We start from the raw sequence: 125,646 nt of genomic DNA on the forward strand, positions 1-125,646 counted from the left end.
GCATTACAAAATAAGAAAAAAGAACGTAAGAAGCAAAAGAAAAAAAGAAATAGGTGGCATTACAATAACGATAATCTGTTTTTGGGAGCGGTGTTTACCTAACCTGATTCATTTGAGATCTATGTTTTATACATTATCACATTTTAAAATTACTTGCGAGTATTTTTTTCCAAAAGTATGCAATGAAGTGAACATTATGGTAATATACACTTAGCCGCTTGAATTAAATTACACACTGCATCATGTACATCTCTTTGGCAATGTCCGAAAACTGAGGCACCAAAATTAGAACAGTCACCGCGGGAAAACTTAAGCCTAACTTCGCAAACGGAAAAGCCAGGAGTCATATTCTAATTACCGAATAACTAGAACATAACACAAAATATTGTTCAATAGTTTGATTTCTCGCAGAATGGACAAAGGGGAGATAGTGTCATACCAGCTCTGTGTAAAATTTATTGCGGGGACACAGTGCCGAAAGCTGGAGATTACTTAAATTATTTTTCTACCGAATTCCCTGAAGTTTTTTTGGAAATTCGAGGTGCGGGTAATACATTCATTTTGTGACATTTTCTAGCATATCTGAAAGTGTAGAAAATTTTCTATATATATATGTTCTCGGCTATGCATTAGAACTCTCGGAGTACAAAAATAATTGGTCCATCAAGTGATGCTCGTCGGAGAAAATCGGCCAATTATTTCAACTGTAACCTGCAAGAACTTGGGACCCGGACTAAATTCAGGAGTTTAAACTGAGGTGGAACCAATGTACGGAGCGCTACTGAGGCTTGTGATTATTATGAGGCTGTAAGAGCTGCACACACCGCAAGAGAATCGGTTTCCATCGATTGCTTGCTTTCTCCTTAGTTAGTGGCGCGTACCCACTACGGTGAACTGGCGAAGACGTTTGCTGAGAACTTAGATTTAAAAGAGCGAAACTATAACACATCGCAAGGTATAAGAAAACCGTATCGTTGGCCATAGTCAGATAAATAATAGACTTGTTGTCTAATACTGGAGACCAAAATCACTATCCAGAAAAGATTGTGGAGTTCATCACCATACATTACAAAGAACGGCAGAATAAGTAAAACGGACAGAAAAGGCGAACACTCATGGCTACACATCTTCAGAAATGTGGAATTTTCCGTGAATGGCAGCTGCTTTTTTTCCCGGGGTTGCAACATGTAAGAGCCGCTGCGATCCATTCATTTTAGCAAACACTTACTGGGCATACATCAAGAGACAGAAGACAACCACCAACAATGAATGTCCGTCCGATAGGCATATGCTGATGCGCACCGTCCACTTAGTGTTGAAGCAGAGATTATGGTGCTCCGCTGTTGCCCTGAAGGTCGCCGGTTCGATCCCAGCTTTGGCGTTCGTACTTTGATGGAGACAAAATGATAGGAACCCGTGTACTGCGCGATGTCATTGAACGTTAAAGGACATCAGGTTTCTGAAGACCACAATGGCATAATCTTTTGTGATCAAATCATAGTTTTGGGACACAATGCCCCAAATAATATTTTACCACGCACGCAGTGAATCTTAGCAGAACGTATCTCAAGATGAACGAGATGGTAAACAACGGGATTAGTGGTTTCATGATCGTTTTTGTATGTCTTTAGAACTCCGAAATTCGTGCGAGCTACTAGCGTCATTGAACGATTGTGACACTGCGGTGTGTTCGGGCGTGTGTTTCTGTTTCACGCCATCGCCCCCTTTTTGCTATCTTCCTTATATTTATGTATCCCTTGACACCTTCGCAGTCCAGGGTAGCCAACCAAATGCATTTTTTTTGTCAGGTGAGCTTCCCACATCGCATCGCCGTCTCTTTGGATCATCTTTATTTCTAGAGTAGCTCAGGCCTGAGCAAGCATCAGAAAATGAACAATGAGTAAATGAAAGAGGTAAATAATTGCTAATTTATGCAAAGGGCACCTACTTAGGTTAATTGCCACAGTTAGGTAGGAATAAAGGTCCATTACTTTGGAAATGTGTTGCTCAAACTGCCCTAGTAGCCCTACCGACAACTTGTCATTGGTCTCGCATGTCCACTGATGGAGAGGTGAGTGTCCTGGAATAGATTAAACTGCGTTCAATTGCTCGTGGTGCTCGGGTAGGGTCCGTATTCGGTTGCCTTTCGTGGTTCCCATGCCACCGACATTGCCGATGTGGGCGCGCCAGAGTGGTCGCCACTATCACGGTCAGTTGGAGCAACACCGTGTGAGCGTGTGGCCAAGTTCAATGAAAGGTCCTACAGTGGCGCGAGTCGTACAACCAGTTTTTTGTTGTTGTTGTCGTTAACAGGGGAGGATTCGCTGATTCTTGCAAGTCCGCATCACCTGCGCTTGTCCCCACCTTTGCCATCGCTATAGTATACGTGATATGGAGATGCCAGCATTGAAAATGACAACTTGGAGGGTGAAATTGAATATGCAAGCTAGCCCGGCCATTCTTGTTTTGCCTTGTGGTAGTACTAGTTACCGAACTGATACCTGAGTGTCAAAGCAAACAAGTGGAGGTGCAGAGTGTTCGCAAGGTAACCCGGACTCTTTCACGAAAATATGCCACGATCACCCTCATGGTCACCCAAATATATGCCACTTTGAAACCTTGCAGTGCGCTGAGCCACGCACTCGCGTGGTGAAGATCCTACTGAGCGTGATCATACGTTTCAGTTCTAGCAGCACTGTAGTAGGCCCGTGTGCTGAGATTTGGGGGCACGTTAAAGAACCCGAAGTGGTCGAAATTTCAAGAGCCCTCCACTACGGCGTTTATCATAATCATGTGGCGGCTTTGGGACGTTAAACCCCCGATATCAATCAGTTCTGGCAGCACCGGGTACAACCGGGTGCAGCATCAAGTAGTGAAATAAAGTTCATTCTCAGCTCAAGACATTGTGGTCTTTCGTTGCCAGTACATTGCTCCGCCACTCCGGCTGGTCTTTATAACACCAACTGGCTGAGAGGTTTTTGTGCAGCCCGGAGTTATTGCTTCAATGATAGGGATTCCGCATAATCTCATGCTATTAGTAGAGAGGGCGCGTGTTGCTGAACACTTCTCGCAGGCGCAATTTTTACCAGCGGTAGTCCTAGAAGAAACACTAAATTGAAACATATAATCAATTCAGAGGAGTAAAATGCCCCCAAGAATTTACTACTTTCAGGAACATTAGCTTGTTAACACTCGCGGCAAGCGTCGTGATCTTGTTATCGTCCGAGTAATTTAAGTAGTCTTATTAAAAAAACCTTTTTTCTCTTGACTACCCTTTCAAGTTTAGAGTGTGCCTTTAAAACTGTTATTTTTAACGAGTGATGCAAAGTGCTCTACAATCTATGGATCGCCAAAGTAAGGCAAGCCACTACAGAGTACAGCAGGTGTGAGGTAAAGCGGAGACAGCAAGGGAGAGTAGATGAAAAGCATGGTGCAGCCTAGGGAAGAGAGATTAATTACTTGTTGTTCGTGTGGTGCCGACATAAGACCCCTGAAGCGCATAAATGGTAGCGTATAGCGAAAACTCTGCTCGGCGAAGTGAATACGAGGATCAAGATGAGGAGGCGAGCAGAATAGAAGGAGGCAGAGAGAGAGAGAGAGAGAGATCGCATAAATAAAATGAAAGAGGTGTTCTCTGTGAGGCGGGATTGAAACCCGGGTTTGCATGGTCAGCAGCTGAGCCTCGTAACCACTCAACTATCCGGGTATACGCTGTCAAGGTATACATTTATGTGAACCAAGTTATAGCGCTACTATTGGCGTGAAAAACTGTAAAAAGAAAAATCCTTAAAAAAGCAGAATCGAAAGGGAAAAAACTGAACAACAAATAAACAGTGGCAAAGAAATTGGGAGAAAAGGAGTGAGAACTGAATAGAAAAGAAGAGAGAGCCTCAACTTGGCTCTCTTAGACTCAACTTCGTTGTCCCAGGCCTGAATTTCTCTATTCTATGTTTGTGAAGCTACCTAGGCTTAGCTGGCTGTCTTTATAGACGGCTTCGATGGTAGCCCGAGAAAGACTGCCCGCTTTCACTGCTTTCTCAGTTTCACCGCTACAAGTGGAAGTTGGCCCAATTAGTTAGAAACAAAGTTTCATTGGTGATCATTTGCTTGAATGCTGGATAAAAGCTAGTGAACAGGTTATACAACAAAAATATGCTATCGGACCTCACGTGGATGGATAGGAATATGGGTAGTGCTTCAGAAAATATTTCTGGGCAGCAAGTATATTTGGATAGAAAAAATACGTTGCCATTTGTAAGGAAAAGCCCCGCAGAAGGAAATACAGCTTGCCATGGTGAGAAGGCACAGGTAGACACGCTGGTGCGAAGCACATCTGACACTCTTACGTACAGTGATGAGACCCTTAAAGGCGTCGCTTATCTCAGGAATACGGTGCGTGGTGGATGGCAGATTCATCCTCACATGCCGAAAGTGTGAGATATTGTGCTAGCGACGTGCGGGTTTCTACAAGTAAAGCTATCTGCATTTATCGCATGCAAAAAGTCTGGTTAATTTTGAGCGAGTGCGAAGTTTCTGAGAGATTTCTATATAAACACTTTTACACCTTGCGGATAGCCTTTTAAAAACGTCTATTATCCGTCAATCCATCCATCCATCCGTCCGTCCGTCCATCCGTTTGTTTGTCAGTCAGTCAGTCAGTTCGTCCGTCCGTCAGTCAGTCGGTCGGTCGGTCGGTCGGTCGGTCGGTCGGTCGGTCGGTCGGTCGGTCGGTCAGTCGGTCCATCCGTCAGTCCATCCATCCATCCATCCATCCATCCATCCATCCATCCATCCATCCATCCATCCATCCATCCATCCATTCATCCATCCATCCATCCATCCATCCATCCATCCATCCATCCATCCATCCATCCATCCATCCATCCATCCATCCATCCATCCATCCATCCATCCATCCATCCATCCATCCATCCATCCATAATTAGTTCGGAGAGTACACGACCTACATTTTAGTCATAGAGGTCACTGTTAAAAGCGACACTGTTGCAAACCACGCCCGTCTTGCCACCCTTAAGATCGGCGTTAGTTTTTTCTAATATCTGATCCACACTACTTTCGCACAATTTCCATTGCTAAACACCAAGCGTGTAGTTGCTGCAAAGCACCAAAATGCAACAGAGGTCCTTGTGTTTAACTTCTTACGATGAACATTAAAGTTTCAACGGTAGCTGCGGTTACATGCACCGATAGTTTGATCCTATTATGCCAGTAAAGTTAGTCGCTTGAGGAATATTTGATTATTTAGCACTTTAATGCAGATGCTGGTCCCTGCCAGTTTGGTGTTCAATAGGGCACTGGGACTTCTTGGTACGACTTCATTTGAGGTGCAAAAACCGAGAAATTTTAACACGCACAAATTAGTGCTAACACTACTAACGACACATCGACAGTACAAGTTTTACACCATCATTCGAAGATGAGAAGCCACATCCCGTATTTTAGGGCCGTTGGTGTTGGTGAAGGTGACGATTAAACAAGACAGCCACCGGGTGAAATCGTGGCGGCATTAGTTTGATCAATACGATTATTCACAGATGTAGAAAAATAGTATGTATTGTATAATTTATTGAATCCCACTTCACCTAACTAAAACAAAAACTTAGTTCCGGATATATCTATACGTGTTCTTAGTGTATGAGTTTATTTGAAAATGTATTTTTTTATTTTTGGCTATTCTACTCAGATTTTAGCCTTAAGTTACAGGATCTATCGAACACCATGCACTTAGTGAGTTCTAAAATTTTGTATTGTGTGCAGTTCAGGGCAGCTGGACACTTATCGGCAAAATCGATCACATTGAGGCACAAAACTTTCTTTTTCGAACAGCAATGGCGTGGTGCAGAGGTGAATATGCAGCATAATAAGGTGAGTCATTCGTTAATAGTGTAATCTGATGCGGCCTTATTTATACTGCGCGTCAAATTCCTATTGACATGAGGAGTGATTAAAGCGTGCTATGGGCGGCGCGCAGTTTTGTAGCCTAAGAAATCAATTTTCATCGCTGAGAGCATTAAGCGTTCATCGCATTAGCGTTAAGCGAAATGACTCTTGCAAGGGTATCAACGGAAAACAAAAAAAAACACGAAAACCTAGTGGAATGAGCACGCATTATTTTGCGAGCAGTCCTAAACATATTGTAGCAAAGAGATTTTTTTGTGTGTGTCGCATTTTGTCTGGTGGCATACCTGTTCATTAAACCTCGCAAACTCTCGAAAAGTCCAGTTTTTTTACGCCAGCGCCACCTATCACGTTTTCAATGAAGCTTGCATGATGGGCTTCTGAAGCTCGCAATGCTGGCGTTCCAATAAGCCCTTCTAAACATAGCCGCCATGCTCTAAAGTTATAAGAGTCAAAGTAAAATTTTTTTTACTGTCGGCAGGGTTAGAACTCAGGTCCCGTCGGTTCTAAAATGAGTGTTTCCATCACTAGTCCGCGCACCTACGCGTGCCCATTGTAAACTAAACGGAATAATTCAAATGCGTTGTACCACACACGAACAAAAAAATCTCAGTTTTGGCAAAAGGGCAAAGCAATGCATGTGATAGCAGCAAATTGCAATGTTATACGAAGTGAGGCTGGCATTCAACTCATTTAGATGCGAACTCACGTGTCTCTAGGAAACCCTGGTGCAAAAGAACACGGCTGCTTTAGGTACAGTTTTGGCACCGTTCTTTCGCGTTGAGAGCATAGCCCGTAAAAGCTCCCGCCTGCTGTGGTGGCACGAGCCCCGCGCTGATGGTTGCCGCGATAGCGCGGCAACCCACGCGCTCCCTTCCCCTTTCTCGCTCACACTATAAGCAGTATAAGCGCACGCGCAGGCGAACCTGGCCGGATTTTTTTGAGGAGCGAAGGCCTGAGCTTCCTGTTGTTATTGTATATAGCCACCTCGCATTAGGTCTTAAACCAGCAGTAGAGGGTGGTACTAGTACATATAATGAAATGCATAAACGCTGGAAAATGCAAATGGTAGGATATTAGAGAACGTTAATTTTAGCATGATGAATAATAAAAATCGCAGCATATCTTTGGAGTTAATGGTGATGAGTGAAGTGAAGCATGCATCAGTCCATCCGCGCTTCCATCTATCCTTGCGTCCATCCGTCCGTGCGTTCATGCGTCCATCCGTCCGTCCTCTCTTACGTTCATTCATGCGTCAATCTGTGCTATCGACTGCGTCTGTACGTGCGCCTGTCTCTGCGTTCGTTCATGCATCCGTCCGTCTGTCCATCCGTTCATGTGGGCGTCCATCCATTCATCTATGCATCCTCCCATTCGCCCATCCCTCCGCCCATCCTTTCGTGCGTTTGTACCTGCGTTCGTCCATACGTCCGTCCGTCCGTGCGTCACACAGACAGCCAGAATGACGACGGGCGGATGCGGCCAGTGGACGATTCACGGTTTGCCGATAAAAGTATGATACGCGCAAGGCGGCGGCAGCTCGCGCTCGGAGATGAAAACCCGATGTGCGAGCACGCGAGAAAATTGGAATGACGTCAAACGAAGACGTCAGCGATCACGTGTTCGTCGGCGGCACCGTACGCTAGGTGGCCCGGTATAGCAATATAAAAGCCGTTTTGACGCGCACGCGCGTTCACAAGGTCGGCGAAAGTGGAAGGCTGCATAGCGGCGTTCGCGCAAGGCGGCGGCGGCTCGCGCTCGAAAATAAAACCATAGAGAAAGAAAAAGACAAGAGAGGACACTCCGCGAAACCTGGCCTCAGGAAGTGCGTCACGACTACGTAACGAACTAGTGCTCTCACCAAACGTCAGAGGACGCAAGCGCAAAAAAAAACAGTTATAATCAATTCAACAGAATTGTTTTTACAAAATAATAATTATATGCCCAAATCTGGTATGTTCTTTATACATAAAAACAGTTTATTCGACACACCTTACGCGATTATTTTTCTTCAGCCGTACTGTCATAAACACCATCGACCCAGCGACAAGCCCATGCATGACTGACAGCGGGAAGCTTTCGTTGCTCTCGTCAACGTCGGCTGCGTCGGCGTTATCGTGCGTGAGATAACAGGTGAGGCACGTTTTCAAGCGAAGCTTGTTGAATGACATGTTGTTGGGCTTGTTGAGTCATTTTTTTCAGAAAACGGTTACACCTGCGCGAATAAGACACCATGCAACAAACATAGAAAGATGCACACACACACGTTGCGCTTCGTGTGTGCGAGTTAGTTTCTTACGTGGCGTCTCATTCACGCAGTTGTAATCTTTTTCTGAAGCTTGTAAGGGTGGGGAGGTTCGCTAAAAAGAAAGTTTGTGGCTCTATTCGGCGGCTAGACGGGAACATTGTGCAACGTATGCGGTATAGCAAAGGCGGCCCAGCGTCAAGCCGAGGCGACGCGTGCTGCGTCTGCCACGGACGCGAGCGTCTGTGCGCTGAGCATAGCTGGGCAGCTAGGTCATAGACTCGGTGCAAAATATTGAGAAGCGTTCGCTGGGCCTCGCATGCTTCACGGCGCGTTTTCCGAAGGCTCGGAACACGAATAATTCTTGGTGTGCCGGAGGCAAATCTGGACTAGCCAAGTGGCCATCATCTTCGTTTCTTCGCTAGCCTTGTGCCACTAGTGCAAGCTGCCCACAGATTTTTTTGACGTTTACAATATAATTTTACCGCACTAATTTCAACTACGATTTTTCTTCCCAATGTACTGCTGATACTGCGTACGCACGAAGGTGTTCTAAAGTTCCCAGGCCGCGATACCATTGCATTACAAGGGATAGCGGCCTGGAAACTTCTGAAGATCTTTGTACGTGGTCTTGACGTCTATCTTTGTAAGTCAGAGTTTTATGGGTCAGAGATGTATCACTGCTTTTGTATTGTGCATTGATTAGCTAATCATTCAAAGGGGTTTGCTGGTACACTTATGAGGTGCACATATCTTTTTCGTAATTTGATAGCGAAGCATCCACTTACTAACATTTTCAGACCGCGCTGATGCCGTGCCGTCCGCCGATACACAGCTAATGCTGTGTATCGTGGTGCTTCAACAATGGGAGAACCCACAAGAAGCCTGGGACTAGTTTATTCCGCATACCACGGGACGGCCGGTGTGTTAAAGCTTTTGTATGGTTGTCTTTAGGCTTACTGATCGTACTTGCTCAGTGAGGGTAACAATAAAAAAATCACTATTCAAGCACTTCCCCTTTCAGCTGATAGTTCATTGCCAATGCAGGATGAAAGCATGGATGCAGTATGCTGGACGCGATGATCTCCTGAGTAAGCTGGCCAGCCTATTGTACGCAACGTACAGAGTTTGTAGCGACCATTTTACTGCTCAAAGTTTCATGGACCCTGGGCACACAAGGCTTACAAGAATGGCTGTTCCCAGTGTGCAACCAGCTGCACCATGTAAGTAATTGACTGAAACTCAAATATGTGCAATAGCAGCCACTTGTATTGAATCAGTGGCGACAGTTAACCGCGAAGATCTTTGTAGTCGATGGAGAAACCTCACTATAGAAGTACCACTTGGAAAGTCTTAAATTTTGTGAATTGTGGGCTATTACCTTCCTAACAGCAGCTTTACATTTCTGTCTTTTTTCGATGCTCTTGACCTGCGCAACTTGTTTTGAAAGACTTTAAAGGGCTATTTCACGTTATCTTCAAGCCTGAGTGCACATGTACATATACCTTTCATCAGGGAAAGCTGGCACTGTTGATAATTCCAAAAATGACAAATTACTTGTTTCCTAGTTGGTGCCTTCTCTTTTCTTCCACGTTTGACCAATTTATGCGTTTGAAAGAGCTGTTTAAGTTTCCCCATGCTACAAGCTTTGTAACTTGTACCAACTGCACATATATGCAGGTTCTCTGAGCGTCGCTTCAAATAGTGACTGTGACATGACTGCAGAAGCTGCACTGCAAGGTGCGGATGAGCTTCAGTTTGTGTTATTTTAAGCCTCTTACTGACACATTGTCGTTATTTCATTTCTTCAGGACCTGCGGTAGAGGCTTCAAAAAGTGGCTCCCACACAATGAGGTGCCCCGATGAGCAGGGTGCGTTCAGTATCGCGATTTCTTTTTTTTACCCAAATTGACTGTTGACCAAACCTCTGCAGGTGGCAGCTCCCTTGTAGCTGGTGAAAGACTTTCTGCTGACTTCGTCCAGCCGGAGAAAACCTTAACCAGTCGTTCAGCTGTCCCAAAAGGAACTTGTGTGACCGGTAATCTGTATGTTCACTTCAACACCAGAGTGGATTGATATAGAGACTTCCACAGGCCGCTCGCAAGATTGTTCCGACAGCACTGTCCGAGGCACTGAACAAGCTTCACAAGATCCTCTAGGAGACGTCTCCGCCAACAGCTCCACGCCTGACTGCCCTAGAGAAAATGGTGACTATTGGAGCTGTTTTTAATGCAGCTATTTTATGTTTAGGACATTCTGAGGAAACTATCCTCAAAAGGACACTACGTGTGCACTTACAAAATGTAAGGGTGGGCTCTCAGTGATATTCATTTTTTTTGTGCATTGTCAACATTGTGAATGGTTTGTTTTTAGGTAGTGGAATCGAAAACTTTGCACCACAGAAAGTTATGCCCCAGGGTCTGAAAGAGCGAGGAAAGTGCTCGTTTGGGATTAGTTGTTCTTCGCTTTACATCCATTTTTTGTTTATTGCAGGGCGTTCCTGTGTGCCAGCGACAATGTCTCCATCAATGAAGTACAAGCAAACCATTAAACATCTGCAAGCCAAAGTAGCAGCACAGGGGAAAACTATCAAAAGACTGCAAAGACAGCCTCACCAAGCATCGTCATAGACTTCAAAGGCCCTTTGAGTTATCCGATCGCACGTCACCGAGGAGGTTTTTAAACTTCTTTCTGCCCATGTTCACTTGAGGCCCAAACGCAAGGGCAAGCAGTTTCCCGTGTGGTTCAAGAAATTCGCTCTTCACGTAAACTTCCGAGGTCCGCGAGCATACCGATTTCTGGCTCCATATTTTTCTTTGCCCTCCCGGCGTTCATTAAGGAGGTGGCTAGCTAATGTAAAGATGACTCCAGGCATGATTCCAGGAATCCTTTCTTCCATTGCAACAAATACTCAAGCTTGGAATCAACGGGACCGAGTGTGCGTTTTAGTTTTCGACGAAATAGCACTCCAAATTAATTTGTACTATGATGCTGCAAGAGACATCGTCCAGGGTTTAACAGATGATGGCACTCATCGCACTTCAACCATTGCTGATCGAGCACTGGTTTTTCTTCTTGTTGGTGTTTCGAGAAAGTGGGTTCAACCGGTTGCTTTCACTATAGGGCACACATCAACATCATCTTCTGTTATGCATAACTTGCTGGTGTCACTCATTTTGGAGCTTAGGAGCGTTAATATTGCAGTGAAAGCAGTCATTTGTGACCAGGGCAGTTCAAATGTAAGTCTCGCTAACCAACTAAGACTGACTGTAGCGAAGCCTTTTTTTGAAGTTAATGGTGAGCGGGTGTATTACATTTTTGATGTTCCGCATTTAATTAAAACAACGCGCAATAATGTCCGAGCACACAAGTTATACATTGGGGATGACATCGTTAACTGGTCGCACATTGTAAGCCTTTACCAATCCTCACATGAGTTGCGGTTGCGATTGGCTCCAAAGTTGACTGAACGGCACGTTCATCAAAAACCTTTTTCTAATATGAAGGTCAGCAGAGCAACTCAGGTCCTCAGTGCATCAGTTTCGATTGCTATCACGGCAATGGTGTATGCGAAGGTGCTGCCTGCCTTGGCCATCACTGCAGCTCAATTTTGTGATCGTATGGACAGTATTTTCGATGCCTTGAACAGCTCGAGTAAAAAAAGAACTTCGAAAAAGCTGCGGCATGCAATCATAAAAAATGATTCAGAGCTGATTAACTTCCTCCGAGGCCAGCTTCCCTGGATTGCATCATGGCAGTTTGTTGGCAGACGTCAACCACAAACCATCGTAGGTTGGCAAATTACAATTCAGGCTATTTGTCAACTATGGGACGACCTCTCCAAAAATTACAATTTTGAATACCTGTTAACACGCAGGCTTCAACAGCATCCTCTGGAGAACATATTTGGCCACTTAGGCAAAAACAGGGTTGCAACACCAACCCCAATGTAGCACAATTTATTTGTGACCTGAAGCACATCTGCATAAGAAAACTCTTCAGGCTGTCAGAATACGACAATGTCGAGGATGATGAATGTGACCTCCTTTAGGAGCAGCCCTCGCCATTCTCCCTCACCAGTGCGTCTCTTGTGGATAATGAGGAGTGTGCACAGCCACAGCCTGACGACTTTCCCGCTGTAGACGATCTCTCTGAACTTGCGACCAACATTCACTCCCATATTATCGATGACTCCGCTCATATTATGTAGCTGGATTTATCATCAAACACTTCCTTCGGAATGCATGTGATGGTTGCAGTTGCCCACAGTTACTGAAAGACGACAGTGAGACGCTTAAGGGTACCCACCAGTATTTCACAATGCTCAAAGCATACCACGTCCCCAGCAAACTTTTTGGAAATCTCACTGTGCCATCAGAAGCAGCTTTTGCATACATACAGCAACTTGAATCTCACTTTCTTGCCATGATTGAGGCCACTGCACATCACCTGAAAGTGTGCGATGTTTTGTATCACCATCTGTCAATTTTTGTCGATTTTCATTTCTGCTCTGCTGGGTGTCGCGCGAAGTTTCTGAAAATGTTTTGCCGGGTTCGTTTATGTTGGCATGTGCGTTTTGGGAACCGAAACTTAGATAGGGTTCGGTTCCAGTCTTCCATCTCAGGCATACAGCTTGACAAGTTCAAAGGTTAGCAATTAGCGGCGGGTTTACACTAAAGTATTCGAGTTGAGCCGAATCTTGCAATAGCTTTGTTATGTTAGTACTTCGTTACAGCAGACTTCATTATGGTCTTATATGCTTATATTCAGTTCAACTGGACTAACCACTCCTTCGTTGCATACATTGTTTTGGTTACCCGCTATGAGGAGTAGGGACACTGTGTATTCGCTCGAAGTGATTTGCATAACCTTAAAAAGAATGTTGGGTATCCTGTGTGTATTTTTGTAGCAAATTCGGGCGAACTGTACACTTTACTGTGGGTCGCTTGGTCACTGTGTATGCTTTATCTCTCCAGCTCAAGTAATATATCGATAACAAAACCGCTTGTTGAAATGTCTTCGAGCGGGTAAGGAACACAGTATGAAGTGGGCACAGTTCACGTTAACACGCTTTTCGTATTTTAGCTTCTCATAAACCTCCTCATCTCGCCCATCAAAATTTTCAAAAGAATACCCAAACTTGTAGCAACTGATGGGGCTGCGGACGCTGCCATTTTATTTTTATATAGCTTGTGAGTGATAACGTACGATGTAGAGCCTTTGTGAAAAATATTGAGCCAAAGTGGTTTCCTTCTGCTATTTATTAGGCCTGTAATACCGCTCTCGCAGCACCAATTAAGGTCCACAATTCTGGATAAGAGATGACTACAATCTATTTTAGCTCGCAAGCGTCACAGCAACACCCAGACGCAAATCACTTGGGATCTTAAGTTTTTGATGAAGGTGACGCATGAGCCACAAGACCTGCCAGTGTTGTAGCATAAAATTTGTCTTTCGCGTAGTGAGCAAGCTGCAGAGCCCTACGTTTCTGAGGACAAGCAGGCATCAAGTCTGCTTTTTTTCATTTTGGGCTAGCTGTTCTTAAACACAGTCAGCTCACTGCACCTTTGCCTTTCTGCACGACACGACACCACACGACACAATATATTGTGTCGTGTGGTTTCTGTGCGCTCTTTTTTTCTATGCATTATTTCGGTTAAGAGCAGGCACGTAGACAGGACTTTTTTCAGGGGAGGGGGGGATTCTTAATTTTTCTAGAGACGCCTTTTAACCCCAGGCTTGATTCGCAACTTCATTGCTATGTATATATCACTTCTTCCTTCTTCTTCAGCATTGTGCGCTGTGTTTTTGCCATAGATCCTTACTTACCCACAGGCCCGGTGTGTCATACTTCACCAGCTTCTCGGCTTCTGCCAACTCTAGCGATGTGTGCGTTGTCTGTGTTCTCTCTGTATTTGTTACAATATTTTTACAATTTATTTGTAAGGCGAGATGCATTTGTTGTAAACTTTTGTCATATTGTGCTTTTTATATTCTGAGACTTCACCTTGCCTTTGAATAAAATATTGTGGAAACTCTGTCTCTTTGACTGATATATACATTGATCACTTGTTCCAAAAGAAAAACACAAGCGCGATGAATAAAACCGTAGTGTATTATCATTACCTGCATCTTTTTTTATTATAACTTAATCGAAATAAACATTACGTCCCGACCAATTCGCACGAACCACTGAACGAAACAAAACAGGGAATCGCTAAGTCAAAACGACCTACAAAAACTATCCATTTGGGCGATGAAAAGTGGTCTGAAATCATGAACTTTCGTCATAGCCAAACGTCGGTTACGTAAAGTAATTCAAAATTTGCGCCAGTGAAGTCGAAACAGGAAGCGCACGCTACTTGCTCTCACCAACCATCAGGTGTGCTAGGGTCGATTGGGCCGCTGGGGTCTACGGGAGTGTCCACTCTTAACCTTTTTTTTTATTTCTCTATGATAAAACCCCGATGTGCGAGCGCGCGCGGCAAAAGCTTGCCGTGAATCTGCGTGGCCATGCCAACAAAATCCTGACTTACGAGAATGGGAGGCTGAAGCGGCGCGGCAGTGGCATGCGGACCGAGCTTCACCCCATTCTCCAAAATTCACCCCGCAGATAAGCTTTTATTTTTAAAGACGATAGTTAAAGACGATAGTCTTTCTTGGGGACCTTCGACGTAAAAATTTTGGCCTGTCTGTCTGTTCTTTTGTCTTTTTGCCCACTCTTAGCGGTATCACGCACTTAAACAGCACCAGCGCATACCCAAACCACCGACCCCATTTGCAGTGCCCATCAATGTTGCTCAAGATTCAGCGTTCATAATTGTGCGATTGTAAATTAAAAAGCAATTATCGCGCATAATGGAGGCACCATAACAACACGTATATATTCTGTTTGTGCGTCTTTTACTAGAAAAGGCATACATAGGTTATTCTAAGGACCGTAGCGTTAATCACGTGGCGCTGACCATGCAACGCTTCCACGAAAAGGGAAGTGTTTCCAACGCTTTGCTAATACGACACGGTGGTAGCACCTACCCGTGGCCATGCGCACGACCGTCTCAGAGCCACGCGTTTATTCCAAGATAACGGCCGGATAGCGCTCATGTCTCACGTGTGCCGTGACTTGGTTTGCTCATTCGCCTCTACTGCACGCTCGAGGCACTCTAACGCAGCGTGTACAGAATACCATTCACCGATTTTCTTGCGCACAACATCAAATTAACGTTTTGTTCAATCTCTCCAGACGCAAAACTATCGTCTTTCGACGACATTGGCTGATTAACATGCAGATACGTGGCCAATTTTTCATTTGAGAATCCTTGACAAGACCGCGTTTATGTTTTGAACATTTAGACCCAATGTTACCATTTCGTTAACTGTTAATGATTGTCACTATCCTATGTACTTATGTTCCTCTTTCTGCAAGGCTAAGAAGTTGTGTATCTGGATACTACATTTCTTGGAGTAACCTTGCTATATCTTTTAAAGACGCCAATCCTTGACATAATTTGACGCAAAACATTGGTCAGTTTGTCTTTGTGTGGTTAGAATAAAGGTTGAACAATATAGAGTACTATAGGTACTGTACTATGGGAGAGCGTAAAGCCGTCCCATGGGCCTCACACTGAGGAGGGATCTTGGAAGACAGAGCGAGCCAAAAACCATTTATCTTCTTGCCTCCGAATGTTTCCCTTTAATTCCAAAACCCAACATCTGAAGCGCCCACCAATATTACACTGGCGCCTGCGTTCTTACTTGTGCGTATTATGAATAAAAAACAAAGGTTGCACATATCTCAGGCAGAATATCCATACATCAATGCACTGTGGCGTGTTTTTTATACCATAAAATTATACACAAGCAAATCTGAGGAACGTAGCGTTCCTTACGTCAAGCTCACAATGTAATGCTGGACACAAAAATTGGCAGATCCCACGTACTGTGGGAAGCGATGATATGCGAAGCACGAATCAGGAAGGTTGAAATGTACTCGAAAATCAGCACAAGGTTACGAGGTGGAGGTAAACGATGCCGTACATGATTTACGTGTCACGATTATCATGTTTGGATGTGTCGTTTACCTTCGTCATCTATTCACGTCACGTGAAACCAAATTTAGAGCACGTGGAGCTAGAAAAACGGCCGTGAGCCCACTACGAGCGTGGTATGTTGACATTTCATTAATGACAGGCTTGTCAGCATCATCATGCTTGCATCAGTCATATAATTTTGTCATCCGCTGACTACACGTAACCCCAAATTTCGTATATTTCAAGATAGCAAAATGGTCACGAGCGCATCATAAAGGGCGCAATATACACCAATGTAGCATTGACGCGAGCGCACGCTGGGCACAGCGACGCTACGTTAACAAAACGCTATAGTCTGACGCCAGGCGCGACAAGCATGAGCAGCGTCCGTCGGCGCGGCAAAACTGCAACCAGCTCGAAATGCGACATGCTGCAATTCGCGCCAATGCGTTACCCAGACAACACTGTGTCTCCCTCTTTTCGCGACGGAGGGATGCCAGACGCGCTGAAACGCGCATGCGTCAAAGCAACGCAGCGCGGCGCGTGCCTGCGAGTATATGGCAGAACCCGCGCCTGGCGTGGCAACGTCGACGTGACGCGACGAAATGAACCCCGGCGAGCACGCGCACCACGGCACGTCGAAAGGTATTGCAACCTTGACTTTGGTATTTAATCATTTTCTCTCATGACACACATCTCAATATTATTCTGTTTGCACAGTCACATAACTTCGTCACCACTTAACGCCACATAATACAAGATTTGGCATATGTGAAACTAGCGAAACGACCACGAGCGCATCATGAGTGCGGAATGTACTCAAGTTGTTACGTGACACGCATGTGATGATTATCATGTTTGGATGTGTCATTTACCTATGTGGTCTGTTCGCGTCCCGTAATACCAAATTTGGTATAAGTGAAGCTAGTGAAAGTGCTACCAGCGCATCATGAGCGTGACATGTAGTCATGTTGCTACATCGCACGCATCTCATGATTATCATGTTTCCACCAGTCACAAACCTCCGTCATCCATTCACGTACCACAATACCAAATTTGGTATATGTGCCACTAGCGAAATGGCCGCAAACGCATCATGAGTGTGGCATGTAGTCATGCTGCTACATGACACGCATGTCATAATTTCCATGTTAGGGTTGGTTGTTTGTGTTCGGCATGCAATCATGTCATACCATGCCAGTTTTGCAGCACGGCACCTGAACGAAACCACCGCAAGAGCTGCAGGACTATGAAATGTAAATCATCACATTCATGACATACATGTCATAACTTTCATGTTATGACTACTCAAATATGTTCTTCATACAATCATGTTATGCCATGCCAAGTATGGTATCGATACCATGATCGAAACGGCCAGGAGAGCTAGAAGTTCTAGGCGGCAAATAGATAGATAGATAGATAGATAGATAGATAGATAGATAGATAGATAGATAGATAGATAGATAGATAGATAGATAGATAGATAGATAGAGACGTTCAAAGTCACCAAAGTTCACCAAGAAATGCTTCGCATTTAAAAGTGGCAGATCCCACATCCAGTGGGAATCAATGATATGCGATGCACAAATCAGAAAGGTTGATATGTCACTTAAAAATTGGCGCAATTTTACAAGGTTGAGGTAAATGATGATGTACATGACTTTCGTGTCGTGAATCATTATCATGTTTGGCTGTGTCGTTTACCTTCGTCATCTATTCACGTCACGTTATACCGAATATCGTATATTTGGAGCCAGCGAAACGGCCGCGAGCACGCTATTAGCGTGGTATGTGTCATATTCTTGCATCAAACGCTTGTCAGGTCTATCATGTTTGCACCAGTCACATAAACCAAATTTGGTATATGTGCAGCTAGCAAAACCTCCGTGAGCGCATCATTAAGGGCCCAATACATTCCAATGTAGCGTTGACATGCGCGCACGCTGGGCACAGTTACGCTACGTTAGCGAAACGCGAGCACTCCATAGCCTGACGCCAGGCGCGACCGGCACGACCAGCGTCCGTTGCCACCGCCTGACGGCAGCCGGCGCGAAATGCGACAAGCAGAAGTTCGCGTCGATGCGTTACCCAGACAACACTGCGTCTCTTTCTTTTCGTGACGCAGGGACGCCGGACGCGCTGAAACGCGCATGCGTCAAAGCAATGCAGCGAGCCACGCGCCTGCGAGTATATATATGGCAGGACTGGTGCCTGGCGGGGCAATGCCGGCGTGACGCGACGAAATGAACGCCGGCGAGCAGGCGCACCGCGTCACGTTCAAATTTATTGACGCCTTGACTGTAGCAGGTAGTCTAGTTATCACATGACACGCATCTATTGGTTATCATGTTTGCACCAGTCGGATACTTTCGTCATCCATTGACGTCACGTAATACCAAATTTGATATATGTGATGATGATGATATATGTTGTTTAATGGCGCAAGGGCCATTGATGGCCAAAGAGCGCCAGGAAATGATATCGGATGAGAGCAATGGTTATGGTAAATGGCTGTAAAAGGACCTCAAATTTTGCGCTCTAAAAATGCGTAAGACATATATTTATTAAAATCATGAAAGTGATGTGAAGCATGCCTGGTGAGAATGAGTCTTTAGTTGTCATGACATCATAAAATAGGAGCGTTATATTAGCACCGATTTCTCGCCCACGCCCTTGGTCCGAAGGGCCGGGAGACAGGTGTTCTTTTGGATGTAGCATCCGCAGCAGCAGCCTCCTTTCGGAGGCCGTGCTACGGATCACTTGAGTAGATAACATGAAAGGTATTTACTTCCTTTAAGAATGCATTCAATGCATTATATTTAAAAAGAGGTTCGCGACCAATAAACATAGCTGGGTGAAGGGGTATGTGTTCCTTGTACGCTAGTGGAAAATGTTTTTTTCCTGTAAGCCACTAGCTCAAAGCATTCAAGAAGTATGTGAAGTACGGTAAGTGGACGGCCACATCTCTGACAGCTGGGTGGGTCACCACCGGACAAAAGGTGTGTGTGCGTGCTGTGTGTGTGTCCTATTCTAAGCCGACAGAGACTGACCTCTGTACGGTGTGTTTTCGACGTGGGTGGCCAGTTATCGAGGTATGGTTTAATCAAGTGTAACTTGTTATGAGTTGTTGATCCCATAACTTCTGCCAGTAAGCCCTGCGCTTTTTCCGTATAATTGGTTTTAGGTCCATTATAGGGACAGCAACTGAAGAGTTGGCGGAGCTTCCGTTAATTGACATGGCGAGCTGGTCGGCCAACACATTTCCTTCGATCTCGCAATATCCTGGCACCCAGCACACGACGATATGTTGCTTGGAAGCATAGGCCGCGCAGAGTATTGAATAGAGGGATATAATTATAGGATTTCTGTGTTTTTAAAGATTTTTCAACGCTTTTACGATACTCAGGGAGTCTGTGTATATAACTACCCTTGGCGTATTCAATTGCCTGATGTGCTTTCCGGCTACGAATAACGCGTAAGCCTCGGCTGTAAAAATGCTTGTGCTGGTGGACAGAACACCGGCATCATAAAAGGATGGGCCGACCGCCGCATAGGATACGCCGTTATGGGACTTGGATGCATCAGTATAATATTCTGGACAGTCATATTTATGTTGCAGCTCTAAGAAATACATCCGAATGTGTATGGGGGAGGCATGCTTTGTGACAGCTACGAAAGATGTGTCACAGTCTATAACCTGCCACTGCCATGGCGGGAGCCGCAGGGCGGGTGGGCTGAGGTGGTATTCAAGCAGTGGTACATCTGTTTCTTCAGCTAGGTGTCTAACAAGCAGCGACAAAGGCCGTGCCATTGCGGGTTGATTGTAAAAAAGTTGGGAGCTGGACAGGTCGTTGATGGTGGAATATGCAGGTTGCTCACTGTTCGCATTTACTTCAAGGAAATATATGAAGGAAGAATATGTTCTCTGCAGATGGAGTGACCACTCGTCCGATTCTACATAAAGGCTTTCAACTGGGCTTGTTCTAAAAGCGCCTGTGGACAGGCGGATGCCTTGATGATGAACAGGGTCCAACATTTTCAGAGCGCTTGGCGTGGCAGAGTGATAGACGATTGACCCATGCTCAAGACGTGAGCGTATAAGGCTTCTATACAGATTCATGAGGCACTTTCTGTCGCTGCCCCACGTTGTTCGTGACAGCACCTTTAGGATATTCATTGTTTTCAAGCATTTATTTTTAAGATGTTTTATGTGCGGTACAAAGCTTAACTTCGCATCTAAAATTATACCTAGGAACTTATGTTCTGTGTTTACGGGTAGACGCTCACCCTTAAGGACCAGTTCAGGTTCAGGGTGCAAGCTTTTTTTTCGTAAAAAAAGGACACAGGTGCTTTTCTGTGGGTTCAGTTTGAACCCGTTTTCATCAGCCCATTTGAATACCTTGTTAAGGGCGAGCTGAACCTGTCGCTCACAGATCCCAAGAGAACACGATTGAAAACCTATCTGCACATCGTCGACATATGTTGAATAAAAGATATTACGTGGGATGTACATTTGGTATATGTGACGCTAGCGAAACGGCCATTAGCCCATCATAAGCGTGGCATGTAGTCATGTTGTTACATGATACGTGTTCGTGATTTTCATGTTAAGGTCTGTCGCTTATGTTCACCATGCAATCATGTCATACCATACCAGTTTTGCAACACGTCATGTGAACAAAACCACCGCAAGAGCTAGCTGCAGGACCATGAAATGTAGATTATGACATTCATGACATACATGTCATGTTTTCATGTTATGACTAGGCAAATATGTTCTTCATGCAGTCATGTCTGGCCATGCCAAGTTTGGTATCGATTTCATTATTGAAACGGCCAAGAGAGCTAAAAGTCGTAAGTGGCTAGATAGATAGATAGATACGCTCAAAGTCGCTGAAGTTTGCTAAGAAACGCCTTGCATTTAAAACGCGCGTGTTTCCTACGCTTGGCTTTGACTAGAGCTTAGACTAGAGCTTCTGTACGTGCTACCGGAGTTGCGCATCGCTTTTCCTTGCGCCGCTATTCGGCGAGCGCTGTTACGTGGTGCAGAGTTGCGTGACTGTTAAATTTTCCGGGCAACTTTACATGCACGATGGCGCGGCGCCCGCGCGTTCTCTGCCCGCACCGATTTCTTTCATCGTGACTGCCATTAGGGGCTCTAATTTTTTACGTATACTTCTTTACGTTACCGTGTTACCGGAAAAAATCTGTGCATGCGCGGGTTTTCGCAGAACGGAAACCTTTGCGTAGCATGAACTATCCGCCGTATAGGCTTTACGTTTGAGACGCTATCTCGAAAATCCACCTTCGTTTGTTGACACGCACCACATCTCCATTGCGGCAGCTCGAGACATCGACTCAAAATAATCCGAGGTGCGAGCGCCAACGCATTTAGAGTGTTTCAGCTGAATGACCAAATCTAGAACGGCCAGAACATAAAAGCCGCAAAGTGTCAACCCCGACCGACTATATAGGTCGCACCATCTAGTGGGGTCAAAATAAACCAGGTGATCATGAGATTGTTTTTGCCAAAAAAATTGTGCATCGTATGTCTAGAGTAAAAACCCCACAGCGGCGTTGTTACGAATGAGATGCCTTTTCAATTCATTTAAGCCCAGTTATTTAAATGCTTAGTTTAACGTTCCGCAACCACCATATCTATATGAGAGACACCTCAGTGGAGGGCTTGGGAAATTTTGACCACCTGGGGCTCTTCAACATGCACTTAAATCTAAGCAAACGGACCTCCAGCATTTTCGATACCTATAGCAATATACCACCACAATGCAACAGTACACTGTTGCTCAGAGTGCGTGAATAAGTCTGTGGCACGCCACCCGCGGCAGAACATCGCATCGTAATTTTTTTTCCTGCACGTGCGACAATTGGCTTCACTGCACAGCGATTGAACTCAATGGTGGACCTATGCACAATTCGGCTCCTGTAGGGAGCATAACAATACCTCTAAGACGATATGGTGGTGGCACCTACCAGCGAAGCGCATTGAGGCACATTAACACAGCGCCTCCAGAATCTCATTGAAGACTTTTTTTTTTCACGCAGCACATAAAATAAAGGTGTCATTTTCTCTCTCCAGACGAAAGATTATCGTCATTCCATGACATTTGCAGTAAAACATGCAGATACGGAGCCATTTTACGTGCGCATTTTTATATTTATGCACTGGCACCACCCACTTTGCCGTGGTGGGTTTGCGCCATGAAAACTTGCAGCGAACATTATTACCACCACGACGACCAGTGTGTGCTGTTGTGGCAACGTCAACAACCGCACCGTCACAGGAAGATTGACAGGGCTTTTATGCTAGTGTGAGTAGGGTGCACATTTTGCTTTTTATTTCGTTTTTATTGAGGAAGCACCATGTGCCCCAAGAAGACACTTGCAGCAGAAAAAAAAATGAACCTTAGCTTATGCGAAAATGCTGCGTTTCGGTGTTGCAGTTACCGATATGTTGCCAGAACAGCCAAAACGGCCCGTATGGCTTCTCATGTAATGGCACAGTCATTACATAGTTTGTGAAGCCTCATCGAAAAAGGGCTAAATGATTGCTGTCACCACTCGGGCCCTCCAAGTCAGAATATGTTTCACCTAGGAAAATATATCTCGTTCCGAGGTACGCAGGACGTGAGATTAGAAAGTTCAGCATAACATTCTTTTCTGGAAATTTCACTCTAACGGTTTAAGCATACAAAGAAGGAAATAGGTCTGTTTGAAAGAACAGGGCAGTAGGAGTGTGGCATAGCGCTTCAACTATCGGTAATGACAGCGAATATATATTGGCTAGTAATACGATGCGGCTATGTTTTATAGCTATGAATTTGCGTGAAATATTCGTCGAAGAAAAAAGGGAGACTACTCTTTGAGCTAAATATAGTGTCACATAATTTTCGCTGCCTCACGTCTCCAAGTGACGTAAGACAGCAGTCTCCACCCTAGCCCCTCTTCCACCTCCATCCCACTCCACCACACCTCCCCACACGTAATGCTACTGTGTGTGACCATTGTTCATACCTGCGAACTGGATGTTACTGTAGTGATGCGCAAATTGTTTCTCACAAGTCATGTACTCATTTATTGAAGCCATATAAGTAATCTAAGCTAATTCAATGGACATATCAAATATTTTTTCTTCTTCGAGGCAGCCAATCGAATAAGTATTTTCTCAAACGTTTCTTTCTTAAATAACTATTCAGTCTAGGCTCGCATGGACGCTGTGGAAGATGAAACAATATATCAGTGCTTACTCAGCAGAGAAAGTGTTGTCTAGGGCCTCGCCTAAAAAGCACGCTTTATCAGAAGAAAGCTTGTTCAAACTACAAATTGTATTTATCGCTAGAGGCGATGTGCCTCAGAGGAATTTTCGGAAGCATCTTGTATTGGAACTGAGCGCTTATGTCTGCATGCGTTAAAGTGAGCTCTGTAGCACACGTGGGCGTCTTCCTAAGCCCAGGCAAAGCTTCTTCTCAGTTTCCAGGAGTCGCTTTGGCTGCATATTTGATGTAAATCTCAATGCTACTGAACCACGTGTTTAGGTATGCATAAGGAAGCTGTCTGCGCTACTGTCAAACACCAGGAGGCGTAAAACTGTGAAACACACCACTTTAAGGCAATGCGCAAAGCAGGACTTCTCAAGTAGACATGTAGTATACTCTGATATGTCGGAAGTTTAAAGCATTCGTGATGTAGTATGCGTAGCCTTTCAACATCGTTCGTACTGCTGGTAAAACCGACTTGCAGATGGGTTTCGCTTCATTGATGTGAAGGAAAGCGATGGCACGATAATTGACCGTAATAAATATTTACATGACCGCTCCACGTCTTTCGATTTCTTGCTCGACGACATATCAGAAACCGAAGCATCAAAAGTTATACTCATTGCCAATCTCATGCAACTATATCCCACGGAGTTATAAGTTCTCAACGCAGATTCTGATTTTAGCGGGCAACCAACACTTGTTATGAGTCATATTTCAGTGGCGGTTGGGGCGGTGGCATTGTACGTGACAACGCCGGCCCACGGGTGTATATAATAAATCTGTCTTCCAAGACGCGCTGGCCATGCGCGTATTTTAGTGCGCCGCGTGGGAGTATTTAAAGATATTATTTTACAGAGCTTCTGGTGTCGGTGACGCTTGGTGTGAGCAAATAATATCATCCTGTAAGTGATTGAAGAATTGAGAAAGTTGCAACCAAACTAAATAAAAAAACTGAAACCCAAGTGAGCCTTGAACGCAGGTCGTCTGCGAGGCAAACATATCTTTTTCTACCACAGAGCCTCAGTACTGCTATGAACTGTTCGAAAAAAAAAACAGACAACCTAAATGCCATATAATAGGAAGACTCCTTTTAGGCCATGTTATTGCGTGGGAGAGTCGTGGAATCACGCCATCGGTCGAAACATGTCAATTGCGCACTGACTTTGCGTTTCAAAGGCCAACCAATTACAAAGTTCCCATACATACCTAATCATCATCGGATGCGAAAACACCAACAGAGTTAGCAGAGGCGTAGGTTCGCAGGTTGCCTCGCGGGTGAGTAGTGGACCCATTGCTGATTCGCAAAACGAATACTTTAGTCTTAGTGAGCTTTGAACAACTGTACTAGCAGCTGACTTTCCAGGATAGCTTGCAACAGCCAATGTCACGTGCAAGGCCATTCGCTTGCTAACAGCACGGTTGAGAAGTGTACGGAGGACCGAAGCGAGGTTAGCAATTGAAAAATCGATGTACCTAGGGCCGGATTACGCTGTTGCGTTCTACTCCTAAATGCGAAGCTGAAGCATCTTAAAAGTTCTGCAATAAAATATGCTCTTCCGATCGTGGGCTTGCCTCTAGATGAGCAGCTTTTGACATGACACTCTAGTCTTTAGTTGAGGACGCTTGTCATGCTACCGCAGTTATTTTGGCCTGGATAAGACGGTCGTTGTTGCCTGCAGCAACTGAAGCATTGCGGGGCGAAGCACGGGAATGAACTTTATATTGAAGGCAGTGAAGAAAGAAACATTGCAGAATGCGTTGAAAAAAAAGAAAAGAAAAATAACAAATAGGTCTGGCACACTCACGCTCCGGAATAATTGCTCCCATTTTTTTTTGATAGGGAAAATGATCCAGAACTGTTATAATTATTCTTGCAGCATTACACCATACCTTCCTTCTGAAAACCTTTTATTCGAAAATGATATATTCAAAACAGTAGATCAATAATAGCCGTCTTATCAATCGTGTGGGCTGTTTTATATTTGGGATCACCAGAGCCAAGTGCGTATTCTAACTTCAGGCTATCAACTGTTTTCGGTGAGTCTGTGTTGTAAAACGCGGGATATGTCTTGTTTCACTATAGAATTCATGGATCGCTTCCTCGTCCACGCGCGGCTCGTGCTCTGGCAGCGCGTTGCTGTCCAGATGCTCCGGCGGCACTGGTTTGCCTCCATCATCGAGCTGCTGGCCACCGTGGCCTGCTTCACGCAAGTGGGCCGCATTGCTCCGAGGTTAGCAGAGCTCGGCAACTTCACGACAGCCCGGCTCTTCCCGGCGCGATACGCATTCCCGGGCGAGTGGCCGACATTTGTGGTTTACCAGCCGCCGTCTGCGTACGCTGAGGATCTGCTCGCATCGTACCGAAAGCGAGCAGGTGGGGAAAAATACCTGTGTTAGCACGGTAAAAATGAAGTAATCCGCAATTCACAGTGAACACAAATGCAGCACTCATACAGACCAGCCACGCTGCTCTAAAGGTTTCGGCGCTTGACCGCTGACTTGGAGGTTGCGGGATTGAATCCCGGACATGGCGGCCTCATTTTCGATATAGCCAAAATTCTTCAGACTCATGTACTTAAATACAAACGCATGTCTAGAACCCCACATCGTCGGAATTTGCAGAGCCCTTCACTATGGGCCTCGCTCATAATCATATCGAGGTGTTTGGACGTTGAACGCCATAACTAACTAAACGAATAACTAACTCAGACAAAGCACAAATAACGGGTAACTGTTACCGCTCTTCGGCGATGCGAGTGAACTTCCGCCTTTCTGTCCCCCTTCTCTACCTCACCCCCCTCTCCCCGGTGTACATGCCTGTATGTTAGGACACCCACAATACTTTTACCCAGTAGCAGAAAGAAAAACGCTGGCCTGGATTCGCGTGTGAATGGGCTACTCTTCCAGCGGCCGGGCTTGACTTTGTATTCCGTGCCCACCGCTTTGCGACCATGAACAATGTCGCATCTGGTTGACTAGGTAAACTGGATACGGAAAAAAACGAATTGGCTCTGCATCACAAAAAAAAGCTGCAGAACAAGAAACACCATCAAAAAGGACAAGATGAAGATTGCCATTGATCATAAGACCATGTGGGCTAGACGCTACCCAAATACTTCCTCTTCTTGAATTTTCCCGGTCGTCAAGTTAGCGCTCTGTGGAAAGTTCCTACCAGCTTGCAGAAATCTTTGTCTCACAACTTCTCTTTGTCGTTTTTCGTTAACGAAAATTTAAGCTACTTTACAATAATAACAAATTATCTGGTTTCACGTCTCAAAGCTACTATATCATTATGCGAGATGTCGTAGTGACAGGCTCCAGAAAGTTCGACCACCTGAGGTTCTTTACCGTGTACGTAAGCCCAAGCGCACGAGTCTGCAGCATTTCGCCTTCATTGAAATACGGCCGCCACGGTTGAGATTTGATGCCGTGACTTCCGGATCAGAAGCGGAGCACTGTAACCACAATATGGACGAAAGCACTACACTCGTGGCCCTCCAGATCTGTACTTACTCACCGTAAGCGCCGCCGCAGTGGTCAAAAGGCTAAGGTACTCAGCTGTTGACCCTCAGGTCGCGGTATCGAATACCGGCTTCGGCGGCTGCATTTTCGATGGAGGCGAAAAGGCTGTAGGCCCGTGTGCTCAGATTTGGGTGCACGTTAAAGAACCCCAGGTTGTCAAAATTTTCGAAGTCTTCCACTAATTAGTCTCTAATATTATTATGATGGTTCTGGGACGTTAAACCCCACATATCTATCTACTCACCGTAAGATGTAGTGAACGTGTCGCCGGTGTACGTGTACATAAGCATGCCAACAGCGAAGCAACGTAAACTCACTTGCTCTCTTCAAACACTTCCTCCTCAACTTCGTCTACAGTTGCGCTCCTACAACGTGTGCGCTGATGTGTCCGGCACGGCGTGTAATCAATCTGATGAGCGCGAGAACGAGTACAGGGAGAAAGGTAAAGAGACGGAAAGAAAGCCAAACGGAAACATTTCTGGTAAGAAAATTTCTTACCGTCGCGGTATTCCAACCCGCGTACACATATTGTGTAGGCGAGCATCTCAATTACCGGGGCTACCCAGGCGCGTTTGAGAAGCCTTGTGTAGTAAAGCAAGGGCTTGGGAAAAAAACTGAGGGTGAGGAGTAAGCGTGTGAGGGTGAACAAAAGAATAATTCGTAGAAAGAATGAGAGAAAGGGAAATAAAGTAGAAAAAGGGTGGAAAAAGAAATAAATAGACAAAAAATACAGAGGAAGAAAGAAAGAGACACAACAAAAAAGATGGAACCAGCAAGACAAGACAACAAACAGATAGAAAAACACAAAATAAAGACATAACAAAAGCCAGACAAAAAAGAGCAAATGAGTGAAAAAAAACTGACGAGAAAGCAGACCACCCAGCTATATGCTTCTTCAAGATAGGTAGTACCACTGCGACTGCGAAGCTTCCTTAATTTTTAAATCAAACATACAAAATTCACTCAACATCTTATTGACTGTCGGGATGATTTTGATCTTCGGATGAAATTACATTCCTTCGTATCGTCATTGTTAGAGCAATTTATGTAATGCACTTTTTCTGAACCATGTACAAGATCATTCTCGGCTTGCACCAACAATCTGGAAGTCATTATCGCCTTATGTCTGATGACCATTTTGTTACCGAAGTGAACAAAAAGAATCGCGCGAAATAAAGGAAACAAAGGAAGCAATAATAGGCAGTTACGATTATGAGTTGGCTTGCTGTACCAACTTCTGAAATCGTACTTCACTTTATGTTTCTACACCCGGTCACCTATTCTACTTTGTGTCTTGTATATTACAACAGCTACTATTACAAAAAATAGATTTATACTTCCAGTCTCTGAATTCTAGTTAGTACGCGGCAATTCGGGCAATGTAACAGCGCACCGCTGCATTTATTTCATTGGAACAGAATAATTTAGTTCTCTTACAACAAGTTTGTCTCAATATCCCTTCATACCTCAAATGGTTGTGTGTGTGTGCAACTCGCGTTGTCTACACCTGCAGAAATCTTCGAGTACCTGAACGTGCGAAGTCCCGTGAAGGCCGTGCGAAATGAGCTGGAGCTTCGAGACGCGTGCAGAGTGCAAGTGCGCGAGGCTTTTGAGCGAGACTACGTGCTGTGCGTCAGCTTCCACGGGGTTGCTCTCCCCGGTGGTGTCAACGGCAGCACGGGCTTGCCATCACTGAACTACACGCTGCACATGTTCGCTGGCGGATTGCCCAAAGTCGGGTTTCGGGAGCCCATTGAATTTGGTGACCAGGAGCCTACGTACTTAGAGCGTAAGTTGGGTCACCGTCCCTAAACATAAATATGGACATTTACGGTTGAAGGTAGCGAGTTTTTGAATGACTGTATCGTGATTACACGATTTGTGCTTTTGAAATCTCTTTGATGAAGAAAAATAATGCTAATGAGTTAGAAGTTCTTAATTGACAGGCAGTGACGACAATTGATTGGAAGCTTTTATTTGAGCGATGATCTTTTTTACAGACCTAATTCAAAAAGCTCAAGTGTGGATTGACACTCAACACCTCGCACTCGTGGATCGAAACGCACGATTCAAGAAAGAGTGGTACACGGTGAGAACATTTGTTACACACAATATTAGGAGTTTCCCACTACGTAACAAAAAACGTTTAAGCGGCTATGGTTTTATTCGTTGAGAGATTGAGTTACCCTAAGGCCAGAGCACAAAAATTTTTATTAATATTACTCCAAAAGCTCGTGTCATAGCGATGTGTCTTCGTTGCCTGCTTGGTGATTCAGCAAACTACGCGGTCCTCGTACAGCGGCCACCCTTGTCTGTCGCTAAAACACAGTCATGAGCTCAATGCAGTCTAATTGCTATAGTAATAAAAAAGGGAGGAAAGGGTTCTGGACAATTATTCGATGTTTCTTTTGGGAAATTTCCTAGAACTCTTTTCCTATTAATAGATGCCGATGCAGGTAAGATGGAAGGATGGAATTTATGCAATCAGGCATATCGGTTGGCTCTAAGCTTGTTCACGTTCTTATTGATTTCTACTAAAGTGAGAGTGATAAACTTTCAGAGGCGCCTTAGATAAATTAGGGTATTTCATTGTTGACGATTACCTCATTTTCTGCAGCCACGAGAACTGTTATTCCGTGGTAGCCCCAGTTAGCGAAAGGTTTGAATTAAATGAAAAGGGACTGGACTACACTAAAGAATTACCTCGCAGTAAAAAAATACAATTCCCAGATATTAGAGTTGATATCGCGGGTTCCCCTCTCCACTTTCCGGCAACGGCAGCGTAGTATCGGTTAAACTAGGCAACAGTCATTCAGCGTCGATTCTCTTCAAGGATGTCCAGTAGACTTGTCACATCTAACTCAGTTGGATGCCACCATTAACTGATAAGATTATGCAAACGAACCTACTGCATGAGATTCACTCAGTGTACCAGGCTACCCTCTTCCTCAAAATCATGGCACGAGCATTGGTTTTCAGAAACCTCATCTTAACGCGCGACTCGTGCACAGTTTCAGGAGATGAAACAATACTCCTGAGCTTCTCACACTTCGTCCCCTTGGCTTTGTCGTTTCTCAGGAAAGACAAGTGGTCCGACTGTAGTCTAAAACACTTTCTATAGAGCTTCATAAAAGCGAAACACCTCGAAGGGCATACGGTTTTTAGTGACTTCATGTTCATACCCATGGCCAAGCACACGAGACCAAACTTCTGGTGCAGCTCTCGCGACAACTTTAGCGTGCCAGGAAAGTCTTCAACAAAATATTGACTTACGTTGAGTGTGCTCTTTTTGATTCCACCTTCTCAAGTATTGTTCACGGATATGTGAAGTGAAGCACCTTGAATTCAGAGCTGGAAAGTTGCTAGTCTTGCAGACCCCCATTGTGGTGGCTGTCTGAAACATTTCTCTCTAGCACGCGCACGCAAAACAGCACATAACAATCACAAACACACACCCGATACTCTGTGTGGCTGCAATCCACTCAAAGAAATCGCATGCTTTTGGTGCGCCTACATTTGTCGACTAGTTCACGTATATCGCTTTGTGCGCGACAATGCCGTTACGAAAAGTGAAATGAGTGTGGCCACCAACATACTCTCGAGGCACGGTAACCTTTAATTACGTCAAAGCGGAAGTTGCATAAACTAGTGCTGAGAATTAGTTCTTTCGATAAAGAACTGAAGACAGTCATATTGCCCCTTGCAATGAGAGTTTATCGAATAAATACGAGTTATCAGAAATTTAACCACTGAATATTCATAGAGCTTTTTGAGATAAAAAAAAACGTGGAGCCCGAAGTATAATGAATTAACCTTAGTCATAGTAACTATGTCCCGGAGACATACACTAGTATGTCTCCGGGACATAGGACAACTTGAAGCACACTCGCATCGATTTGCTCACACAAGTGCTTGCATTCCGATGCAGGTTTATACGCGGCAGTTCCCGCAAACCGCCATACCTCTGGACAACCGCGGCTACCGGGAGAAGGTGCTGCTCTTCCTGGCGCTCTCATATTGCGTGCCGTTCTGTCTTCGTGTCAGCAGCGCCGTCACCGAGGCTGCATCGGGTCTCCGTGTATGACACCTTATCAAATTTATGCTTCTTGAATACTCCCAGCAATACTACTCGCGAGATAAACTCACAAAACATGTTGCTGGGGTGCGCTGCTAGGGTTCGCGCAGAAAAAAGACGAGGAACGCACACGGGCACTCACGAAATAATACCCCTGTCACACGGGCACTTAAAAGTCTTTTAAGTAAGCGGCCTTTTCCGAAAAGGAGTTCCTGAAAGCAGACACACGGCAGAGAGCGAACTCCTTTTCAGAAGCGGTCTTTTTCGTAAACGGCGTTCGTCGATCTCTTTTACGGCTTCGAATGAGTAGCCTCGAAACCAGTGGGCGCCAGCAATTTTCGAGTGGTGGGACAAAAAGAGCGAGTGCTTATTTTTCTGTCACCAAAACTCTTTGTAAAAACAAATTTCATATCCCGCAGAAGGTGTAATGCACTCTTTTAATGGTTATTTCCTTTTCTACTCTCGTAAGCAGCTACAATGCGTCGGCAATATCACGTGATGACGCTCGGTCTTGCGCTGCTTTATCCTCTCCTTGGCGGCTTTTGCAGCGTCTGCCTCGCTTTCCAGAGCGAGAAGGCAGGCCGTGAGGCTTGCGATCCTCGCTTTTTCTCCCGTACGGTCGCCCATAACGTGTCGAGGGCAGTCGAGAGCAGCGAAAAACAAATACGGTAAATAAAAGCACAGTGGTGCCAGACGGACTTGCGCACGTCGCTAGTTATGGGAATGCTTCCTTATCTAGTGCAAAAAACTTTCACATTGGTGTTTCTTCAACTGTTATTCTTAAATTTATTTGAAGAAACGAGCAGTGCAGCAAGTCTTTAATTTGTACATCGTGATACATCGTTTAATTTTCATTGCTTCTCTTTTACCTGCTAGCGCCACGCTTTCGCTAGCGTCTTCGAACGAAAACACTAAAAGGAGATCGTTGCTGCCGTGTGTCTGCGCCGCAAACACTTCTTTGTTAAAAGTCTTTCAACTTCGTAAAAGACCACTTACTTAAAAGACTTTTTGCGCGCCCGTGTGACACAGGTATAAGAAGAGTTTAGTCAAATATATTAAACGCTAAAAAACAAAAGGATGCAAGGAGTAAAACGCACTTAGGCCGATAAAAAAATCGCTGGAGCTCCACGCAATATGTTGAATTGGTTGGTTAGAAAGAGATAGACAAACCTTTATTAAAAACAGGGAAAAAAATTGTCTGACAAGTTTTTCAGAGATATAGACAAATATCCCCGCCTTGGCGTCGGTCATGAGCCCTTGGGCTCTGGTGACTGCCGAGGCTCGCTGGATGACCCACAGTTGGTCCTGGTAGGCGTGGCTGAGCAGTGCACCCTCCCGGTGCATTAGGTTTGAGGCTGCGTTCCCGCGTGAAGCTCCACCTCTGTCACACTCCCATATGTTCTAGGGTTGCCCTGGCCTGCCAAAACTTGCAGCGTGACGGATAAAGCTCTGCGTAGCAGAGATTGAAGATCAACAGGTTCAGGAACAATCCTGTCGGCAGCTGTCACCACGTGACCGCCTGATTTTTGTTCATATTTTGGTGTGGTGGCAGAAATTTGCACCTGGCCAGTCTATAATGCTGGGTAATATCCATAAAACTGGTGAGGCGATCCACCCACTTTCGGTCCTCGTCCGACGCGTCAGCCTAAAAATAAAATGTAGCTTCTTCCTTGAAACTGCATGCGGTGCCGACCTTTCTTGTGTACAACAGGGTCATGCAATTTTGCGCTGGCAATAAGTGCAATATCGCTATTAACCCAGAGAGCACACAGTTTAAGAGGTAAAAGATCGTCGTGTCTTTGAAGATTATTATGCTTAGCTGAAGTTTATCCGGCAGCGCACTTTTTTTTCGTGCAAAAACCAACAACGCCTTTACATGAGTTTGTATGAGAAACTTGCCTATCTGGAATGCGACAAATGTGCTTAGCGTGAATGCGATTGGCTTGAAAATTTCATCAAATTCCCTTTGGTTGAGTGTAGCGGCATTCGTCGATAGAGTAATTAAATCCAATTTTCGCGGAACGACTGATGCTGCGTATCGCGCACAATGTACTGGGACGGCTTTCTGCTCTCCCATAGTAGAGTACCAAGAACTCGAAGTCGTGAACCATTTTAAAGACAATGGGGACCTTCGACGCAAAATTTTTGGTCTGTCTGTCGGAACACTTGTTTCTTTTTCCGCCCTTAACGGTACCCTAAACGGCACCAAGTGGCCAAACAATACCTCAAACGGCCGACTCCATCTGCAGCGTCCACCAATATTGCTCAAGATTAGCCCTCATACTTGTGCGATTCTCAGTTAAAAAGTAAATATTGCGCCTATCTGAGGCACCATAACAACACGTATATGTTCTGTATGTGTGTCTCTTACTAGAAAAGGCAAACATAAGTAATTTTAAAGACCACAGCGTTTATCACGTTGCGCTGATCATGCAACGCTTGCACGAAAAGGCAAGTGTTTCCAACGCTTTGCTAAGACGGCACGGTGGTAGCATTTACTCATCGCTTTGCGTTATACACGTTATCACCTCCGAGACAGGGGCGCAGGGCGCGCGCGCTTCGTTTTTCAAGATAACTGCCAAGTAGTGCCCATGTCTCACGTGTGAAATGACTTCATGCGCTTGTTCACCTCCGCTGTATGCTCGAGGTACTCTAACAGTGCCTCAAGAATACCATTCACCGATTTTTTCTCGAAGAACATCAAATAAATATTTTGTTCACTCTCTCCAGACGCAAGACTATATCGTCTTTCGATGACATTTGCAGTGTAACATGCAGATACGGTGTCAATTTTTTGTAAACACGGTGTCGAAGGTGCTTGTCTAAACTAGCTTCCACTGCGCACTTTCACTGCGTGTTGGTAGCTACCCCCACGCTGCGATTCTGTTCACAGCGTAATTTTTGTCGACACGGCCCGATCAAGTGTGAGGCTCACAGGACGGCTTTACGCTCTACCATAGAAGAGTACTAAGTACTCTAAATCGTTAACAACTTTTCTTAAACACACGGGTGCCATTGGTTTTTTTGACACTGGGACAGCTTATTGCTCTCCCAAAGTATACTACCTTGTACTTAACATCGTTGAACATTAGCTCTAAACATTGTACGCTCAGTCATCAAGCACTTGGTCTAAACACACAACAACGTCTGTAGGGAGGGGAGCTAAATTATACTGCAATAGTAAGTTTGTAGCCTCCTATAGAGACCAAAATTTTAAGTTTGTTGAGCGCCGACAACGCCGCACTGCGGCTGTGGCGACAAACTCCGGGAAATTGTGGATATGCGCGTCAGAGGGCGCAAGCGACCCAATGTGTTTCACCGCAGAAGAAGCACGTGCGGCGCGCGTTCTAGAGTCGGTGCGGGGAACTTCGGCGCCGTGCCGTCAGGTTGGCACGCTCGAAGAACACGCTCGCTGTTCTATTCTGCTTTTGCACGATGGCAGATGTGACTACATGGAAGCGTCAGCGAGGTACAGAGCATTTTTCTGTGCCACGAGAGTGCAGACCGTACCGAGACACGCGGTTAACTGGTAAAACTATCGGTTGCTGGTCAAGTCGTACGAGAGAAAGAAAACAAGCGTGGATCACCCCAGTTAGAAGAATAAAATTAAGATGTATTTCTCTCTTGCCTTCGGCCTTGATTCCATCAACTCGCAATGAATAATTTATTTCTACTACCCGAATTTGTAGGTAACGCAGCGCGTCCATGCAACGAGAACAGTTATGATTGCTCGCGGTCTTCTCGCATTGTGAAACTCCATGCAGTTATGGTTGTTTGTTCAAACAACTCTGCTTTCTTCATTCATTTTGTCACGTGTACCTATCATTGGTGGATGTTCGCAGTCGCATTAGCCATGCCGAGGCAAGCGTTGCGTTTTAGTTACTTTCAACGCAACTCCACACATTGTCAAAAGTTTGCCGCCTGCAATTCACGCGTCGAGAAGGCTACATCACCACGTCTAAACGGACGTATATGCATTTTCAGCAGACTTTTATATGTCCTTGTTAGCTTGTTCTATTTTTGTCACTTCTTTAGACTGGTATTTATTTGAGCAGCAGAGTAGAACTAGCACATAATATATTCGGAGATGCACGGTATCATTCGCGCCATGTGAATGCGTGTTACGCTCCGTGGAGTGCTTCCAGTGTGCGTTTACGTGTGCGCTAATTTCGCGAGATCGTCGTCCACCGGATATTACACATCGTCCCTGATATTCGGCACCTCTCACGTTAAGCCGAGTCCGTGCAGCAGGTCTTATAGTCCTATAGAGTCGACATTCTCATAAAATGGAAGTGCAATCACGACGCGAGAATTAAAAAAAACGAGGGTAGCAGTTCAACTTGCTTCACAGCGGGTGAAGCTAAGAGAGCTGCCTCGCAGCTTAGTCAATGGGTGATGCTCCAGTAGTACGAAAGACATGACTCTAATCTTATCAAGCTTTTTAGTGCTGTGCCATATTTGTTTCTTTTTCGCATGCCTCGCAAGTTCGTTCAAAATAGCACGCGTCTGCTACTGCAAGTACGAACATCAAATTGACAATCATGTTTTTCATTGCCAACAACGTTGAATATCTATTGCGCGTGTGGCTTAATTTCGCACTGCATATAGAGCATTAGGTATAGTTAACGAATGACAAAAAGAAGCTTACCTCGACGTATCGTACACGGTAATGGCGTGGCCTTCGGAAATGCATTTCAGGTTAAATGAAACGTCGTTTGTCGTCTGCCCCGCAACGTAAACGTGATTACCAATCATTGCTGATTTCATTAAGTTCGCTTTTAGAAGTGCCCGTGCAGCTGGAGATTTTTTTTTCAATTGGTCCGCAGACTTTCAAGTGCAGAGCTCACTTACACCAAAACAGCACAGTAGATCTATCTATCTATCTATCTATCTATCTATCTATCTATCTATCTATCTATCTATCTATCTATCTATCTATCTATCTATCTATCTATCTATCTATCTATCTATCTATCTATCTATCTATCTATCTATCTATCTATCTATCTATCTATCTATCTATCTATCTATCTATCTATCTATCTATCTATCTATCTATCTATCTATCTATCTATCTATCTAAATATCTATCTATCTATCTATCTAAATATCTATCTATCTATCTATCTATCTATCTATCTATCTATCTATCTATCTAAATATCTAACTATCTATCTATCTATCTATCTACCCATCTATCTATCTATCTATCTATCTATCTACCTATCTATCTATCTATCTTACGTCGTGGTGCTCTCGCAACCTCCTATTTGTCTTCGGGTTGACCGAAATTCGTATGGGTAGGTAAGGAACAATATGACTGTCTGGGAAGGACATAAATATTTTGTAAATCCTGCCGCAAATGACGTCGAACCCTTTTGTCCAGACACGTGGGGCACATGCCCGTATACCATGGGCCACAATTTGTGGGTATGGGCGACGTGGCAGAAGAGTTCTGTGCCAAATTATCTGGTCAGCTCGCAGATCCCAACATCTCCACGCTGTCACGTGGTGGCACGACATCACGCGATCACCACATAGACCAATTTTTTTTCTATCCATGAGCTTAAACCAGCACTGGCTTTGTGTAGACGGACATCAGCACCCGGGCCTGATGGAATATCATAGAGAGCACTGTGGCACCTTGGTGAGTGTGCGAGGAGTGCCCTCCTCGAGATATACAACGATTCATGGCGAAAAGGCACCCTCTGAGTTAACTGGAAGAACAGCCGTTTCGTTCCAATACTGAAGCCTGGCAAGTCATCATAGGTGCTCACGTCGTACCGCTCGATTGCACTGGCTGGTTGCTTGAGCAAAGTGATGGAGAGGATGATACTAGGAGGCCTAAAATGCTTCCTAGAGCATCACAACATCTACCCGGACGCTATGACAAGTTTTCGCCGTGGCCGGTCATCAATTGATAGCGTCATAGACCTGGTCAGCTACGTGCAACACGAAAAAGGCCGTAAGCGTCTCTGCGGTTCTTTATTTCTTGATGGTAAAGGGGCGTACGATAACGTCACACATGAAGCTGTCCTCATCGCTCTCAAGGAGGTAGGAGTGGGCGGTCGCATGTTTCAGTGGCTATGCAGCTATCTCTCGGAGCGATATTTTTTGTGAGAACCGAGGATGGTGACACTTCGCTACATTACAGCCACCGTGGTGTTCCCCACCAGGGTGGTATACTTAGCCCTGTACTATTCAACCTGACGCTAATAGCTCTCAATGAACATCTGCCAAGTACTGTCAGATTGTCAATGTACGCGGACGACATCTGCGTTTGGACGTCTGCAGTAACACGTCTGCAGTTGCGAGCGCGAATTCAGAGAGCTGCCACTCAAGTTGCTATTTACCTCCGTCAACGGGGTCTGGAAATTTTCACTGAGAAATGTGCACTTGTGGCATTTACGCGCAAACCAATGCAGAACTACAGTGTTCTGATAAACAGCGAAAGGATACGTCACGTCCAATCATACAAGTTTCTAGGTGTTACAATTGACAGAGACCTCTCATGGAGTCCACATTTATCATACATGAAAAGGCGATTGACAGGCATCTGTCATTTGTTCAATTTCTTCGCTGGAAAAATCTGGGGAATGTCCACAGCTGCTATGTTGCGACTGTACAGGATTCTTTTCCTTGCATTCCTTCGGTACAGCCTACCTGCGTTAACCAACGCTAGCAAAACAAGCATACGAATGTTTCAAAGTGTCCAGGCTCAAACACTCCGGATTTGTTTAGGCTTGCCCCAAAGTGAATGAACAGGGGCAATCGCCATCACAAGGGTACATCTCATCAAGAGAGTGCTGAGGACACATATACGACACCTTGCTCGAACTCCTCGACATCACCTAGCCTCTCTACCAGTAGACCGACCATGCACATCTTACTGCAACAGAGTGACCGCACATGGCGAGTCAATCCCAACTTCGTTCTCTCCTGCCGCTAGACCTGTGACTCCGCCATGGTGCCTCGCTGAACAAATGAATAATATTAACATACGTGGAGTCCAGAAAAAGGCCGATTTGTCATCACCGGCTCTTAAACAGCTCACGCTACCTCTCTTGTATGAGAAATACCAACACTCTACACATATATACACTGAAGGATCAGTTTAGCCGGACAGCTCTACTGGAATAGTAGTGATGGCAAGGTTGGCCACGACAATTAAATTCAAGACATCTCACGCAACAACATCGACGGCAGCAGAATTGGCAGCACTTCGTGCCGCATTGCAATTAGTCGTTGATCAACCTACACGCAAGTGGGCTATTTTCTGCGACTCGAAGGCGGCACTGCTGTCTCTACTATCAGCCTTATGCCGTTGACCACACGAGCAACTGGTACTAGAGATAGCAGAGGTTATACACCACCTGACTGAAAAAGGGCACCAAATTACATTGCAGGGGTTACCCAGTCACTGCGGAATCATCGGCAATGAACGGGCCGATGTAACTGTCGGCTCAGCCCACACAGAAGATCATAAACTACGACTACCACTTTCTAGGACAGATGCTGCACGAAAGCTCCACAGACTCGCTCGCCAGCAAACCACATCACAACGGAATCAGCCACACTTCAAGCATGCCCAACTGTACTCGCTTGACCCTACGCTAAGTCTTCAAGTCCCGTCGAGGCTTCGCCGAGTAGACCAGATCCTGTTATGTAGGCTGTGTTTGGGCGTTGCGTTTACCAACGCCTACGCTTTCCGCTTCGGGATGATTGATTTATGGGGTTTAACGTCCCAAAACCACCATATGATTATGAGAGACGCCGTAGTGGAGGGCTCCGGAAATTTGGACCAAATGGGGTGCTTTAACGTGCACCCAAATTTAGCACATGGGCCTACAACATTTCCGCCTCCATCGGAAATGCAGCCGCCGCAGCCGGGATTCGATCCCGCGACCTGCGGGTCAGCAGCCGAGTACCTTAGCCACTAGACCACCGCGGCGGGGCGCCGTTTTGGGATGGCCGACACCGCAGCCTGTGGCCACTGTGGCAAAGAAAAAAACGACCCAACATATTCTTTGTGACTGCCTAGAGTATAGTAAACAACGACTATGCCTTCGCAAGGAACTCAGCAAATTAGATAATCAACCTCTGTCGGAGCAAGGAATTCTACAATGTCGACAAGATGCAACTTCAGAGAAGAAGGCCCTGAAAGCGCTACTACAATTTTTGCGATCGAAGGGCCTTACTGAACGGTTGTAGCTAGGACGCCCTTCCCGTGTGTGTTTTCGTTTTCACATGAGTGCGCGTGCGTTTTTTTATCTACCCCCTCTTTCTTGCCCCTATTTCCCCGCCCCCAGCGCTGGGTAGCAAACCTGATGCGAATATCTGGTTAACCTCCCGGCTTTCCTTTCACTCTCTCTTGTGGGTATGAGCCACAGGTGTTTGACAGGTGATGCCTACTGAGGAACGGTGAGAACAAACATTGATGAATTAAACGAGAGAGCATTGAAAAAAAAACGGCACCGGCAGCATTGACCCGATGAACGCAAAGAAGAAACATTGCGGTCCCAATAGAAATCGAACCCAAGCATTCCGTGTACCAAACAAGTATTCCACGACAGAGCTACGCGCGGTCTCGGAACTCTTTTGGAACAAGACGCTGATAAGGTGTAATTTTGGTGAAATGTCCATTGTGGTTTCAACGCTGCCCTTTTAATTTTAGAAACATTAAATATGTACCCAATGATACGGGTGTCACGTCGGGTTAGCTTCAGTTGTATCTAAGCGCCATCCACTGAACTCAATCTAAGTAGCACTGTCCAGGGCTACAATGTTCGCAAGTACAACAGCGGTATTTCGATTAATCGATATGTGGGGTTTAACGTCCCAAAACCACCATATGATTATGAGAGATGCCGTAGTGGAGAGCTCCGGAAATTTCGACCACCTGGGGTTCTTTAACGTGCGCCCAAACCTGAGCACACGGGCATACAACATTTCTGCCTCCACCGGAAATGCAGCCACCGCAGCCGGGATTTGATCGCACGCTGTATTTCAGATAGGTGCTTCAGGTGTAGTAATACCCATGTTGTTCTTGGCATCATTATACAACTGCATATAACCGTTTATATGAAAAATATGGCACTGTTCAACATATATGACTGTGCGTACAACATGTGTACCTAAGAATAGCGTCATTTCTGAACATTTTTGTGAACAAAAAAAGTACACCGTGGTCACCTTCCCTCCACATGCTTCACATAAGATCAATTCCTGGGGTGAGTGGGACCTGCCGAAATTTCACCTATATGATACAGAACCACACAATGACTGAACATACCAGACAATTATTTTGATGGTGTATTCGCTGGCAAAGGCCCGTTTCGAGAATTCTCGATGTAGCATGTGTGCAGTGGGATGGGAGGAAGAGAAGTTTCTTTATTTGGACCGCTGAAACATTAATAATAAATCGAAAAATCAGTCTTTACTAGTGAGTGTGTCTCAATTGTTGAGCATGCCCTCGGGGAAGCATAAATAATGCGCCCCCTTTCTCAGAATTTTCCACACTTTCCGCGTCACCATACTGGCACTGTCTGTGCATGCATTATTTGAATATTTTTATTGGACGGGAATTTAGGAAGGTCACTTGTTCTGGGGGTCATCTTTGATCGTTTTGAGCATTATTCGATATTAGTATACCTACTGATGATGACGATGGTGAGAGTGAATGAGCTTCACCAAACGGGGCTGGACGTTACTAGAAAAAGGACACGTTTTTAGTTTTAAGGACCAGTTCACCCAAAACTTATACTGATCTCTCACTATTGTATACTTTCAAGGGGTTGATGTAGGGACGCTGCTACCAAAGGGTAACAATGCAACTTTTCATTGGGCGAACGTGTGCCTAGCATAAGAAAATGCTCATGGTAGAATGATAATGGTGTGAACAGGCATTGGTTACCAGTACATTACCTCTTAACTGGAGTGGTTGTGCTCGTTACTTGCGTAAAACACCTGCTGCGGTTTAACGAACGAGAACCACGACTTGGCTGTTGGGTACACTATGGTAGATGACTGCGCAATATTATCAACCACCGGGGTTTCTTCAACCGGCACTGACTTGTAAGTACAAAGATGTCCTTCTCCGTCTAATGCACTGAAATGTGACTGCCATAGGCGCACGCTTTGTTCTCTTCCACAAAACCCTACGAAACAGTTCAAGTGTCCTAAAACTATTTTTACTTGCACATTTTCTCAGTCAGTGATTCTACATGGCGGGCTGCTTGAGACTGCGTACTGGTTTGGTCACCTGGCCGTCGGCGTCCTAATGGGAGCTGCGAGTGGCGCCGTCATTCTTTTCCTGATGATGACCTTCAGCGAAGAAGGCCTGCCTTATTTGCCACCGCAGATGCTATCCAGTGGTCCACTGATCCTGACGTTCTTTCTCTTTTCTTGCCTATCTACCATGCATGCTCTGTTCGTTGCCAGCCTCTTTGAAACAGGTAAATATTGAAAACGGTGTGCCCTCAATAAGCTATTAAAGCGTGGTGTGATCGCTGCTATAAAAGGTGGAGATTCATAATGATCTGAAAGGTTAACTAAGAACATTTAATGAATGTGCTGCACAGCAGCAGTCGGTCAAAATGTTTAAGATACTTGTTAGGAGCCGTGGCTGTCATTCACCTAGATTGCCTTGTCTTCCGTTGAATGCACAGTAGCTGAATAAAGAAAGAACAAGTCGCCAATACACATGCCTTTTTCAATATTGTAAGAATATCGTGTGACTGACGCCAGATTTGGTCAAAGTTTTTAAAGTAGCGAATGAGGGAGGGAGGCATGCGACGACGTCGAAGGCGGCCGTCGAGGCTGTAGCAATCTCCACGCCTTTTTCTCCTCATTTCGAAGCTCATCGGCGACGGCTGCCGACGTCCGACCCGCCAGGGTCGTGAACCCATTCTGCCCTCGAGCAGCTCGATCTACGCATGAGCTGTGTGACAGGCGCGGCACGGTGGCTAAGAAAAAGATGAGAATGAAGGCACTAGAGGGCTCCTCCACCTTTTAGTGGTTTGCACGATTTGAAAGGTGTAAACAAAAGAAAGAGATTGAAGAAGCTAACAACTCACAACCCGTGTTCGGCTAAGATTCTTCTATATTGATATGAACGACAATCCATAAGGTGTCCGTTGGGAAGTCCAGGTTGTCAATATGAAAGGATCACCGGTAACCAGTAGGTCTCTGACGGCCGGCTCCGGGAGCATTGCAACGGACGAAGAAGCTAGCGCTCGGTTGCTGTGCTCATAGACGAGTGGGTCCCACGATGACCTGGTCAGATGTATCGAGAGTGGACCGTGTGTAGTGAGGTTAGGCCGCTATCGTTTGCAGAGGATTGCCAGTGCTGGTGTGAACGTCAGTGTCAACAGAACTAGACCGCTTGTTTGGGCCGCGTCTGGCATGCCGTTGTGTATACACGTGCCGACGGATAGCGGGAAGGTGTTCCAATAACAGCGCCACGTGCACTGCGGGTAGTCAGATGCACGACAAGTGAGCAGCCATTGCAGCGTGCAGAAAGAGTAAGCGCTTGCGCCGTCTTCACGACCTGGACTGCTAATGAACCCTTTTGTTTCGCGACCTCTTGTATATACGCTCTCATTGTTTTCATTCCAGGTATATTTTTTCGAGTGGGTGGGGAGGAAGTAATCTTTAGCGTTCACCATCATCGCAATTCAACATCATCATCATTTCTTAGCCAGCGCACCGCTGTTCTCAAGCAGCATATGCCTAACTCGAGCTGCACGATCAACGGAAGGGGTTAACACGCCTAGCTTGTCGGGCTCTGGTAGCCACCACTGCTCCACTTTACCCGAGGAGTAAAGTGGCGAGAATGGCATGGCCTCGTCGGCCACCTTCACAACGTCGTCTCACGTCTCCCTCACTCGCTACATATCAAACCATGCTTTACCACAGTTCACTGAAATCACTCGCTCACCTCGGCAAAATGCTTCATGGTATCTGACTATTTATTTTTCAGAATGTCATACCTTTGTTGCGCTATTTTTGGACATGTTTCATACGAGACAACGGCACACATTGTATGTTGGAGAGAAAGGAACCCTTTAATGGTCTTTGTGACACGTCGGTGGCCGCACTACTTCGCGGCTTTTTTATATGAGATGGCGACCGATGGAAAAGCTACAAAATCATTGCTGGGGTGACTTGTAGATATCCTATGTGTTCACATGTTTTGCTGTCATTATCATTTCATGCCAATCTTTCACATGAAAGTTATGCAAAATTTCTAAGTTGCATGTCATCCCCGAAATTATAGGTGCCTATAACCATAAACTAATCTTAACCGAACACTATATTTCCAACAACCAGAATGTCAGATGTAAAAAGTGCCAGACTTCTCAATAGGTCCATGCATTTCTGCCACGCAAAATATCCGAGCGGGACGCAACGATTAAAATTTCAAGATCTTCAATCACAACTTCTCATATAATCATAGTATGTTATTTTCTTTTTCTCCTGATATGAGGCATTTTTTTGTAAATTAGGTTGCTTTTTCGAGTTGTTTGTATGTTTCAATATGATTTTCGTACATTATTTCACTCCATTTACACTTCAATTTTTTGAACATTTCAAGTATATAACATGTAACCGATGCCGCCTTCCCCAATACTCTTGTCAGGAGGGCCTTTTTTGTGCAGAAATGAATAAATAAAGAATTGATTGTTTTAGCAAACACCAAAGAAAAAATTAGCAGTAAGCAGTTCATAATGACCAGTATATCACGCTGCACATGAGAAAGGAGTGCGGGAATCGGAAACGTATTAAAACAAAGGAAGTTTGTGTTTGTAACAAAGACAAAGACAGAGAGAATACGCGAAAGATTTTTTCATCACAAAGAATAGTAAAGAAAAACGATGGAAGCCAAACGCTTTACTGTTTCATGCACTTTCCTCTCACAGCGAGCATAGCCATCACATTCAGCATAATCTACTGGTTTCCCATCATGCTGTTCCTACCATGGCAACTGATTGAAGGCTACGAGTCTCCCCTGGGCAGCTATCTGTATGCGTCGAGGCACCTCAAGCTTATATCTTCCATGACTCCCTGCCTCGGAACATACTGGGTCTTAAAAATTGTGGGAATTTCGCTTGATTACGATGGTAAGTAATCTAGAGTACCACACTCAACATAAGACGACTAAATAGTGGCAATACGCAGCCTAACTAATACTGGTTCTCTACCTATGAAACAGAATGTCGCTTTAGGAGCTGGATCTTTTTGCTCGCGGCTTGTTGAATGGTGGGGGCCAGCGTGTACAGCAGTCTTGCTAGTGTGTACAGTTCTGCAGTCGCCACTGAATGTCGCCTCCCCGGTGATTTCAACTATGCTAACTAGATGGCGGGACGCCAACCAAAGCATTGATATTCATGGCCCGCACGTTCACCTCCTTGATGTGACTTTAAAAGAAATCACAATTTTGCGACAAAGACGAAGCAATTAACGCAATAGCAACAAATTGATGGTCACGCGCAAAAAGGCAAGCAGATCGAAACCTGCGCTGCGTTTATCACGCACAAATGACGCACGAAACGTACTCACAGTTACAGATGCACGTGAATAAGCGTGAGTTGTTACTTTGCTGAGTCTTAAAAGTGCGTCCTCTTCGCAAACGAGGGATGTGCGACGAATACAGCAACCTTTGTATGCCCCGCAACTACGACAGAAGCGTTTCAGTGCAAGACCAACGCTAGCCAAGACGTATGATCCTCCCAACCGGGAGTAAAGGCGCGCGAGAGATCGTCCACTTTTCTCCTCTGCACGGGCCAAAGTACGTGTGAAAGATGAGAGCCGCTGTGCGCTCAATGGGGCATCTTGGTATTATTGCTGTAAACACGATAGCCCCCTCCCCCTTCTCACCGAGTCCCACCAACAGCAGTAAACAGTAGAAATAAATATCTTGCCGATTGAACGTTGACGGAGCTGCCCCTTGGTGTCTCAGTGGTTAACGCCACGCACTCACGTCGTGGAGGTCCCTGGTTCGATTCCGCGAGCCAGAGCCTTTTTTAGATTTGTTTCTTTCTTGAGTTTTCATATATATAGATGCAAATATATATACCATGAGTAACAGTGACGCCGAAGTTGACGCTGACAGCAAAATCCGGCGGAGAGTTTTCATATAACTGCTGTCGATATAAGAAGAAATGCGAAGAGAGATGTGTGGCATCGTATCTGTCTCTCTCTCAGGAGGTCACCTCAACAACGCCAAACGTGGAATGGGTAGTGGAAAGAGAAAAGAATGTGCAAGAGAGGAAAAGAAGGTGTCAGTGGTCTTTGGTTTGGCCGCGCACCGCCTATAAGCCGTCACGAGAAAAAAAAAACGTAAGGCAGGCCAGCAGGGTGAGGATTGTCGCTTAGCAGGCATGGCAGCACGTGACAAGTTCGTAGGATGAATGCTACGCCCAGGTACCTATAACCTCCCAACCCTGCTCACCTGCCTCTTCTCAAGCCCGTTGAAGAAGACCTGATGGTTCCACGTCTGCCATTTATGAGAGTTAGCCATTTCACTCATGGCAGTGGCTAGTAAAAGCACTCAACGGGCCGAACGACTGGCCAAAACTTTACAGCGCCGGCCACGGAACGTGCCCAACAACGCTGACTCGACGTACACTTCATGCATGGGCTTGTTACCAACCCTTCCTACTTGAATGGTCTCGCCAAGAAACGTACCGTGCACCTCCGAATCAAGTTCTCTAAAATCATTAACTTTGTGGATATGGTGGTGATTATTTTTCAAACCTTAGCCAGTCTGAGTAACAAAGAGCGTATTCATAAAAGCCTGAAAGCAAGAAAATGCATTCATGAGGCCAAATGCGAATACACTCGAAACCCGCTGAGAATACTCATTCGCACTTGACTGCGTTCATTGCTGAGCTGCACGTTCTGGTTTCAATTCTACTACCAGGGAACAACAACACGTGGTGTCTTATAAAATAGGTACTCACATTAAGTCAAATTGTGCAATCCTTTCTGCTTTTCTTCAAAGACGAACGCACTTCGTTGCCTCTTTTCTTTGACACCGTCGCCACTTTAGAGTAACAATAATATTATTAAGTTGCCCAGAATGCTACTTTCAATATATTCGACAGCACAGCGCATAACCGCAGGCACTCGAGGTTTATTCTTTGGCCTTCGATCGTGATTTCTAAGTATATACTGTTATAAATAATCATCGATGTTACGTTCTAACTAGATTCTTATCGGCATCATCGATTCTTTATGTTTTCATTAATGGTACAATAGCGAAACGGGACAACCTCTTAATGTTAGAGTGAATGGACACTGTGTGGACACAGCAAAAATATTAGCGAAAGCAGTGGCCCTCAATTGCATTGTAGGAGGTCGAACTTTCTTGGTCTCAAAATTACTACCTTTAACACATACAAAATGTGTAGAAAGACACACCTTGTTCACAAGTTCAACTCACTCCAAGAAACACGTACAAACACTTGTAAAGGGGCTATTGAATACATTTGATACCGTAGATACACAACGAAAATCCGTGAGAGTGAAGCCCTGTCTTCAGGAATCACAACTGTTCTGTGTTACTTCCTCTCGCAGCTGTGAAACAGCGAAAATTGTATCACTTCCCATCCTTCCACTTTTTCTTTTATTCACGCAATACATCTCCTCTTTCGCTCTCACCACTCGTCGCAGCAACCCCCACCACACCTCCACAATCACACTTGGCCTGTCTCCCTGTTTTGTTCCGGTTAAAAGAAAGAGTACAAAGAATACACACACTAGCGCTAACAAAATCAGTTCTCAGCTTCAAGAAGACGCTTACCGAAACATCTTTTGGAGCAAATAATCTGTGTTTATAGATGTCTTCATTCACACGCAGTGTTCATATGATAGGTATAAACAATTTCTAGTGTCTCTAACTGTTATTTACGAACCGTATTCATGTTAGGTAACCTTTCCTGGGCTCCTTTTGTATCTTTGAAGATGAACTATGGTCGAGACGGTTGTCAGATGTAATGGAGGGTTACTTTTATTTTATAACGTTTAAGTGACGCAATTGACGTGAACTGTTAAACCGGTAAGACACGCATTGATCAGTACGCGATTCATCTGGAACACTCGTGCAGGCAATATCCCTCGTTATGACGTGGCGACAATTCAAGTTCCCATTTCTTCGCAAAGTGTTTTAGCGTGATTATCAAATTCTCAGACTAGGGCGCACAATTTTTAGTGCTGATATCACGACTGTCAATTGATTTCGTTTAGGAACGAGTCTATTCCCAGACACGAAGCCCGGCGGTGAATATTCAAAGTGACCAGTCATATTTCACACTCGGCTTGTTGCCGGTGCGTTAAAAAACCCATTGATAACCAAAATATTTGAAATGATCATTCATTGGATTTCTCATGTTCATAGTGTATATCTTGTTTTTCAAGGCCTGTAATTGGTCTATTATTTACACTACGTACCTTCAAGCTCACTATTATGTCAACAAGCGCATTAGTGGGCTATGAAGACAGTGGGCCAGCGAAAAATTCTAGTTTCCACGTACAACTTTTGATTTTGTAGAAGCTAAAGCTTTCTAAGAAACGATGATGTAGCATAATTTTGCGAAATCTGATGTTACGGTTCTACAAACACTATCGCATTTCAGGTTCGGTTACATGGAGTGTGGTTACCACGAGAGCGCTAGGCATGGACAACATCACCGTTGTCGAGGTGTGGGCAGTAATGGTCGGGACGTGTTTGGCTCTCGCCGTACTGGTGCTCTACTCCAGCCTCCTCCAGCACCGACTACGAGCCCTAGTTACGATGGCTGGATCGGCTATTCAGGTACGGTATATAGTCATCAAAGTTGTAATGCTCTACTGGGCCTCTCATTGACAGATTGTTTGGAGAAAAGTTACATATTAGACGTTATATTGAATCTGAAGTCACCGTGTTCAGTAGTCTAAGGTGAATTTCTTTCCAAGCTATAATTTATGTGAAATACTCTGTAACCTAATCTTGGCTGGTACACACATTAGGGCAGTCAATATTGGCCACATGTCAATTGTCCGGTGCACTATTTTTGCCCAATAAAATATGCGAAAACATCTGCCGTGTACAAATTATAAAACACAATTGACGTAAACACCTATAGTCGTATTACCTATCTTCACTATTTTTCACCTTGAATAGATGATGCTGAAGAAAAGCATAATAATATGAAACACTCTTTTTCAAGAGGACGACAAACGAAATCCGCCATACTTTCCCAGAATAAACAACTTCTCAGTAATTATGCGATTCATAAACACACGCTTTGCATTTCTAGTAGCCTCATATATATATATATATATATATATATATATATATATATATTATAGTGGGGAATTCGCAAGGCACTGCCTAGTGGGACCATCACTCTCTGAGTGCGAAGCGCGAGTGGGTGCACGAGCGGTAGACACTGGACTGCTCGAGCATTTATGTCCGTACCGGCCGCCTGCCTACTACCTGGCGTCGCTAATAAACTCCCTTGCAAAGTGGTGGAAGTATGCTGGGTACGCAAAGCTGGAACTTCGAAGCCGGAAGTTGCCAACTGCATCAGCAATGCCTGATCAGACGACCGAGCAAGGTACCACCCTGCAAAGCACGGCCGCATCTCAACTGGTCATCGTACCTACCACCCTGCGCCAACGAGATCCCCCCTTCTTCAGTGGCACCGAGGTCCAAGATGTGGAAGATTGGTTGCAGCTGTTCGAAAAAGTGAGCGCCGCCAACAAGTGGGACGACCCCTCGAAATTGGAGTATGTCTCATTTTATCTTAAAGACGTCGCCAGCCTGTGGTTCACAAACCACCGTACTGAATTTACCACTTGGGCCGCTTTTAAGGCTACCCTTGCAGCTGTGTTCGTTCGCCCCGCAGTGCGCAAGCTGCGTGCTGAACAGCGCCTACGTGGACGAGCACAAAGGCAGGGCGAAAGCTTCACAAGCTATATTGAAGATGTCATCGATTTATGCCGGCGCTTTAACCCTAAGATGACCGAACAAGACAAGATTAGGCATAGCTTGAAAGGAATAGACGATGATGCCTTTCAAATGTTGCTGGCAAAGGGCCCAAGTACCGTGTCCGAACTTGTGACCCTGTGCCAGAGCTTGGAAGAGATTCGGAAACAACGTGCGTCAGTTCGGAGGTCGACGACAGCAGACGACTCTCTCGCTTCCCTGGCCGTCGGTGGTGACAGCACCCTGCTGGAGCAGATAAAAGACTATGTACGCGAAGAGGTCGCCCGACAGCTTTCGTGTCTTTCGTGTCTGCCGACCACCGAAGCACCAACGAACCGCCTAACGCCGACAATCAGACAGGCTATTCAGGAGCAGGTCTCCGAGGCGTTGTCATTACCTACGTCTGCCTCCCCACCAACACCTGTTGCCGCGCCACTGACTTATGCGGCCGTCACGGCAATGCCTCCTCCTCGTATGCCACTGTATACGCCACAACCTGTACGACCTTCCACTGCGCCGTTTCCACCTACACAGCAGCACGGCGGAAATCCTTGGCGCACTGCTGACAACCGGCCCATATGTTACTTTTGCGGAATTCCAGGTCACGTTGCACGTCTATGTCGTCGGCGCTTCGCAGTTAGTGCACCAAGATACGCTGACTACCCGTTTCGGCCTCCATACCACGCGCCTCCCATGCCACCTGAAGTTCACGAACGCGATGCGCAAGCTGCGTCCAGCACCCGAACCTTCGCTTTTCGACGTTCAACTTCCCGCTCGCCTTCCCCTTCAACAAGTCGTCGTTCTGTATCACCTATGCGTCGACGACCCACCTTCATTGAGGCGGAAAACTAACTGCCGCAGCTCCGGAGGCATGAGCTGCGTCATCGTCTAATCGTTCAAGTCCTCGCCTGTCTCCCGCCAATCTTATCGATGTAATTGTCGAAGGTGTACGAACACTTGCACTCATCGATACCGGTGCCGCGATATCTGTGATTAGTCAAAGACTCTGCCGCTCTCTTCGTAAAGTGACGATGCTTTCTCCCGTAGTTTCTCTTAGCACTGCGAGCACCCAACAAATTTAGCCCATCGCGGCATGTACGGCAAAAGTGGTTATTCGAGACGTGTTGTACATCATTGAATTTCACGTGTTGGCTTCATGTTTCCACGATGTCATCCTAGGATGGGATTTTTTATCACGTCATCACGCCGTCGTGGACTGCGCTTGGGCCGAAGTGGAGCTGTTACCGTTTCGTGACGCGCCTTCTGTTGATGCGGCCGTATCTAGTGTGGCTAACCTTGTCGTCGCGACGGACATAGACATTCCTCCTTTCAGCGCCCAGTTTGTCCCTGCCTGCTGCACTTCACTTTCTGACGCTACCGTTCTATTCGCGCCATCTGACATCTTCGGTAGCCGCCACCACACATCGCTGCCATTCGCCGTTCTTGCGCTTTGTCAAGACACTACCGGGATATTTATTTCCAATCCGAACTCGTGCCTCCTCAGTTTGCGCCGCAACGAGACGCTCGGCCACATTCAGCTTATCGATGAAGGTACTATCGTGCCTGCCAATTTCTTCGACACCAAGCCGAATATGGAGCTGAACTCGTTGGTTTCTCACTTTGCCTCGAACAGCGTGTCGTCCGATGCATTTCAAAGTTCTATTGACAGCCACCTCGCCCCGGTTCAACGAGAGCAGCTTGTTACCCTGTTGCACGAATTCAGGCGTTCGTTTGGCTTTCCCCAAGCGGTGCTAGGAAGAACGAACACCGTTGTGCACACGATTGACACAGGGAAGAGTGCTCCTTTGCGCCAGCGCCCCTATCGCGTGTCCCCGGTGGAGCGTCACGTAATCGCAGAACAAGTAGACGACATGCTACAGCGTGGAGTCATCAAGCCTTCTTGTAGTCCTTGGTCTTCACCAGTTGTACTCGTAAAAAAAAAGGATGGTTCGATCCGGTTCTGCGTAGACTACAGGCACCTAAACAACATTACGAGGAAAGATGTTTACCCTCTTCCCCGCATAGACGACGCTCTCGATTGTCTCCAAGGTGCAGAATTCTTTTCCTCGCTTGACCTTCGCTCAGGTTATTGGCAGGTCCCAATGGCTGAGTCTGATCGTCCAAAAACGACGTTCGTCACACCGGATGATCTCTATGAATTTACCGTAATGCCATTCGGACTCTGCAATGCGACCGCCACATTCGAGCGAATGACGGACAGCATTTTACGTGGCCTCAAATGGAACATTTGCTTGTGCTATCTTGATGACGTTGTGGTCTTTTCACCCGATTTCACTTCGCATCTCACTCGTCTGCGTAAAATTCTACAGTGCCTTATAAACGCCAGGCTTCAGCTTAACCTAAAGAAATGTCACTTCGGGGCTAAACAACTCCCCATACTTGGTCATGTCGTCTCGAAAGCCGGCATCCTTCCCGACCCGGACAAGCTTCGTGCTGTTGCCGAATTTCCTAAGCCAACTATAGTTAAAGAATTACGGAGCTTTGTGGGCCTGGGCTCCTATTTTCGTCGGTTTGTCCGGAACTTTGCTTCCATCATCGCTCCGCTCACCAAGCTCCTTGCTGGTCCTGCAGATCTTTCACATTGGACTGCAGCCTGTGACAAATCCTTCACAACACTGCGCCAACTCTTTACCTCACCACCCGTACTGCGTCACTACGACCCTACGGCGCCGACCGAAGTACACACGGATGCAAGTGGCGTCGGCCTTGGTGCAGTGTTCGCGCAACGCAAACCAGGTTTTACGGAGTATGTGGTCGCCTATGCCAGCCGCGCCCTCACTAAGGCAGAAGCCAACTATTCTGTTACGGAAAAAGAGTGCCTGGCGATTGTGTGGGCGTTAAACAAGTTTCGCCCCTATTTGTACGGCCAAACGTTTGATGTGGTAACTGACCATCACGCACTCTGTTGGTTGGCTTCACTGAAAGATCCTTCTAATCGCCTCGGACGTTGGGCACTACGCCTCCAGGAATTCGACATACGCGTCGTCTACCGATCGGGGCGAAAGCACTCTGACGCAGATGCGCTTTCACGATCACCCGTGAAATCTGATAATACGAAGATATCATCCCTTGACCTTCCCCTCTCTGCCGTCAGCGTCACAGACATGTCATCCGAACAGCGGAAAGACCCTTGGATTGTCTCGTTCTGGAATATGCTTTCTGACGCATCAACTTCCGGTTACCCGCGTGCTCTTCGCCGCCAAGCAAAGCATTTCGCCATACGGGATGGCCTGTTACACCATCGCAACTACCAAGTGGTGGGTCGTAAATGGCTGCTAGTCATACCCAGCCATACCCATGCAGCACACTCGACACAATTTTGCCATACAATCCTGATGCCTCCGAGTTCAGCCCAGTTTCTGAAATGGCCGAACATGCCGAAGAGTGTCGTCCGCTTGCACGGTCCTTCACAGCAGATAATCAAGCCCTCCAAAAAGATCGCCACGACCGTGGTCTCGTTCAGGACACTTTCACCGTCGGTTCTCTCGTGTGGCTCCGACTGCCTTTCCACTCTCCTGGCCTGACTCCCAAGTTTGCACCGAAGTATACTGGCCCTTACCGCGTCATACAGCACCCTTCTTCTGTCACCTATGTGATTGAACCGCTCAAGCCGTCCACGGACAAGCGCCGCCTTGGTCGTGAGACGGTCCACGTCAGTCGCCTCAAGCCCTGCTACGACCCTCCTGTTCTCTCGTCACCTTGAGTTGCCAGGATGGCTCGTCTTCGTCGCCAGGGGTATTGTAGTGGGGAATTCGCAAGGCATTGCCTAGTGGGACCATCTCTTTCTGAGTGCGAAGCGCGAGTGGGTGCACGAGCGGTACACGCTAGACTGCTCGAGCATTTCTGTCCGTACCGGCCGCCTGCCTACTACCTGGCGTCGCTATTAAACTCCCTTCCTTGCAATATATATATATATATATATATATATATATATATATATATATATATATATATATATATATATATATATTGTAATGATGAATGTAGTGGGTCATACATAGCTCGGAAAACACATCGTCAGTGCTAAGCACGAGACTTTCGCGCCGAACGTTATCGCTGCTTTCGCTGGCTAGGCCTACGCTGCTACCTAGTTTCAAATAACAGCTCTGTCTTTCCCAGTTCTTTATTATATTTGGTGCAGCTTGCTTGGTCTCCTCGCAACCCTGGAGTTGCGATGCCGGACTCGACCTGCCGCTATGACCACTGCATTTTCCACAAGCCTTTCGCCTATAGCTCCCCAGGCCATCGTGTGCTCCGGTGCGGTCCGTCAGTGGGACCCTCCTATATTCAGCGGCACGGACGATCACGACATCGATGACTGGCTGGCTACCTACGAACTCGTGAGTGTCCTGAACAAATGGAACGAAGCCACGAGACTGGCCACCGTCGGCATTTACCTCAGTGGCATTGCTCACTTGTGGCTTCGGAATCATGAAACCGATGTTCCAACCTGGACAGCCTTCAAGACGAAGTTCAGCGAAGTCTTCGGTTATCCTGCTGTTCGCAAAAATCGTGCGGAGCAGCGCCTTCAGCCAAGATCTCAACTGCCTGGTGAGAATTTCACCAGTTACATAGACGACGTCATTGACTTGTGCAAACGAGTCGATGCGAACATGACAGAGGTGGACCGCATCAAGCATATTTTCAAGGGTATCGACGAGGATGCATTCCAGATGCTCATTTCAAAAAGCCCGGCTACTGTCGCTCAAGTTACCGAGCTCTGCCAAAACTATGATGAGCTCCACCGGCAACGTCTCGTCACCCGCCGTGCTGTCCCCCATCAGGAATCGATGTCCGGCTTGACTCTCTCGCAAGATCCCGTCCGCCTCTCACGGATAAAAGATTTTGTACGCGAAGAAGTTGCCCGCCAACTGTCGCTCATCTCCGGCCTAACGGAGCACAGTGCACCACTTAGCCCTACACTGCGGACAATTATACAAGACCAAGTGTCTGAGGCCCTTCCTCCACAGCTGGTGCCACCAGTCAATGCGCCATTGACGTATGCCGAAGCAGCAGCACGACCATGACCACACACGTTCCGAGCACCACCTCTACTGCCTGCTCCTGTTAATACCACGACCTCAAGTCCACCGAGTCCCTAATCCATGGCGAACTGCCGACAACCGACAAATCTGCTTTTCGTGTGGTCTACCCGGACATGTCGCACGTGTTTGCCGCCGCCGCCCGCTCCATTCACGTGAAAACCCGCGTTCATATGAGTAGGACCACACGTTTCCCTACACTCCAGACCCCGAATTGCACCCTCCTCGACCAAGCCAACGACCACCTTCTGATCGCCGATCTCCTTCTCCACGTCGTCACTCGCTCTCCCCGATGCGCCGACGCCCCCCGACAATCGAAGCGGAAAACTAAATGACGCAGTTTCCGAGGCAAGAACTGCGTCCTCGTCGCAAAGCACAAGCCCTCTTCGTTCGCCACCGAATGTGATTAATGCTGTTCTTGAAGGTGTACCTGTACTTGCCCTTATTGATACTTGGGCCGCCATTTCTGTCATTTCCGAAAAGTTTGCCGTGCAATTCGAAAAGTGACAACGCCTTACCCGGGTTCGTTTCTTCATACTGCCACTGCACTGCCTGTGCAGCCTGTGACAGAGTGTACCACCAGACTTGTAATTCAAGGTGTGCCTTACACAGTGCAGTTCGTAGTACTCCAGCACTGTTCTCACGACTTCATTTCAGGCTGGGATTTTCTCTGCCATTAGCAAGCCGTCATTGATTGTGCCTATGCCGAAAGTTGTCTTTTGTCCTCTTGGTGACGCTCTACCTGCGGATGATCGCCCTTCCTACGCGAAGTTGGTCATTAGTGGCGACACTCAGATCACTCCGCGCGCTACTGTCTTCGCACCTGTGTCGTGTTCCACCATCGTTGACGCTACCGCATTCTCCACGCCTTCCGCTGCCTTCGTTCATCGCCACCTATCACCGCTCCCAACTGCTCTCGTTACTCTTCAAGGTGGTGCGACCGACGTGCCTGTGGGCAATCCTTTCCCATTCACGATCACGCTGCTTTGGGGCGAATGTATCGGCTGAATCGAATGATTCAAAACCATCGCTACACTTGACGTTCCTGATGAATCATCGGAAGTCAGCGCCCTCTCTTGTAGTTCCGGTAATGACCCTTCCACTGCCGACATTCTCAACCGTGTAATGACGAAAACTTAAACCCACGACAGAGGTGTTAGCTTTTCAGTCTCCTTGAGAAATTTCGGCCATCTTTTTGGCAGTCACAGCGCATCCTTAGGACGAACATTTACTGTATGCCACCAGATCGACACAGGTAATCATCCACCACTACGGCAGCGACCATAGCGTGTTTCGCCGACTGAACGCCGTATCATCGATGAACAAGTAGGTGACATGCTAAAGCGCGGCGTCGTTCAACTATCAAAGAGTCCTTGGGTGTCGCCGGTTGTTTTAGTTAAAAAGAAGGATGGCACATTACGCTTTTGCGTAGATTATTGTCGCCTAAACAAAATAACACGAAAGGATGTGTATCCTTTGCCTCGGATCGATGACGCCTTCGACTCTTTACAAGGCGCAGAGTTCTTTTCCTCCCTTGATCTACGCTCTGGGTATTGGCAAGTGCCCATGAATCTGTATTATAGACCAAAAACTGCCTTTGTTACACCAGACGGCTTATACGAATTTAACGTGATGCCATTCGGCCTATGCAATGCGCCGGCAACATTTGAGCGCATGATGGACACTATCTTACAAGACCTCAAATGGAACACGTGTTTGTGCTACTTAGATGATGTGGTGGTATTATAGCCCGATTTTCCCGCGCACCTTCGTCGCTTGTAACAGGTTCTACGCTGCCTTTCTGCAGCTGGCCTCCAACTAAACTTGAAAAAGTGTAACTTTGGACACATTCTCGGACACGTCGTATCAAAGGATGGCGTTCTCCCTGACCCCGCTAAGCTACGTGCTGTTAGCGAGTTCCGGATGCCCGCGTCTCTCAAGGAGCTGCGTAGTTTCATTGGGCTTTGCTCATACTTCCACTGCTTCGACCGGGATTTCGCCTCGATTGTAGCACCTCTGAGTGACCTACTTAAAGGAGACCGCAATCTATCTGCGTGGTCGCCAGCCTGCGACAGTGCTTTTGCGAAGCTCCGTGAACTGCTAACAACACCACCCATACTGCGACATCTCGATTCAAGTGCTCCCACTGAAATCTACACGGATGCCAGCGGTGTCAGTCTTGGCGCTGTAGTCGCCCAACGAAAGCCTGGTTACCAAGAATATCTTGTTGCGTACGCGAGCCGCAATCTTACAAAAGCAGAAGCAAATTATTCGGTAACTGAGAAAGAATGCCTAGCAATCATCTGGGCCATTACCAAGGTTCGGCCTTATCTGTACGGCCGTCCTTTCGATGTTGTTACCGATCACCACGCGCTCTGCTGGTTATCCTCCCTCAAGGATCCCTCCGGACGCTTGGCACGGTGGGCTTTACGGCTCCAAGAGTACGACATCCGTGTCATTTATCGCTCAGGGCAAAAGCATGCCAATGCCGATGCTCTTTCGCGTTCGCCTGTTTCTGCTGATATTGCGAGTGTCTCCATCCAAGACAACTTACTTCCACTATCAGGACCCATCGACATGGCTGCGGAGCAGCGCAAAGGTTCGTGGATTGCGTCTCTGATGGATTACCTATCGGAAACACTCGTCCACCCGCCATCTCGAGCACTACACCGACAAGCCTCTCACTTCGCTATCCGTGATGGAATACTTTATCGCCACAACCACCACCCTGACGGCCGCAAATGGCTACTCGTCATACCCAGACATCTCCGTGCCAGCATATGTGCTGCTTTCCATGCTGATCCGCAGTGTGCACACGCCGGTTTGTTTAAAACCTACGCCAGGCTACGTTTTCGGTTTTATTGGCGCGGCATGTACACATTCCTTCGAAAGTACATTCGATCTTGCACAGAGTTCCAACGCCGCAAGCACGATCCTAGCCATCCTACCGCACCAATGCAGCCGTTACCGTGCCAAGTGCGACCATTCGACCGGGTTGCGATAGATTTTTATGGTCCTCTGCCATACACATCAGGTGGAAATCGTTGAATAATTGTAGTGATCAACCATCTCGCGAGGTATGCAGAAACGGCCACTCTACCAGCCGCGACGGCACGTGACGTCGCGTCTTTCCTCCTGCAACGTTTTGTTCTGCGCCACGGTTCTCCACGTGAACTTTTGAGCAACCGGGGCCGCGTCTTTTTCGCTGATATTATTCAAGAACTTCTTCCTGAATGCCACGTGATTCACCGCTGTACTACCGCATATCGGCCACAAACAAACGGCTTGACCGAACGTTTCAACCGCACTCTTGGTGACATGATTTCTATGTATGTCGCCTCCGACCTCACCAACTGAGATCTTATCCTTCCCTATGTAACGTACACATACAACGCGGCACCTCAAGCGACGACAGGCTTTTCTCCCTTCTTTTTACTCTATTGTCGAGAGCCATCATCTCCAATTGACACCATTCTCCCTTACCGGCCCGAATCATTTGAAGGAACACCAGTTTCCGAAGCCGCTCGGTATGCGGAAGATTGTCGACAATTAGCTCGCGCCCTTACAACCCAAGAACAAGGGCTACAAAAATTTTGTCACGACAATGGACAGTCCCACTACCAGTTTTCGCCCAACTGTCTTGTTTGGCTGTGGGTGCCTCCCACTGCTGCTCCTGGTACACCTACAAAGTTCGTCAGCAGGTACCATGGGCCTTATCGCGTCATAGAAGAAACTTCCGCTGCAAACTACCTCATCGAGCCCCTCACGGCCACTGCGGACCTGCGTCGCCGAGGCCGCGAAATCGTACATGTGGATCGCCTCAAACCATATCACGAACCACTTGTCCTCACGACACCTTAGAACACCTACTTGGCTCCGTCTTCAGCTAGGGGGAAATATGTTATGATGAATGTAGTGGCTCATACATAGCTCGGAAAACACATCGTCAGTGCTAAGCACGAGACTCTCGCGCCGAACGTTATCGCTGCTTGCGCTGGCTAGGTCTACACTGCTACCTAGTTTCAAATAATATATATATATATATATATATATATATATATCCAATCCTGATGAAGACCAGACCCTAGGCCGAAACGTCGAAATAAACCACGTTGTGGCCGCTCACGGAGGATCTACTGGACTATATCCAACGCTACGGCATAACCACCATGTCTGCATATATATATATATATATATATATATATATATATATATATATATATATATATATATATATATATATATATATATATATATATATATATATATATATATATATATATATAGAGTGACACTTGCAAAATGAAAAACTGTGTAATGGTGGACGTTTTGATCAAAAAATATCTTCATCGAGACGAAATTTAGCAGGCATCGATGCGCTTTTCTATTGTCGTCCTCTGAAACAAGCGAGAGAAAAAAGGACAATGTGAAAAAAAGAAAATCGAAGAAATGGAGATAAAACAAATAAACTATCGCCAAATGTCAACGTGCACATTATTTTACATTCGCACCACACGTGTTTCTCCGTGTACCGACAAAAAAAAGTGTAATAGGCGAACGAACAAGAAATACGTAATATATACACACTGCCCCTGCATTCTTTGTAAAGTCTCGCCCGTTCGGCTGCCCTCGCCTCAAGCTTGTCACTAGATTTATTTGAGAAATTAAGTGACTGTGACTAAAACTTATGCATTTCAACTCTCATATCTGCTTTGCAGGAAATGTCGTTCGTGTAAGTGTATACAGGCAACACCAGCTTTTCAATCTAGCCTGAATGTGTCTCATCGCCAATTCTCCAACGTAATTCGTGATCTATTATAGTATTTAACGTATTCTGGAAGCATACTACACTAGAATGTCCTGGAATTGTTTTAATACGAAGATTTATTCTCTAATTTAAACATTGTCCCAAATAACTTGCATGTATAGGTCTACTTCACAGCAAATAGACGCAATGTTAACACCAATAAAATGCAGTGAAAACAGCTCTCTGTAGGTAACAAGCTTCACCTTCACAGCATCGTGAAACAAGATGTAGACGGTCGTAAACATTTCGGAATTGTCTCAGATTCACACATGATATGAAAAAATAAGGCGCCCGATCTCATACAAAGGTTGGCTGGTTCAAGTTTGCTCGATCCTAATGCCACTATATATTTCTTTCTAATACCCGTCACGGTGGGCCGGTGGTTATGCTGCTTGGCTGCTGATCCTAAGTTCGCGTGATCTCATCCCAACTGCAGCAGCCGCATTTTCCGTGTAAGCGAAGATGCTTGAGACACGTGTCGATAAAATTAGGAGCACGTTAAAAGATACCAGATGGCCGAAATTCGCTTAGCCCCCCCCCCCCCCGTGCAGCCTTTTTAGTATCATTATTTTGGGAGTTAAAGCCAAATATTAGAAATAAAACTGTTCAATTTTTATGCAAAACTACAAGTAGTTCTTCTAAATTTGCATCATGACATTTGTCGACAGAATTTTGAAGATTTTTTATACTTTTGCCTTTCACTTCACTTTCAATACCCAGACTCGTCGACTCTTCAGTGGACGTCGTCCCACAAGTCAGCCGATTGATCTAGTCGAAGATTCAAGTCGGTTTGAACCTCCACCGCTGAACTGGAACACGATGGTGTCTGTGGTAGATGTAACGAAAGTAAGTTTTCTGCACTCAGTTTTCTTTTAGGGCGTGGCTAACTAATTTTATCACCAAAGTCACTGCACTTCATGAAACATTTCATATGACTGCATTAATGAGATAATACGATTCGGTGACAGGCCTTAGCCTGCTTGGCACCCGTTTTTTGGGAAGCCAGCGCTGGCTAGGTGGCGCGCCTAAAATTTAGACAATGCGTCGCCCAGGCAAGCTGGCTGAGAACAAGCAAGATGGAGAGAGCAGCCGCGATGTGTACTAGGGGCAAGTTTTACTGTGCCCTCGTACATGTCGCAAGCTCCGAAACCCATGAGTATAGTGAACTATGATTTGATCTAGTGGCGTGACCGGCAGGCCGCGGCTGCTGTCTCAGTGGTCCAAAACGACATGGACGGCTGCTAGGATTTCTCGTGGCGCCACGGCGCCTATTCATGCCGTGTGCGCGAGGTGAGCGCCCGCCGGCGGCGTCTTCTCTGAATAGCGCGGGAACGCGGGAGTCAATCGGTGCGTGGGCGTGAGTATGTGTGTGGGTTTGGCGCGTTGAGCCACCGCTACCTGAAGAAACGTCGTCAAGGACTGGAACTCTACCGCATATGTGAACGGGCTGACGACGTTTGTTGTGTTGTGCGCTGTGGTTGCACACGACGCAACCGATGCCGGCATCCGGTGACGCGTTCGCATCGTCATTGCAGTCGCTGCAGCACTACTGTGCTTCCACGAGAAACAACGAATGTTGCATCGTTCATTGTGTGCCGTCGGGCTGTTCCGAGTTGTGATGTGCGCTGCTTGTGGTTGTGTTCACGTTTGTTGGTGAGTGACCACATTGCGAGCAGATGCGGTGCTAAGGAAGTGTTGTTGTGTTCACATTTCTGTGCAAACCGCGAATCTGGGCCGCGAGTGCATGTATTTGTATTTTCGACTGACCAAGGCGTGAGACGTGTCAGCTCAACAAAACATGAAAAAGGAAATATGCTGCTTTTCTTTCATTTCGTGTATTGTGTCACATCTATCCCCGTGTTATTCCTTGTGGCTTTTATGCCGTGCGCGCGTTTAGAAGTACGTGAAAGGCCAATACCATAAACGGGAAGAATAATGCTGTCGCTTTTAGAGGACAAGCTCTTTCTAGCGGCACCCGTTCGTCCCTCGCTGCCATTGTAGTAGTGTGTAACGAATATAACATTTGGACCTCCAAGGTGGTACCGGTGAGAGATTTCGTCTTTGCGTTGTTGAACAGTAAAAGATAGTGCTCGATGTACTACATGCCTATAGCTGCTAAGGGGGAATGACAGACAAGAGAATTCGGCTTTTAGTTAACGCCCACGCTGCGAATTTTTTATGGTTCAACAACGCACAGAAGACAAGAAATGGTTGCTACATTATACTCGCTGAGCGTAACTTCCCAGGTTTTAAAAATTTTAGCGAGCGTTGGACTACAGTGCCATGAATACAGTGAACTAGTATATACCATGAACTCGAGGTGGTTTAAGGTGGAAAGAATACACGAAGCACAAGCCGTAAGAAAATGTGCGTGTGCATCTTTTCGTTCAGACCTTGGGATGTCCGCTGGATGGCGGTGCTTCTATATGAGGAATATATGATGAAAAAATGCGAGATGGTGATACTTGAAGTGTTGAATAGGTGGACGAACGGACACACAGGCAGATGCATGGACGGACGCACGGATGGCTGCATAGATGGATGGACGTATGAACGGACTTAGGAGCGGATGCATGGACGAAAGCAGGGACGGACGCACACATGAACGTGCGCACGCACGAACAGACGCACGCACCGACGGCCGGGTGGACGCACGGGCGGCCACATAGACGGACGCATGGATGGACGGAAGCAAGAACCAATGGACGGACGGATGCTTCGCCCAACTATCCTCCACTCCGTGGATATGCTGCCATTTTTTTATATTTCTCCGGACCTTGTGCGTGTTTCTCAACAAGTGTTCTTGCTGGACGCCTACCACGCTCTTGTTGGTTGCGGGCCGCATAAGAGGCGAAGCCGATGAGCGTCTCTTGCAGGCCGGATTATTGCATTTCTAGTTCTAACAAGCTATTCTACAGCACGTGTGCTGGTGCCATCTGCTGCATTCTCTCGCCAGTACCGGGGTGGAGTCTGTACTTTCTGAGATATCGCGCACCAGCAAACATGTACCTCGCGACATATCGAATCAGAAAACGGATTCTCATTGCTTTGCTCCAGGTTGTCCAATCGGTAACTGGGACGCTCCAAAGGCGTCGCTGTTTTCAGCTCCCAGATATGATGATCTCCACAGAAAGTGGGAGCGCAACTTCCGGAGGGCTGACGGGTCTCTGACCGAAACTTCAGTGGTGTGCGAGTACCATTTCAAGCCAAGACGCATCTTGCACAATTGTGTGCCCTTGATAAACAACAGTGAAGTGCAGATTCCCCGAGGAAAACCGTCGCTGGTTCCAGACAGTGGCGGATACAGAGGGGGGTGGATAGGGGTGATCGCCTTCTCCCCCTCACTTCAGTGCTCGTTGTCCACCGCCTATATGCGATTAAGGCACGTGAGTGAAACCACTGTGAGCATTCATTAACAGTATTCATGCTATAAGGCGGCTTTTCTGCTTGTAAAAGCAAAAAGTCATGACCATGCCACCCTCTCCTATGTTATTTCAGGCAAGTGCCCCGCCCCCCTAAAGTGTGTGGCTGGATGTGCCCCTGGTTCCAGATGCCGTGCCAATGCTTTTGCCAGGTTGTCCACGCCGTACCTAAACTCGTAATTTTACGTTTCCATGAACCAGAAAGCAAACGCGCGTTACGAGTAACCACATCCACAGCTCTGAAGGAGTCAGCGACGGCCCGACAACGCAGCTGAAGTTGGCATGGATAGGTGGATTGATATGGCTGTACCCTTGAAGTTGGCATGGATGGGTGGATTGATATGGCTAGTGCCACCAAGCCGTTATACTTAGTGTAGCAAAAGCTAGATTAATTTTTCCCTTGAAATAGTGGGGTTGAGGGCTCGTACTTTGCAGTGAAGGGTTTAATTTACACTCGTGCCTTGACTTCAGCCACCAATCAAATAACTTTCTTCTAGTTAATTCTACCCGCTTAAAGTCTATTTTGCCCTCACTCTCCCTAAACCCCAGTGCTTTCAAAAACTCTGCGCCATCAACCTGAACTACAGGGTGAAGCCCTTTACAGAATATTATCAAGTGTTCGGCAGTGTACTCTTTTTCTCCACACGCACTGCATACCGTGTCTACTCCTTCGTATTTGGCCCGATATGTCTTGCTTCGCAATACTCCCGTCCTTGTCTCAAACAGTAAAGAACTACCCCGAGTATTATGATAGATCCTTTCCTTGGCAATTTCATGCTTAAATGTTCGAAAGATCTCCAGTGCGAACTTCTTAATCATGCCAATTCTCCACATATCGGCCTCAGCTTCCTTCACCTTCTTCTTAACCGATAATTCTTTTCAGTTTGGCCCCCTGCTGTTTTCTAAGTATGTACCAGTCAATTTTCGGGTTCGCTTCCCTATTTTTTATCGACATTCTTCATGTACAAGCAGCTTCATACCTTCCTAGCCCAACGCTCCTCCCCCATTTCTCTCAATCGCTTCTCAAATTTTATCTTGCTGCTTGCTTCCCTGCCCTCAAATGATGTCCAGCCCATATCACCTTGTACTCCCTGATTTGGTGTATTCCCTTGAGCTCCCAAGGCAAGCCTACCTATTCCACGTTGCCTAATTTCTAATCTTGCTTGAACTTCTGATCTCATGCACAAGACCGCATTGTCGAATGTCAGACCAGGAACCATGAGCCCTTTCCATATGCCTCTCACAACATCATACCTATTGTAATTCCACCGTGCCCTGTTTTTCATCACTGCTGCATTCCTGTTACCTTTATTCAGCACGTATATTTCGTGTTCTCTTAGGTACTCGGCCCCATTGCTTATCGATACACCCAGATATTTGTATTTATTTGTTATCTCTAGCGTGACCTCCTGTATTCTAAGCTCACTACCTTCATTATCATTAAAAATTATGACTGCTGATTTTTCCTTACTGAATCTGAAATCTAACCTATCTTTCTCATTACCACAGATGTCCATCGATCTCTACAAATCTTCCTTGTCGGCCATTAGTACTATATCATCTGCGTACATCAATGCTGGTAGTGCCTGTTCAATGAGTTTTTCTTGTTTGACAAAAAGGTAGGTTGAAGCCCAGTCCACTTCCTTCTAATTTGGCCTCTAATCTTTGTAGGTACATCGTGTAAAACAAGGGTGACAGAGGCCAACCCTGCTTAAGCCCCTGTTTTACCTCTGCTGGCTTGAATACCTGTTTTCCCACTTTATACCTGCCTTCTTACCTTTATAGATATCCTTTAAAAGATTAGTGTGTCCAGTATTCCCCACAAGTCCTCTTGAACCACGCTATCGCACGCTCCCTTGATATACAAAAATACTAGCCACTGGGGCCTGTGTTCCTTTTTTTCTATTTTGAAGCACTGCGTCAGTGAGAACAGATTGTCTTCCAACCTCCTGTGTTTCCGAAACCCATTGTGCAGTTCACCCAGCACCCCTCATTCTCTATCCATGCTTGCAGTCTTTCCTTTATAATCTGCATCGCCAGCCTGTAGACCACAGATGTCACTGTTATAGGACGGTAGTTGTTTATGTCAGCTTTGTCCCCCTGTTCTTTATAGATCATGCTCATCCTGCTAAGTTTCCATCCATCGGGCACTTCACCATCGATTATTACTTTGCCTACTCCATCTCTCAAAGCATGCTTAGACTTCGAACCTAGCCCCGCCGTGGTGGTCTAGTGGCTAAGGTACTCGGCTGCTGACCCGCAGGTTGCGGGTTCAAATCCCGGCTGCGGCGGCTGCGTTTCCGATGGAGGCGGAAATGTTGTAGACCCGTGTGCTCAGATTGGGGTGCACGTTAAAGAACCCCAGGTGGTCGAAATTTCCGGAGCCTTCCACTACGGCGTCTCTCATAATCATATGGTGGTTTTGGGACGTTAAACCCCACATATCAGACTTCGAACCTAATGTCTTTATCAGCATAATTGGAATGCCATCTGGGCCTGTTCATGTGCTACTAGGAACCCTCTTCTCAGCCCTTTCCCACTTCGTTGTGAAAATGAAGCCATTGCACCATTTTGAAAGACATGAAAGTATTATCGGTGCCACCTGCGGCATCCACGTGAAATCTGACGCTGGAGCCCAGCCGGTCACACCGCACGAACGCCATGCAGCACAACCACCGGCTTTGCCCGATGTGCGTTGTGTTGTAGTTACTTTGAAACGCGCAACACCAGGGAAAATGGAGACACTTCGGTGAAAACTGTGAAGCAGCGGGCGAGCAGCAATGCCAACAATTATTCCCCTCTAGTGTTTCAGTGATGGAGTGAGCGCGCTCAGATACCTTCACGAGACTGTGTTGTAGAAAGTGCGGACGCTGTCCGATGTGAAGGAAGTCTATGCCATGGAAGAAACAGTTTCACCTTTCGATGTTGCACAAGCATTGTACGAGTAACCTTACAGGTAAGTTTGTTCAAATAGCGCTTGCGAAGCTCGACGCAGTGTGCAGGATGCAAGTCACGCGTCCGCTTTGAAGTAAAATTGCCAAGCTCGTCAGAGTGATCGACAGACGCTCGTTACCTCGTGATCAAGAAAGAAAGCCCTCTTTATTGTTTCTTCGTGAAATATATACAGTCAGAATGATCACATGACTCCTGTGATTACCGGATAAAGGAAACCAAGATAGCGCGTGTCTTGGCGCTTGTCTCTGGAGCAGGCGGCCTCGGAATGTAGCAGGATGACGTCACATCTTCCCCGTTTTATAAGCTTCGTGGGCCTGCCAAAAAGGAAAGCATTTCAGAAATTAATCATCAATACCAAGTCTTTTCGGAGCTCGCATGAAGCGCCCATATCGCGTCGTTTTTTGCTCAGGACTTGAAGTTTTGTTCTATGAACGAGGCTCTTTGATGTCAGACGACTTGGTAGCTACGATGTCTTTGTCCGTCGCGTCCGTTGGCTCGCTGTTTCGTGGATGCTGCTCCATCCTTACGGGGCTTGTTTCTCCTCCGTGTGGGAGAAGGAAGAGATGACACCTGTTTCTGCGCACGGGTTTTCCTTCAGTTTGGACCCAGTAGGATGTCGGTTTTTTAGAAGGACGAAGGACCGTGCCCTCGGCGCCTCTGTCTTTGAGCCATACTTGAGTGCCTGCAGATAGACAGGGAAGAGGCCTCGCAGCATGACGTTTGTCAAAATACATCTTTTGTTTTTGTCTGTATTTTTCGTCTTGCTCTTTCCAAGAAGCCTTTACTACTTCTGGCTTTAGCGCAGATGGTGTCCAGGGTACTTTTGAGCGTAAACGGCGGCTCATTAGCAGCTGCACAGGACTATAGCCGGATGGACCCGGCGTGTTTCTATAGTTCAGCAATGTGATGTAGGGGTCCTCTGCCTTCTTCAAAAGTCTTTTAAGAGTCCCTACCATGCGCTCAGCTTACCCGTTATCTTGAGGGTAACGAGGACGTGTTGTGACATGCCTAAAGCCGTAGTTTCTTGCAAAATCAGCAAACGTGAATGAGATGAATTGTGGTCCATTGTCTGATATTACCGTTTGCGGTATCCCATGTCTGGCAAAGCAGCTTTTCAGGCGCTGGATGACCGCCTTCGACGACGTTCCTCGATCCAGCAGGGCCAGCTCAGGATACCTGGAGGGATAATAAACAATGGCAAGATAGACATCTCCTTTCATCTCAAATAAATCAATTCCGACTTTCTGCCATGGCAGCTCCGTTGTTTCCGGTGGAATCATTGGTTCGGAAAATTGGGTACGCTCTGTGGCGCATGCTTGGCAGTTGGCCACGGTTTGTGCAATATCTTTGCTAATTCCTGGCCACCAGAGAGATTCTTTAGCGCTTGCGCGGCAGCGTGCAATTCCCTGGTGTCCCTCGTGAACCCTCCGAAGCATTTCTTTCCGTAGCGCTCGTGGAATCACCAGACTTGAGTCCTTCAAAAGAAGCTGCTTGCATACCGTGATGTTACCACGATGCGCCCAGAATGGCTTGAGAAGTTTCGGTGTGTAGTGCTTAGCGGGCCTACCTTGCATACAAGCTTCGAGCAACGACGCACATTCGGGGTCGTTTGCTTGCTCTGAGCGTATGCGTTCGAGCATGTCGTCAGAGAACGCATACTGAACGACTCCCGCCACGTGAGCCGAAACGTCTGCTTCAGACAACTCTCCGACCGAAAGCGCAGTGTTCATCACTCTCGTGCGAGAAAGTGTGTCCGCCGTAGCAATGCTTTTCCCCGGGACGTGTGTTAGCGTGAACGAGTACCGCATAAGACGCATTCTGAACCTTTGAATTCTTGGCGGTAGAGAATCAAGAGGATCTCGACCCAGTAGCAGGAGGAGAAGCTTGTGATCCGTCTCAAATAGGAACGTGAGGCCTCTTAGGAATTCGTCGAAGCGTTTCGCAGCTCAAGTTAAAGCTAATGCTTCTTTTTCGATCTGTAAATACCTCTGCTCTGTTTTTGTGAGTGATCTGGAGGCATATGCAACAGGACGTCTCTCACCAAATGGCTGATCCTAAAGGAGTACTGCGCGAACCCCTAGTGAAGACGCGTCCGCCGATACAATTGTCGAGTACCGGGGGTTGTACCTCGCCAGGCATCTGTCTGAGCTGAGAGTGGTCTTGATCTTCTCAAAAGCTGTCTCTTGTTGAGGTCCCCAAAACCAGTCGCTGTCCTTGTTGAGGAGGCTGCGTAAAGGAGCATACATCGAAGCTGCATCTGGTAAAAACCTTGCGAGATGGTTGATCATACCTAACAAGGATTGAACCTCAGCAACGTTTTGGGGTCTGGGCAATTGCTTGATTGCTCTAACTTTCCCGGGGTCTTGACGCACGCCGTTGGCATCAAAGATCATCCCCAAGAATGCGACCTGTTTAACTGAGAAACAACACTTTTCCCTGTTAATTGTTACGCCTGCTTGTTGAAATCGTTCGAGGACGTTACAAAGCCGCTTGTCGTGTTTCACTTGGGTCTTGCCGTACACCAGGATGTCATCCATGTAGTTCAGTACGCCGTCTAGGCCTTCTAGGACTTGCGAGAGCTTTCTTTGAAAAATTTCAGGTGCGGATGTAATCCCGAACGGCAACCTGCGGTAGCAGTGCCGCCCGTACGGCGTAATGAACGTCGTGAGCTTTTGACATTCCTCGGAAAGCCTAATCTGGTAGAAAGCAGAATGCGCGTCTAGTTGAGAGAAGACTTTGGCTTTCTGGAAGCTTCCCATAACTTGCTCAATTGTTGGCAGTTGATGACGCTCTCGTCTGACGAACTGGTTCAGTTGAGTAAAGTCAACGCAGATCCTTACTGCTCCAGACGGCTTCATTACAGAAACGATAGGCGTGCACCATTCTGTCGGTTCTTTGACCTTCTGTATCATTCCTTCTCGTTATAGCCTGTCCAGTTCTTCTTTGACTTTTTTTTATGGGAATAGGAACCCGTCGCGGTTAGACAGACTGTACGGGATTGCATGTGGCACAAGGCCTGTGGTGTGTTCTCCCGATATGGTACCCGTGCCTTGGAATATCTTGGGATACTTGCTTCCTATATTGTTAGCAGTGTCTAATTCATCTAGGAAGCGAACAATTCCCAGAGCTTTTATGGCTGGTAGTCCCAACAAGGGCGTGCGCAAGTTCTGCACGACGTAAATGGTTTGTTGTGAAAAGCTGTCTTTCCAATATATTTTAGCGCCAAACTTTCCGCTCGTATGGATGCTAGTATTCTTAGGTCCTTTAAGATTGGCTGCGTTTTTCAGAGAAGGCGGAAGAAACGAATAATTTTCACCGACGACTGTCGCTTCGGCTCCCGTATCTACTTTCATGCGGAGTGTCTGGTCGTTTATCTTTACCGTGACGAAATGCTCAGATTGTGTGTTCGCACACTGCTCGACCGTGCCTATAAACTTGCCATCAGATTCGGCGATGCTATCGAGATTTGTGTCTCTTTGCTTCTTTTTTCGGCATGCCTTTTCATAGTGGCCCAACTTCCGGCAAAATCTGCACGTTTCTTTTTGCGCTAGACACTTGTTTCGCGAGTGAAATGGTCCGGCACAATAACTGCAGTTATTTTGATGATAAGTGGGCTTCTGACAGCGAGTAAACGCGCTCTTTGCAGCGGCTTTCTTGATCTTTACTGCAGCGACGCAACCTTCTGGGACTGTGCCCTCATGCTCCTTTAGTTCTGCTTGCTGTTGCTTTACGGTTTCGCTCGTACGCGCTCTTGCCAAAGCAGTGGCCATCGTTAGTTTGGGGTCCATCTGAAGTTCTTCCGAAAGAACCTGGTCCCATAGTCCTACTACGAAGCGGTTTCTTATTAGGCGTTTTTTCATGCCTGCAAACTCGCATCTGTCGGCTAACTTGCTAAGCTCGGTTGCGAACTGGTCTACTGTTTCTCCCTGTTGTTGGCGGCGTAGATTGAAGCGAGCACTTTCGTAGACTATGTTCTTGGTGTGGACAAAGTAGTCGTTAAATTTAGACTTTACGAGCTTGAAGTTCTTCATTTTTTCGTCTTTCACGTTTAGCGACGGATGAATTTTTCTCGACTTTCTGCCCATAGTATAGAGAAGAGTCCTTACTTAAACTTCGTCTTTTTCACACGTAGCCCGAATGCGAATCTGTAGTCGTCAAATTCGTCCATTTAGGCGGGCCAGTCCGCTGCGTTCTGGAAGTCGAAGGGCTTAGGAGGCTTGATTCCCGTCATTCTGAAGCGTTGTCGCTGATACGGCTTGTTCTCGTAGACGCAGCTGCCAGTCGCTCGCTTGTTGACGGGGCCGTTGAAGCGCTAGTTGGCTACATCGGAACCACTTCTGACACCATGTCAAGCTCGTCAGAGTGATCGACAGACGCTCGTTACCTCGTGACCAAGAAAAAAAGCCCTCTTTAATGTTTCGTCATGAAATATATACAGTCAGAATGATCACCTGACTCCCGTGATAACCGGATAAAGGATACTAAGATAGCGCGTGTCTTGGCGCTTGTCTCTGGAGCAGGCGGCCACGGAATGCAGCAAGATGACGTCACAAAATTAGTTGTTTCTCAGTCAGCACTGGAGTAGCATTCGGCCCAGTGACAGATGTTTTGAGTGGGAACATAGTTACGTATTCGGTAGTCGAAGCTCTTCCACTATGTAATACAGAATTTCTTTCGCTACGCACGTTCTTTCACGATGTTTTCAACGGCTATCGTGAACTCATAAAATGCTCGTATCGCAGTCTTAAAAATGAGAGTTGATTCATTGATATATGGGGTTGAACGCCCCAACAACACCATACGTTTATGACACACACCATAGTGGAGGGCTCCGGAAATTTCGACCACCTGGGATTCTTTAACGTTCACCCAGTACTGAGCCGACGGGCCTACATTTAAAATAGGTTTTTTTTGAAAAGTGACGGAGAAATATGAAATGAATCTCTAAGGCAACCTTCGCATTAAAAGCCAGTGTAAAGCGGAGATCAGTGGTGTTAGCGGAAATGCAAGCAGGTCGCAGCATTTGTGCTTTTGATGAACTCGACTCGCCGTCATCTGCAGACCGTTGAAAGCTTGCCGTCAGCCGTCGTTAAGCCTGACACTTAAATAAAAGATGCCTTTGAATAACCTGGTGGCAATTAACTTTGCATTGGTTTCGTTGTTGGCATGCAGTGTGGGATCACTGATCATTGATGGAGCATGCGTAGAGCATCACAGCTTTTCTAGGAGTCTTCGTCTTGTAAGCTGTATGAAACTGTGCATGTGACAGTCAGATATAATACCGTAATAACTGGAATGTGACGTTAGGCTTGTTATTTCTTTTAAATATTTGCTACTAAAGCCAATCCTTGCATAGCGAGTACCGAAAATCAAATTTTTCTTTCTAAACATTAATATGTCACCCCTGGAGCTACAATTGTCACTGTAATAAATCGAATAAACACGGTGTGTGTAATACACAGCGTGATTCCTACGCAAACTTTTTCATATGCGTTCTTGAACGTTTTCAAGGCAAGCTATATTAAAAATACTTGTGAATATTTTCAGAGCAGCAACCCATGTGCATTGATGAAAATCGATGCCGGAGGAAGTCAACTATACATGCTCTGCATTATTTCTTCCTGTTAATAAATTTTTTCGTGGTTGGGGCATTTGTGAATACAACAATAACGCCAGTGTCGAAGTTTCTGTTTTCTAGTCCAATCATTGCGCATGGCGGCATGGTTCACGTTAGCATTTGTGTGTACCCCCGAAAGTTTCTAGCTGCACTCGACAGGGCGGCGCTCCATGTCTGTAGAAACTCCAACGCTGGTTCCCAATAGGCGTCCTTTTCGGTAATTTAGGGGTGAAGCTTCTTATGCACTAGGGCAGTCAATCCCTCTGGCGTAGCCAGCACAGCGTATCTTCAGACAGACAAGCAGACGGACGCTTCGCCCCGCTCACTATCATTTACTCCTTGGATATGGTGATGTTTTGTATTTCTTTTAATCCAAAGAAATTTTTGTAAGGGAAAAAAATTGCCCCGTGTCTGCCTGTTCTACTGCAAATGTCGTCTAAAGACGATAGTCTTGCCTCTGGAGAAAGTGAACAGAAGGTTTATTTGATGTCCTGCGGGAGAAAATCAGCGAATCGTATTCTGGAGGTGCTGCGCTAGAGAGTATCGATCCATGCAGCGAAGGCGAACGAGCGCATTGAGGAACGTTAGACACGAGCGCCATCTGGTAGTTATCTTCGAAAAAGAAGGAAGGTGTGGGCGCCTGTCTCGGAGGGGATAAAGTGTAGAACGCAAAGCGACGGGCTGGTGCCACCACCGTGTCGTGCTAGCAAAGCGTTGAAAACTTGTGCCTTTTTGAGATTTGCGTTGCATTGTCAGCGTAGCGTGATAAATGCTACGGTCCTTAAAATTATTTATGTATGCATTCTCTAGTATAAAGACACACATACAAAATATGAGCGTGTTGTTATGGTGACTCGTGTATGCCCAATAATTGGTTTTCAATTGACAATCACACAAGTATGAACGCTGAAACTTGTGGAATATTGGTGGGCGCTGTAGAATTGGTGGGCATTTTAGGGTATCTTTTGGGCTATTTGAGAGTATCGTTACGGCAGACAAACAGACAGATGTAGAGACTTACAGTGAGACCAAAATTTTTGCGTAGAAGCACCCCTAGAAACATTATTGTCTTTGAAAACTCTTGCATTGCATTAAGGTTTCACAATTGCTAGCAATAGCTAATGAAACGAAGAAAGTTCCTTGAGTTCTGAGAACGCTGCATCCACGTTAAGAATATCGTGAACATGTTTTATTACTATATATATAATGACAGATTCGATGCCTCCTTTGGAATAATTGCCTAAGGGGATGTCCGCGATAGCGTTAAAAAGCTTGTTTCGCAGAAATTCCGGTGCTGACGTCGTAGATTGAGAGCGAAAAGAACCGATATTGTGCGTGACCGAAAAATTAAGAAGGATGAAAATAAATAATAAATAATTGCGGGTCTAAGTGGGGATTGCATCCAGGTCATTCGCGTGGCAAGTGCGTGTTTTACCGCAGAGCTGATTGCGAATACAGTGAAAATAAATTCTTGTGCTTGGAAATGCAGTGAAAGCAACATTCATGCTTTACAAACACTCGCGTCTTTTATACATATTTCATAATAAAACATAAAGTATTGAAGAAATAATGCATAGTACAAGTGTACATTGCCATGGGGTGAAATAACATGTGAATATCATAACCACTTGACTGTTTTAATGTCAGTCACCGACTACAAAAAACAAACACGTTACAGCGCCCATTTCCTTAAGGCCAGATTGTGGGTGCATTGCAAGTTCGCAAGGATTTCATTCACTAAGTTCTTCAAGTACGCACTAAGGACTGCTATCGCGTTCAAATATTGAAGGTGAAGCTTAAGGGCACTCTAATTTTTTTACTGCAGTTTTATTTGTAAGTTTCACATGACCTCAACATTAATATAGTGAGATATAATGAGGCTGGCGAATAGAATTCCTGCTGTTCAACTAGGCTACATCAGTTCGAGTACCATATATCACTGAACTTTCGAAAAAAAAGGAACGAATGACTAACTTGTAGTTTCATTCTTTTTTCTTCACTCTTTCGAAGCCAAACAAGCAGCCCAGCAAGCGTTTAATATAGCGAAATACTCATACAAGAACACCGTTATATTGTAAATGAAACCTACAAAGGTTAAGACAAAACGTGCCGGATATATACAGCAGTGCCTTGGACACTTCATTGTGGCTCGGCGTGTGATATTTTGTGTTATGCAAGGGCGAAATACCGCTCTAATGAACAGAGAACCCTAATCATTCAGGGGCGAACGTTTTAGTAAAGAAAAATACAGACGCACGTCATGCAAGCAACACCAAAACCGTGTTCAAGTATCCGATAACACGACTCTGAATCGTCAACAGAGCGTCAACGCTATGCAGCGTAGTGGCATGCAACTTGAAGTATGCCTCTATCATACGTTCACAATGTTCGCAATACTGCTCCTTTTCAGGGTTTTGGATCGACGACTTCTCTTAATCACGTTTCTGCGGACGTCTACAGGGGCCAAATTACTGTGCTGCTTGGACACAATGGAGCTGGGAAAACTACACTTATGAATGTGGTCGCAGGTAGGCGAAACTCTGAGTTCGTTGACAGCAATATTTGCAACAGGAAAATTACAATAAAAAATCTTCAAGTGCTCCATTTTTTCCAATTAGTTCGATTATACCGAAATTGAATGAAGAGTGGAATGATTCCTCATCATTTTGAATGGTGGGCTCGCTCTTAGAGATGTTACGCAACAGCCTGATACGTGCAAAAATGAAGCGGGGCGATTAGATCAAATCCGTTGGAATCAACCATAGGTGCGGCTCTTGCATTTAAATGTAAACGCAATGCTAGTTTACTGTGCACTAAGATTTAGGTGCATGTTGCGCCAACCAAAGTAGTTGAAACTTAGCGAACCGTCCACTTTAGCATCTGATGTACATCAACATGATCACATTACTGAAAATGCGTCCTTTGATAGTAACAGAAATATCTGGTGACCTCAGCTTTCTCTTTGTCACTGAGAGAACAAAGCTTGCGTGACATTAAGAATTAAAAAAGCTTTTGCTAATGATCATCGCAGCTTTCACATACAGGTGCACCACAAGTTATTTTAACTGTTTCGACATTCGGACACATACAAAAAAGGGGAGGTTACATTCATGAAGCTTAACTAAGCTGCCTGAAGCAATTAATCCAGAATATTTTCTAGAGCAAGTCGCAAGTTGTTATGCACGTGTTTGTACCACGAAGTGGCAACAAAAAAACCACAAGGATTTTCTTATGGCTGCGTGTGTCGCTTGCTACGAACAATATTCTTTCTTTCTCCTCTACATGGTCCTTCTCGACATTTCACGCTTCGGCAAAATTTGCGACACTTGTACTACTCGCGCTATATGTTATGTGTCTCGCTCCCGCGAAGGAATGCTCTTGCCCGATTCTGGAGAAGTCATCATAGATGGCGTGGACGTGGTCAACTTTCCGGAGAAGGCGCGCCAAATCGTCAGCTTCTGCCAACACAAGAGCCTCTTTTTTCCTGATCTCACAGTGTGGGAGCATTTGGCATTCTACGCTACGGTAAGTGCGACTATAAATTCCGCACTTGCGAGAAAAGTGGCAACTATGTATTAGTACTAAAATACAAAGATTGAAGAATTGCAATGAAAACTTAGAAAATCTGTAGAATGCGAGAAGCCATTGCTACCAACTGCTCTTAAGAAAATGGCAAGCAATGATAAAAAAAGTCGAAAGTTTTTTGAAATGCTCTGCGTGGTTTGTTCGTGCATTGAATGTGTTTTTTTGTATACGCTTGATCAGTGATGTTGGCGCCATTACTGCCACAGCTCATGACGGGCTGAACTACGTATAAATAAATAATAATATATGCGAAAGTAATAGTAGGAATAATAATCGATAGGATAAGGAGGGGTCACTTTTAACGAAAAGTGACATGGTTGAACAACGTTTCAGAGTGATAGCTTGTGAACCTCACGGCTCCACGCTCCTGCTCCTCCTCCTTCTTCTTCCTGCTAGCCGGTTTCTAGCAAATATGCAAGGTCAGCCTCTTTGCTAGGAGTAACTAGCGAATCTGCAATTGCACCACGAGACACTGCGGTTATGCTGCTCGACGCCATCGTGCGCGAAACGCTCAGTGAAGTTGGATGTGCCGAGTGCCCCTGGCGAGGGGCACCAAAGAGTGGCCTGGCCGCCGTTGTTCGTTAGCGAGAACGCGCCGTATTAGGGTTTCGCTCAAGCTGCTTGGTCTACGTTGTTACTACAGGTGATGGGGAACGGCATGGCGTGGTCTTGGTGGAGATTCAAAGTCACATTCAGAACAGCTGTTTCCTTAGCGAGGGGTGTCCGCCTGAGGCAATAGAGCTATTGCAATGACAGCGAGCCCTGTTCTTCTGCAGTTTATCTTAGCATATTCTTGCATTTATCAATTCTCAGCCTCTGGTGAAACGAGCAAAAATAAGGAAGCAAAGTCACGTTACCTATAGCTCAGGCAGGTGGCAACATTTGCGCGGCAGTGCGCCTGCATTTGTTCACAATATAATAAAAGGCACCTTGTGGTATCGTTTCCAGAAGGAGCAATAATTGAATGATTTTTGCGGTTAAGTGAAGAATACTGATGTACCTGGACACAACAAACGTGTTCATTTTTTGTGTTATGTGTATATTTGCAATTATAACAACACAGACGTTGAGAAAAAGGAGGGAATTAGAAATTGCGGGCAATAGTAAGATAGAAGATGCTGCTGTAATCAAAGCATCAACACCAGGACATGTGACAAGTCTGCTTGCCCAAAGATCGCCTCCGCTGGTATTTCGGTCAGTGATTTCTCAGAATATTACGTTTAGTTTCTGTGAAACTTAGAATCTGGTATGCATGGAATGATTTTAGATATCAATGTAGTAAAATTGGAAGGGAATCAGCGCACGGAAGTGACAAAGCACTTGCGAAATCAGATCGTAACATTATCGTGCATGACAAAGTTGTAGCAGGAATGGGAACAATGTTTTCAGATCAATTGAATCACGCCAGGGGTTGCACATAAACTATAAGTCTGATAAAGGTGCACCTTTTCTCAATTAATATTGGAAGGTAAAACCCGCAAAAGTTTCAAAATTACATTTACGGGCTTTTTAATTTGCTTATAATGCTGTTCTTTGCAGTCCCGGAATTCAGAAAGAGCAACAGTACGCAAAAAAATTATCTCTTCATGAGTCTCGATGCCTTCGCTGAGTACGAAATTCGTTGCCTATGTCATCTTGAAATTGTCGTACGTTTCATTGTATTTTACAAACAATATCTTAAAGAGCACAAACTAACGATAATGCCGCGAAGTTTCTTTTCTGATCCTTTGATCTCTAGTCAGTTTTTCGCAAGTTTCTGCACGAAAAGTTGTCGAATGCCACCATGAGTGTCAATATCGCTAGCTGGAAACAAAGAGAGAGCATGGCAGATAAATGTTCGAGCGAACGAATTGGCTTTTATGTTTTTTTCAGGTACAAGAGCGTAGGAGGGCCTTAATCCCGAAGCGGGTTTCACATGCCCTCAAACAAGCCCGCCTCGTTGAAAAGGCAGACTGCCTCTGTGGGGCCCTATCGGGAGGACAGAAACAGCGCCTAAGTATCGCAATCGCAACTCTATCGAAACCAAAGGTACACTTTGAATATGCGCTTTTTGTCCAAAGGCTCTCGAGGCTATACGCTTAGTACATGCACAGGCTTGCATTAGTACCTACGTAGGTAGACAGGGGGCCGTACAGGTGACCTGGATATATGCACACCACAACTGGTACCCTCCGTTTTTTGGTGCTCACGAATTATTCCTCTAAATAGATTGAACAATGAATTTTCTGTTTCGTTCACCCTATATTGAAAATTGGAATTATTAATAACTGCATGGTAACGTACGGCGACAAGGGGCATTTACGTGAAAAGTTGTACCATGTCTTGTTTTTACTTTTTTTGGTTATCTTTTGAAATGAGTGAGCCAATATTATAAAATGAAGTGCAACATTGCTTACGCTCAAAAGCCAGAGTGCGATAATGAGGTAAGCCACAGTAGTAGACTTTCAAATGATTTTTGCGAGCTCATGTTAAACTAGCAAGCGTGCTAGAAAACTTATGACCAGGGACGTTGTTGCCTATCAGCCCAATTAAAATATCGGCGTTCCCGCAGAATGGTACTTACTTGTTCTCATCTTGTGCAGCTGCAGGATGGCATACCTGTCATTTCACCGTGACTTGCACTGACTCATTCACATGAACTTTAACTAGAGTACCTAACTACGAACGTGCCATTTACTTCAACTACACTCGACACTCGATTTCTCGCAAACACAGGCTTTCAAGTTGTCCACAGGGCTCCAGTTTGTAGAATTTCCTATGTGTATTCAAAAAAAAAAAAACTTTCTCTTTTTGATCTGGAAACTACTATTGCTTACGTGCAATGCGGGATTTGATATGAAAGTTAATTTTACACTTGTGATTTACGAACATATACTTAGAAGACAGCTCAAGGCCATTTTTAGAGGACTGGAAACTACAACTGCCGTAATATACAAATATATTTCTGCATACCAATTTCAACTGAAGTGCATTGCGAACACCTCTAAGCAAAGAATACAATTCATAGATCGAGCCCAAGCACGTGTGTACCACTGAGTACAAAAAAAATGTGCGCTTGTAGAGTAAAGGCTATGATAATTTACACGGCAGCATGGAAAGCCATTTCTTCTCCCCAGAAGGGTAGCTGAAAGGGTAGCTGGCAAGCAACACGCACGTACTCTGCTATCCTCAGAATAAACCAACTTTATATTTACGGAACCTTGATTGTTTCCAGCAAACTTCTTGCTTAAACGTTTATGCTTATTTGCATTTACACAAGAATAAAGCATAAATACGCTTAGCGCAACACTTTTTATATACGCGGATACTTCACTATGTCCTCTAGCACAAGTTCTTCTGGTAATGAGAGATAAGTACGATGCCCGCAATAATGGATTGTGAAATGTTATGCTTTACCAGAAATTGACACTCGTAATCAGCTCCGCAAGCGAAAGTCACGCCAACCACTCTGATACAGAAACGGGAATACGTGCGACAAGAGACCGGCAGTGCATCGTAAACAGTACGTGCTGCTTCCACAGTATCTGCGCACATGGTCAGCTCGTGCAGAGAGAGTGAAGTCATTAGAGCTGAGCTGTCGAGTCAGGTCACGCCTCGCTCTGTCGGTTTGAATGGATTCAGTGGCACATGCATAAAATGACGAAGGCCTCTAGGGATGCCCATTGCATATGGCTCACAGTGTGAGGAACGCAAACGTGGCGCAGACTTGCGCTCGTTTAATCTACTGAAATGGAGGTTGAATAAAGTGAAGTGCTGCGAGAGGCAATGCGAATGTGTCTCTTGCAGCACTAGATAATCCCCGCATAGTATTTCAGTCAGCACTATTCTTTCTTTCATTTCAAATGGCACGTTTAATTTCATATAGTATTTGTTGAAGACAACCCACTGAAGCAGGCAACTGTGCCTTACTTTGAGGAATGAGAGCTGTGTATCGGCAGACTTAGGAAGGCAGTAAAAGTTATATATTCTTCAATAGTTCTCAAACAAGCTTACCGCAGTGTTCATGAAGTGGTAGAGCACCCACTTGCATTGCGACATGCACTCAACTAGTTTTGCAGCACCGACGGGTACTCACAAGCGTTACAGTGCAAGCTTTTACGAGCTGTCAACACTTGTTGCCCCCAACAACAGCGGTGGTTGTCCAGAGACACAACCGCTACCCGTCACAGCTAGTGTTCAAGAACATTGGTGCATTGCGCCATCGCACATTGTGCCATTGCGCTTTGTGAACATCGTGCCTTCTAACAGAATATCAAGTATGAGCGTGCTAGTTTGGAGGTTCGAGTTCTTCCCCGTCGCCCTGAAAAGTTCTCAATTTTGTGCGTGAATATATGCACACACACAAAAACAGAGATAAAGTATAATAGAACCATCCCCTAAACCCTAAAGAGTGTTTGTAACGGTACTGCAAGTAAGCAAGTCTGCTATAACAAAACAGGTGCTATACAACAGGTGCTAACAAACAGTAACAAACAGGTGCTATAACAAACAGGTGCATTATTGCACGGAAGAAGAGTAAAAATTTACCAAGACCCACGGCATGTGAATTGCGAGATGAGGGGAAAGGGTTTAAATATTTGTATCCAATAACATAGGAGAGCCATGATTCTTGATCATCCTTATCATCCAATGAACGTCCACCACCGCTACATCATAACATACTGCTATATATGCGGACATATTGCCTTGGCGTCGCCTATAGCGGGTGGTTTGCTGCTTTTGAATATGTGATGATTTGTTGCGTTTTTAGTACCCCGCAAATTTACTTGCAGTAAACACCCTGAGAGCATTTACAATGGAATTTGTGAATACGGCTTTCGCAGCTCACAGCGCAACTATGCTGCACATTCTGCGCAGGTTTGTCGTGTTTTGTCATAAAGAAAGATGTACACAGGTCAGCGATCGATAGAGTATAAGTATTCATCTACAAGAGGTGACTGCTGAATGATTCTATCTTCCACTACATTTTACCGTGCCCTGCTTTTCGTCCTATCCTGCCTGGTTCGGTGCTTCACAAAGCTTTATTGCCTGCAGAATGTTTTTGCCCTCGTAGCAACGCTCTGATAATATTCAATCAGCCTATATGTGCCCAACAAAGGTGCTATCCCAGCAATGGTATCTTTGTTCATCAGGCTAATCTTTCCGAGGGTTGACGCACCGACCATTTCTTCCTGCTAGCAACTCGGCAATAACCTTAATGCCTACAGGTGGCTTTCCTGTAATCACTAGGAGTTATGATATTCGTAAAGGGTGTTTACGTGTCTATGAAGGTGGTCATACTGGATGAGCCATCATCATCGCTAGATCCCGATAGCCGGCGCGAGCTCTGGGATGTACTACTGGAGATGCGCAGACGAACCACCACTATCCTCCTTTCGACGCACGACATGCACGAGGCTGACCTGCTCGCCGACCGAGTCATCCTGTTATGCCGTGGTATGGTAGCCTCGACTGGGACTCCGACATTTCTGAAGAATCGTTTCAGTGAGTTCACAGTGCAGCAGTTATCAATTCATTGGCACATCAATGCGAAGTTAGTAGCTACATGGCATCAATGAACTGTGAGGACGAAAGCTGACCATATTTAGAAGGGGATATCGTGACAAGGAGAGCAGAAAGGTGGGTCTTAAAATTAATATGCAGAAAACGAAAGTAATGTACAACAACCTCGGAAAGGAGCAGCGCTTCGAGATAGGTAATAGTGCACTTGAAGTTGTAAAAGACTATGTCTACTTAGGGCAGGTAATAACCGCAGAGCCGAACCACGAGATTGAAGTAACTAGAAGAATAAGAATGGGGTGGAGCACATTCGGCAAGCACTCTCAAATTATGACAGGTAGATTGCCACTATCCCTCAAGAGGAAGGTCTATAACAGCTGTATCTTGCCAGTACTTAGCTACGGAGCAGAAACCTGGAGACTTACAAAGAGGGCTCAGCTTAAATTGAGGACGACGCAGCGAGCAATGGAAAGAAAAATGGTAGGTGTAACCTCAAGAGAGAAGAAGAGAGCAGAGTGTATTAGGGGACAAACGGGGGCTTAGGGTATCATAGTTGAAATAAAGAAGAGGAAATGGACATGGGCCGGGCATGTAGCGCGTAGACAGGATAACCGCTGGTCATTAAGGGTAACTAACTGGATTCCCAGAGAAGGGAAGCGGGTTAGGGGGAGACAGAAGGTTAGGTGGGCAGATGAGATTAAGAAGTTTGCGGGTATAAATTGGCAGCACCAAGCACAGGACCGGGTTAACTGGCGGAACATGGTAGAGGCCCTTGTCCTGCAGTGGACGTAGTCAGGCTGCTGCTGCTGCTGATGATGATGATGATGATGATGATCGTGACATGGGGAGTGCAATCAGGGAAAGCAGTGGATTGTATGAAATTATTAAGCTTGCAACTGAGTTTTTGGAGAGCTTGTATTCCACTGTCAAGGATATTCCCTCGAAAAACGAAGAACAAATATGAGTGTGAAGGATGTACGCAAGATAGCACGTGGATTGCGCCTTCTTCATGGATGCCCCTGGTATTATTGTCCGCAATTGCCCTTCACTATGGATACACTTGCAAGTGTAAAATAGAATCAGCTTGCGCAGGACAAGGCGCATTGAATGTGTGTACTAGGAAATGCGAGATTTGGATCGCTAGTGGGAACATTAAAGATTTTAGTTGTCCCTTTTGCACCCAACATGCCGCGCACTCCAACATACTCCTAAACAGAGTCCCCATCGTAGGCACCCCGACTTTTCTTTGTCTGTTGCCCTTTTACGTGAAATCATTTCAACTTACTTGGCAAAAGAGTGCTCGTGATCATGCAGTGAACGTGAAATAGCATGGATATGATGTATATTCAAGCTGGAAGAAAGCTGATACTGAAAATTATAAGAAGCCTCATTTTCAGAATTACTTAGAAGGACTAAGCGACGGCGGTTATTAGCTAATGTCTGCTGTATTTCTTTTTACTTGAAAGTGTGCAGTTACTACAAACAGTCTGCTTGGGTTTATGACGACTCTTTGAAGTTCGAAAATTGTTTGAAATTGAAGCCGTCAAATATGCCAGTATACGACAGCCTTGACTTGCCTATGCGTCATGCAATAAAACTAGTTATAAACGAACAATTTGCATAAAAAATACGAAATCGTTCGCCCAGAGTTTCTATAACGTGGCAAAGGTTTCAAACGGTGACTCTTTCTAGAAAACTTAACCATTTTTTCTTAGGCACCGGATCTCGTTTGACCATCGCTAAACTTGACGACACGTTTTGTGCGGATTTGGTGTTGTCAGAAGTTCGCCACATTGTTCCGGAAGCTACCGTTTGCGAGGAAAGAATGCATGACGTATCAATTACGCTGACCCAGTGCAATACCGAGCAAATCACTGCAGTCTTACGACAGCTTGAATGGCGGAGCAGAGAACTCTGCATCACGGCCGTGGGGCTGAAGGCTACCACTCTACAAGATGTATACGTCAGGTGAGTCAGTGGTCACGTGATATATATTATTGATTACTAATCGAAGCTGTATTTGTGGTCTGTCATTTGCGCTCGCCTTAACGTAATACACCAACTTGGCTATTGGCTTTTTTGAAACGCACACTCGGAAGCATTTATGATTAATGTTTATGCAGTAACTACATAAATGGCACTTGTACTCACGCAATGATATCATTATTCACCTATTGTATCTTGCTATTGGCGTGTTCCCATAAAGTATACGATTGCACGAGTACTCTGAAGCATGCACGATACTGGAGCACGAATTGCAATTGTCAGGAATATTTTTTTTTTCATAGAGAGTGAAGAGCAGCAGTGCATGATGTGGCTGCTTGACACTTGACCGCTCAGTATAATTTTTGTAAATGTATCGGTAACGCATCACGTATGCGCTCAACTTCGGGTAGTTCCAAATAATCTTAGAAACGGAAGCAGGAACCGCGCGAACTGACGAACTTTCGTTAATTCATTTGCACAGGTGTTCATGACAACTTAAAAAAATCGGCGTTATTAAGCAATCACCGGTCTTCGGTCTTTCATATCGTGCCCCGTGGAGAAAAAAAGCAGTAAACTCCGTAAAAAGAGTAATAAACACACACCTTTTTCTCACAATGCGTTCAGGTTTTTGAGAATTCCGAGGCTTAAAGAAGCAACTAGCCCATTCCAAAAATTAGACTGGATTAAAGCGAAAATGTGGTTAGTAGATGTGGGCCAGCAATGCGCTTACACTTACAAGTCTACATTCATTAGTCAGAAGAGGGCATATAAAGCAGATGCGTGATTATTCAGGTATGTATAGCAAAGCAAGGTGGAACATTAACAAAACGAAACATTTGTTTCAAGATTACAACAAGAATTTTGGCCTAGCACATCTTTATTAGTTATCACAAACACGAAGTGTCAAGATACGGGAGGAAACCTGCAACTTTAGTGAGTCACTCTGTCGCCGCAATAGAATATAATACACTCAGTGATTCTGAAATATTTTCTCCATTTATTTATTTGCAGCGTTTACAAAACAACATGCGGAGAAAACTCACGAGAGCATCCACTCATGACAGGTGAGAAAAATATGAGCCGTGATGCCACTTGAGTGCTCTAATTTTAATTGCAATAGCAAAATAACAATTATATACCAAAGTAATTGAATATAGTATTACCTTTATTGAAGCACCAACATGTGTAGAGCTTGCGTAAAGATAGCAATGTGTTTAGTATGATTCCTCTTCAAAAATATCTATATGAAGAGAAAAATAAAGAGGGGTTAGGGCGATATGCAAGAGCGCACACATGCTTTAGTTCTGGGGTCGTTTAACTTCGATTAACTATAATCCAAAGGCCTCGCAATGGCGTGTTGTGGTTTGCACTCGCAAAAAAAACTGAATTTTTATGAGCCTATCTTTTTAAGCTGGAGATTGGGCCTCCTTCGTCCGCAAAAACACGGGTGCGTATGTGCCACAGGAATTGGGCAGATATATTTTTGTGTTGGTCTCTCCAGAGGGGCAAGAACCAGAGGGGCAAGTGAAGGAGTAAATGTCTCTCAGGCGAGAACACCACAACTACGACATTCGGAGGCGAATGGGGACAAAGGTATAAGAGAATGTAGAAGCAAGATTAGGGTAGTCGGCCAAGACCACAATTCTGGAATCGGTAAAGCGCCATTACCGAGTCCAGCAGGTACAAGGCAAAACGAGGACAGAGGGGGAGAGTGACGTGAAACAAAGCAATTGTAAAGGTATATGAAACAGGCTGGGGCCTATGTGGGGAGAAAGTAAAGTCTGGTAAAGTGAGGAATGTTGAGGCAAGGAGCCGGAAATAAACTGGGAGGTGAGCATTAAACAAAAGCAGCTCAGCGAAGTGGAGAGAAGACAAGAAGAGTATAAGGAAGAGTTACTAGCACATAGGAAGATAACAAATTAACACCATGAAGTTCAGCCTGACTACGCGAACTGCAGGACATAGGTCTATGCCAGTTTTCGCCAATCAACCTGGCCCTGTGCTTCGTTCTGCCACGTAATACTTGGATATTTCATGTGATCTGTCCACTTATATTTCTGTCTCGCTGGCGTGCGTTGGCCTTTTGTTGAAATCCAGTCAGTTACTCCTAATGACCAGAGGGTATCTGCCCTACGCGCTACATGTCGTAGACACATGCATTTCTTTTTGATTACGACTTCAATGTTCTTAACATCCGTTTGTTACCTGAGCCTTTTTGCCCTCTTCTTGTCCCTGCTGTTTAAACCTATCATATTTATCTCCATTACTCACTGTGTCGTTCTCAGTTCAAGCTGAGCCGTCTTTGTGAGCTTTCTGGCTTCTGTTCTTTGGTTAGCACCTGTAACATGCAGCGCTTTATATCTTCGTATTGAGCGATAGTCGTAAACTGCCATTCATGATTTTAGAACGTTTGCTGAATGAGCTATATCTCTTCCTTATTCCACTAGTTACATTAGTCTCATGGGTCGGCTCCACGTTACCACTTGTCCTAGGAAGAGGTATTGTTGTACGACTTCCAGTGCTTTCCACCTATCGCTGTTCTCTTATCAAACTGTTGTGCATCACTTTCAGTCTTCTGCAAATTCATTTTGAGCTGTGCCGTGCTGCGTTACCTGTGAAAATAAATAATCACAAATTACAATTCGCCCCCTCCCCCGAGTTACTCATCATCTCGATGTAATCTATGAATTGCGAGTTGCTAAGGTAGTCTATAACTTTTATTTCTAACTCTTCACAATCAAGGGCCTTGAAAACCTCTTGTTAACACCCGGCGAAAAGCAATAAGGAGATTATATATCGCTACCTTACACCATTGCTTGCTGCGATTTTATTGTTTTTTTATTGGCGACATTGGAAACTGTGCAGCTGCTGTAGATTTCTTTCATTAGGTTATTGTAGGGTTGTTGGACGTCCTGATTCCACAGTTTCTGTAGGACTGCTGATACTTCAATGAAATCTATTGTCTTCTTGTAATCTATGAAGGCTATGCATAGAGGTTTGTTATTGTCCGGGCATTTATCTATCACCCGTGTGATTGTGTAAGTTGGTTCTTTTACCGAGTAGCCTGTAAAAAATGCACATGGCCCTTTCGTTCATTGTATTTCAGTGTTGGAGAAGGAATAATTTAAAAAAAATTCTGGCAAGATGGGATTCAAGACTGGGTACTCGCGGTTTGAAGCCGAATGTCGTAATCGCTCAGGCTATTCAGCTATGGTAGCAGGACCAGCACATATGAGAATCATCATTGCGCTGCTACAGGCAAGAGAACTATAGCATGAGATAGAGATAGGGAGAAAGAAAGGAAGAGAGAGAGAGGGGGGACTCCAGCGTAGGTTTTTATCGTACAGTACAGTAAGGAAGGGGGTAAGAGGAAAGAGGGTGAGAAGAATCACAAAGTGGAAGGGAACACCACCAGCAGTGGCTGCCCGATTGTGGCATACTGCAAGCACGAGAATCCTCAGCATATGGTGAAAAATATGAATTATTTTCTACCGTAATATGTTACGAGAAACCACTAGAGAATTCATAGGCTTAGCTTTAACGCGAACCTGTAGCAACTGGCTCTAGTTCGCACACTTCTTAACCGGGAACATTCTGAGATAAGTAATATTGTAATGACGAAAAACACAGAGAAAGCACCGATTCCTGGGCCGGCTGTTCGATATCTTCCTTCGTATTCCTCGGCCTTGCTTACCTGCCCAAGTCAAAGCCCGAGCGTCTTTCTTGGTCTTGCCAAATATATATAAACAGTGGCGGGATTTCAACAAAATTTTGTTGTAGGCTGTTGAGAGGGAACTATATCTTCATCGTAAATTTTATAAGACGACATCCCTGAATCACTAGAGGTATTTTATGGCCAGAAGAAGTGAGCTTCAAACAGCATCTCAAATAAAAAGGTTTCAGATAGAATGCGCTCACCTATAAAATATGTTTAGAAGTTGTGATATAGAATAAACGTAACCTGTATGGTCGTCTATGATTCTGCACTTTCTCAAGGTGCGCTCACCATGAGCGTGTAAAAAATTATCATGAAATACTAATTTTGCAAATGAAACCAACCAAAGAACTTCTAAATATTTGTGATCAGTTTGTTTACATCAACTCTTTCTTTTACTCTGATTTACTTGCCCGCGTACGAAGCCGGTGATTACGCCCGAGCTTTCTTGTCAGCGGTGGACGTTCGAACACTCATGCTCCAACGACTGCCAAACATAATAAATAATTGAAACAACGCGTGACGGATCCGCAGTATTTTGCTTGCTTTGAAAGCGGACCAGCAGTGAATTTTTCGTGCCTTTTTCATTGCGCACACATACACACACACTCACAAAAAAGAGCATGAATCCACCATCGCATCAATAGCTACTTCACTATTTTGAGCCCGGTTGCAAAAAAACCAAGTATAATATTTATAATTTTATTCCACGTCAAGGTGGTGGCCACCATCCAGAAATGCGGCTGCTGCATCGTGGAACAAAGTTCATGGAAGGAGGTGTTCAGCGTTCCCACACAGTGTCACGCCTCGCTGCACTGTGGGCCAAGAGGTGGTTGTGCTTCACCCGCTCACCATGTACAGTGCTCATCTGCTGGCTACTTCCAGTGGCAGTGTTCGTCGTGCAGTTCCGGCTTGAGCAGGACTTGCTCACGAAGCGAAATTCTCTCACTGCACGCCTCGACTTGGTGTCACGCGAGGTCGACACTGAGCTCATAGCCATCATACCCAAGGAGCTCTTCCCGCAGGGTGCCGCGTTTGTACAGGTAACATGAAAAGAGTACAGAAACTTAGCCTGAAAAATGATGCAGTGTTCAACGAACTTCCACTATACCTCGCATTTTTATCAAAAGCAGTTGTTAAAAAAATCTCTGTTACTTTAGCACCGGTAATTGCCTCATGGAGGCGGAGGAGTGAATCCTTCATTACCTCTATACTAAAGCTCTTGTGTCTGGTTATCGGGTGGCACTTCCACCATGCTTGCACAGGGAATGGCCCACACTGCGAGAGAAATTCTTGGGGAATTTTCAGATGGGGTGATCAGGCCGAATAAGCCCGAACCCAACCATTTTACTTAATCATTAAGGGGCAGACTGGGAGGCAGCCTGGCTAGGCTGCCTCGACCTGAGAGCCAAACGAGCTTCGGTCGAGTGGGCCTGGGCCATGGCCGACGCGAATGAGCTCCCGTAACAAAAGCCCACCAAAGCTTTGAAATCGGTGACCCATTAAGGACCGCTCCCCGTCCTCCTTGTACAAAAACTGCCAGACTGTCAAACGGATTGACTGACTGTATCTATCGGTCAGTCCGTTTAAGCATATGTGTTTCCTCTACTTAATAAAGACGTGTGTCTCACGACTCTCCAAAGAGATTATAATGATCGTCAGGAAGCGTTCACATGTTTCTTTAGAGATAGTCATCTATGCAATTAGCCAGGATGCACCAAAATAGTAAAATGGCAATTTTTTGTTGAAGTGTTTATATTTCATAACATAATCGCAACGAAAGTCTGGAATTGTCCATTTTCTTGGAAACCCTGCTTGCAGAAGCTAAACTTCGACAAGGGGTGATAATATTATTGTAAACGTACAATTTTCAGTGCAACACTCGCAGTAGTAATCAAAGAGGATGCTGGTAAATCTTTGCTAGTTTTACCTGTTACTACCTTGATGCTGCTAATGTAACTTGTACGTTATCGAGAAACAACGGCAATGAATAACGCTCTTGCAACGTGTTATTAACGCGATAGCGTTAGAAAGCTCTTGTCGCAGAAATTCCGTCGTCGGCATCGGCACCGTTTGTTGTCAGTTAAAAATGGTCGGTTAATCGAGAAACAAGCAAATGAAATAAATAATAAAATTTTCGGTCCCATTGGGGATTTAATAGGGTCCCATTGGGGATCGGTCCCATTGGGGATCGATTGCCATTCGCGTGGCAAGCAGGCATCCTATCACAAAGCCACGCCGTTACTTGCAGCTGCTTTGACTTGCTCGGTGGATTCTGTGTCGACCGGTTGTGCCCTCGCGATCTAGATGTGCCCTCGCGTCGTAGGGGACCTCCTGCCACCGGTCCCTTAAGACGACGAAAGCGTAGCTCTTGCCGACTGGATTAGTCCTATGCCATCTCCTGTCGCCGAGAAGAGCTCTCGCTAGTGGTGCCCCGTACTCAGACTCCTGCAACCGTGTCCTTCTTTCCTGTCTTCTCCTCACTTCCGTCGCTCCTTGTCCCTGCGCCTCGCTCTCGCCTTCCTCTCTCCCTATCTTTCTACCTTTAATTCCTATTCTTTTATTCCCTTCTCTACCCCCATTCCTCGTGAGCTACTGTTGAGGTGTCCTCCCCGGGAGAGACAGTTACCGGGCTCACTTTTCTTTTCATTCAAAATGACTTCCCCCCAAAACACTGAATAAGTGCCATGTAGTGGAAGGGGTGTCCTCAACGCATTTTGTTCGACTGGTGTTGCGATGAAATCAAGCCCATTCGGTTATTTTTAGGCGCATCTGGGAGGCCATCAAACTACGTCGAAAAAGGCCGGCATAGTGCAGCCATGGCCGCGAACAACACACAGTAACTTTCAAACAGCTCTAAAAATGAACACCTATGTCCATCTAGCGGAAAATATATCATGCCTTTCCAGAGGCGTTAATCAAGCAAACAGCAAACGCTATAAATGGGCTGCCATCTGTGAGGCATTGTGAGACTCTTTTTGGCCTCTGAGATCGCAAGCTTGCGGCTTATATCTTGGAGGCCATGCGGTTCTTGCTTTAGATCCCAACCCTGTATGTACCATTCGCACGCGCACGCTGGTACAATCAACTGTGTGTGTGTGTGTGTGTGTGTGAGAGAGAGAGAGAGAGAAAGAGAGAAAGAGAGAGAAAGAGAGAGAGGGAGAACATGGTAACGGGTATACACTTAGCGGTTGAAGGGCCTGTGCCAGCCTGTGTCAACCTGTGTCAGCCTAACAGCATAGCCTGAAATTCGGAAAAGTCACCGTGCATGGGATATGCACGCTCGCCCGTAATATATCACACGAGTCACTCATATCATATGATAAGGTACATTTATGTTTTGATACAAAAAGTAATTGAAATGGAGCAAGAAAAATCAGCAACTAAACTACGCAAATAACCCCTTTATTTATGAGCCTGCTAATTGGCTTCACTGAGATATGCATTGTCACGCAATCAACGCGTTAGGGCTGCTTCTTTATAATGAAGTTTTTCGCACCAATCAATTCAATTACTTATTTCTGGTATCGGTACAGTTTCCTATAGTTTTGGCAAATGGCTTTTGAAATAAAATTTATTGTTTATAATATGTGCAACTGAATTAACCTAAACATGTCCTGGTGTACGTCAGAATCCAACAATATTTTTGTTGTTATAGCGCTGAAAGTTGCGTCTAAATTTTTTTCAGGTCGACAATGTATCAGTGGACTTTTTCCAGAAGTATTTCAACCCCTGGTTGCAAGGCACTGTCCATAACATCGTCAGCGTTGCTTCGGCCAAGCAGATGCTGCTTGCGATTGGGTTCGGCAACTTTTTGGAATACACACGAGCGTTTGTGTTTGGAAGCGTCTTCGGCCATGACGAGTGAGTTTTTGTGTGAAATCATCGCCTTTTCTCTGACTGACTCCTTAAGTTATTCTCCAACCGGTAACTGGAGGAAATTGTCAGTGAAATGTGCACAAAACGACGCCTCATGCATATACAAGACAAATCGTGCGGGGAGAACTCATTCAGCTAAAACAGCCCTGAAACTATTTTTCAAGAAACCATGTAATGAAGTAGCTAAAATCCCGCCATATCCGCGGAATGAATGATGATAAGTGGGGGAAGCTCGAGATGGGAACATCATCGATGAACGGTACCTTCCCGTGAAAGTTAGGCCATCACACAATTAGAAAGACGTAAGACTGTGCATATATTATAAAAATCAACTTTTATTCGGTTCTTGTTTGTTATTGCAAAGGCGCTTTATGGTCGTTGAGGTGGTGGGTCTATGATGGGGTGTAGTAGGATGCTTGCAAGGACGAAGTAGTGGTCAGTTTGCAAAGGTGATTACGAACCGGTCACAAAGGAAAGAAGACCCACGGCTTCAGGAGCTTCGCCACTAAAAGCTCATTGGCTCACTAAATCAATGAAAAATATTCAAGAATTCGTTTAGCACGAGCGAAGTTATAAATCTGTTGCATGTTGTAGTCGCATTTTCTTTTCTATGGTTTTGACGAAAGCGGTGGAGGCTAAGCAGAGAGAGAGATAGCATGGAGAAAGGAAATACGTCACTTGCGCTTCGTGACAATTGGGCCCTTTTTTCTCTTCTAGGGGCGAAGCTCCTTAGGCCGTGGGTCGTTCCCTCCTCTGTAGTCGTTGTAGTGGCAGTAGTAGCATGTAGCCACCTCTAGTTTGAGTTGCTCAATAGATGGCATCGTGTGTGTATGCCCTTGGCAATAATATAACTAGATGCATATCGACGGAGTGAATGATGATGAGTGGAGCGAAGCATCTGTTCATTTGTTTGTGCGTCCATCTGTTTACCCGCTTGTGCTTCTGTTCGTCTATCCCTCTATCCCTCCGTCCAAGCTTTCGTCCGTCCTTCTGTCTGTTTGTTTGTCTGTGCCTCATCCGTCCATGCTTTCGTCCATCCGTCCATGAGTCCGTCCGTTCGTGCATCTGTGTGTCCATCCAAGTTTCCGTCTATCTGTCTGTCCATCCGCTCATCCGTGGTTCTATCCTTCCGTGCTTCTGTCCGTCCATAAGTCCGTCCGAGCGTCCACTCATCTCTTTGTCCACCCATACTTGCGCCCGTTCGTGTGCCCATCCGTTCGTTCGTGAATCCGTCCGCCTGTCCGTCCGTCTATGCGTCCAGATGGATGACCGATCACGCCATGACCGATCGCGCCATGTTCAAATCAGCCAATGGTTGAAAGAAGGCTATAAGAGTGTTTTTTTAGCTGCATCCGTCTTTTTTGAGAGTAAGAAATGAATTTTTAGCTGGTTTTGAGAAATTATTCTGATATCCTGATCGCGTGCTCCGTTATAATATTTGGCTTAAGTCTTCTCAGGAGACTCTACTACCAATCGGCAACGTTGTCTGACCATGCTCAAAACGTTTTGCAGGGCCTCTTTAGTAGAAAAAGCATGGAGTGGTTGAGGCTCTGAGCTGTTGGCCCATGTATACCGATGATTGCTGCCATTATGCAGTTACACGTAGGGTGTTCTCACCAGGCTGAACGCAATAGTAGGCGTCTAAAACATGTTGCTTTTGCTTCATTACTGGGATTCAGATTAAAGCGAATCATCATACTGTCTGGCAAGTCTTCGCTGCACAAAAAAGAAACGATGAAAAGAATCCGAATTAATTGCATGCATATTATGAAAAAATTATGAGCATTTATTTATGCTTTAATTATTGAAAGCACACTTAATACTGGTGCAATAGACAAGTCTTATAAAACTTTTTTTTTGCGAACCTGAATAATTGTATATAAGAATACTTTTCTGACACAACTCTTCTTATGGTTTTCCAGGCATGCAGAAACGGACTCGCTTCGGTAAGAATGCGATAAGTTTTTGTCTGTAAAATTACTGCTTTATGGACAAATTTTTACTTTATGATTTGCTTGTCATTATGTTACGTAAATAATAAAAGTGCAGCGAACGTTCATAATTTAGCAAACTTTGGTTTCTAACTTCTTAGTTAAGTAAAGACCGTAACCCCGTAAACAAAAAGAAAACGGAGACTGGTTAAAATAATGATACTCATTATTGAGTGCCGTTTACTGATGTCTGTAACATGGAGGCCACAGAAGTCAAGAACCGAAAAAGAACCAAGTGGATTGAAGTCATTTTCGTCTTTTATGTTATGTGCTAATATTGATTGATTGATTGATATGTGGGGTTTAACGTCCCAAAACCACTATATGATTATGAGAGACGCCGTAGTGGAGGGCTGCGGAAATTTAGACCACCTGGGGTTCTTTAACGTGCACCCAAATCTGAGCACACGGGCTTACAACATTTCCGCCTCCATCGGAAATGCAGCCGCCGCAGCCGGGATTCGAACCCGCGCCCTGCGGGTCAGCAGCCGAGTACCTTAGCCACTAGACCACCGCGGCGGGGCTGTTATGTGCTAACATGTATTGAGCATTTTAAGCAGGCACCGCAATAACCTCATGCCTAATGAACAATCAGCATTAGGCAAACAATATCGCAATTTCACAACGTCATGATGATTTTGCAGACGTTTTTTTTAAACATGAATTCTGATAAAAGTTTCATCTGGTGAATGCCTGCAAAATGTTTTGGTTGTGCATGTGTGCTAATCTGTTATCGCCATATCTTGATACACTGAGGCCACTTTTGCGTTGCATGATGCCAGATGCTGCGTATGGCCTCTTTTTTGTATTGTTACAGACTTGAGGCATGGTGGAATCCACACGCTGTTCTGAGTAGCGTTATCTCATTGAACGCGATGCATACAGCTCTGCTTCGTCATCTGTCCGGTGACATCACTTCTTCTATAGTAATGAATGTGCGCCTCTACAAAGAAGAAGAGGTGAGGTTTTGAGCAAACTTTAGAGAAAGAGACATTTCGGGCACATTCAAACGTCAGAATTCGAAACTGTCATCTCATGACATCCTCGCTTCATCAAAGGCGGACCAATTCCAGAGGCGACTAATTTCTCCTATCCCAAAATCAGGGCAAAACCACATGGTGCGAAAAACTTTCAGGCGGGGAAATTACACTTGACCTAGCGCAAAAAGGTGGTTTGTGACTTTCAGTCATTTTACGCTAATCGATAAGGAAGATATTGACATTTTTGTTCTGGTGTATATTTTCTTGAATCAATACTTCGTAGTTGATGACCTCACTGCTGCGACACGGAGCCTGGTTTTGCATGATTGTATTGATCAGTACGACTTAATAAGATTTCCTATAGCTAAAAAACGCCGATGAGAGATGTCTTCAAACTCTTGACTTCGGCATCCATATCTAAATAGTGTGGTGGTGAACTACGTAACGGACTTTCTACGCTATTATCTCGAGACGTTTAGAATTAACCAACATGACATATATAAAGACGTCTGCTAAATGTCATGTAATTTGATGCAGAGTACCATGGGACCTTTGATGGACTTTTCTAAGGCGGCGAAACGTGACGCACTCTCTGTGGTTCTACCAATGTTTGTGCGAGCCGTGTTCATACCTCTGGGCGCGGCTCTTTGCATAGCCCCAATGGCACTGCAACCGAGCTCCGAACGTGTCGGTGGCGTACTGACTTTCCAGCTCATGGCCGGCGTCTCGCCCTTGCTGTTCTGGGCAGCGAATTTGGCCTTTGACCTATGCGTGTACGCTCTGGCATGGAGCTTCGTGGGGGTAATGCTGAACGTGCAGTACGACCTGTCTGCAGAGATAAACGGTAACGTCGAGTTCCGGTTCACAATGTATAGAACAAGCGCGAAGGGGCCTGTGGACTAAAGTTGGCCCTGTATCTGCGTGTTTCACTTTAAATGTCGAAAGAGGATAGTCTTTCGTCTGGAAAGAGTGAACAAGGCGTTTTTTATATTGTGCACAAGAAAGTTGGTAAGTGCGATTTTGGAGGCGCTGCGGTAGAGTTCCTCGATGCGCGCAGCGGAGGCACATGAGCGAAACGAGGCACACTACGCTGCGTTAAAGTCCAACTCCACTGATTTTTCAAGGTTAGTGGATTTCAATGAAACTCACTCGGTACATTCATTTGCACGTTTGCGTCATTCATGCCAAATTGCAGGCTGGAAAGGTGAGTGAAATGCGTTGACCACAGTTTACTGTAACATATTTGCTCCTTTCTACTGAATCGAGGCATGAAGCCTATCCAACGTTATAATTACTCGTGAGTAAAACGCATCCTGCCATCTGAAGGGAGGCTCGTCCTGATTATATCATGCTTTTGCTGCGTTGTTTTTCAATGGCGCTACGCACTACTGTAGCGCGATTGAACTACTTATTTGCTCCTTTGTCATCTTCGTACCAGAAGAAAGACAGGCAAAAAGGCCGTAGAAGGCCCACATAGCAGTACGATGAGTTCAGTACCAACGTTCTCACTTAAACGTATATGCTTTTTTTTCGTTCTGTTGACCATAAAATCTGGTACTTTCGATAAGTCTGCTAGAGAAGCTTAGTGGCTGACAACGCTTTCAGCTACAATGCGTTTACCACGCATACGCACGTGTTTTCGTACCAGTAGATATAAAAACCTTGTAAGATGATGAAAACCTTTTATTAGGAAAAAAAAAAGAACGGCGAGGATTCTTATTTCAGGACTTCTTGTAAGAGTTGTATGAATTGTGTTGTTTTAACTTTCCAAAACCACCATATGAATATGAGGGACGACGTGGTAGAGGGCTCCGGAAATTGCAACCACATAGGGTTCTCTGACGCGCAACCAAATCTGAGCACACGAGCCAACAGCATTTTCGCCGCCATCGCAGCTGGAATTAAATCCCGCGACCATAGGGTCAGCAGCCGAGTACCTTAGCCACTAGACTAGCTCAGCGGGGCAATCGTGTTAGAGATCACAAAAAAACTTTCATCGATGGATTGCGTGCTTTACAGTGCTATAAAGAAGTCTCTTTATTTTACGGGACAAACATGTTTTCTCTTTTCAAATGATAGATGACCGCTTCTTTCCGTATGTGCGTACTACCTGCGGCGTTCTCTGTAATGACTGTTTTGAAATGAGAGCGCACTATTTAGACGCGGACAGAAAGACAGGCACTCTGTAATGTGGCGAAAGGTATCTTTAGATGCGTAGAAAGAATAACTACAGAAATAATTATAGAGGTCATCACAATTGACTGCTTATTAGCTGGAAGCAAACGCTCCAGCCAAATGGGCGAGCAACTGTGCGAGCAACCTGTAGAGTTATTAGGTGCGATTCTCTGTAGACCATTCAAAAGCTTTGTAATCACCCTTGTTTCAATAAGCGTATTCAGTACCGAGAAGGAAGTGCAATATTAACATTGAAAAGTCTGCTAGCTGCAACGTGTCACAAACGGGTGTGATCTTGCAAATAAAAACTGCTGATCTTAAAGTCGAGGGTTCTATCCCAAAGGCGGTGGTTGCATTTGAATGCAGGGGAACTTGTGGAAGCTCCTGCAATGCGCTACGATGATGCACGCTGAAGCACCCCACTGTCAACATTTCTGGAGCCCTCTGCCAAGGCATGTTTCATAATCCTATTGTGGTTTTGCAGCGCTAAAGGCGAGAAAATATTACTAACAATGCTATCAGTATTGTTTTGCTGCTGTTAGTGATATTGTAAACAAACACTTCTCGATACTTGTTTTTGGAAATATCTATTTAATATTTATTATCTGCACATGACATAGTATCGGAGGATAATAGACTTGTAAGCACCGGGCACACATAATCACTTCTAATCTGCAGCTATATTTATGCGAGCTTTAGCAACCCAATTATCATTTGCATGAAGTTTCCATGATTCAACATCTGCTTCATTTCTTTAAATGTCTCTTAAATTTCAACCCCTCTTTGATTTCTTTTTACGGACGCCATCGGTCCGCCTTAGTTCAGGAAGTGGGTGTGATGTGGCGCTATATGAGGGGTAGCGCTGCCCGCGTCACACGAGCGTCCAGAACCTTCCACCCGAAGATGCAGTAGACGTGTATTCCACTCCAATATCATACGTCTGTCAGATTTGTTCATTTAGGCTCTTTCCAAGGTTGTGGCTTGAAGAAATGCCTCCGCTGTATCACAGCGCTCCTAAAGTCAGCGCATGCAGCAGCGTTGCTGTGACGCTTCCCCATTGAATGCACACATAGCGCCATGAATGGCGACATGCTATCTGAAAACACCGTATCTTTTACAGAGCCAGGGTGACCGCTAACATTGTGAACACGAGGAATGCAAGACGCCGCCCCACAGATGCATACGCAACTGAACAATAAATTACTTCTTATAATTTACGTCGTGATTCACTGCATGAGGGTCTCTCTCCCCCATGACCGCAAAGCACACGCAATGGCTGGACAGTGGGCATGAGCAGGAAAGAGCAAGAGGAGAAGGTGGGAAATGGCTGGATAGGGCGCGTCTGGCGGCGCTAACAAAATAGAGGAGGCGTTGCGATGATCCAACAGCGTCATAGAGACAACCTCATAGAACACCGTCATGATGAATTTAAACGGCAAATCACCAGTGCTGAGCCGGATTGCGAATGAGGCGGGCAGATTCGAGCGGGATTGCGCTTGCCAAATCTGCGATTGGAACGCGCGCGTTTCGACGGGAGGTGTCGGTGAACGGGAATTTAGCGAGGGAGCACGAGAGCGTGCGAGGGAGTGCGAAGCGTTTTCCGGACACCCATCGGTGATTGGATGAAAGGCGGGCGCACAGAATACGTCACTTGAACTTGTAGTCTCAAATCCTCCGAGTTCGGCGGAGCGAAAATTCTTCCTCCACGGAGCAATCCGTGATATGCGGTTGTTCTCAATCTGGCATTGGAACACACAACTCACGCTTCCAATCCGCCATTGGAATTTGATTCCTACACTCAGAGCGTAGGAATCACATCTACTATTGGAATTGGACTTAGTTGTACGTTATCGGAAAACACACTAGTATAAGCAACGTGCTTTTTTTTGCGCACAGAAGCGTCTGTGTCTTTAAAACCTGCTTATTTGAATCAGTTCCTTATGAAGGTATGAAAGAATTCGTAAAACGTCGGGGCGAAAATTGTCATGGTATTACTACTCTCACTCTTAAGGAAACAGCTTGTACGCTGCAATTGTTATTAAAATGCGCTCGTGCTGAACGCGATATCCAATATGTTACCCAATGCGGCGCATCCATCTTAAATAGTACTAACTGAAGTACTGCCTTCATGAAAGCAGGTCAAGTTATTTATTTTTTATTTGCATGCTTTGTGCGGAGCCTAATTAATTAGTTATGCACTGTATCTTTGACTACAATAACATTTTCAATGTCATAGGACAAAGAGGCCTTCTTGCGTAGACTGTTGTACTTTATTATTTAAAAACAAAAGAGCTCGTATTTGTCTTTTTGAGCACATAACGTAGTTTTCTAAGCATGTTTCACTGCACTGGATTGTTTTGTTTACTGTTTTCTGTTCTCGAAACATTGCAGCGGGGGCCCTTTCCGTTGTTCTGGCCTTTTCGGTGGTCGGAATCAGCACTGCGTATTTGGTCGCCTCCTTTGCTAACAGTTCCACGATAGCTTTCACAGTCACAGCACTCTTCTTCTTTTTCGGAGGTAAACGTGTGCGCTACCTTAAGTATTGCTGCGCTACGTGAAGACTATAAACATGCGAATTGTTATAGCTCTTATATAAAATACATTTCACACAAGCTGTCAAGCTATAATGGCGATCGGTCTCTTTTTACAGAGCTTGACTTTCTGTAAAAGTGAATAAATTAAAAGATTATTACGCTCGAAGTAACCAAAATTTGAAACAAGCACCAGCACTAAATATTGGTGTGCCGTTAGGTTTGAGCTCGCGGGCTCAAGTTGAGTGGAGAATATTTTTTACTTGATCGCAAACGTAACTACGATCGTAAATATTTACGATCGCAAGCCAATGTGACATGTGTTCCTAGTGGCCTGAATATTTTACAACTAGCATGCAGGTGAAGACAATTTTATTATCTTGTTCAAAGATATATAGGTCATTTCTCGGTATACAAGTTGCTGTATTCAGTCGGGCAACCTTCTTTGAACAGATTGTAACAGTGAACATGCTGTGAAGCATGAACTGTCCCAGTACTGGACGAAGTTATAGTTATAGAAAGCGCTCATAAAATGTCAGGGAAAATTTTTGCGACGATTTTTTGTAAATCTGAAGTTCTTTACTTTGTGATGACTCTCCGCTTACTGGTGCCACAGGCTCGGCACCCATATTCGTGTACCTGGTCGTGACAACGCTGGACTTGACTAGGGGCATCCAGGCTCCACGCTGGGTGCCACTTTCGCTGTGTCCACTTCCGGCATTTGCCTTTCCATGGGCGCTGCTCAAGTTGATGCAGCTGAACGCCGAGAATGCACAGTGCAAGCGCTACGCGCAAACTAAGCACCTAGAACTCTACCAGCTCGATGTCTTCTGCCTTGCGCTCACCTCGAGCAACCGCTTTCCAGGGGCCATGCATTTTTGCTGTGAACGTGAGCAATAGAACATTTCTCGTGGAGTTGACGCGTAGATATTGCCACGTCTTTCACAACTATAAGTATATGAGAGAAGTGATTTTAATAAGAGTCTCATTCGAATGAAACTTCCCATATGCATGCCATTTTACACTTAGGCCTCAACAGATAGGTGGAGATGCCAGGTAGTGACGCGGCTATGTAGAGCTCATTCGAATATCTCGCAGAGAATGAACGATGCCACATATGATATTTCATTCGCCGATGGTTGATGTTAAGAGTGTTTGCGACGGAGTAGTTTTTAAACAAAAAGAATTATGGTAGACCCCGAGCACGATGGTAATCAATAAAATGCGAAGCACTCAAGCTTTCGGACGCATATTAAGACGCACAAGGCCTACATGGGATGAGTTTCACCTTTGACTTTTCATTCACCTTTGTGAGGCGCTATTGCATGGCTTAATGATTTTGGTGCATATTAAGAGAATGAAACACCCGCGAGATCAGGAATACCGTGTGATGGAAATCATTATGTACATGATTCAGTACTGGTGATACCCAAGGACTCGTCGACGGCTGAGTTACATCGTCTTGGGGCATTTCTTGGACCTGATTTTGGATAGCTTATCTTTCCTTTAGTGACACCCTCTAGGGGTGCTGGCAGATGGATGTGACTGATTCGTTGAGAATGATGCGGTGTTTCGTAATAGGCGTTCGCCGCACATTAAATGACGTTGAAAAGCACGCGACAAATTCTCCTACGAGGTTTTCTATTGGTCTCTTCTGGCTTGGTGACAGTCACTGGTCTATGTCAATGGATTCTAGTACAGAATCCACGTCTTGGAAATCAGGTGGTGACGCCTCAGAGATGCTCAGATTCATACCTTGAACGAAGTCAAGAATACATGCAATGATGGTTCCCTTCGCAAGCTGCTGTAATTAATTCCAAACGTTTATTAGCAAGAAGTCAGCACATTCGCCAGGAAGATGCACAAGGCCCCTTGCCGTGCATATTCCCTTTTCGAGCATGAGCGCAGTGTTGCTATCAGCGAGCCCGTTATGGTCACGAAACACATTGCTTCTTACCCTGACAGCTATGCTGGACCTCGGAGGTACAGCAACGTTGTCATCTGCAATACACAGATAAGTGACCTTTTCTTCTGTTTGGAACGTTGCAATTGCGCGCTTAGTTGAAAAGAAGACGCATGACTCCGGCAAGTTAATTACAGAACTATTAGCCTTCAGGAATTCCATAGCAATAATTAAGTCTCTAGCGAATTCCGGCAGAACAATGAAACTTGTGACGTATGTGAAACCCCTTATTCCGATTCTTGCCGTACACGTTCCAATCGGGTCGGTGAGATGTCCCCCTGCTGTGCGAACTTGAGGTCTGTCTCATGGAGTCAGCACCTTGTTGAGTGTTCTGGTGAGCTCACCATTGATTACTGAGTAATCCCCACCTGTATTCACTAGTGCGTTCTTCATAGCTGTCAACAAATACGCGCAAGTCGGAAGCGACGTCATGTTTGCTGTATCAACTCCTTAGGTCGTCGTTATTACGCGGAGTCAGTGATGGAGGTTCTGTTTCAGCGTCGGCCACAGCTCACCTCCACAGGTCGCTGGCTCCAATTTTCCCGACCCGGGCCTGGTGAATGGTGCCTTGCAGGGGGGATATGATCGACGGGGACATGTTGACTGATATCTCAATGGTGCTGTTGAGCGAGGCTGATGTGGGTGAAGGTCATGAGGGTACTGACGAGACGAGAGGTACTGCTCGATTTCGAAAGAACGCTCTTCGTTCAAAGGCCTAGGTGACTTCACTGTCAATCCCCGAAGCCGTGCCAGGCGGTACTAGCAAAATAAATTCAGATGGCCGGCCTCTCCACAGTAGCAGCGAGGTTTCTGTCAAGATTGCGCCCTATATCAGTTTTTCTTGGTCTCCTATCTGGTGGCGAGAGCGTGTTTGGTGGTGCAGCGCTGAACACTGAAGTGGCTGCGATGTCCTTATGCATGAAGGGTTCTTGCAGTCGAGCGTCGGCATATGAGACTGTCTGCGATAACGATGGTGACACTCCTGGCTGGGCATACTGCTGATGTTCCCTAATGGGCTGGAGATCCCGAACCACCAGTCTGACTTTCTCAGGCACGACGCCGGCCAATGATGGCAGGTGGAGTGCTGTCGCCGGGTCACTGTGTCTGGAGCCTTTCTCTCACCACAGACCTCACTATTTTACATAAAAACTCCATTCTGTTTCCCGTGGCAGTGAGTGCTGCGTCAACGAAGGCGATGACTGAATCCCGATTGCACATATTCGCTCATTTCAGAAGTGTTCTGTCCATTGTGCCCGCCTCAGAACGAAGCTCCACGACAGAGAATGGCGGATTTCTAACCGAACCAGGAAAAAGCTCATGTCTGACACCTCGCATTAGATGGCGAACCTTTTTGTCCTCGCTCATGTTAGAATCTGCTCGGCGGAAGAGAAGGGTCGCGTCTTCTACGTACATGGCCACGCTTTCAATGTTCGGCTGGTTCCGAGCTTGGAGAGCGGTCTCTGCTCTCTCCTTGCGATCCGCACTCGGCTAGGTGGAAAGTAGCTCTAGTTGAAAGTCATCCTAGGTTGAGTTGGCAACTTCGTGGTCTTCCAACCACATTCGTGGGGAATCCTCCAACACAAAATAAACACGTCCAAGCTTCCCAGGAGCATCCCAGTCATTGACCGTCGCGACGCTCTCAAATGCTCGAGCCGGTTTTCAGCGTCTTCGTGTGGGTCACCGTGGAGTGGTTCGGGCGTCATCGGAGCATCTACTACAGTTTGTGGTGACTCGACCTGGGAAGTCATCTCGGTAGCGTCTCCGCTGGGACCTGTGACTGTTCTTGTACAATCTAAAGGGGACGATTCAGGGTCCTCACCACGTCAGCGACGGCTGCTGTGCTGGGAAACCGGGGTCAGCTCAGTGAGTCCGAGTTTCTTTTGCTCTGAATTACCATCTCCGAATTCAGAAGAGTTTGGGTTTTTGCCCCACACCTCCAGCAGATTTGTCACCCACAGTTGAAAAGTCGACTTTAATGAAACAGCTGAAATGGGTGAACTTGTCCCCTACAAACAAAGAACTTAGAGAAAAAATCGGCCCCGTATCTGCATGTTAATCTGCAAATGTCGTGGAAAGACGATAGTCTTGCGTCTTGAGAGAGTGAAAAAAAACGTTTATTTGATATTCTGTGCAAGAAAATTGGTGAATGGTATTTCTGGAGGCGCTGTGTTAGAGTGCCTCGCGCGTGCAGCGGAAGCGAACGAGTGCATCAAGTCACGTCACACGTGAGACATGAGCGCTATCTGGCAGTTATCTTGGAAAACGAAGCACGCGGCTCTGAGACGAGCATGCGCGCCTGTCTCAGATGTGATTAGATGTAGAAAGCAAGGCGATGGGTAGGTGCCACCACCGTGTTGTCTTAGGAAAGCGTTTCAAACACTCGCCTTTTCGTTCAAGCGTTGCATGTTCAGCGCAACGTGATAAACGCTACGGTCCGTAGAATTACTCATGCATGTCTTTTCTAGTAAAAGATGCACATACAGGATATATACGTGTTGTTATGGTGCCTCACGTATGCGCAATAATTGCATTTTAATTGGCAATCGCACAAGTATAAACGCTGAATCTTGAGCAATATTGGTGGGCGCTGCGGATGGGGTCGGCCGTTTCAAGTGCCTGGTGTCGTTAAAGATGACAGGGAAAGGTAAAGACAGACAGACAGACAGACTGACAGACCAAAATTTTTGCGTCGTAGGTCTCCAAGAAAGACTATCGACATTAAAATGTTTCTTTGCAGAAAACCTTGGCTTCTTTCAAGTTTGGCACCTCGTCTTCTCTTATCCCGCGCAGCTTGCTCGTGCCTCAGTTGTCAATGTCGATCCTGATAGTTCCCACTTGCTCTTCGCGTGCTCTGTTTCACATGCACATCACAGGCGACATTGAGAACTTAGCAAATGACTAGCGCGCGAAATTTAAATGTATATTGCATCAATATTATTGGCATGTAAAACTTCTTCGCCTTGTTGGTAACTCGTCATATTGCGATTAAATTTAGCGCTACATGCAAATTCCTAAAAACACTCACACATTCACACATGGTTTCAGTCAAGAAACACACACCATACACAGCCCTTCATGACATGATTTTTAAATCATGACCTTATTGGTTAGATACTCGTGGGACGTATTGGCATGTATCATGTAAAGGATGCTAATTAAACAATTGCGAAAGAACGGACTAGTAGACGGCTAGATAGACAGAAGTTAGACACCCTCAAGTTCACCGTCACTTACTCAAAAAGATTTGAAATACAAATTCAATGCATGTTTAGTCGTCTTAGCATTTTTAAAAATTTCGCAAGTGGCTTGTGTTTAGCAAAACTTATTTTCGTAGACTTCAAAAACATTTCAGCAGAACATTTTCACGTTAGACAGTTAACGATGATGACAAAACAGGCTTCATATACATAAACATAGATGTGGACATGTGTGTTTAGACAATGTTTTATTAGCTGTTTAGAGTACTTTGTACCCTCCAACGTAAGAGCAAAAAGAAATCAACTATATAAAGAGTTCCCACTCGAGCCTTTTTGCGGCCGAATAGGAAAGGCTCTCATCAACCACTATATGGCGTACATATGCTCGCCTCTACTAGAGATATGCCAGATGAATCGAAAGAAGGGCTATGAGGTAGTGCAAATAAAAACAGAGGTGCATAGGTGGGGTGGTTTTCTACGACCCAAATTCACTTCATAGGGAGGCTTGGTCATGAGGTGGGTTGGCGACTTGCCGGACGCGCAGTACCTTGCTTGGGGGACACGCGGTCGCTTCGGGGTTCAGGATAGGTAGTAACGAGGAAAACAACCAGCGGGACTCTGGCGGGTGGTTTAGACACATACAATTCCAAAGCAGCACCACTACCAAAGTCACGTAGAGTCCGGTGCAGAAATTGACGTAGCCTTGAGGGCCGAGCCAGTTCAGACGGAGGATATATTAGCATGCTGGGTGGCAGGAATAGGCTGAAGTGGGAAGAGATAGGAGAAGAGCTATGGGAAGAAAGGCTGATTGTATATGGGATTGTAGAAACACATCTTATGGACATGGAACAGCCACCTAACAATCCAGACTATGCATGGAAATATTGTAATAGAACACAAAGCCGCAGAAAGGGGGCTGGTATTGGTGCATTCATTCATAAAAGTACACGCTGGCAAAGGCTCAAGCAGGAGTGCAAGGAAGAATTATGCCTAAAGCGGCAACTGGCAGGGCAAATGACGCTCCTGGGTTTTGTATACTTGTGGATAGGGCCAAAAGCCATAGAGGAAAACCAACGAATGATGCGGTGCATAGAAAATGACATTGACGAACTAGGAGATCTGTGTGAGGCAATTATATGACGAAATATGAGTGCGCACATAGAAGAGTGCGCACGTAGAAGATATGGATGGATATACGGACCCAACTGGAGGAATGCTAATGAATATGTGTGAAATTCGCGATTTAAACATTTGAACCAGCACCGAGAAATGCGAAGAGCAAATAACATGGGAGGTGGAAAGGCTGCAGTCGACGATAGATTTAGCAATAATGTTAAATAGTATGTATAAGCGGCTAAGAGTGATGAATATAGATGAATATGGGTCCAGAAGCTTAGGTAGTGAGCACAAACGTATCAAGCTGAGTTTCGGAAGAGAAATGAAGTTGGAAAGGCAGCATTGCGAGCAGCCACACGGTAATATTTATTAAAAAAGGCAAATTAAAATAGCAAATAAAGAGATTGAGAAATTTCTAACTGAAGATATTTAAACAGAGTGGACGTACAAAAATCTAATTTGATTGTTTGAGTTGGAGCTAGCTAAGGTATGAGTCAAATCAACCGCAAAAAGGAGACACAAACCCACGAGCTTGCCAAAAGAGAAAGTTAAGAGAGCCATAGTAAGACGTCACGAAGCCTCCAGGGATCACAGGTATGCTAAACAAAGGGGCGAACCAGAAGATGATGTCAAAAGAAATTGGGACAACTTATCGAGCTGGAGGAGAGATGCGTCCAATTTATCAGTGAAAAGATTAGAAGAAAGGAGGCTCAATGAATGGTGGAAGTAAACGAAAAGGATAGAAACGCAGCTGCGAAGTTTTGGACCTATCTAAATTGTGTGTGTAATAAAACAAGCATAGAATCAAGCTTTAAAACTATAGTTCAAGGGGTCAGACTAGAAGGGGATGAGGCAACAAAATATATAAAACAATGGTGACAGAAAAATTTAAACACCAAGAAAGCGCTGCATGATCCATACCAGGTGAAGAAGGACCAATTAGCTCGGTGGCTCCACTGGGACAACGAGAGTGAGAAAGGGCATAGAAAAGGGTACATAATAGCACATCCACAGGCCCTGATGGCATCCCAGTCTTGTTAATAAAGAAACTAGGACCAAACTCTAAGCAAACATTAAGAGAGGCAGCCAGCAAAGGAATAATATGTGCTGTAGCTCATTAAGGGTTGAAACTAAGCAGGATGAACATAATCTATAAAGGCGAAGGAGACAAAGCCGATATAAAGCACCACCGTTCTATAACATAAACATCAGTTGATTACAAGCTAGTGATGCAGATAGTAAAGGAAAGACTACTGACACAGGTGGAAAACGAGGGGCTGCTGGGATAACTGCAAAATGGGTTCTATAAATGAAGGAGGATGGGAGCAGTGTGTTTTCATTGATGCAGTGTATTGAAATAGAGGAAAAAGAACACGGGCCCCTGCGGCTGGCATTTCTATATATCAAGGGAGCTTACGATAGTGTGATTCAAGAAGACTTCTGAGGAATACTGGACACACTAGATATAGATGGTGGAATAACCAATCCTCAAAAGGATATCTATAAAAGTAACAAAGTAGTTATCAAGTGGAAGAAGCGGTATCTTAGCCTATAGAGATACAACGCGGGCTTCGACAGAACTGTCACTTGTCACCTTTGTTATCTAGGCTGTATATACAGAGACTAGAAACGAAATAAGAGGGCAGTTGACTTGGCTTCCACCTCTCTTTTGCCAAGCAAGGAAAACGCATTGAACAGTCATTACCAGCATTGATGTATGCAGATGATATAGTTTTAGTGGCTGACAACAAGGAAGGTATTCAGGGATTCATAGACATCTTCGATAATGAGGGAAATAGGTTATGTTTGAAGTTCAGCAGGGTAACATCGGCAATGATGATTTTTATTGATAACAAAGGCAGTGAGTATAAGATACATGCAGTCGTGCTAGAAATAGTGGATAAATACAAATATTTGGGCGTATGGATAAATAACGGGGATGAGTACCTAAGGGAGCACGAAAGATGCGTAATGACTGAGGACAGCAAGAATGCAGCTGTAATAAAAGTAGGGCACTGTGAAACTACAATAGGTATGACGTTGTGAGAAGGGTTTGGAAAGGTCTTATGGTCATGGGTTTGACGTTCGGCAATGTGGTCTTGTGTATAAAATCAGAAGTTCAAGCAAGATTGAAAATTAAACAACGTGACATAGGTAGCGCACGGGAATACCCCAAATCAGCGGGTACTGGGTGACATGAGATGGACATCGTTTGAGTACAGGGAAGCTAGCAGCAAGATAAAATTTGAGGAGCGATTGAGAAAAATAGGAGAAGAGCGTTGGGCTAGGAAACTTTTCAGCTACTTTTACATTAAAGATGTTGATACTAGAAGGAGAAAGTGAACTCCAAAATTGTCAAGCAAGTATTTAGATGATAGCAGAATACCAAGCCAAAAGGAAACATCAGGGAAGAACAGCGTGAAGAAAAGAGAGAGAGAGACACGTGGAAGATTGGAATGTCTACGAAATCATCACTGGAGAGCTACCGAATATTCAAGCAGGAAATCGCTAAATAGAAGATCTACGATTATTCTCGGTGTAGTTCTTTGCCGTTCGAGGCCAGATGTCGAGTATTGCGGACCAAGACGTAGCGAGCCAAATACGAAGGTACAAACATGGTATGTAGTGCGCGTGGAGAGGAGAAGGGAACGGCTGAACATTTGATAATGTTCTGTAAAGGGCACTGCTCTATTGTCAAGTATATAGGCACCGAAGTTTTTGGAGAATTGGGCTTTAGGGACATTGAAGGCAAAATAAACTCTAAATGGGCAGAAACAACCATAGGGCTAACTGATTGGTGGCTACAAACGAGGCGCGAGTGAAATTCAATTCCTAAACACCAAGTGATAGTACTTATCTTCATGGCTAGGTGGTGTGAGCTACCACCTGATCTAAAGAGCGCAGCCAGATACGTTCATCCATCCATCCTAATCGTTTGTTAGGACGTGTATAGCCGGTTCACGAGCACCTTTTGTTGATTTTTTCAAGTTTTTCCTATCAACTTTACATCGTGTCCCATTGAGGACGTTTAATGCTTTATCTTAAACGTTGGTAAAGTCTGACTAGAAAGTGTTGTCTTTTGACATTCGCTTTGCGTAAAAAGTGCTTATTTATGTGGTTTAGATGTACTGTACTCATATTTTCTTTGTTGAAGCATGGGTGTGTAGCCAGGGGTAAAGACACTCGCTTTCGGAGATCGAAGGTTCGGGTTCATATCAGAGCATCGGAAGAACATTTTTGTTGGTTTATTTAGGCTGACGACATTATCAGGTCTGACCAGCCACTCGTGGTGCTGAAAGCTGCACAGTAGCTCAGCCGTAGGGTCCTACAGGAGTTTCAGCTCTTTTTGTATGTATGTTTATGACGAGAGAGCAGAGAGCCGTCGCCGTCTAATCTTGATGACAGCCCATGAGTTGCGTTTAGAAAAAGAAGTGTTGGACGCTTTCCAGTACCTCGTAAACTCACCTACGGCAGATCACTAAGCCGTCACGATTTCATTTAAAACAGAATTGCGAGAAAGTGTGTGACGATTTATAGTACTAGTTACTCTACTATGGGAGAGCTTAAAGTTATCCCGCGGCTACGCTAAGAATCGATTATGTGACCGCTTTCACACTTTTGCCATAGAGAAACATACTATAGATGGAGTGGCCGCTCGAGCCTCTTCGCGGCCCAGCAAGATAGGCTTTGACCAACCGCTAGACGGTGCGCTCATGCTTGCTTCCATAATTTCAGGTGGTTTACACGATGTCCTAAATGAAGATACGGCATAACTAGCGGCCACACTAGCGAAAGGGGTCGTTGACATGCGCACCACTTTTCCTTAGGTATAGGTAGGGATATGCACGATACCGGAGGTACCGGTGCGTGACGGCAACCTGCAAAGAGCGGTTGTCAGCGCAAACCAAGAGATATGGCACATGAGTCGAGAGAAATGCTTTGAGGTGGTGGAAGTAAACAGTGAGGTGCATAGGTGGGGTGGTTTTCAACGAGACGAAATTCACTTCGATGGGCGGCTAGGTGATTAGGCGGGTTGGCGACTGGAAGGACGTGCAGTAGCTTTTTTGGGGGGCACGTGGGGCCTTCTGGGTGCAGGATAGCTAGTAACGAAGAAAGCAACCAGGTAGACTCTTTGACAGGTTGTATGGACAGATACGATTCCAAAGTGGCACCAGTATCTAAGATAAGTAGAGTCCGGGGCAGAAATAGACGTAGCCATGAGCGCCGAGCCCATTCAGACATAGGGTATATTAACATACATTGTGGCAGGAACAGGCTGAAGTGGGAAGCGATAGAAGAACAGCTACCGGAGGAGAAGCCTATGCTATAAGGTTTTGTAGAAACACATCATAGGGACCACCCGGCCTACATCGACGTGAAGCTTCGCTTCTCTAGCGCCTTTGGCTGGGGGTTGCTTTCACGAAAGCTTATACCACGTTAATCAGAATTACTGACAGTGCGGCGTGCGATGTTTGCGGCACCGACGAAAATATCGAACACCTGCTGTGTCAATGTTCTCGATTTGCCTCAGAGAAACAAGTACTTGCCAACTCAATGCGGCGACTGGATGATCGGCCTCTTTCTGTGCAGGTGCTATTACAGCAACGTACACATGCCTTGACAGCCCACAAGGCAGTGAAAGCTCTGCTGCGTTTCCTAAGAAAGACAGGCTTGTGTGAACGCCTCTGACATGCGGTAGAGTTCTACACGCTGCAGTGAAATTACTGTCAGTCTCTCCCCCACCCTCTTTTTCCCTCTCTTCCCTCTTTCTCGTCTTTTTTGTCCCCTTTCTTTATCCCCCAGTGTAGGGTAGCCAACCGGATGTCTTTCTGGTTAACCTCGCTGCCTTCTCCCTTTTTGTTGCTTCCTCCTCCTTCCCATCATAGGGACATAGAACAACCTCCTAACAATCCGGAGTACGTGTGGGAATATTGTAATAGAACAGAAGGCTGCAGAAAAGGGGGTGGCATTGGGGCTTTATTTCATAAATGTACACTATGGCGAAGGGTCAAGCAGAAGTGCTAGGAACATTCATGGTTAAAAGGGAAAGTGGCAGGGCAAATGACATTCCTCGGTTTGGTGTACCTGTGGACTGAAGCAAAGGCCAGAGAGGAAAACCAGGCAATGGTAGAGTGTATATCAAAGGACATTGAGGAGTTAGGAGGAGAGTGCGAGATAATTGTACTAGGAGATATGAATGCGCACTTGGAAGATATAGATGGGTAAAGCGACCCAACAGGCAAAATGATCATGGATATATGTTAAAGGCATGATTTGATCATTTGCAACAGTACCGAGAAGTGTGAAGGGCAAATAACATGGATGGTAGGAAGGCTGCAGTTGACGATAGATTATGCAGTGATGTCACTTAGGATCTCTGATAAGCTCAGGGGAATGCAAATAGGTGAAGGTGGCTCCAGAAGTCTGGGTAGTTATCCCAAACGTATCAAGCTAAATTTTGGAAGAGCAGTGAAATGGGAAGGAGACAAGACGAGCAACTACCGGAAAATTTTATTCAGAAAGGCAATTAGAAAGAGCTACTAAACAAACTGAGAAAGTAATCACTGAGGATAAGAAAACAGCCTGTACATGCACGAATGTTATTAGGCTGTTTGAGCTACAGCTTGCTAAGGCACTTGACAAGTCACCCCAAAAAGAAGACACAAATCCAAGAGTTGGTGGACTAAGGAGGTTGAGAGAGCCATAGCGAAACGTCAGAAAGGCTCTAGGGAACACAGACATGCTAAGTAGCGCGGTGAACCGACAGATAATGTTGAAAAAAAATAGAAAATATTTTTAAGTTGTAGAAGGGATTCATCCCTTTTGAACAATGAAAAGATTAGAAGAAAAGGAGCTCAGTGGCTGGCAGAACTACATAAAAAAATAGAAAGGCAGCTGCGAAATTTTGGAACCATCTAAACTCTCTAAAAAATGAGACGAGCCTAGAGCAGAGGTTTATAACTACAGCTCAAGGTGCTACCCTAAAAAGGGACGAAGCTATTGAATATATAAAAACAAGGCTTACATAAAAATTTCAACGAAGAAGTGCTCTATGCACCATAATAGACAAGGATGAATCAAGTGGCGCAATGGCTTCATTTTCACAACGAGAGTGATAAAGGGCTGCGAAGAGGTTTCCTAGTAGTACATCAATAGGCCCAGATGACATTCCAATTATGCTAATAAAGACAGTAGGTCCGAAGTCTAAGCAGTCTTTGAGAGAGGCAGTGAGCAAAATAATAATCGATGGTGAAGCCCCCGATGGATGGAAACTTAGTAGGATGCATGATCTCTAAAGGAAAGGGGGACAAAGCTGATATAAACAACTACCGTCCTATATTAGTGACATAGTGTTCTGCAGGCTGACCATGCAGTATATAAAGGGAAGGCTGCAGGCATGGATAGAGTATCAGGGGGTGCTGAGGGAACTGCAGAATGGGTTTCTAAAATACAGGAGGTTGGAAGATAATCTGTTCTCACTGACGCAGTGCATTGAAACATCAGAAAAGAAACAAAGGCCCCTGTGGCTAGCACTTTGGATATCAAGGGAGCGTACGATAGCGTGGGTAAAGATGACTTCTGCGGAATACTGGACACACTAGGTGTGGAAAATGGAGTCACTAATCTTCAAACGTTATCTATGAAGGTAAAAAGGTAGTTATAAATTGGGGAAACAGGTATCCGAACCAGCATAGGTAAAACGGGGGCTTAGGCAGGGGTGTCCCCTGTCACCCTTGGCTTAGGCAGGGGTGTCCCCTGCCTCAATTTTGGCAGTGGTGACGACGGCAGTGCAATTGGCCTAATCGCTGTTGGTTCTCGGTGCAGGTCCCCGTTTGTTCAGCTGCAATACGCCCTTCCGTTTCTACGCATCACCAGCTGCGCATCACTACTTGCTGCCTCAGCGACGTGTGAAGATAACGTCCGGACGGAAGTTGAACGGTCAGCGGAGCTTGGGGCCTGCGACGACTAGCGGCGGCGATTTTTCAACCTGAAGAAACCGCATAAAAGGACTGCAAAACTGTTACCCGCCTCATTTTGGCAGTGGTGACGACGGCAGTGCAATTGGCCTAATCGCTGTTGGTTCTCGGTGCAGGTCCCCGTTTGTTCAGCTGCAATACGCCCTTCCGTTTCTACGCATCACCAGCTGCGCATCACTACTTGCTGCCTCAGCGACGTGTGAAGATAACGTCCGGACGGAAGTTGAACGGTCAGCGGAGCTTGGGGCCTGCGACGACTAGCGGCGGCGATTTTTCAACCTGAAGAAACCGCATAAAAGGACTGCAAAACTGTTACCCGCCTCATTTTGGCAGTGGTGACGACGGCAGTGCAATTGGCCTAATCGCTGTTGGTTCTCGGTGCAGGTTGGTGCTCAGAAAACTTACGATATCCTCTATCGTGTTTTTTTTTTTTTTTTTTTTTTTTTTTTTTTTTTTTTTTTTTTTTTTTTTTTGACATTTCCGTTGTTGCCACTGCCATAGTCTGCTGTATTTTTTGCAAAATACCTTTTTTTTTTTTTTTTTTGTACTTGTTGCTTGGCTGCGAAAGTGTTGTGTGAAATGGCAAAGGATGTTGCAAAGGTAAAAGAGGAGCTAAAAGCGGAAATTCATAAACTGAGAGATGAATTCAAGACATCCAGAGAGTCATTGGAGAGAGACTTAAGAATTGAAATTCGTGAGCTCCGTACTGAGCAAAGAAACATGACCCAAAGCCTTGAATTCTCTCACGGTGTTATAGAGGAACTAAAGAAGAGTCTGGAAGCAGAAATTGCCAAGAACGCTAACTTGAAGAGCGAGAATGAGGCTATGCAAATGAGATGTAACTCACTTGAAAAGCGCACGTGTGAACTTGAAAAACGCATCACCAATCAAGAGCAGTATTCAAGAAACCACAACATTGAAATTAAGGGCGTTGAAAAGCGCGAAAATGAACGGGTCAGTGATATTGTTTCGCAGATAGGTGCTGCTATCGGTGAGCCGATTGCGTTTTCCGATATCGAGTCTTGCCATCGTGTGTCCACAAGAAATCCAGAGAAATCAAACATCATCGTGCAGTTCAAATCTCGTGCAAAACGTGATGTGACCCTAAAGAAAGCGAAGAAGACGCGGCTCACTAACTTGCAGATTGGGCTTAACAGCCCAAATGCCATTTTCGTTAATGAGCATTTGTGCCCTGCGCTAAAATCGCTTCTTGGCAGGGCTATCAGACGCAAGCATGAACACAAGTGGAAGTCTGTGTGGACATTCGGTGGCAGGATATTTGCGAGGCAGTCTGACGACGCTGCAGTGTTTCAGATCGCGGACGAGGCTGACCTTGATAAAATTCACTAGTTTGAGGGTTACATATGTTCGTTGCTATTCAATAACCAAAAACTTGTCAAGATGGATTACCACGAATTTGCCCTGCCACGTCATATTACTCCAGTCAGCAAAAATCTTTTTTCTGTTCTGCACATAAATACATGCTCGGCTGCTTCTAAGCACGAAGAAATATGTGATTTTGTCACTGAATTTAGTTTGAAATTTTCTGCCATACTGCTCACAGAAACATGGTACAATGATGGATGTACCACTCTAAGCTTACCCGGTTACAATAATTTCTTTCTGAATAGGCCTCAACAACGAGGTGGTGGCGTCGCTATCTATGTTAAAGAAGGTCCAAGATATGTGTTGGTACCAGATTTTTGCAAAGTTACTGAGGACTATGAAATACTGACACTGCGGGAAAACACAAAATTTATAACCGTTGTATACCGTCCACCCCATGGTAACACATACAATTTTTTTTCCTTTTTTGAAAATCTTCTAGATTATATCTCAGTAAACAACCTTCATCTAGTTTGTGGCGGTGACTTCAACATCAACATTTTGGAGAGCACACGCGAGGCGGCCGATTTTCAAAAGATTCTTAGCTCTACTGGTTTCACTAATTTAATTAGTACTGCGTCACGCGTGACACTTAATACTGCCTCAGCACTTGACTTAATTATCACGAACGTTGAAAACACAGTACTGCACGCGGGAACATTAGCATCAGGTATAAGTGACCACTGCCCTGTATTTGCTGCATTTGATTGCATTGTTACTGACAAAAAGCGCAAGTTCGAGCCTCTCGTTATTCAGCACTTATCTCAAGCAGCCTTGCAGTCGTTCGGGCATGAAATCAGTAAGTGCGATTGGTCACATGTCACGCGAACGAAAGACGTAAACGAGGCTTATTGCAGATTTGTTGAAACTTTTCTGCGCATCTACGTTAAGCATTTTCCCTTCAAAACCTGTAAACAATCTAAAAAGATAAGAAAACCATGGGTAACGCGTGCGCACTTGGATATGATAAAAAATAAAAATAAACTTTATCATCTATTTCTGCGCACACGTTGCCCGTCACAGCTGACAGAATTCAAGTCACTACGAAATAAGCTGAACAGCGAGCTTAAGCGTGCTAAAATTACTTATTATCATTCCATTTTTTCTGATATCTCGAAGAAACGCCCAGACGCTGCATGGAAGGTAATGAACTCCGTTTTGGGTCGTGACAAGAAGCATGTAACTCCGGAAAGTATTCTTGTTGACGGTCAACGTGTTACTGGCACCGTGTTGGCTGAACACTTTAATGCATACTTTGTGAACGCTGCCATGCCTGATTATAAGAGGAAATCTGGCAGCATGTCACATACTCAATTTTTGGAATACAGCGTTAGTGACAGTTTGTTTTTAACTCCAACCGATGAAGATGAAATCGTTAGAATGTTCATGAGTCTCACAAACAGCAGGGCCCTAGATGTAAACAATATGCAGATAAAACCCGTAAAATACGTCATTGCCTGTATCTCCTCTGTGCTAAAGCATATTTTCAACCTTGCAATGGTTACTGCTACCTTTCCCGAAGAAATGAAGAAAGCGAAAGTTTCTGTAATATACAAAGGAGGTGACCAACAGTGCATGAAAAACTACAGACCAATATCTGTCCTCCCAGTCTTTTCCAAAGGTTTAGAAAAAATTATCTGTAATCGCATAACAAGTTTTTTTTCTAGCAAACATATCCTATCAGACTCGCAATTCGGGTTTCGAAAAGGAAGGTCAACTGAAACAGCCCTACTAACAATGAAAGAATTTATAGTACACAACATCGAAAAGAGACTTTACACGCTAGGCCTGTTCATTGACTTTTCCAAGGCGTTCGATTCGCTCAGTCATCAGATTCTTGCGGACAAGTTGTTCGCATGTGGTATTCGCGGGAAACCATTAGATTTATTGAAATCTTACTTGCAAAACCGCCAGCAATACGTGTGCTTGCAGGGCTCTAAATCGCCATTTCTTTCTATTTCAAGAGGCGTGCCACAAGGAAGCATTTTAGGACCCCTATTATTCAATTTATATATAAATGACCTCGTAAATATTGATAAGTCAGCAAAATTTGTCATATATGCCGACGACAGCACCATACTATTTTCGGGGCCTAATGTGGGTGATCTTGTCTCTGAATGCAACAACACACTGTCAACGCTGTCAACATGGTCCAGCCTAAACGAACTAAAGATAAACCCAACAAAAACTAAAATTGTTATATTTCATGCAAGAAGCAAAACAGTTCAACTATTAAACCCAATTTCATATGAAGGTCAAAACATTGCTGTGGTAGACGAACACAAGATACTCGGAGTTACTTTTTCCTCTCACCTTAGTTGGAACTCGCATGTAGAAGAGCTATGTAGGAGACTGTCATCAACTACTGGAGCATTATCACGATGTCAACGCTTGCTCCCGACAAAGGTAAAGCTTCAAATATACTACGCGCTCTTCGCATCCCACCTCAACTACTGCAACCTGGTTTGGATCACCACAACTAAACAGAACCTAAATAAAATCTTGCTTCTGCAAAAGAAGATTCTCCGACATATTGCAGATATTCCCTACCTGGCCTCAACTAGAACAGTCTTTCAAGAATACACTGTCATGCGGGTTCAGCACTTATACAAATTTCGGGTCTTACAAGCTTTCTACTTTTCCGACACTTATAAAAAATTCCTGGAAACTATATCCCACCTAAAACTTAATGACACTACCATAAGTACGAGACATACTTTAGCGTGGTTTGTTCCTCATTACCGAACAACATACAACTTACAAGCATTGCACTATAATTTGCCATCTATCCTAAATGAATATACCGAACTTACTACTGCTACACACCGGCAGTTGCGTGAATTTTTTACGTCTATGTTGTAGCCCTCGCATTGATATGTCTTGACTATGCAAACTTTAGCTTATCTTGTCATACCGCATTCTTCTATTTTCAATATTCTGTGTTTGATCATTACGCGATATTGCTATTCCGTAAAATTTCTGTACTTTCTGTACCTTTCTGTATTACAAAGTTGTTTATGCTGTACTAAACGTTTAAATGCATAATCTCATTTTGACTCTCTGTATGCTATTGTTATTGCTTGATGTAATTCAAACTGCAATTTTTACAATATTACTCATGTATATTTACGTATGATCTTACAAGCCCATTTTGTACTGTTAACGTCGTATGCTGCCAATTGTAAAGGGTCTTCAGGGACCAAGTCAAGCTGCCTCGAGCAGCTTTTATCCCTGAAGCCCATCCAGAATTTCTCTGGTGAAATAAACTTTGACTTTGACTTTGACTTTGACCCTTGTTATTCATAATGTACCTACAAGGATTAGAGGCCTTCAACGTCTCTTTCGTCAAACAAGCAAAACTCATTATCAAGGCACTACCAGCAGTGATATACGCAAATAATATAGTGCTAAAGACCAACAACAAGGAAGATTAGCAGAGATTGATGGACGTCTGTGGTAACAAGAGTGATAGGTTAGATTTCAGATTCAGTAAGGAAAAATCTCAAGTCATGATTTTTGATGATAAGGAAGGTAGCGCGCTTAGAGTTCAGGAGTTCAAGGTAGAGATAACAGATAAACACAAATATCTGGGCGTATGGATAAGCAGCGGGACTGAGTACCTAAGGGAACACGAAATATACGTGACGACCAAAGGCAACAGGAATGCAGCGGTGATGAAAAACAGGGCACTGTGGAATTTTAATTGGTATGATGTTGTGAAAGGAATATAGAAAGGGGTCGTGGTTTCTGGTCTAACGTTCGGCAATGTGGTTTCGTGCATGAGATCAGAAGTTAAACAAGATTAGAAATTAAGCAACGTGGAATAGTAGGCTTGCCTTAGGAGCTCACGGGAATACACCAAATCAGGGAGCACAAGGTGATATGGGATGAACATCGATCGTTTGAGGGCAGGGAAGCTAGCAGCAAGATAAATTTTGAGAAGCGACTGAGAGAAATAAGTGATGAGCGTCGGGCTAGGAAGGTATTCAGCAACTAGTACATGAAGAATGTTATACAAAATGGAGGAAGCGAACCAGAAAATTTACTCGTAAATATATAGAAAACAGCAGGGGCAAAACCAAAAAAAAATTATCGGTTAAGAAGAAGGTGAAAAAAGCTGAGACCGATATGGGGAGAACTGGCATGATTAAGAATTCCGCACTAAAGATCTATCGAACTTTTAAGCAGGAAATTGCGAAGGAGAGAATCTACGATAGTACTCGGGGTAGTTCTCCACTGTTTGAGGCCAGGACGGAAGCATTGCAAACCAAGACATATCGGGGAAATACGAAGAGGTAGACACGGTATGGAGTGCGTGTGCAAAAGAGGAGGAAACTGCCGAACACTTGATAATGTTCTGTAAAGGGATTCACCCGATAGTTCAGGATGATGGCGTAGAGTCTTCAAAGCACCGGGGTTTAGAAACAGGGAGGGCGAAATAGACTTTAAGCGGGTAGAAAGAGGTTATCTGACTGGTGGCCAAAGTCAAGGCACGAGTGAAAATTAAACCATTCACCGCAAAATACGATTCCTCAACCTCACCATTTAAAGAAAATAAATAAATCTCGTTTTGGTTCACTAAGTATTACGGCTTGGTGGCGTTAGCGACCGCCCGATCCCAAGGGTAACGCCATATCAGTCAATTCATCCATCCAGCCGCTTTTCTTTAACGGCATGTAATAGCCGGCTCAGGAAGTCACTGAAAACTACTTTCGCATCAAATTTTCGCAAAGAATAAACTTTGTTGATTCGTGGAATTTTCTACATCCGTTTTACAGCGTGTCCCACTGAGGACAGTTAATGCTTTACCACTAAAATCAGTAATGTTTAACAAGAAAGTGTTGTTTTACGGCATTTATATTGCACATTGGGCACAAATTCAAGTGATTTAAATGGGACTTAGACATATTCATTTCGTGCACCGGTGGGTGTGTAGCCTAGTGGTGACGACGCTCGTTTACGGAGCATGAGGGTACGAGATCAAATACCAGAGTCAGAATGAAAATGTTTTGTTATTTTATTTATGCAAAAGACATTATCAGGTCTGTCCAGCCACTCTTGGCGCTGGAAGCAGCGCAGTAGCTGGGCCGCAGGGCCCTACGAGAGTGTCCGCTCTTTATGTAAGTAGGTTTCGCTATGCTTTTGCGAGAAAGTGTGTACTTGTGTGTACGAGAAGTATGTTTCGCTATGCTTTTGTGAGAAGTGTGTACTTGTGTACGATTTAGAGTACTTGGTATTCTACTACGGAAGCATCATGAATCAAACGTTCTTTGAACAATAATATAGCAATCACGCCCGCTAGCAATCGTGACATCTCGAACTGCAACCTCGGCTCTAGCTTGAGTTACTGACACAAACATGCTGGCCTTGAAACACTCTAGGTGATACCGCTCAACGGAAGTTCTCGCAATTTCAGTAGGACTTCAAATTTTTTCTTGAAACTTTAATTAACATATTTGCTGCACCGTCACAAATCAAGAACGTTTTGTTAAAAGATGGAGCACAAGTTTATATTGCGAGATAAGCTAACAAGGATGCTGTTGCTCAACAATTCGTGAAACTGAAGAAGAGAAATGAACGAAGAAAAATCAAAGCATATCGAAGGAGTGCATGATGATGATTGGGGCGAAGCGAATCCGTCAGTCCGTCTGCGCTGCCGTCCGTCGATATGTTCTTGCTTCCAACCGTCCGCGCGTCCAATCTCCAATCCGCAACCGTCTTTTCGTGCATCCGTCCATGCGTCGGACCATCCGCACGTTCGTCCGTCTTAGCACCCATTCGTCCGTCCATTCATGCATTTGTTGGTCCGTTCGTCTATCCAACCTTCCATTCGTTCGTGCGTTCCTCCGTCTATCCACCAGTCCGCCTCATCGCCAGTCTATCTAATGAACACTCCCAGTAGCATCATCTCGCATTTTTAAATGCGAAGCATTTCTTAGCGAACTTCGGTGACTCTGAGTCTATCTATCTATCTATCTATCTATCTATCTATCTATCTATCTATCTATCTATCTATCTATCTATCTATCTATCTATCTATCTATCTATCTATCTATCTATCTATCTATCTATCTATCTATCTATCTATCTATCTATCTATCTATCTATCTATCTATCTATCTGTCTGTCTGTCTGTCTGTCTGTCTGTCTGTCTGTCTGTCTGTCTGTCTGTCTGTCTGTCTGTCTGTCTGTCTGTCTGTCTGTCTGTCTGTCTGTCTATCTATCTATCTATCTATCTATCTATCTATCTATCTATCTATCTATCTATCTATCTATCTATCTATCCACCTACAACTTTTTTCTCTTCTGGCCGTTTCGATAATGGTATCGATACCAAACTTGGCATGGCATAACATGACTGTATGAAAAACATATTTGACAAGTCAAAACATAAAGACATGACATGTATGTCATGAAAGTCATAATTTACAGGTTATGGTCCTGTAGCTATTGCGTTGAATTCCTTTATATGGCATGTTGAAAAACTGGTATGGTATGACATTATTGCATGGCGAACACAAGCGACAGACCCTAATATGAAAGTCATGACATGAGCGTCATGTTACAACATGAATACATGACACGCTCATGATTCACTCGCGGCCGTTTCGCTTGCGTCACATATAGCAAATATGGTATTACAGTGCGTGAATTGATGACGAAAGTATCTGACTCGTGTAAACATGATAAGCATGAGATGCGTATTATGTAACAACATGACTACGTGCTATGATCATGAGGCGCTTGCGGCCATTTTTCTAGCTTCACATGTACTAAACTCAGTAGTGTGTGACGCGAACGGACAACAGAGGTAAGTGACACATTCAAACATGATAACCACGACATGCGTGTAATGTACCAACATGACTACGTGCCATGCTCATGATGCGCTTGCGGCCGTTTGACTAGTTCATATATGCCTATTTTGGTATTACGTGACGCCAATGGATGACGACGGTATGTGACTGGTGCAAACATGATAATCATGAGATGCATGTCATGTGAGAACATGTCTACATGCCACAGTCCAGGCGCCAATACATTTCGACGTGACGTGGTCCGTGTGCACACTGGCGTTCATTTCGTTGCGGGAAGCCGGCGTTGCCATGCCAGGCGCCGGTCCTGTCATATACACTCGAAGGCGCGCGCCGCGCAGCGTTGCTTCGCATGCACGTTTTAGCGCATCCGGCATCCTTCCGTCACGAAAAAAGGGAGACGCAGTGTTGTCTGGGCAACGCATCGGCGTGAAACGCAACATGTTGCATTTTGCGCCGGTTGTCATCGGGCCGCGCTGACGGAGGCCGGTTGCGCCTGGCGTCAGATTATACAGGGCTGGCGTTCTACTAACGTAACATCGCTGTGCCCAGTGTGCGCGCGTCAACGCTACATTGGAGTATATTGAGCCCTTCATGATGCGGTCGCGGTCATTTTGTTAGCTCTGCATATACAAAATTTGTTGTTACGTGATGTCATGTATGGAATAATTTACCTACACGTAACGTTGTTGTCATTTAGAAGTGAGATCGGTATTTTTCATTCGTGCTTCGCATATCATCGATTCTCACTGTACCCGGGATCTGCCAATCTGTTTCATCAAATATTCATCTAATAGAAATACCGCCACCCAGAAAACGTTCCAAGGGCTAAACTAGAAGTGGAATGGTCGCAGAAGAGGAGCGACAGGCGCGCACTTTTTTACGGCCTGCTCTTCCTGTCCCGTTTCCACCTTTCGCCGCCTCTACTTCAACGAACTGCGCCCAACACTAGCTAAAACTTGCTAAAACCAGGGAGATTACGCCTAGCGAGTTCAACCCGCGACCAGATAGTGCTTAGAGCGCGTTTTTCTAATACTAGTTTATTTTTTCGTAATCATAAAATTCAGGGCAAATTTTATTGCAGAATAAGTCGCGAATACTCTACTCCGTATTGTAAAATTAAAGTGCTAGGGTTTTCTCCTCGATCCAAATGAGTGCGTGCGTTCCACTGCTCTAGTCCAGCTCTAGAGATGGCTACGTACTACAACGACGCACTGCTACTACTACTACTACTACAACTACGACATACATCGCGGACGCACGACCCATGGCATAAGGAGCCTCGCCCCTTTAACTCAAAAGGTTCTTTATGCACTCGCGCATCACAACTGGGAGATGAAAGTAATGTTTTCATTCCTTTTTTTTAGATGCGGGGCATCTTTGGCTCGAATCTATGTCCCGCGGCATCGGCGGTGTTCACCTCACACTACGCCTGCGCTCACCAACGCTCGCTCCCCTTCTCTCTCTTCATCTCCGCCTCCCTCTCTCGGCACGCAATGCTCGCGCTGCACAACCACTCATCGGACACTTCATAGCGTATAGGCCCATTCTATGTTTGTAAACACAGGTAGGCTGATGTAGACATCAAGGGTAAAATTATACCGACGTCCGCGCATAACTTACTCTGAAGGCTGCGATGTGCGCCAACAAAACGACGTTGTGAGACGAAATAAGCGTTGTGAAAGCCATAAGCCCTGAGGGCTGTGATGTGTGCCTACAAACAAAACGAAGTTGTGAGACATGACTCACATCCAACCGCGACGCAGTTCGTCGGCACATCGTTTTTTTTTTTCTCGCTGTTAGATTGAGAACACCACATGTACCTTTGAAAACCCAGCAGAAACTGCGGTAGGCAGAGCGTCTTTTGCCTATCAAAAGAGTGCCACTGCATTTTTGTGACTTAAGTCCGGTGGAAGTTGTCTATATATAGGCACTAGCTCTGGAACTCCAAGGTAGTGCCAGTGGGAGCTTTTTTCTGTGCGTTTTTTAACGAAAAATTCGCCGTGTGCGCGCTATATAAAAGTGGACTGTGGGTCTTTGTGTCCAATTGGAGCCGTCTAGCAGAACTTGAACTTGAACAGATTTTATTTCTGGAAATATACAGAAAAACGAAACAAAGCTAAAGGTCACTCGGCCTGACGTGGCTTCGCAACACGAAATGTTAAGCGAACAGTGCTACATTAAACACGAGAAGCAGCAAAATAAGGGAACACAAAAAATAGCATCAATGCAAAAATAGGCGACATATATATACAAAGAATAGGCTACATAGACATACATAATCAGACATTGATGCTCTTATTATTGCATATAAATCAATCCAAAAGACACACGCACAGTAATGTATTACATATTCATACATTCATATAATACACTCATATATTCATACACACATTTGCACATATACTCATACATCTCATTGCTCATTAGCAGTGATCGGCATGCTCCAGTGGGAAACACCGGTTCCTCACTGCGTGCTTTGCGCCTCTCCAGGCTTCTCCCCTGCGCAATACCGCGCTCATCGCGGCGTTGCGCTGGAAAGACACCTGGGGAGGCACCTGAGTGTTGTCGCTGCAGCGAGAACGTCGCTGCCAGTGTAAGTGATAGCACCCTTGGCTTCGCATCTGCACATGGTTCCATTTAGCGGGAAACGGTACTTTTTTTTTCAACTTCATAGATGTATTCATTTCCCGCACCCCCCTGTGACAGAGTTCTGCACGTAAGTGGTCTGCCACGGCCTCCGAGATCGGGGGCATAGCAGATTTCGTGCACCTCACCTGGTTTCACACTGCCTGCGTGATCGGCCCACTTTTACCAAGTGACAGTCTTCCCTTGACGTGAAGTCGACACCACAAATTCGTGACGTCATCAGGAAATCGTAGGATCATGTCAGCACGTGTTGATTTTTGTCGCCAAGGATAGTCTGTTTTTGTGTTTCATGAGTTGCTGAAGGCTACTGCATTAACAAAAAAAAGAGCTGGAGCAGGTATTTTCATAAACACTATCATGTATGAACACTGCGTTGCATGACACATGTCTGCGATGCTCTATTGTGTCCATCCGAGAGCTCTGAATTACCTGCCTTTTTTAACATTACTGAGCACAAGGTTCACAGTGATATATATATATATATATATATATATATATATATATATATATATATATGCTCAATGACGGAATTTTCAAACGTTGCTCAATAGTAATAAGTAAGTAATAATAATAGTAATAAGCCCAAATCTGAGCACACGGGCCTACAACATTTCCGGCTGCATTTCCGATGGAGGCGGAAATGTTGTAGGCCCGTGTGCTCAGATTGGGGTGCACGTTAAAGAACCCCAGGTGGTCGAAATTTCCGGAGCCCTCCACTACGACGTCTCTCATAATCATATGATGGTTTTGGGACGTTAAACCCGACATATCAATGAATAGTAATAAGTAATAAGTATAAACTTACGTGGACGCAGGACATATTATAACAAAGTTGGCGTAATTAGATTCTAGTTTCTCGCAAGCATGACATAAAATGCTCAACAGCAAATGCGGCACTTGCAACCTAAACTTACAGGAAAGTGCCAATTTAAATTTTGTTTTCAAACAGGTTAAGCATTGCTCGCTGTCGCCTTTCAGGTAGTTACAATGTGAGGTGCTGGGAAGGAAGCTAGCAGTTCGCATTGAATTTTTACGAGCTGTGTTTGAACAGTGGTGAAATACTAAAACGCTTGTGTACATTACACAGTATGGATAGTGATAAACATGAGGATGGCGTGAGTGAGCAGTGAGTCCCAGTGCAGCAAGTCTATTTTTGATCGCTGAGCATTTTTCAGTGATATGCCATATATATGTCAAACAGTCCTTGAAATATCCTGAATCTGGCTTTCTTATTTAACGCAGATTACACCAACAATGCCACCGTGGGCGTGCAGACGCTGAACCCATTTAGCTTTCACTCGGCCGGCGTCGCTCTGGAGATCCTCGTGATGGCAGCAGAGGGCGTGCTGCTCTTTGCCCTCGTTGTGTGGAGAGACGTGAGACCGGCTGCAAGAAAACGCTGGCGACCACCGCTCTTTTACCGATCATTGTTCTCGCTTGTACGTAGCAAAACAATATAAAGCATATTAAGTTCACAGGCCCGGTACACTATGAAGTGTGACACAACGCTTTCGTTAAGTTTCTTTTCAGGAGCCTGTTTCTTATGCTGGGATTTCGCTCTCGTCGTTGCGTCATTCGTTGCCTCCGAGATTAGCCGGCTGCACGCTGCAAGCCAATCTTGGAGGCCATGTGCCATGTACGCTATTTTTTATTGCTCTTGCAAGAGGCGCAGCTGTACCCACCTTTGATATCAAGAGCTCTCACTCTCGGCGCATGCTCTAGTTTGATAAGACTGCTAGAGGACCGCGCCTACGTACCACGCCTATAATAGCGCTCGCTCTTGGTGCGCCTCATTTCTTTTTTGCCAGCCATCATTCAGTGCGCTACAATACTGCTACTCAGATTCTACCAGATACACCGAATAAGCCAACGTGACGCCATGGAGGGCTCAGAATGTGGTTACAGCGCCCGCTCGCCGTTAACACACTCAAGTGAGAGCTCGCGAGACCAAAGTGAAACGTCAGCGCCACAAGCATCCTCCGTGGCTGGCAGCAAACGCCACCGTTGTAGCCACGCTTGTTCTCGCCACTTCCGGTAGTGGTGCAGGGGCGCTTTTTGTTGATTTCAATGACGCACACTGCATGGCGCGCTGGCACCTAGGCAGTGCTTTCTCGACAATTGGCGCGTGCTCTGATAGCTAGGAGACCACAAGGGGCCGCGCCTATATATAGCGCTTGCTCTTGACGCGTTTGCTCTCTCTTTCGCCGGACATTGCTCAGTGAGTTTCGATACTGCTACCTTCCTAACACCGTAGAAATTAGTAGGTGGAATCGAGGGCTCGCAAGGCGGCTGCCGCGCAGGCTCACCGTCAACATCTGTTGTGAGCGCTCACATAGCGGAAGCGGCGCAAGCTCATCGACAAGCAGACCATAAATTCTTGTTGTTCGTAAAATAGGCTGCTGAACATACTTTTATGTAAATACTTACATAAATAGGTAAATTGTTTATATAGTGCATATATGTAAATAATGAAACATTGTGTATGTAAAGTGTGTATATATTCACACAACGACGCTCATGTTCCTGTGTCACGTTTTTGTACGATGATTAAGCCGATGTACGAAGGACTGATGGTTTACCGGATTTAGGCTGCGGAGCAAGCTAGTTCATCATCATTCACATCGCGCAGATGGCGTCTTTTTTTCTTGTTTTTTTTGCTATGCGATTAGACGAAGAACCTTTGTCGTTGTGTAACATTTTGTCTCATTTCACCACTGTGCACCATTTAGGTACGCATAATTAGAGCTTGGCGCGATCAGCTAGAGCATATCTATATTGCACATGGCAGAAAATAACCGAAATGGCATACTAAACCAGTTTTTCTTCTTGATGGATTGCCCAGAAGAACTTCTGAAGTAATACTCTGCTTTTCGAGTAACGTCACACAAACTGTTTTGATCACAAACATTTTAAAACTGAAGAATGCTCGTGGCTGTTATATGTGCTTGTTACATTTTAGTGAACAATAGTTCCTCGAAGTGGCTCTTCAAAAAAAAAAACAGAGAGAGATAGTTTTATTTGCGACATTGTGGACAGTGTCGTGGTGAAAGAGGTCGCTGTCACATTGGCCGTCATGCACGCTTTCACAATGCAAGCACCGAGCGGGAACGATAATGTGGTCACAGTCATCTGCCAACGATTACACGAATTGACAAAACAAATTGTCACAACTCAGACACCCCGTCTCATGGTAAAATGGCACCACACCGCGCTACGGAAAGTGCTACCATCTGACTTTCTTTGCTAAATAACAAGATTCTGCAGCAGCCACACAGCTCGCTAACTGTTCGCCAATTGAAGGTATGTATAAAAAGAATAATGCACCAACAAAGCCACTCACCTCTACTAAAGTACTGTAGTATTGCAGGGAAATGAGCACGTGCTTCGCCCACACTTTTTGGACAAAAAAAATATTGCACAGAGCAGAAAAAGACTGGGTTGTGCGTGCTACTAACTACTGGCAAAATTTATTCGCGAAAACAACTATCAAAATATTATGGTTATTCGAGAAAGCAGAATCGTATTGAAAAAAAAACGATAAAACCGCATTACAACTTTAACGGCTTCGTTTGTGCAACCGCGTCTCAGTAGTTAACCTCAGCTTCCTGTTGATGGCTTATGCAACTAAGAGCCTCCTGGGCATGCTTCTACTGCCTCCTTCTGTGTAGTGCCCTTATGACGAGGCATTAGCTTTGTGACCTCAAAAAGAGGCTTACAAGTACGCTTCTTAAACTCTTTCGTGATCAGGGCTAGATGCGCGAGATCCCTGGCCACCAAACGCCCCCGTTGCCGTGCTCCTGTAAACGTGTGTTGAGGGCTCTTTCGGCTTGCTCTATGTAGGTCTTCCCGCGTGACAATAACAGTAGATAAACAAAGTGCGTGGTTGTAGAGCAAACTGCAACACTTGCTTCATCACTAGCCCTCATCAGGAAGGCAGCTTATTTATTCTCTCGCCAACTGTGGTGCAAATGTGGCCCGCCTTCATTTCTTTAACGCTGTGTCTCGAGGCATTTTTCTAATTGTCTTCCATTCGATAAATTTGTGGTTTGATGTATAAAATTGGACATTTGCTAGTTGCATACTGTCCTGTGTGTTCCTGCTTCGCGAAAATGTATTATTCGCACCTTTTTACAGCATGACTCAAAATCAACTCGCCGGACTGTCTACGATGCTTCCCCATCGTGAAGAAGCTATCACGTGTCGGTACAAGTGTGGTGCCACTAGTTCATTACTTTGTTTCTTGCAGGCCACGATGTTTTCACTCCTTCACTTTGGTACATGGCTGCTCTTCAGGAT

General features: G+C 45.2%; 3 protein-coding genes and 1 pseudogene across 3 annotated transcripts; 3 read left to right on the forward strand and 1 right to left on the reverse strand.

Moving 5' to 3' along the window:
* Positions 1-9,113: 9,113 nt before the first annotated feature.
* On the forward strand, positions 9,114-10,344 carry LOC142798460 (uncharacterized). Its single transcript, XM_075887380.1, has 3 exons — positions 9,114-9,387; positions 9,845-9,904; positions 9,976-10,344. Exons 1-3 carry the CDS (start codon positions 9,213-9,215, stop codon positions 10,074-10,076), a joined length of 336 nt encoding a protein of 111 aa, XP_075743495.1. The 5' UTR covers positions 9,114-9,212; the 3' UTR covers positions 10,077-10,344.
* Positions 10,345-25,562: 15,218 nt separating this feature from the next.
* On the forward strand, positions 25,563-31,080 carry LOC142765721 (uncharacterized). The gene is made up of 4 exons (XM_075867216.1): positions 25,563-25,848; positions 28,510-28,785; positions 28,997-29,085; positions 30,925-31,080. Exons 1-4 carry the CDS (start codon positions 25,563-25,565, stop codon positions 31,078-31,080), a joined length of 807 nt encoding a protein of 268 aa, XP_075723331.1.
* Positions 31,081-40,665: 9,585 nt separating this feature from the next.
* Positions 40,666-95,917, forward strand: LOC142798476 (uncharacterized). The gene is made up of 15 exons (XM_075887381.1): positions 40,666-41,525; positions 43,992-44,192; positions 47,709-47,887; positions 59,633-59,758; positions 73,317-73,434; positions 74,277-74,431; positions 76,364-76,519; positions 79,762-79,975; positions 81,706-81,958; positions 82,988-83,040; positions 86,409-86,734; positions 89,380-89,555; positions 91,493-91,516; positions 92,379-92,520; positions 95,837-95,917. Exons 1-15 carry the CDS (start codon positions 41,351-41,353, stop codon positions 95,852-95,854), a joined length of 2,316 nt encoding a protein of 771 aa, XP_075743496.1. The 5' UTR covers positions 40,666-41,350; the 3' UTR covers positions 95,855-95,917.
* LOC142770991 (uncharacterized) lies at positions 67,344-69,605 on the reverse strand (annotated as a pseudogene).
* Positions 95,918-125,646: the final 29,729 nt, after the last annotated feature.

The sequence above is a fragment of the Rhipicephalus microplus genome, chromosome 1 (genome assembly GCF_043290135.1).
Source record: "Rhipicephalus microplus isolate Deutch F79 chromosome 1, USDA_Rmic, whole genome shotgun sequence".
Lineage (NCBI taxonomy): Eukaryota > Metazoa > Arthropoda > Arachnida > Ixodida > Ixodidae > Rhipicephalus > Rhipicephalus microplus.

Coding starts and splice junctions, on each gene's coding strand:
- LOC142798460 (XM_075887380.1), top strand. CDS start 9,213: ATGAAAGCATGGATGCAGTATGCTGGACGCGATGATCTCCTGAGTAAG. Junction 9,388..9,844: donor TGTGCAACCAGCTGCACCAT/GTAAGTAATTGA, acceptor ACATATATGCAG/GTTCTCTGAGCGTCGCTTCA. Junction 9,905..9,975: donor TGCAGAAGCTGCACTGCAAG/GTGCGGATGAGC, acceptor TCATTTCTTCAG/GACCTGCGGTAGAGGCTTCA.
- LOC142765721 (XM_075867216.1), top strand. CDS start 25,563: ATGGATCGCTTCCTCGTCCACGCGCGGCTCGTGCTCTGGCAGCGCGTT. Junction 25,849..28,509: donor ATCGTACCGAAAGCGAGCAG/GTGGGGAAAAAT, acceptor CTACACCTGCAG/AAATCTTCGAGTACCTGAAC. Junction 29,086..30,924: donor TCAAGAAAGAGTGGTACACG/GTGAGAACATTT, acceptor ATTCCGATGCAG/GTTTATACGCGGCAGTTCCC.
- LOC142798476 (XM_075887381.1), top strand. CDS start 41,351: ATGGGAGCTGCGAGTGGCGCCGTCATTCTTTTCCTGATGATGACCTTC. Junction 73,435..74,276: donor ACTTATGAATGTGGTCGCAG/GTAGGCGAAACT, acceptor GCTCCCGCGAAG/GAATGCTCTTGCCCGATTCT. Junction 83,041..86,408: donor AGAGCATCCACTCATGACAG/GTGAGAAAAATA, acceptor TTCCACGTCAAG/GTGGTGGCCACCATCCAGAA.